The sequence below is a fragment of the Heterodontus francisci genome, chromosome 34 (assembly GCF_036365525.1).
Source record: "Heterodontus francisci isolate sHetFra1 chromosome 34, sHetFra1.hap1, whole genome shotgun sequence".
Lineage (NCBI taxonomy): Eukaryota > Metazoa > Chordata > Chondrichthyes > Heterodontiformes > Heterodontidae > Heterodontus > Heterodontus francisci.
The window spans coordinates 14,841,274-14,960,448 of NC_090404.1; the positions used below are offsets into that span (position 1 = coordinate 14,841,274).

Below are 119,175 nucleotides of genomic sequence, written 5' to 3' on the forward strand. Positions count from 1 at the left end.
CCCCTCCCCCCAGCACCCTGTGTTACTGACTGTATCTGTACTGATGTTAATCCAGCTCCCTCACACTGTCACTCAGTAATACCTCTGCCCAGCACCCTGTGTTACTGACTGTATCTTGACTGATGTTAATCCAGCTCCCTCACACTGTCACTCAGTAACCCCTCCCCCCAGCACCCTGTGTTACTGACTGTATCTGTACTGATGTTAATCCAGCTCCCTCACACTGTCACTCAGTAACCCCTCTCCCCCATCACCCTGTGTTACTGACTGTATCTGTACTGATGTTAATCCAGCTCCCTCACACTGTCACTCAGTAACCCCTCTCCCCCAGCACCTTGTGTTACTGACTGTATCTGTACTGATGTTAATCCAGCTCCCTCACACTGTCACTCAGTAACACCTCTCCCCAGCACCCTGTGTTACTGACTGTATCTGTACTGATGTTAATCCAGCTCCCTCACACTGTCACTCAGTAACCCCTCTCCCCCAGCACCTTGTGTTACTGACTGTATCTGTACTGATGTTAATCCAGCTCCCTCACACTGTCACTCAGTAACCCCTCTCCCCCAGCACCTTGTGTTACTGACTGTATCTGTACTGATGTTAATCCAGCTCCCTCACACTGTCACTCAGTCACCCCTCTCGCCCCCAGCACCCTTTGTTACTGACTGTATCTGTACTGATGTTAATCCAGCTCCCTCACATTGTCACTCAGTAACACCTTGCCCCAGCGCCCAGTGTTACTGACGGTATCTGTACTGATGTTAATCCAGCTCCCTCACACTGTCACTCAGTAACCCCTCTCCCCCATCACCCTGTGTTACTGACTGTATCTGTACTGATGTTAATCCAGCTCCCTCACACTGTCACTCAGTAACCCCTCTCCCCCAGCACCCTGTGTTACTGACTGTATCTGTACTGATGTTAATCCAGCTCCCTCACACTGTCACTCAGTAACCCCTCTCCCCAGCACCCTGTGTTACTGACTGTATATTTACTGATGTTAATCCAGCTCCCTCACACTGTCACGCAGTAACTCCTCTGCCCAGCACTCTGTGTTACTGACTGTATCTGTACTGATGTTAATCCAGCTCCCTCACCCTGTCACTCAGTAACACCTATCCCCAGCAGCCTGTGTTACTGACTGTATCTGTACTGATGTTAATCCAGCTCCCTCACACTGTCACGCAGTAACACCTCTGCCCAGCACCCTGTGTTACTGACTGTATATGTACTGATGTTAATCCAGCTCCCTCACACTGTCACTCAGTAACCCCTCCCCCCAGCACCTTGTGTTACTGACTGTATCTGTACTGATGTTAATCCAGTTCCCTCACACTGTCACTCAGTAACCCCTCCCCCCAGCACCCTGTGTTACTGACTGTATCTTTACTGATGTTAATCCAGCTCCCTCACACTGTCACTCAGTAACCCCTCCCCCCAGCACCCTGTGTTACTGACTGTATATGTACTGATGTTAATCCAGCTCCCCCACACTGTCACTCAGTAACCCCTCTCCCCAGCACCTTGTGTTACTGACTGTATCTGTACTGATGTTAATCCAGCTCCCTCACACTGTCACTCAGTAACACCTATCCCCAGCAGCCTGTGTTACTGACTGTATCTGTACTGATGTTAATCCAGCTCCCTCACCCTGTCACTCAGTAACACCTATCCCCAGCAGCCTGTGTTACTGACTGTATCTGTACTGATGTTAATCCAGCTCCCTCACACTGTCACGCAGTAACACCTCTGCCCAGCACCCTGTGTTACTGACTGTATATGTACTGATGTTAATCCAGCTCCCTCACACTGTCACTCAGTAACCCCTCCCCCCAGCACCTTGTGTTACTGACTGTATCTGTACTGATGTTAATCCAGTTCCCTCACACTGTCACTCAGTAACCCCTCCCCCCAGCACCCTGTGTTACTGACTGTATCTTTACTGATGTTAATCCAGCTCCCTCACACTGTCACTCAGTAACCCCTCCCCCCAGCACCCTGTGTTACTGACTGTATATGTACTGATGTTAATCCAGCTCCCTCACACTGTCACTCAGTAACCCCTCTCCCCAGCACTCTGTCTTACTGACTGTATCTGTACTGATGTTAATCCAGCTCCCTCTCACTGTCACTCAGTAACCCCTCTCCCCCAGCACCCTGTGTTACTGACTGTATCTGTACTGATGTGAATCCAGCTCCCTCACACTGTCACTCAGTCACCCCTCTCGCCCCCAGCACCCTTTGTTGCTGACTGTATCTGTACTGATATTAATCCAGCTCCCTCACACTGTCACTCAGTAACCCCTCTCCCCAGCACCCTGTGTTACTGACTGTATATGTACTGATGTTAATCCAGCTCCCCCACACTGTCACTCAGTAACCCCTCTCCCCAGCACCTTGTGTTACTGACTGTATCTGTACTGATGTTAATCCAGCTCCCTCACACTGTCACTCAGTAACCCCTCCCCCCAGCACCCTGTGTTACTGACTGTATCTTTACTGATGTTAATCCAGCTCCCTCACACTGTCACTCAGTAACCCCTCTCCCCCAGCACCCTGTGTTACTGACTGTATCTGTACTGATGTTAATCCAGCTCCCTCACACTGTCACTCAGTAACCCCTCTCCCCAGCACCCTGTGTTACTGACTGTATCTGTACTGATGTTAATCCAGCTCCCTCACATTGTCACTCAGTAACACCTTGCCCCAGCGCCCAGTGTTACTGACTGTATCTGTAGTGATGTTAATCCAGCTCCCTCACACTGTCACTCAGTAACCCCTCTCCCCCAGCACCCTGTGTTACTGACTGTATCTGTAGTGATGTTAATCCAGCTCCCTCACACTGTCACTCAGTAACACGTCTGCCCAGCACCCTGTGTTACTGACTGTATCTATACTGATGTTAATCCAGCTCCCTCACACTGTCACTCAGTAACCCCTCTCCCCAGCACTCTGTCTTACTGACTGTATCTGTACTGATGTTAATCCAGCTCCCTCTCACTGTCACTCAGTAACCCCTCTCCCCCAGCACCCTGTGTTACTGACTGTATCTGTACTGATGTTAATCCAGCTCCCTCACACTGTCACTCAGTAACACCTCTGCCCAGCACCCTGTGTTACTGACTGTATCTATACTGATGTTAATCCAGCTCCCTCACACTGTCACTCAGTAACCCCTCTCCCCAGCACCCTGTGTTACTGACTGTATCTGTACTGATGTGAATCCAGCTCCCTCACACTGTCACTCAGTCACCCCTCTCGCCCCCAGCACCCTTTGTTGCTGACTGTATCTGTACTGATATTAATCCAGCTCCCTCACACTGTCACTCAGTAACCCCTCTCCCCAGCACCCTGTGTTACTGACTCTATCTGTACTGATGTTAATCCAGCTCCCTCACATTGTCACTCAGTAACACCTTGCCCCAGCGCCCTGTGTTACTGACTGTATCTGTACTGATGTTAATCCAGCTCCCTCTCACTGTCACTCAGTAACCCCTCTCCCCCAGCACCCTGTGTTACTGACTGTATCTGTACTGATGTTAATCCAGCTCCCTCACACTGTCACGCAGTAACACCTCTGCCCAGCACCCTGTGTTACTGACTGTATCTATACTGATGTTAATCCAGCTCCCTCACACTGTCACTCAGTAACCCCTCTGCCCAGCACTCTGTTTTACTGACTGTATCTGTACTGATGTTAATCCAGCTCCCTCACACTGTCACTCAGTAACACCTATCCCCAGCACCCTGTGTTACTGACTGTATCTGTACTGATGTTAATCCAGCTCCCTCACACTGTCACGCAGTAACACCTCTGCCCAGCACCCTGTGTTACTGACTGTATCTGTACTGATGTTAATCCAGCTCCCTCACACTGTCACTCAGTAACCCCTCTCCCCAGCACCTTGTGTTACTGACTGTATCTGTACTGATGTTAATCCAGCTCCCTCACACTGTCACTCAGTAACCCCTCCCCCAGCACCCTGTGTTACTGACTGTATCTGTACTGATGTTAATCCAGCTCCCTCACACTGTCACGCAGTAACACCTCTGCCCAGCACCCTGTGTTACTGACTGTATCTGTACTGATGTTAATCCAGCTCCCTCACACTGTCACTCAGTAACCCCTCTCCCCAGCACCTTGTGTTACTGACTGTATCTGTACTGATGTTAATCCAGCTCCCTCACACTGTCAATCAGTAACCCCTCCCCCCCAGCACCCTGTGTTACTGACTGTATCTGTACTGATGTTAAACCAGCTCCCTCACACCGTCACTCAGTAACCCCTCCCCCCCAGTACCCTGTGTTACTGACTGTATCTGTACTGATGTTAATCCAGCTCCCTCACACTCTCACTCAGTAACCCCTCCCCCCCACCCCCCCCCCCCCAGCACCCTGTGTTACTGACTGTATCTGTACTGATGTTAATCCAGCTCCCTCACACTGTCACTCAGTAACCCCTCCCACCAGCACCCTGTGTTACTGACTGTATCTGTACTGATGTTAATCCAGCTCCCTCACACTGTCACTCAGTAACCCCTCTCCCCAGCACCCTGTGTTACTGACTGTATCTGTACTGATGTTAATCCAGCTCCCTCACACTGTCACTCAGTAACCCCTCCCACCAGCACCCTGTGTTACTGACTGTATCTGTACTGATGTTAATCCAGCTCCCTCACACTGTCACTCAGTAACCCCTCTCCCCAGCACCATGTGTTACTGACTGTATCTGTACTGATGTTAATCCAGCTCCCTCACACTGTCACTCAGTAACCCCTCCGTGCCCTGTGTTACTGACTGTATCTGTACTGATGTTAATCCAGCTCCCTCACACTGTCACTCAGTAACCCCTCTCCCCAGCACCCTGTGTTACTGACTGTATCTGTACTGATGTTAATCCAGCTCCCTCACACTGTCACTCAGTAACCCCTCTCCCCAGCACCCTGTGTTACTGACTGTATCTGTACTGATGTTAATCCAGCTCCCTCACACTGTCACTCAGTAACCCCTCTCCCCCCAGCACCCTGTGTTACTGACTGTATTTGCACTGATGTTAATCCAGCTCCCTCACACTGTCACTCAGTAACCCCTCTGCCCAGCACCCTGTGTTACTGACTGTATCTGTACTGATGTTAATCCAGCTCCCTCACACTGTCACTCAGTAACCCCTCTCCCCAGCACCCTGTGTTACTGACTGTATCTGTACTGATGTTAATCCAGCTCCCTCACACTGTCACTCAGTAACCCCTCTCCCCCCAGCACCCTGTGTTACTGACTGTATCTGTACTGATGTTAATCCAGCTCCCTCACACTGTCACTCAGTAACCCCTCTCCCCAGCACCCTGTGTTACTGACTGTATCTGTACTGATGTTAATCCAGCTCCCTCACACTGTCACTCAGTAACCCCTCTCCCCCCAGCACCCTGTGTTACTGACTGTATTTGCACTGATGTTAATCCAGCTCCCTCACACTGTCACTCAGTAACCCCTCTCCCCAGCACCCTGTGTTACTGACTGTATCTGTACTGATGTTAATCCAGCTCCCTCACACTGTCACTCAGTAACCCCTCCCACCAGCACCCTGTGTGACTGACTGTATCTGTACTGATGTTAATCCAGCTCCCTCACACTTTCACTCAGTAACCCCTCTCCCCAGCACCCTGTGTTACTGACTGTATATGTACTGATGTTAATCCAGCTCCCTCACACTGTCACTCAGTAACCCCTCTCCCCAGCATCCTGTGTTACTGACTGTATATGTACTGATGTTAATCCAGCTCCCTCACACTGTCACTCAGTAACCCCTCTCCCCAGCATCCTGTGTTACTGACTGTATCTGTACTGATGTTAATCCAGCTCCCTCACACAGTCACTCAGTAACCCCTCTCCCCAGCACCCTGTGTTACTGACTGTATATGTACTGATGTTAATCCAGCTCCCTCACACTGTCACTCAGTAACCCCTCTCCCCAGCACCCTGTGTTACTGACTGTATCTGTATTGATGTTAATCCAGCTCCCTCACACTGTCACTCAGTAACCCCTCCCCCCAGCACCCAGTGTTACTGACTGTATCTGTACTGATGTTAATCCAGCTCCCCCACACTGTCACTCAGTAACCCCTCTCCCCAGCACCTTGTGTTACTGACTGTATCTGTACTGATGTTAATCCAGCTCCCTCACACTGTCACTCAGTAACCCCTCTCCCCAGCATCATGTTACTGACTGTATCTGTACTGATGTTAATCCAGCTCCCTCACACTGTCACTCAGTAACCCCTCTCCCCAGCACCGTGTTACTGACTGTATCTGTACTGATGTTAATCCAGCTCCCTCATACTGTCACTCAGTAACCCCTCTCCCCAGCACCCTGTGTTACTGACTGTATATGTACTGATGTTAATCCAGCTCCCTCACAGTGTCACTCAGTAACCCCTCTCCCCAGCACCCGGTGTTACTGACATTATCTGTACTGATGTGAATCCAGCTCCCTCACACTGTCACTCAGTAACCCCTCTCCCCAGCACCCTGTGTTACTGACTGTATCTGTACTGATGTTAATCCAGCTCCCTCACACTGTCACTCAGTAACCCCTCTCCCCAGCACCCTGTGTTACTGACTGTATCTGTACTGATGTTAATCCAGCTCCCTCACACTGTCACTCAGTAACCCCTCTCCCCAGCACCCTGTGTTACTGACTGTATCTGTACTGATGTTAATCCAGCTCCCTCACACTGTCACTCAGTAACCCCTCTCCCCAGCACCTTGTGTTACTGACTGTATCTGTACTGATGTTAATCCAGCTCCCTCACACTGTCACTCAGTAACCCCTCTCCCCAGCACCTTGTGTTACTGACTGTATCTGTACTGATGTTAATCCAGCACCCTCACACTGTCACTCAGTAACCTCTCTCCCCAGCACCCTGTGTTACTGACTGTATCTGTACTGATGTTAATCCAGCTCCCTCACACTGTCACTCAGTAACCCCTCTCCCCAGCACCTTGTGTTACTGACTGTATCTGTACTGATGTTAATCCAGCTCCCTCACACTGTCACATTCGGGCCAGTGAAGGACCACAGGCTTTCGGATGTCTTGACAACTCAGCCGTGTGTGTTAAAATTGCAGTCGGAGCTGGGGGTGGGAGTGTTAATCAAGCCTGATTTGAATCCAAATTTACAGCCGTTCTTTAAGAGGGGTTGAAGGAGGGAGAAGGAGGCGGTCTGCTTTAAACAGGCAGGGGAGCTGTTGGCCACTCTCAGGAAGACTGGCGGGTTGACCGTCCCATCAGGGAGCGGAGGCGGAGCAGGGGACACCAATGGTGTGTGCAGAAATGCCGGGGGTGTGCCGAGTGAGCCAATGTAAAGCGTGCTAGTGGCGCGGGGTAGGGTGGGGGGGAATGGGTGTAGTGATATTGGGAGGGGAATGTCGAGTGCTGGGAGGAGCAGAGAAAGTTTTCTTTAAACTTTCCCAGAAGTTGGACAGACAGAGAGAGAGAGAGCGAGTTGGAGGATTCTGGAGGACCCTCAGAGAATCGGGGAGAAACCGTTCGGAGTGTCGGAGCAGACTTGCCTTCGTGGGAGAGTCTCCCTCGCCTGGGAGTCAGGCAGGAGGAATGAGGGCGTCAGGCTGCGACGAGGATGAGGAGCTGGACTTTAGGTTGACCTTTGGGGAGGAACTCGAGGTTCCCCGCTCAGGGCCGGGGGCCTCAGGTCAGTAGATCACAGCCAGAGCGGCATCTCAGCTTGAGGGGGCATCGCCCGTGCCCCTGTTGCTGACCCACCCCCCTCCCCCTCGCAGCGAGGAAAGCCACACCCCATCCCAAGATTCCCCCTTCCTCTGACTCCCCCTCCCTCTGTCCCTCGAACACCCACCGCCCTCCAATTTTACTCCTCTCTCCAGATCGCCCTGCCTCCAACGTCTGCCCTCTCTGAATCACCTTTGTCTAGCCCCTGCCTCTCTGATTCCACTCCCTCTGCATCCCCTCCCTCTGAATCCACCCTCCCTCTGCATCACCCCTCCCTCCGAATGCCCCTCCCTCTGAGTGCCCATCTCTCTGCCCACCCCTCACTCACTGTGACACTTGCCCTCCCTCCAAACTCCCCTCACTCCCAGTGACACATTCCCTCCCTCCGTCCAACCTCCCTTCACTCCCAGTAATACACTCCCTCCCTTCCTGCATACCCCCCTCAGTCCCAGTGACACACTCCCTCCCTCCCTCTAAACCCCCCACACTCCCAGTGACACACTCCCTCCCTCCCTCTAAACCCCCCACACTCCCAGTGACACACTCCCTCCCTCCCTCTAAACCCCCCACACTCCCAGTGACACACTCCCTCCCTCCCTCTAAACCCCCCACACTCCCAGTGACACACTCCCTCCCTCCCTTCCTCTAAACCCCCCACACGTCCAGTGACACACTCCCTCCCTCCCTTCCTCTAAACCCCCCACATTCTCAGTGACACATTCCCTCCCTCCCTTCCTCTCAACCCCCCACACTCCCAGTGACACACTCCCTCCCTCCCTTCCTCTAAACCCCCCACATTCTCAGTGACACATTCCCTCCCTCCCTTCCTCTAAACCCCCCACACTCCCAGTGACACACTCTCTCCCTCCCTCTAAACCCCCCACACTCCCAGTGACACATTCCCTCCCTCCCTTCCTCTAAACCCCCCACACTCCCAGTGTCACACTCCCGCCTTCTCTCCCTCTAAGCCCCCTCACACCCAGAGACATCCACCCTCCCTCGAAACACCTCTCATTCCAGTGAAACACTCCCTCCCTCTGAAACTCCCACACTCCATGACAAATTCCCCCCCCCCCAACTGACTCCTCTCTCTCCCTCCAACTGACTCCCCTCTCCCCTCTGACTGACCCTTCTCTCTCCCTCCGACTGAATCCTTTCTGTCCCTCCGACTGACTCCCCCTCCTCTCCGACTGACTTCCCTCCCCTCCTCTGTGACTCCCCTCTCTCCCTCCGCAAAACTCCCCTCACTCCCTCTGACAGACTCCCCTCTCACCCTCTGACTGACTCCCCTCTCCCAGTCCAACTGACTCCCCTCTCCCTCCGACTCACTCGCCTCTCTCCCTCTGACTGTCTCCCCTTTCTCCCTACGGCTAACTCCTCTCTCCCCATCCGACTGACAACCCTCTCCCCCTCCAACTAACTCCCCTATCTCCCTCCAACTGACTCCCTCTCCCCCTCCAACTGATTCCCCTCTGCCCCCCGACTGACTCCACTCACCCTCGGATTGACTCCCCTTTCTCTTTCTGACTGACTCCACTCGCCCTCAGACTCACCTCCCTCTTCCCCTCCGACTGTTGTGCCTCTCTCCCTCCGATGACTCCTCTCTCCGCCCCAAACTGACTCCCCTCTCTCCCTCCAACTGTCAACTTGTCCTCTGACAGACTCCCCTCTCTCCTTCTGACTGACTCCTCTCTCTCCCTCCGACTGACTCCCCTCTCTCCCTCCGACTGACTCCCCTCTCCCCCTCCGACTGACTCCCCTCTCTCCCTCCGACTGACTCCCCTCGCCCCCTCCGACCTACTCCCCTCTCCCCCTCCGACCTACTCCCCTCTCCCCCTCCGACTGCCTCCCTTCTCCACCTCCGACTGACTCCTCTCTCTCCCTCCAACTGACTCCCCTCTCCCCCTCCGACTGACTCCCCTCCCCCTCCGACTGACTCCCCTCTCCTCCTCCGACTGACTCCCATCTCCTCCTCCGACTGACTCCTCTCTCCTCTTCCTGACTGACTCCCCTCTCTCCTTCTGACTGACTCCTCTCTCTCCCCCCAACTGACTCCCCTCTCCTCCTCCGACTGACTCCCCTCCTCCCCCGACTGACTCCCCTCTCTCCCTCCAACTGACTCCTCTCTCCTCCTCCAACTGACTCCCCTCTCTCCCTCCAACTGACACCCCTCTCCTCCTCCAACTCACTCCTCTCTCCTCCTCCGACTGACTCCCCTCTCCTCCTCCGACTGACTCCCCTTTCTTCCTCCAACTGACTCCCCTTTCCCTCCAACTGATACCCCTCCCCTCCTCTGACTGATTCCTCTCTCCTCCTCCGACTGACTCCCCTCACTCACTCCGAATGACTCCGCTCTCCTCCGCTAACTGACTCGCCTCACTCACTCCGACTGACTTCCCTCCCCTCCTCTGACTGATTCCCCTCTCTCCCTCTGACTGACTCCTCTCTCCCTCTGACTGACTCCCCTCTCCGCCTCCAACCAACTCCCCTCTCTCCCTCCGACTGACTCCCCTCGCCCCTCCGACTGACTTCCCTCTCCTCCTCCAACCGATTCCCCCCTCCCCCTCTGACCGATTCCCCTCTCTCCCTCTGACTGACTTCCCTCCCCTCCTCCGACTGATTTACCTCTCCGCCTCCGACTGACTTCCCTCCCCTCCTCCGACTGACTCCCCTCTCCTCCGCTGACTGACTCGCCTCACTCACTCCGACTGACTTCCCTCTCTCCCTCTGACTGATTCCCCTCTCTCCCTCTGACTGACTCCCCTCTCCCTTCCGACTGACTTCCCTCTCCTCCTCCAACCGATTCCCCTCTCTCCCTCTGACTGACGCCCCTCCCCCTCTGACTGACTCCCCTCTCCCTCTGACTGACTCCCCTCTCTGCCTCCGACCGACTCCCCTCTCCCCTCCGACTGACTTCCCTCTCTCCCTCTGACTGACTCCCCTCCCCCTCCGACTGACTCCCCTCTCCCTCCAACTGATTCCCCTCTCCCCCCGACTGACTTCCCTCTCCTCCTCCAACCGATTCCCCTCTCCCCCTCTGACTGACTCCCCTCTCCCTCTGACTGACTCCCCTCTCCCCTCCGACTGACTTCCCTCTCTCCCTCTGACTGACTCCCCTCTCCCCTCCGACTGACTTCCCTCTCCTCCTCCAACCGATTCCACTCTCTCCCTCTGACTGACTCCCCCCCTCCCTCTCTGACTGACTCCCCTCTCTCCCTCAGACTGACTCCCCTCTCTCCCTCCGACTGACTCCCCTCTCCCTCCGACTGACTACCCTCTCCCTCCGACTGACTCCCCTCTCCCCCTCCAACCGATTCCCCTCTCCCCCTCCAACCGATTCCCCTCTTTCCCTCCACTGACTCCCCTCTCTCCCTCCGACTGACACCCCTCTCTCCCTCCGACTGACTGTCCTCTCCCTCCGACTGACTCCCCTCTCCCCCTCCGAGTGACTGCCATCTCCCTCCGACTGACTCCCCTCTCCCCCTCCGAGTGACTGCCCTCTCCATCCAACTGAATCCTCTCTCCTCCTCCGACTGACTCCCCTCTCTCCCTCTGACTGACTCCACCTCCATCCGACTGACTCCCCTCTCCTCCTCCGACTGACTCCCCTCATTATCTCTGACTGACTCACCTCTCTCCCACCAACTGACTCCCCTCTCTCCCTCCGACTGACTCCACTCTCCATCCGACTGACTCCCCTCTCTCCCTCCAACCCACTCCCCTGCAACTCCGACTGACTCCCCTCTCCCCCTCCGAGTGACTGCCCTCTCCCTCCGACTGACTCCCCTCTCCCCCTCCAACCGATTCCCCTCTCTCCCTCCACTGACTCCTCTCTCCCTCCTACTGACTTCCTTCACCTCCTCTAACTGACTCCCCTCTCTCCCACTGAATGACTCCCCTCCAACTCTGACTGACCCCTCCTCCGACTGACTCCCCTCTCTCCCTCACACTGACTCCCCTCTCTCCCTCCGACCAACTCCCCTCCCTCAGACTGATACCCCTCGCCCTCTGACTGACTGCCCCCTCAGACTGATACCCCTCACCCTCTGACTGACTGCCCCCACAGACTGATACCCCTCGCCTTCTGACTGACTCCCCCCTCTCCCTCTGACTGACTCTCCCCTCAGACTGATACTCCTCACCCTCTGACTGACTCCCCCCTCTCCCTCTGACTGACTCCCCTCTCTCCCTCCGACTGACTCCCCTCTCCCTCCGACTGACTACCCTCTCCCTCCGACTGACTCCCCTCTCCCCCTCCAACCGATTCCCCTCTTTCCCTCCACTGACTCCCCTCTCTCCCTCCGACTGACACCCCTCTCTCCCTCCGACTGACTGTCCTCTCCCTCCGACTGACTCCCCTCTCCCCCTCCGAGTGACTGCCATCTCCCTCCGACTGACTCCCCTCTCCCCCTCCGAGTGATTGCCCTCTCCATCCAACTGAATCCTCTCTCCTCCTCCGACTGACTCCCCTCTCTCCCTCTGACTGACTCCACCTCCATCCGACTGACTCCCCTCTCCTCCTCCGACTGACTCCCCTCATTATCTCTGACTGACTCACCTCTCTCCCTCCAACTGACTCCCCTCTCTCCCTCCGACTGACTCCACTCTCCATCCGACTGACTCCCCTCTCTCCCTCCAACCGACTCCCCTGCCACTCCGACTGACTCCCCTCTCCCCCTCCGAGTGACTGCCCTCTCCCTCCGACTGACTCCCCTCTCCCCCTCCAACCGATTCCCCTCTCTCCCTCCACTGACTCCTCTCTCCCTCCTACTGACTTCCTTCACCTCCTCTAACTGACTCCCCTCTCTCCCACTGAATGACTCCCCTCCAACTCTGACTGACCCCTCCTCCGACTGACTCCCCTCTCTCCCTCACACTGACTCCCCTCTCTCCCTCCGACCAACTCCCCTCCCTCAGACTGATACCCCTCGCCCTCTGACTGACTGCCCCCACAGACTGATACCCCTCGCCTTCTGACTGACTCCCCCCTCTCCCTCTGACTGACTCCCCCCTCAGACTGATACTCCTCACCCTCTGACTGACTCCCCCCTCTCCCTCTGACTGACTCCCCCCTCTCCCTCTGACTGACTCCCCCCTCAGACTGATATCCCTCACCCTCTGACTGACTCCCCCCTCTCCCTCTTACTGACTCCCCCCTCAGACTGATACCCCTCACCCTCTGACTGACTCCCCCCTCTCCCTCTTACTGACTCCCCGCTCTCCCTCCGACCGACTCCTTGCTCTCCTTCTTTAACACACTGTCCCCCACTCTGACTCAATCCCCTCTCCCACTGTGGCTGAGAACTCCCCCTCCCATTCAAACTCAGTATCCTCCCTCCAACTCATTCCCCTCATCTCCCGAATAATACCCCTGTCTTTCTGACTGACACCCCCTCTTCCCAGCTGATGTGTCTGTCCTTCACCCCCATCAGGCTTCCCGGTGTCTGTAACCGGGAAGAAGTAGGTGAGAGGGTTAATCCCCTCTGATAGCAACAGGCTGCCCGGTGTCTGACTGTAACTGGGAAGAGGTGGGTGAGAGGGTTAATCCCCTCTGATAGGAACAGGCTGCCCGGTGTCTGATTGTCACTGGGAAGAGGTGGGTGAGAGGGTTAATCCCCTCTGATAGGAACAGGCTGCCCGGTGTCTGATTGTCACTGGGAAGAGGTGGGTGAGAGGGTTAATCCCCTCTGATAGGAACAGGCTGCCCGGTGTCTGACTGTAACTGGGAAGAGGTGGGTGAGAGGGTTAATCCTCTCTGATAGGAACAGGCTGCCCGGTGTCTGACTGTAACTGGGAAGAGGTGGGTGAGAGGGTGAATCCCCTCTGATAGGAACAGGCTGCCCGGTGTCAGACTATAACTGGGAAGAGGTGGGTGAGAGGGTTAATCCCCTCTGATAGGAACAGGCTGCCCGGTGTCTGACTGTAACTGGGAAGAGGTGGGTGAGCGAGGGTTAATCTTGCAAAGTGTTGACTGGGTGCCCCCAATCATTGTAAACAGATTGCCTTGCTCAGAACGAGCGTCACTCGGAGTGTTCGTGTGGTGCAGTGTCCTCCTTTGTTCCCGCCTTTGCTTGTGTTCGACAGGGTGGGGGAGGGTGCTGGGGTAAAGGCAGACGGAGGAATGTTGAGAGGGTAATGAAGGGTTTGTTCCAGTGCCCAGGTGTGCCTTGACACTGATCTAGATTCACCTCCCCAATTTGGCCTCAGTACCCACTGGTTCGAGGTAGTGGGTGGGGCATCTGTGTGCAGCTGGGGCACGCGGGGTGTGGGGGGGGGGGGGTGGGGGGGGGGGGCAAGGGGCTCCTGCTCTGAATCGCCATTCAGTAACTCCTGATGCAGCAGGTGGGGGTGGGGGCGGGGTGGGGAGTGATTTGACAGTCAGTTGTGGTAAGGGTGAGGCTCCTATTGTTGAATATCCTGCTTGGTTTCACTGTTGGGACCTGCGTGCAAAAAAATGGGGTCAGCTGGGTGAGGGTAGCTATCACCCGTGGTAACCGTACCCACCACCCCCCCCCACCCCCACGATGCATCCCTCTCCAGAGAGGTAGAGAAGGAACCATGGCCCCCCCCGCACCATCGATAATATTAACGAATGTTCTGTCTGCTTGTGGCTCCTCTCACTTCCGATTATTGTAAATGACTATGTTTACATTTACAATGGGAGCTGCCTCTGTTACCTTGAGACTTGACTCTTCCAATGCACTCCGGACCGGGATCCCACCTTCACCCACTGTAAACCTTACCTCATCCAAAACTCTGCCACCTCCCCCAGCCTCACAACCCTCCGAGATCTCTGCCCCCCTCTAATTCCGGCCTCTCTCGCATCCTCCGATTTTAATGGCTCCACCATTGGCGGCCGTGCCTTCAGCTGCCTGGGCCCCGAGCTCTGGAATTCCCTCCCTGAACCTCTCCACCTCCCTCCTCCTTTCGACTCGAGTTGAAACCTACCTCTTTGACCAAGCTCTTTTGGTTCCCCCAGTCCTAATATCTCCTGATGTGGCTCGGTGACAAATTTTGTTTGGTATTCGCTCTTGGAAAGCACCTCGGGATGCTTTACCATGTTAAAGGCACGGCATAAATGCAAATTGTTGTTATTGTTATGTAAACATGTCACGCTGTAATTATACTCTTCCGCCAGCGGTGGTGCTGCAGTCTTTTTTTCTGCCCTTTCAGTCGGAGGTGGGTGGTAGGGTCTGGTTCTGCATGGTGGGCACAGCCATCAAAAGTTGTAATTGGGGTGGGAGTTGCAGGGAAACCCAACATCTCCCACCCTCTCGGCCTCTGCCCCAATCACCTGTTTCCCCCTCGCTGCCTGCTCCAACTTTATCCCCTTCTCCCATTCACATTCTGTTACTTCTCTCCTTCCTACCATCCCCTCGCTCACCACATTTCACACCTTCCCCTTCATGATACCAGCTCAGCCCTAGTATCCTCCCACCCCTCTTGCTCCATTCTCACTCACTTCACCCTTATCCCTCCTCCTTATTCACTCCCCCAAGGATGAGCGGCAAGCAGCCTGAGGTAACTCTCACCCTCAACTTGTTTCTCACCTTCCTTCCTCCCTTTCTGTTTCCCTCAAATAGGTTTTCGGCAGTGAAACACCTTATTTCTATAATTAATTTAGCATGAGGAAAGGCACCTGCGTGCATTCTCTCTGCCGCTCTTTATCCTCCGATGACTGTTTCCCTCAAATCGGTTTTCAAAATTCAATCTATTTGTTTAAAAAAATAAGACAATTTAGCATGAGGAAAGACACGTGTGCATTCTCTGTGTTACTATTTCTCCTCTGATGTCTGTTCCCCTCAAATAGGCTTTCAAAATTCAATCAACTTGTTTTAAAAAATAAGCTAATTTAGCATGAAGAAAGACACATGTGTGTATTCCCTGCATCTCTCTCTCTCTCTCTCTTAATCTCAATCATAGTGCACGCGAAGTCAGAGTTGGAAGGTTAACTGCAGGAATGCTCCTTGACCCAGTGCTGTCAAGGACACCACAAGAGGAAATGCTGATCTGGATCAGGACTTTGTTAATGAAGCAGAAAATTTACCAGAACAGTAACACCCCTACACGCCTGGGGAGGGGGCCGTGACCACATGATGATAACGTGTCACCAGGGATTGACTGGCAATGTGGGAAATCATGAGATTTCCCAGGCTCCCTGGTGAATAGTTGCTTCGCAATGTGTTATCCCACCCCCTTTCAGGAGAGCTACCCCGATTATATCAGCCACCCCCATCATTCAACTGTACTTCAGTGAGAAGATAAGTGGAGCACCTTTAAAGGTGTAAAGAAAAAAGATGTGCCCTTCTTTAACACCTTTTAAGACTTCAGGGCATACCAGAGCATTTCACAGCCAATCAAGTATGTTTGAAGCGTTGTAATGTAGGGAGTGCACAGCAAGCTCCCACAAAACAGCAATGGCCAGCTCATAAGTCTTTTGCTGATTTAGATCGAGGGGTTAAATGTTAGCCCAGGGTATGGAAAAAAATTCCCCTGCTCTTCTGCAAATAGTGGCCGTGGGTGCTTTTATGCCCCCCCGATTGATCAGTTAAATACCTCACCAGAACGATGACACCTCCGACAGCACAGCATGCCCTCAGTACCGGCACCGGAGGGTCGGCCCCGGATTTTGTGCTGAATTCCCTGGATTGGAGCCCGAACCCAGGGCATTCTGACGCCCTGGTTCAGTTTTGCTGCGTCAACCGTCACGGTGCAGTTGCAGCCCCCAGCCACTGTGTGGCACCACGGAGGGATATTTTGCAAGTGGAATCGTACAGCAAAGATGGAGGCCATTTGGCCTATCGTGCTTGTGCCAGCTCTTATGAAAGAGCTTCCCAGATTAGTGTCACCAACCCCCTCTCCTTTCCCCAGAGCCCTGTAAATTTGTCCTTTCAAATTATTTATCCAATTCCCTTTTGAAAGTTACGACAGAATCTGCTTCCACGCCCTTTCAGGCAGCGCGTTCCAGATCGCAGCAACTCGCTGCTGAAGAAACATTTCTCATCTCCCCCTCTCGTTCTCATGTCTATTTTCTCTGGTTACTGACCCTACTGCCCAGAGAAAATATTTCTCCCCATCTAATCTATCAAAACCCTGTGTAATTCTGAACACCTCTATTAAAGCTCCCCTTAACCTTCCCTGCTCTAAGGGGAACAATCCCAGTTTCTCCAGTCTCTCCATCTAACTGAAGACCCTCATCCCTGGTATCATTCCAGTAAAACTCTGCCTCTTCTCCAAGGCCGACACATCCTTCCTAAAGTGCGGTGCCTGGAATTGGACACAATACTCCAGCTGTTCTGACCATGACCAAGTGAGAACGCAAGAATTGTTAGCTGAATAGGCCATTCGGCCCCTCGAGCCTGCTGCACCACTCAATAAGGTCTTGGCTTATCTTCTACCTCGCCTCCACTTCCCCGCCCACTCCCCATATCCCTCAATTCCCTCACTGCGCAAAAATGAATCCACCTCGGTCTTGAATATCTTCAATGACTCTGCATCCACAACCCGCTGGCATAGAGAATTCCGAAGGTTCACAACCTTCGGAGTGAAAGAGTTTCCCCTCTTCCCATTCCTCAATGGCCCCTTATCCTGAGACTGTTTATTCATTCACACGATGTGGGCGTCGCAGGCCAGGCCAGCATTTATTGCCCGTCCCCAATTGCCCTTGAGAAGGTGGTGGTGAGCTGCCTTCTTGAACCGCTGCAGTCCATGTGGGGTAAGTGCACCCACAGTGCTGTTAGGAAGGGAGTTCCAGGTTTTTGACCCAGCGACAGTGAAGGAACGGTGATATAGTTCCAAGTTGGGATGGTGTGTGACTTGGAGGGGAACTTGCAGGTGGTGGTGTTCTCATGCGTCTGCTGCTCTTGTCCTTCTAGGTGGTAGAGGTTGCGGGTTTGGAAGGTGCTGTCTAAGGAGCCTTGGCACTTTGCTGCAGTGCATCTTGTAGATGGTACACACTGCTGCCACTGTGCGTCGGTGGTGGAGGGAGTGAATGTTTGTAGATGGGGTGCCAATCAAGCTGGCTGCTTTGTTCTGGATGGTGTCGAGCTTCTTGAGTGTTGTTGGAGCTGCACCCATCCAGGGAAGTGGAGAGTATTCAATCACACTCCTGACTTGTGCCTTGTAGATGGTGGACAGGCTTTGGGGAATCAGGAGGTGAGTTACTCACCACAGAAATTCCCAGCCTCTGACCTGCTCTTGTAGCCACAGTATTTATATGGCTACTCCAGTTCAGTTTCTGGTCAATGGTAACCCCCAGGATGTTGATAGTGGGGGATTCAGCGATGGTAATGCTGTTGAATGACAAGGGGAGATGGTTAGATTCTCTCTTGTTGGAGATGGTCACTGCCTGGCACTTGTGTGGCGCGAATGTTACTTGCCACTTATCAGCCCAAGCCTGGATATTGTCCAGGTCTTGCTGCATTTCTACATGGACTGCTTCAGTATCTGAGGAGTCACGAATGGTGCTGAACATTGTGCAATTATCAGCGAACATCCCCACTTCTGACCTTATGATTGAAGGAAGGTCATTGATGAAGCAGCTGAAGATGGTTGGGCCTAGGACACTACCCTGAGGCACTCCTGCAGTGATGTCCTGGAGCTCAGATAATTGACCTCCAACAACCACAACCATCTTCCTTTGCGCTAGGTATGACTCCAACCAGCAGAGAGTTTTCCCCCTGATTCCCATTGACCTCAGTTTTGCTGGGGCTCCTTGATGCCATACTCAGTCAAATGCTGCCTTGATGTCAAGGGCAGTCACTCTCACCTCACCTCTGGAGTTCAGCTCTTTTGTCCATGTTTTGACCAAGGCTGTAATGAGGTCAGGAGCTGATTGGCCCTGGCAGAACACAAACTGAGCGTCACTGAGCAGGTTATTGCTAAGCAAGTGCCGCTTGATGGCACTGTTGATGACACCATCCATCACTTTACTGATGATCGAGAGTAGACTGATGGGGCGGTAATTGGCCGGGTTGGACTTTTTGTGTACAGGACATACCTGGGCAATTTTCCACATTGCAGGGTAGATGCCAGTGTTGTAGCTGTACTGGAACAGCTTGGCTAGGGGTGCAGTTAGTTCTGGAGCACAGGTCTTCAGTACTATTGCCAGAATATTGTCAGGGCCCATAGCTTTTGCAGTATCCAGTGCCTTCAGTCGTTTCTTGATATCACGTAGAGTGAATCAAATTGGCTGAAGTCTGGCATCTGTGATGCTGGGGACTTCAGGAGGAGGCTGAGATGGATCATCAACTGGGCACTTCTGGCTGAAGATTGTTGCAAATGTTTCAGCCTTATCTTTCGTACTGATGTGCTGGGCTTCCCCCATCATTGAGGATGTTTGTGGAGCCACCTCCTCCAGTTAGTTTAATTGTTCACCACCATTCACGGCTGGATGTGGCAGGACTGCAGAGCTTAGATCTGATCCGTTGGTTATGGGATCGCTTAGCTCTGTATCGCATGCTGCTTATGCAGTTTGGCATGCAGATAGTCCTGTGTTGTAGCTTCACCTCATTTTGAGGTATGCCTGGTGCTGTTCCTGGTATGCCCTCCTGCACTCTTCATTGAACTAGGGTTGGTCTCCTGACTTGATGGTAATGGTAGAGTGGGGGATATGCCGGGCTCTGAGGTTACAGATTGAGGTTGAGTACAATTCTGCTGCTGCTGATGGCCCACAGCGCCTCGTGGATGCCCAGTTTTGCATTGCTAAATCTGTTCGAAATCTATCCCATTCAGCACGGTGATAGTGCCACACAACACGATGGACGGTATCCTCAATGTGAAGGCGGGACTTTGTCTCCACAAGGACTGTGCAGTGGTCACTCCGACCAATACAGTCATGGACAGATGCATCTGTGGCAGGCAGATTGGTGAGGACGAGGTTTAACGTCACTCCAGCCTCCTCCCATCTTTCCACATCTAAGTCTATCATTGTAACCCTCTATTCCCTTCTCCCTCATATGCTTGTCTAGCCTCCCCTTAAATGCATCTATACTATTTGCTTCGATGGGGGTTGAGAGTTCCACATTCTCACCACTCTCTGGGTAAAGAGGTTTCTCCTGAATTCCCGATTGGATTTCTTGGTGACTATCTGATATCGATGGTCTCTCATTGTGCTCTCCCCCACAAGTGGGAAACATTCTCTCTGGAACCATTTTATCAAAATCTTTCATAGTTTTAAAGACCTCTATTCGGTCACCCCTCGAATACACGAACAGGAGTAGGCCATTCAGCCCATCGAGCCTGCCCCGCCATTCAATATGATCATGGCTGATCATCCACTTCAATGCCCTTTTCCCCACACTATCCCCATATCTCTTTATGTCATTTGTATTTAGAAATCTGTCAATCTCTACTTTAAACTTACTCAATGACTGAGCTTCCACAGCCCTCTGGAGTAGAGAATTCCAAAGATTCACAACCCTCTGAGTAAAGAAATTTCTCCTCATCTCTGTCTTAAGTGGCTTCCCCCTTATTTTGAAATTGTATCCCCTGGTTCTAGACTCCCCAACCAGAGGAAACATCTTACCTGCATCTACCCTGTCTAACTATCCCTTTAAGTATTTTGTATGTTTCAATGAGATCACCTCTCATTCTTCGAAACTCTGGAGAATACAGACCCAGTTGACCCAATCTCTCTCCATAGGACAGTCCGCCATCCCGGTTAGAAGTCTGGTGTATCTAGGTTGCACTCCCTCTATGACAATAATATCCTTCCTAAGGTAAGGGGACCAAAACTGCACACAGTACTCCAAGTGCAGTCGAACCAATGTTCTATACAATTGAAGCAAAACTTAACTACTCCTGTACTCAAATCCTCTTGCGATAAAGGCTAACATATTAGCCTTCCTAATTGCTTGCTGCACCTGCATGTTAGCGTTCAGTGACTTATTGACAAGGACACCCAGGTCCCTTTATACATCTACACTTTCTAATCTCTTTATCATTTAAGAAATACTCTGCACATCTATTCCTCCTACCAAAGTGGATAACCTCACAAGTTTCCACATTATATTCCGTCGGCCACATTCTTGCCCATGCACTAAGTCTGTCCAAATCCCCTTAAAGCCGCTTTGCATCTTCCTCACAACACACTTTCCCACCTAGTTTTGTGTCACCTGCAAACTTGGAAATACTACATTTGGTCCCTGCATCCAAATCATTGATATATATTGTGAACAGCTGAGGCCCAAGCACTGATCCTTGCGGTACCCCACTCGACAGAGCCTGCCAACATGAGAATGACCCGTTTATTCCTACTCTCCGCTTTCCGCCTGCTAACCAATCCTTAATCCAGGTCAGTATATTACCCCTTATTCCATGTGCTTTAATTTTGCTAACCAACCTCCTGGGGGGACTTTATCAAAAGAATTCTGAAAATCCATGTATACCACGTCCACCGACTCCCCTTTATCAATTCTGTTAGTAACATCCTCAAAAAACTCCAACAGGTTCATCAAACATGATTTCCCATTCATAAATCCATGTTGACTATACCCAATCATATCATTATTATCCAAGTGTCCATTTATCACATCCTTTCGAATCGATTCCAATAACCTTTCACCCCCCCTTGCTTATCAAGAATCTATCTCGCTCTGCCTTAAAAATATTCAAAGACTCTGCTTCCACCACCTTTTGAGGAAGAGAATTCCACAGACTCACGACCCTCTGAGAGAAAAAAATTTCTCCTCATCTCTGTCTGAAATGGACGACCCCTTATTTTTAAACAGTGACCCCTCGTTCCAGATTCTCCCACAAGGGGAAACATCCTTTCCACATCCACCCTGTCAGGACCCCTCAGGATCTCATATGTTTCAATCAAGTTGCCTCTTACTCTTCTAAACTCCAGCGGATACAAGCCCAGCCTGTCCAATCTTTCCTCATAAGACAAGCCGCCCATTCCAGGTATTAGTTAGACTTCTCTTTTCAAGTATGAAGAGACCCAGCCTATTCATCCCATCCTGACAAGTGTAACCTTGTATTTTAATCGTAGAGAGGAGGAACTGAAGACGGGAACAAAGAGAACATCATCTCAATGTTGTTTTTTCTCTCTCTCTCCAGATCTGGAGGCAGATGACACCCCAGCCTACTCGAAGGGCCCCTCCTTCACGGTGAATCGGCCAATCGGGATCCCGCGGCATGGAGTGCCCGGCCGGGCTGGAATGCACTCCCCTCCCCCCAGGCCGGTAACCAACGGCGACACCTACGAGAGCCAGCCGGCCCGGCTGATCCACCTGGGGGGGTGCAAGGTGCTGGCCTGCCCCAGCATACAGATCACCTCCATCTCGCCCCCCAGCGACGGGGGCCAGGAGATGGAGCTGGCGGACGAGGACTGCGGCCCCGACGGCTGGGGAGACCCGCGGCCCCAGCTTTCCTCCTCCTCCTCCTCCTCCCCCTTCGGCCGGGACCACCTCTACCTGCCCCTGGACCCGTTTGGCTACCGTGACTGCTCGCTCAGCCCCAGCTCAGCGAGCAGTTTCTCCAGCCGGGGCTGGCTCTCCGACGCGGCCTCCTCCTGCGGCTCAGCCTCCCACGTCTACGACGACGTGGAGCCCGAGCTGAGGGAGGCGGCCCTGCGCTTCGCCCTGGCCTCGCCCTCCCACGGCCGGGCCTGGCCCCTCGACGAGGCCTGGGCCTCGCCCAGCTCCCCCTCCTCGCCCTGCCCCTCGCCTGTCACGGACGAGGGCAGCCGGCTCAGCCCCCGGGGGGGGCCCTCCTCCGGCCCACCCTCCCGGCCTAGCTCGCCCTGCGGCAAGAGGCGGCACTCGGGCCCTGAGGCCTGCTCTTACTACTACCACTACCAGCACCACCAACGCTCGGGCTCGGCCCGGCCCTCTCCCAGCCCCTCTCCCGTCACCTCCCGCAGGGGGAGCATCACAGATGAGGCCTTGTCGCCCCAGGAGGACCCCTCCTCATTGCTGCACCTCCAGCTGCCCCCGGCCTTCGAGGGCGGGGCCTCCGTCACCGGGGACATCCCGCACAAGGCCCGTCGGACGTCACAGGAGCAGACGGTGGCCCTGTTCCGCGAGGCTGAGGAGACTGAGGGGGAGGCCGGAGGGAATCAGTACCCTGGGATTGGCACTGGGCTAGCGGGAGAGGAGGGCACAGTCTCATACCAGCTGCTCAAGAAGGACACGGTGCCCATGGAATATCTGACCGTCCCCTCACCCTTCGTATGGACCAAGGCCCGTGTGGGCGGGCACAGCCCCATCTTTCGGTACGTAACAGTCGGCGGAGATTGTGGTCAACCAAAAGGTAGACAGATACAGAGTAAAGCTCCCTCTACACTGTCCCCATCAAACACTGCATGCAGAGGGGATTGAGAAACACCAGTCAGTGTACAGATATCACCCTGAGAGAGAGAGACTGAGAGACACCAGTCAGTGTACAGATGTCTCCCTGAGAGAGGGGGACTGAGAGACACCAGTCAATGTACAGATCTCTCCCTGAGAGAGAGGGACTGAGAGAAACCAGTCAGTGTACAGATATCACCTTGAGAGAGAGGGACTGAGAGACACCAGTCAGTGTACAGATATCACCCTGAGAGAGAGGGACTGAGAGACACCAGTCAGTGTACAGATATCTCCCTGAGAGAGAGGGACTGAGAGACACCAGTCAGTGTACAGATATCTCCCTGAGAGAGAGGGGACTGAGAGACACCAGTCAGTGTACAGATATCACCCTGAGAGAGAGGGACTGAGAGACACCAGTCAGTGTACAGATATCACCCTGAGAGAGAGGGACTGAGAGACACCAGTCAGTGTACAGATATCTCCCTGAGAGAGAGGGGACTGAGAGACACCAGTCAGTGTACAGATATCACCCTGAGAGAGAGGGACTGAGAGACACCAGTCAGTGTACAGATATCACCCTGAGAGAGAGGGACTGAGAGACACCAGTCGGTGTACAGATATCACCCTGAGAGAGAGGGGACCGAGAGACACCAGTCAGTGTACAGATATCACCCTGAAATAGAGGGGACTGAGAGACACCAGTCAGTGTACAGATATCACCCTGAGAGAGAGGAACTGAGAGACTCCAGTCAGTGTACAGATATCTCCCTGAGAGAGAGGGACTGAGAGACACCAGTCGGTGTACAGATATCTCCCTGAGAGAGAGGGACTGAGAGACACCAGTCAGTGTACAGATATCACCCTGAAATAGAGGGGACTGAGAGACACCAGTCAGTGTACAGATATCACCCTGAGAGAGAGGGACTGAGAGACACCAGTCAGTGTACAGATATCACCCTGAGAGAGAGGGACTGAGAGACACCAGTCAGTGTACAGATATCTCCCTGAGAGAGAGGGGACTGAGAGACACCAGTCAGTGTACAGATATCACCCTGAGAGAGAGGGACTGAGAGACACCAGTCAGTGTACAGATATCACCCTGAGAGAGAGGGACTGAGAGACACCAGTCAGTGTACAGATATCACCCTGAGAGAGAGGGACTGAGAGACACCAGTCGGTGTACAGATATCACCCTGAGAGAGAGGGGACCGAGAGACACCAGTCAGTGTACAGATATCACACTGAGAGAGGGACTGAGAGACACCAGTCGGTGTACAGATATCACCCTGAGAGAGAGGGACTGAGAGACACCAGTCAGTGTACAGATATCACACTGAGAGAGGGACTGAGAGACACCAGTCAGTGCACAGATATCACCCTGAGAGAGAGGGGAGTGAGAGAGAGAGGGGTAAATCTTGATATTGTGAGATTCAGACACAGGACCAGTGAGTGTCAGTGAGAGAGATGCTGTTGAACACTGAGACGAGGTGGCATCCTTGTTGTTTTTGTGTCATGACTCTCTCCCCTCTGGGCACCATGAGGCTGTGGTAGGATTGGCAGAGTGATGGGTGTTGTGTTTCCCTGCAGGGCCTCCGCTCTGCCTCCTCTGGACTGGCCATTGCCCAGCCATTACGAACACCTGGAATTGAAGATTGAGGTGCAGCCCAAGACACACCACCGAGCGCACTACGAGACGGAAGGCAGCCGAGGAGCAGTGAAGGCGGCCGGGGGAGGCCACCCGGTAGTCAAGGTACACCGGGGGGCGGGGGGGGGGGGGGGGGTGCGGGGGCTTGGCGAGAAGAGATTGGCACCTGGGAGGGTTGCCCGGGCTCGCTTGTTTACCGCGGAGCCCATTCCCCGCGGTGTAACTGTCACTGTCCAACAGGTGGGATCGTGACAGGCGGCGAGTTCAGGGTATGTCGACCTTTGACCCACGCCCCCGTCACGGAGTGAAGCCTCAACGGGGTCGACCGGCGGTGAAGAGAGAGAGAGAGAGAGGGAGGCAGAGCTTGGGAGGGAGGGAGATGGAGAGAGGGAGATGGAGAGAGGGAGGGAGACGGAGAGAGGGAGAGAGACTCAGCAAGAGAGAGAGGGACAGAGCAAGGAAGGGAGACAGAGTGAGGGAGGGAGGGAGACGAAGCGAGAGACGGGGGATAGACAGAGCGAGGGAGGGAGGGAGACAAAGCGAGAGATGGGGGCAGACAGAGCGAGGGAGGGAGACGGAGCGAGGGGGGAGGGAGACAGAAGGAGAGAGACTGTGCGAGAGTGGGAGGGAGACGGAGCGAGGGAGAGAGGGAGACAGAGCGAGGGAGGGAGACGGTGCAAGGGAGGGAGACGGAGCGAGGGAGAGGGGGAGACAGAGCGAGGGAGGGAGATAGAGCGAGGGAGGGAGGGAGACGGAGTGAGGAAGGGCGATGGAGCATAGAGACGAAGGGAAGGTAGGCGGTAGAGTGAGAGAGAGGGAGGGAGGCAGAGTGAGAGAGAGAGGCGTAGTGAGAGAGAGAGAGTGAGAAAGGGAGGCGTAGTGTGAGAGAGAGAGGTGTAGTGAGAGAGAGAGAGGCGTAGTGAGAGAGAGAGAGGCGTAGCGAGAGAGAAGCAGGTGTAGTGAGAGAGTGAGAGAGAGGCAGAGTGCTAGAGAAGGGGGCATCGTGAGAGGTAGAGAGAGAGGTAGGCAGAGTGAGAGAGAGAGAGGGAGGCAGAGTGAGAGAGAGAGAGGCAGAGTGAGAGAGGGAGGTGTAGTGAGAGAGAGAGTGAGAGAGAGGGAGGTGTAGTGAGAGAGAGAGTGAGAGAGAGGGAGGCAGAATGTGAGAGAGACCAAGTGAGAGAGGGAGAGAGAGGGAGGCAGAGTGAGAGAGTGGAAGGCGTAGTGAGAGAGAGAGTGAGAGAGTGGAAGGCATAGTGTGAGAGAGAGAGAGAGACAGAGGGTGGCAGAGTGAGAGAGAGAGTGAGAGAGTGGAAGGCGTACTGTGTGAGAGAGAGACAGAGGGTGGCAGAGTGAGAGAGAGAGAGAGAGAGAGAGAGAGGCAGAGTGAGAGAGAGAGAGTAAGTGAGAGAGAAGGAGGCGGAATGAGAGAGAAGGAGGCGGAGTGAGAGAGAGAGAGAGAGTGAGGGAGAGAGTAAGTGAGAGAGAAGGAAGCAGAGTGAGAGAGAGAGGCCAAGTGAGAGAGGGAGTTGGAGTGGGGGAGGGGTCGGAGCGAGGGGGGAGGACAAATGAGGGTGTGGCAGAGGCAGACGGGGGGAGAGAGAGAGAGAGAGAGAGACTGGCATCAACTAACATGCCACAGAGTCGGGTCGGGCGATGAAACCTGAGACCTTCCTGTGTCCCGGAGGTTTGCAGATGAAAACTGAGTTCCCAAATCGGAAAAACAAAGGATTGTCCAACAGGCCCTGGTGCCGTGACATCACCAAAAGGTCACCACTTCACCTCTGGCCTAGATTGCAGGCTTTAGTCAAATTTACCCGAGTGGGGCTGGGGAGAATGTTGTTTCTGTCTTCCAGCTGTAATTAAGAACAGAACCAAGCAAATTGTTTTTTTTTATAAACATGGGCCTTTGGTGTGGTCCCAGTGTAAATATTTGAAATATTTCTCAGCAGAGCCAATTGTTTTCATAGTAGTGGCTCTGAAATTACTCTCCCGGAGACTACAAGTCTCGCACGGCCTGGTAAACAGCTTCCATTCAGCCCACTCCAATTTCACACAGCTAGAATATAGCTCCCTCTACACTGTCCCCATCAAACACTCCCAGGACAGGTACAGTATGGGGGTTAGATACAGAGTAAAGCTCCCTCTACACTGTCCCCATCAAACACTCCCAGGACAGGTACAGTATGGGGGTTAGATACAGAGTAAAGCTCCCTCTACACTGTCCCCATCAAACACTCCCAGGACAGGTACAGTATGGGGGTTAGATACAGAGTAAAGCTCCCTCTACACTGTCCCCATCAAACACTCCCAGGACAGGTACAGTATGGGGGTTAGATACAGAGTAAAGCTCCCTCTACACTGTCCCCATCAAACACTCCCAGGACAGGTACAGTATGGGGGTTAGATACAGAGTAAAGCTCCCTCTACACTGTCCCCATCAAACACTCCCAGGACAGGTACAGTATGGGGGTTAGATACAGAGTAAAGCTCCCTCTACACTGTCCCCATCAAACACTCCCAGGACAAGGCAAGATATCAGGCATGTTTAGAAAGCAGTTGGATGACTGATACCATCGCGTGCCTCTCTAATCGTAGCCCGAGGGCCAAACTAGGCTGGGAATCTCTGGCATTCTGGATGTGCAAAGGTGTGCCGTGACAGCACAAACCATTTTCTGGCCATTTTCAGTCAGCTTGTGCCTTTGTCTGCTAAAACACAGTCCAGAATCCAGGCCAGGCTCCAGTCCAACTCATTCATAATTAGGCCGTCTGCCCAGATCAGAATGACTGGCTCTGAAGCTCAACCGATGCTCCCAGCTCAATGCTCCGCAGAACTGAACAATACCTCTTCATTGTAATTTTCCTGAAAATGAGTGTTCCTCAGAACCAGGCAGCCTGTTCCTATCGGAGAGGATTAACCCTCTCACCCACCTCTTCCCAGTTACAGTCAGACACCGGGCAGCCTGTTCCTATCGGAGAGGATTAACCCTCTCACCCACCTCTTCCCAGTTACAGTCAGACACCGGGCAGCCTGTTCCTATCAGAGAGGATTAACCCTCTCACCCACCTCTTCCCAGTAACAGTCAGACACCGGGCAGCCTGTTCCTATCGGAGAGGATTAACCCTCTCACCCACCTCTTCCCAGTTACAGTCAGACACCGGGCAGCCTGTTCCTATCGGAGGGGATTAACCTTCTCACCCACCTCTTCCCAGTTACAGTCAGACACCGGGCAGCCTGTTCCTATCGGAGGGGATTAACCCTCTCACCCACCTCTTCCCAGTTACAGTCAGACACCGCGCAGCCTGGTCCTATCAGAGGGGATTAACCTTCTCACCCACCTCTTCCCAGTTACAGTTAGACACCGGGCAGCCTGTTCCTATCGGAGGGGATTAACCCTCTCACCCACCTCTTCCCAGTTACAGTCAGACACCGGGCAGCCTGTTCCTATCAGAGAGGATTAACACTCTCACCCACCTCTTCCCAGTTACAGTCAGACATCGGGCAGCCTGTTCCTATCGGAGGGGATTAACCCTCTCGCCCACCTCTTCCCAGTGACAGTCAGACACCGGGCAGCCTGTTCCTATCGGAGAGGATTAACCCTCTCACCCACCTCTTCCCAGTTACAGTCAGACACCGGGCAGCCTGTTCCTATCGGAGGGGATTAACCCTCTCACCCACCTCTTCCCAGTTACAGTCAGACACCGGGCAGCCTGTTCCTATCGGAGGGGATTAACCCTCTCACCCACCTCTTCCCAGTTACAGTCAGACACCGGGCAGCCTGTTCCGATCGGAGGGGATTAACCTTCTCACCCACCTCTTCCCAGTTACAGTCAGACACCGGGCAGCCTGTTCCTATCGGAGGGGATTAACCCTCTCACCCACCTCTTCCCAGTTACAGTCAGACACCGCGCAGCCTGTTCCTATCAGAGGGGATTAACCTTCTCACCCACCTCTTCCCAGTTACAGTCAGACACCGGGCAGCCTGTTCCTATCGGAGGGGATTAACCCTCTCACCCACCTCTTCTCAGTTACAGTCAGACACCGGGCAGCCTGTTCCCATCGGAGGGGATTAACCCTCTCACCCACCTCTTCCCAGTTACAGTCAGACATCGGGCAGCCTGTTCCTATCGGAGAGGATTAACCTTCTCACCCACCTCTTCCCAGTTACAGTCAGACACCGGGCAGCCTGTTCCTATCGGAGAGGATTAACCCTCTCACCCACCTCTTCCCAGTTACAGTCAGACACCGGGCAGCCTGTTCCTATCGGAGAGGATTAACCCTCTCACCCACCTCTTCCCAGTTACAGTCAGACACCGGGCAGCCTGTTCCTATCGGAGAGGATTCACCCTCTCACCCACCTCTTCCCAGTTACAGTCAGACACCGGGCAGCCTGTTCCTATCGGAGAGGATTAACCCTCTCACCCACCTCTTCCCAGTTACAGTCAGACACCGGGCAGCCTGTTCCTATCGGAGAGGATTAACCCTCTCACCCACCTCTTCCCAGTTACAGTCAGACATCGGGCAGCCTGTTCCTATCGGAGAGGATTAACCCTCTCACCCACCTCTTCCCAGTTACAGTCAGACACCGGGCAGCCTGTTCCTATCGGAGAGGATTAACCCTCTCACCCACCTCTTCTCAGTTACAGTCAGACATCGGGCAGCCTGTTCCTATCGGAGGGGATTAACCTTCTCACCCACCTCTTCCCAGTTACAGTCAGACACCGGGCAGCCTGTTCCTATCGGAGGGGATTAACCCTCTCACCCACCTCTTCCCAGTTACAGTCAGACACCGCGCAGCCTGTTCCTATCAGAGGGGATTAACCTTCTCACCCACCTCTTCCCAGTTACAGTCAGACACCGGGCAGCCTGTTCCTATCAGAGAGGATTAACCCTCTCACCCACCTCTTCCCAGTTACAGTCAGACACCAGGCAGCCTGTTCCTATCGGAGAGGATTAACCCTCTCACCCACCTCTTCCCAGTTACAGTCAGACACCGGGCAGCCTGTTCCTATCGGAGAGGATTAACCTTCTCACCCACCTCTTCCCAGTTACAGTCAGACACCGGGCAGCCTGTTCCTATCGGAGGGGATTAACCCTCTCACCCACCTCTTCCCAGTTACAGTCAGACACCGGGCAGCCTGTTCCTATCGGAGAGGATTAACCTTCTCACCCACCTCTTCCCAGTTACAGTCAGACGCCGGGCAGCCTGTTCCTATCGGAGGGGATTAACTCTGTCACTCATCTCGTCGCTGACATAATCACAGTTGTCCTCAGTACCACTTGTCTAGAACCGGCAGTTGCCACCCAGGAGACTCACTGGTCGCTACAAGGGAAGTCTCGGAGCTTGCGATTCCCACCATAGTCCAAGAGTCAGCTGGAACGCAGGCCCAAGGAATCAGGCAGGGGTGTCGAGGGCTGTAACAGAAGGAGGAGGAGGTTTTGGGAGAGCACAGTCTGAGGCAGAGGGAAGAAGCCGGGCTCTGCATTCTGGCGGGGTTTGGGGGGAGGGGGGGGTGTGCGAGGGAGGATTATCTCGAAGTGGGGAGGGTATCTGCTGGGAGCCTCTGTCAGTCAGTCAGTCACGAATGCCCCCTCCTTGATTCCGTGCGAGGGAGAGGGTGACGCCAGCATTGTTGGTATTTCTGGCTCGGAGGCTCTAACTTAAAGCAGGTGGGACAGCTGGAGCTAATTATGTTCACTGGACGGGGGAGACGCCTCGGCTGTCAGCCCGAGAAGGAAACTTCTGGAAAAAATAATTCTCCTTTTGTTTCACCCGCTAGCTCCGGCGCTCCATAACTCTGAATCTTCCCGGTCTTGCTTCACACCACCCCCGCGCCCCGCCAATTCCACACCTCCTCCCAAGGCAAGAGAGAGCCGCAAACTCAGGTTCAGCGATCAAGGAAAAAGACCACACACTCGCTCGGGTCCCCACACTGCAGCCAGGCCGCAATGCGCAGCTCGCCAGAGTCGCTGGAAAGGCTGCTCAGCTGCAGCAGGAAGCACCACAAATCCAGATGCTCACCAGCATGGCCCCTTCCCTCAAAACACAAATCCAGAAGCCAATGGGTAGGAAATGGTGGATCCCATATCTACGTGGCGTGACTTGAACACATGTTGGGATGTACGGGCATCGTAAAACGAAGGGAGAGGGATATATCAGAGTGTGTTACAGTGAGGGGTGTGGGATATATCAGAGAAGTTACAGTGAGGGGTGTGGGATATATCAGAGTGTGTTACAGTGAGGGGTGTGGAATATATCAGAGAGTGTTACAGTGAGGGGTGTGGGATATATCAGAGAGAGTTACAGTGAGGGGTGTGGGATATATCAGAGAGAGTTACAGTGAGGGGTGTGGGACATATCAGAGAGTGTTACAGTGAGGGGTGTGGGATATATCAGAGAGTATTACAGTGAGGGGTGTGTGATATATCAGAGAGTGTTACAGTGAGGGGTGTGGAATATATCAGAGAGTGTTACAGTGAGGGGTGTGGGATATATCAGAGAGAGTTACAGTGAGGGGTGTGGGACATATCAGAGAGTGTTACAGTGAGGGGTGTGGGATATATCAGAGTGTGTTACAGTGAGGGGTGTGGGATATATCAGAGAGTGTTACAGTGAGGGGTGTGGGATATATCAGAGTGTGTTACAGTGAGGGGTGTGGAATATATCAGAGAGTGTTACAGTGAGGGGTGTGGGATATATCAGAGAGAGTTACAGTGAGGGGTGTGGGATATATCAGAGAGAGTTACAGTGAGGGGTGTGGGACATATCAGAGAGTGTTACAGTGAGGGGTGTGGAATATATCAGAGAGAGTTACAGTGAGGGGTGTGGGACATATCAGAGAGTGTTACAGTGAGGGGTGTGGAATATATCAGAGAGTGTTACAGTGAGGGGTGTGGGATATATCAGAGAGAGTTACAGTGAGGGGTGTGGGATATATCAGAGAGTGTTACAGTGAGGGGTGTGGGATATATCAGAGAGTATTACAGTGAGGGGTGTGTGATATATCAGAGAGTGTTACAGTGAGGGGTGTGGAATATATCAGAGAGTGTTACAGTGAGGGGTGTGGGACATATCAGAGAGTGTTACAGTGAGGGGTGTGGGATATATCAGAGAGTGTTACAGTGAGGGGTGTGGGATATATCAAAGAGTGTTACAGTGAGGGGTGTGGAATATATCAGAGAGTGTTACAGTGAGGGGTGTGGGACATATCAGAGAGTGTTACAGTGAGGGGTGTGGGATATATCAGAGAGTGTTACAGTGAGGGGTGTGGAATATATCAGAGAGTGTTACAGTAAGGGTTGTGGGATATATCAGAGAGTGTTACAGTGAGGGGTGTGGGATATATCAGAGAGTATTACAGTGAGGGGTGTGTGATATATCAGAGAGTGTTACAGTGAGGGGTGTGGAATATATCAGAGAGTGTTACAGTGAGGGGTGTGGGATATATCAGAGAGAGTTACAGTGAGGGGTGTGGGACATATCAGAGAGTGTTACAGTGAGGGGTGTGGGATATATCAGAGAGTGTTACAGTGAGGGGTGTGGGATATATCAGAGTGTGTTACAGTGAGGGGTGTGGGATATATCAGAGAGAGTTACAGTGAGGGGTGTGGGACATATCAGAGAGTGTTACAGTGAGGGGTGTGGGATATATCAGAGAGTATTACAGTGAGGGGTGTGTGATATATCAGAGAGTGTTACAGTGAGGGGTGTGGGATATATCAGATAGTGTCACAGTGAGGGGTGTGGGACATATCAGAGAGTGTTACAGTGAGGGGTGTGGGATATATCAGAGAGTATTACAGTGAGGGGTGTGGGATATATCAGATAGTGTCACAGTGAGGGGTGTGGGATATTTCAGAGACTGTTACAGTGAGGGCTGTGGGATATATCAGAGAGTGTTGCAGTGAGGGCTGTGGGATATATCAGAGAGTGTTGCAGTGAGGGGTGTGGGATATATCAGAGAGTGTTACAGTGAGGGCTGTGGGATATATCAGAGAGTGTTGCAGTGAGGGGTGTGGGATATATCAGTGTGTTACAGTGAGAGGTGTGGAATATATCAGAGAAGTTACAGTGAGGGGTGTGGGAAATATCAGAGTGTTACAGTGAGGGGTGTGGAATATATCAGAGAAGTTACAGTGAGGGGTGTGGGATATATCAGAGAAGTTACAGTGAGGGGTGTGGGATATATCAGAGAGGTTACAGTGAGGGGTGTGGGATATATCAGAGAAGTTACAGTGAGGAGTGAGGGATATTTAAGAGAGTGTTACATTGAGGGTTGTGGGATATATCAGAGAGTGTTACAGTGCGGGGTGTGGGATATATCAGAGAGTGTTACAGTGAGGTATGTGGGGTACATCAGAGAGTGTTACAGTGAGGGGTGTGGGATATATCAGAGAGTGTTACATTGAGGGATGTGGAATATATCAGCGAGTGTTACTTTGAGGGGTGTGGGATATATCAGAGCGTGTTACAGTGAGGGGTGTGGAATATATCAGCGAGTGTTACAGTGAGGGGTGTGGGATACATCAGAGAGTGTGACATTGAGGGGTGTGGGATATGTCAGAGAGTGTTACATTGAGGGGTGTGAGATATATCAGAGAGTGTTGCAGTGAGTGGTGTGGGATGTATCAGAGAGTGTTACAGTGAGCGGTGATGAATATATCAGAGAGTGTTACTTTGAGGGGTGTGGGATATATCAGAGAGTGTTACAGTGAGGGTTGTGGGATATATCAGAGTATTACAGTGAGGGGTGTGGGATATATCAGAGACTGCTATAGTGAGGGGTGTGGGATATATCAGGAAGTGTTACAGTGAGGGGTGTGGGATATATCAGAGAGTGTTACAGTGAGGAGTGTGGGATATATCAGAGATTATTACATTGAGGGATGTGGGATATATCAGATAGTGTTACAGTGAGGAGTGTGGGATATATCAGAGATGATTACATTGAGGGATGTGGGATATATCACAGAGTGTTTCAGTGAGCGTTGTGGGATATATCAGCGAGTGTTATAGTGAGGGGTATGGTATATTTCACTGAGTGTGACAGTGATGGGTGTGGGAGATATCAGAGAGTGTTACAGTGAGGGGTGTGGGACATATCAGAGACAGTTATAGTGAGGGGTGTGGGATATATCAGAGAGTGTTACAGTGAGGAGTGTGGGATATATCAGAGAGTATTACAGTGAGGGGTATGGGATATATCAGATAGTGTTCCAGTGAGGGGTGTGGGATATATCAGAGAGTATTACAGTGAGGGGTATGGGATATATCAGATAGTGTTACAGTGAGGGGTATGGGATATATCAGAGAGTGTTGCAGTGAGTGGTTTGGGATATATCAGAGAAGTTACAGTGAGGGGTGTGGGATATATCAGAGAAGTTACAGTGAGGGGTGTGGGATATATCAGAGAAGTTACAGTGAGGGGTGTGGGATATATCAGAGAAGTTACAGTGAGGGATGTGGGATATATCAGAGAAGTTACAGTGAGGGGTGTGGGATATATCAGAGAGTGTTACAGTGAGGGGTGTGCGATATATCAGAGAGTGTTACAGTGAGGGGTGTGGGATATATCAGAGAGTGTTACAGTGAAGGGTGTGGGATATATCAGAGAGTGTTACAGTGAGGGGTTTGGGATATATCAGAGAGTGTTACAGTGAGGGATGTGGGATATATCAGAGAGTGTTACAGTGAGTGGTGTGGGATGTATCAGAGAGTGTTACAATGAGGGATGTGGGATTATCAGAGAGTGTTACAGAGAGGTGTGTGGCATATATCAGAGAGTGTTACAGTGAGGGGTGTGGGATATATCAGAGAGTGTTACAGTGAGGGGTGTGGGATATGTCAGAGAGTGTTACATTGAGGGCTGTGAGATATATCAGAGAGTGTTGCAGTGAGGGGTGTGGGATATATCAGAGAGTGTTACAGTGAGGGGTGTGGGATATATCAGAGAGTTTTACAATGAGGGATGTGGGGTATATCAGAGAGTGTTACAGTGAGTGGTGTGGGATATATCTGAGTGTTACAGTGAGGCATGTGGGATATATCAGAAAGTGTTACAGTGAGGAGTGTGGGATATATCAGAGATTATTACATTGAGGGGTGTGGGATGTATCAGATAGTGTTACAGTGAGTGGTGTGGGATGTATCAGAGACTGTTACAGTGAGGGGTGTTGGATATATCAGAGAGTGTTACTGTGAGCATTGTGGGATATATCAGAGAAGTTACAATGAGGGGTGTGGGATATATCAGAGAAGTTACAGTGAGGGGTGTGGGAGATATCAGAGAGTATTACAGTGAAGGGTGTGGGATAATTCGGAGATTGTGACAGTGAGGAGTGTGGGATATATCAGAGAGTGTTACACTGAGGGTTGTGGGATATATCAGACAGTGTTACAGTGAGGTATGTGGGGTATATCAGAGAGTGTTACAGTGAGGGGTGTGGGATATATCAGAGAGTGTTACATTGAGGGATGTGGGATATATCAGAGAGTGTTACAGTGAAGGATGTGGGGTAGATCAGAGAGTGTTGCAGTGAGGGGTGTGGGATATATCAGAGAGTGTTACATTGAGGGAAGTGGGATAGATCAGAGAGTGTTACAGTGAGGGGTGTGGGAAATATCACAGAGTGTTACAGTGAGGGGTGAGAGATATATCAGAGAGTGTTGCAGTGAGGGGTGTGGGAAATATCACAGAGTGTTACAGTGAGGGGTGAGAGATATATCAGAGAGTGTTGCAGTGAGGGGTATGGGATATTTCAGAGAGTGTTACAGTGAGGGGTGTGGGATATATCAGAGAGTGTTACAGTGAGGGGTGTGGGATATATCAGAGAGTGTTACAGTGAGGGATGTGGGATAGATCAGAGAGTGTTGCAGTGAGGGGTGTGGGATATATCAGAGAGTGTTACATTGAGGGAAGTGGGATAGATCAGAGAGTGTTACAGTGAGGGGTGTGGGAAATATCACAGAGTGTTACAGTGAGGGGTGAGAGATATATCAGAGAGTGTTGCAGTGAGGGGTATGGGATATTTCAGAGAGTGTTACAGTGAGGGGTGTGGGATATATCAGAGAGTGTTACAGTGAGGGGTGTGGGATATATCAGAGAGTGTTACAGTGAGGGATGTGGGATAGATCAGAGAGTGTTACAGTGAGGGGTGTGGGAAATATCACAGAGTGTTACAGTGAGGGGTGAGAGATATATCAGAGAGTGTTGCAGTGAGGGGTATGGGATATTTCAGAGAGTGTTACAGTGAGGGGTATGGGATATTTCAGAGAGTGTTACAGTGAGGGGTGTGGGATATATCAGAGAGTGTTACAGTGAGGGATGTGGGATATATCAGAGAGTGTTACAGTGAGGGATGTGGCATATATCAGAGAGTGTTACAGTGAGGGGTGTGGGATATATCAGAGAGTTTTACAGTGAGGGGTATGGGATATTTCAGAGAGTGTTACAGTGAGGGCTGTGAGATATATCAGAGAGTGTTACAGTGAGGGGTGTGGGATATATCAGAGAGTTTTACAGTGAGGGGTATGGGATATTTCAGAGAGTGTTACAGTGAGGGCTGTGAGATATATCAGAGAGTGTTACAGTGAGGGGTGTGGGATATATCAGAGAGTATTACAGTGAAGGGTGTGGGATAATTCGGAGATTGTGACAGTGAGGAGTGTGGGATATATCAGAGAGTGTTACACTGAGGGTTGTGGGATATATCAGACAGTGTTACAGTGAGGTATGTGGGGTATATCAGAGAGTGTTACAGTGAGGGGTGTGGGATATATCAGAGAGTGTTACATTGAGGGATGTGGGATATATCAGAGAGTGTTACAGTGAAGGATGTGGGGTAGATCAGAGAGTGTTGCAGTGAGGGGTGTGGGATATATCAGAGAGTGTTACATTGAGGGAAGTGGGATAGATCAGAGAGTGTTACAGTGAGGGGTGTGGGAAATATCACAGAGTGTTACAGTGAGGGGTGAGAGATATATCAGAGAGTGTTGCAGTGAGGGGTGTGGGAAATATCACAGAGTGTTACAGTGAGGGGTGAGAGATATATCAGAGAGTGTTGCAGTGAGGGGTATGGGATATTTCAGAGAGTGTTACAGTGAGGGGTGTGGGATATATCAGAGAGTGTTACAGTGAGGGGTGTGGGATATATCAGAGAGTGTTACAGTGAGGGATGTGGGATAGATCAGAGAGTGTTGCAGTGAGGGGTGTGGGATATATCAGAGAGTGTTACATTGAGGGAAGTGGGATAGATCAGAGAGTGTTACAGTGAGGGGTGTGGGAAATATCACAGAGTGTTACAGTGAGGGGTGAGAGATATATCAGAGAGTGTTGCAGTGAGGGGTATGGGATATTTCAGAGAGTGTTACAGTGAGGGGTGTGGGATATATCAGAGAGTGTTACAGTGAGGGGTGTGGGATATATCAGAGAGTGTTACAGTGAGGGATGTGGGATAGATCAGAGAGTGTTACAGTGAGGGGTGTGGGAAATATCACAGAGTGTTACAGTGAGGGGTGAGAGATATATCAGAGAGTGTTGCAGTGAGGGGTATGGGATATTTCAGAGAGTGTTACAGTGAGGGGTATGGGATATTTCAGAGAGTGTTACAGTGAGGGGTGTGGGATATATCAGAGAGTGTTACAGTGAGGGATGTGGGATATATCAGAGAGTGTTACAGTGAGGGATGTGGCATATATCAGAGAGTGTTACAGTGAGGGGTGTGGGATATATCAGAGAGTTTTACAGTGAGGGGTATGGGATATTTCAGAGAGTGTTACAGTGAGGGCTGTGAGATATATCAGAGAGTGTTACAGTGAGGGGTGTGGGATATATCAGAGAGTATTACAGTGAGGGGTGTGGGATATTTCAGAGAGTGTTACACTGAGGGGTGTGGGATATATCAGAGAGTGTTACAGTGAGGGGTGTGGGATATATCAGAGAGTGTTACAGTGAGGGGTATGGGATATTTCAGCGAGTGTTACAGTGAGGGGTGTGGGATATATCAGAGAGTGTTACAGTGAGGGGTATGGGATATTTCAGAGAGTGTTACAGTGAGGGGTGTGGGATATATCAGAGAGTGTTACAGTGAGGGGTATGGGATATTTCAGAGAGTGTTGCAGTGAGGGGTGTGGGATATATCAGAGAGTGTTACAGTGGGGGTGTGGGATATATCAGAGAGTGTTACAGTGAGGGGAGTGGGATATATCAGAGAGTGTTACAGTGGGGGTGTGGGATATATCAGAGAGTGTTACAGTGAGGGGTGTGGGATATATCAGAGAGTGTTACAATGAGGGGTTTGGGATATTTCAGAGAGTGTTGCAGTGAGGGGTGTGGGATATATCAGAGAGTGTTACAGTGAGGGGTTTGGGATATTTCAGAGAGTGTTGCAGTGAGGGGTGTGGGATATATCAGAGAGTGTTACAGTGAGGGGTTTGGGATATTTCAGAGAGTGTTGCAGTGAGGGGTGTGGGATATATCAGAGAGTGTCACAGTGAGGGGTGTGGGATATATCAGAGTGTGTTACAGTGAGGGGTGTGGAGTATATCAGAGAGTGTTACAGTGAGGGGTGTGAGATATATCAGAGAGTGTTGCAGTGAGTGGTGTGGGATGAATCAGTGAGTGTCGCAGTGAGGCGTGTGGGATATATCATCGAGTGTTATCGTGAGGGGCATGGGATATATCAGAGAGTGTTACAGTGAGGGGTGTGGGATATATCAGAGAGTGTTACAGTGAGGGGTGTGAGATATATCATAGAGTGTTACAATGAGGGATGTGGGGTATATCAGAGAGTGTTACAGTGACGGGTTTGGGATATATCAGAGAGTGTGACAGTGAGGGGTGTGGGATATATCAGAGAGTGTTACAGAGAGGTGTGTGGGATATATCAGAGAGTGTTACATTGAGGGGTGTGGGATATATCAGAGAGTGTTACAATGAGGGATGTGGCAAATATCAGAGAGTGTGACAGTGAGGGGTGTGGGATATGTCAGAGAGTGTTACATTGAGGGCTGTGAGATATATCAGAGAGTGTTGCAGTGAGTGGTGTGGGATGTATCAGAGAGTGTTACAGTGAGTGGTGAGGAATATATCAGAGAGTGTTACTTTGAGGGGTGTGGAATATATCAGAGTATTACAGTGAGGGGTGTGGGATATATCAGAGAGTGTTATAGTGAGGGGTGTGGGATATCTCAGGAAATGTTACAGTGAGGGTTGTGGGATATATCTGAGTGTTACAGTGAGGCATGTGGGATATATCAGAAAGTGTTACAGTGAGGAGTGTGGGATATATCAGAGATTATTACATTGAGGGGTGTGGGATATATCAGATAGTGTTGCAGTGAGGGGTGTGGGATATATCAGTGTGTTGCAGTGAGAGCTGTGGGAAATATCAGAGAAGTTACAATGAGGGGTGTGGGATATATCAGAGAAGTTAAAATGAGGGGTGTGGGATATATCAGAGAGTGTTACAGTGAAGGGTGTGGGATAATTCGGAGAGTGTTACAGTGAGGGGTGCGGGATATATCAGAGAGTGTTACAGTGAGGGATGTGGGATATATCAGAGAGTGTTACAGTGAGGGGTGTGGGATATATCAGGGAGTGTTACAGTGAGGGGTGTGGGATATATCAGAGAGTGTTACAGTGAGGGGTGTGGGATATATCAGGGAGTGTTACAGTGAGGGGTGTGGGATATATCAGAGAGTGTTACAGTGAGGGGTGTGGGATATATCAGGGAGTGTTACCGTGAGGGGTGTGGGATATATCAGAGAGTGTTACAGTGAGGGATGTGGGATATATCAGAGAGTGTTACAGTGAGGGGTGTGGGATATATCAGAGAGTGTTACAGTGAGGGGTGTGGGATATATCAGAGAGTGTTACAGTGAAGGGTGTGGGATATATCAGGGAGTGTTACAGTGAGGGGTGTGGGATATATCAGAGAGTGTTACAGTGAGGGGTGAGGGATATATCAGAGAGTGTTACATTGAGGGATGTGGGATATATCAGATAGTGTTACAGTGAGGGGTGTGGGATATATCAGAGAGTGTTACAGTGAGGGGTGTGGGATATATCAGAGAGTGTTACAGTGAGGGGTGTGGGATATTTCAGAGAGTGTTACAGTGAGGGGTGTGGGATATATCAGAGAGTGTTACATTGAGGGATGTGGGATATATCAGATAGTGTTACAGTGAGGGGTGTGGGATATATCAGAGAGTGTTACAATGAGGTATGTGGGATATTTCAAAGATTCTTACAATGATGGGTGTGGGATATATCAGAGAGTGTTACAGTGAGGGATGTGGGATATTTCAGAGAGTGTTACAGTGAGGGGTGTGGGATATTTCAGAGAGTGTTACAGTGAGGGGTGTGGGATATTTCAGAGAGTGTTACAGTGAGGGGTGTGGGATATTTCAGAGAGTGTTACAGTGAGGGGTGTGGGATATTTCAGAGAGTGTTACAGTGAGGGGTGTGGGATATTTCAGAGAGTGTTACAGTGAGGGGTGTGGGATATTTCAGAGAGTGTTACAGTGAGGGGTGTGGGATATTTCAGAGAGTGTTACAGTGAGGGGTGTGGGATATATCAGAGTGTGTTACAGTTAGAGGTGTGGGAAATATCAGAGAGTGTTACAGTGAGTAGTGTGGGATATATCAGAGAGTGTTACAGTGAGGGGTGTGGGATATATCAGAGTGTGTTACAGTTAGAGGTGTGGGAAATATCAGAGAGTGTTACAGTGAGTAGTGTGGGATATATCAGAGAGTGTTACAGTGAGGTGTGTGGGATATATCAGAGAAGTTACAGTGAGGGGTGTGGGATATATCAGAGTGTGTTACAGTTAGAGGTGTGGGAAATATCAGAGAGTGTTACAGTGAGTAGTGTGGGATATATCAGAGAGTGTTACAGTGAGGTGTGTGGGATATATCAGAGAAGTTACAGTGAGGGGTGTGGGATATATCAGAGAAGTTACAGTGAGGGGTGTGGGATATATCAGAGAAGTTACAGTGAGGGGTGTGGGATAATTCGGAGATTGAGACAGTGAGTGGTTTGGGATTTATCAGAGAGTGTTACAGTGAGGGGTGTGGGATATATCAGGGAGTGTTACACTGAGGGTTGTGGGAGATATCAGAGAGTGTTTCAGTGAGCGGTGTGGGATATATCAGAGAAGTTACAGTGAGGGATGTGGGATATATCAGAGAAGTTAAAGTGAGGGGTGTGGGATATATCAGTGAAGTTACAGTGAGGGGTGTGGGATAATTCGGAGATTGAGACAGTGAGTGGTTTGGGATTTATCAGAGAGTGTTACAGTGAGGGGTGTGGGATATATCAGAGAGTGTTACACTGAGGGTTGTGGGAGATATCAGAGAGTGTTACAGTGAGGGGTGTGGGATATATCAGAGATGTTTCAGTGAGGTATGTGGGGTATATCAGAGAGTGTTACATTGAGGGGTGTGGGAAATATCACAGAGTATTTCAGTAAGGCTTGTGGGATATATCAGAGAGTGTTACAATGAGTGATGTAGGGGTTATCAGAGATGTTAAAGTGAGGGGTGTGGGATATATCAGCGAGTGTTATCATGAGGCGTATGGGATATATCAGAGAATGTTACAGTGGGGGTGTGGGATATATCAGTGTTACAGTGAGGGGTGTGGGAAATTTCACAGAGTGTTACAGTGAGGGATGTGAGATATATCAGAGAGTGTTACAATGAGGGATGTGGGATATTTCAGAGAGTGTTGCAGTGAGGGGTGTGGGATATATCAGAGAGTGTTACAATGAGGGATGTGGCATATATCAGAGAGTGTTACAGTGAGGGGTGTGGGATATATCAGAGAGTGTTACAGAGAGGTGTGTGGGATATATCAGAGAGTGTTACATTGAGGGGTGTGGGATATATCAGAGAGTGTTACAATGAGGGATGTGGCAAATATCAGAGAGTGTGACAGTGAGGGGTGTGGGATATGTCAGAGAGTGTTACATTCAGGGCTGTGAGATATATCAGAGAGTGTTGCAGTGAGTGGTGTGGGATGTATGAGAGAGTGTTACAGTGAGTGGTGAGGAATATATCAGAGAGTGTTGCTTTGAGGGGTGTGGGATATATCAGAGTATTACAGTGAGGGGTGTGGGATATATCAGAGAGTGTTATAGTGAGGGGTGTGGGATATATCAGGAAGTGTTACAGTGAGGGTTGTGGGATATATCTGAGTGTTACAGTGAGGCATGTGGGATATATCAGAAAGTGTTACAGTGAGGAGTGTGGGATATATCAGAGATTATTACATTGAGGGGTGTGGGATATATCAGATAGTGTTGCAGTGAGGGGTGTGGGATATATCAGTGTGTTGCAGTGAGAGCTGTGGGAAATATCAGAGAGTGTTACAGTGAGTGGTGTGGGATATATCAGAGACTGTTACAGTGAGGGGTGTGGTATATATCAGAGGTTGTTGCAGTGAGGGGTGTGGGATATATCAGTGTGTTACAGTGAGAGCTGTTGGATATATCAGAGTGTGTGACAGTGAGCATTGTGGGATATATCAGAGAAGTTACAGTGAGGGGTGTGGTATATATCAGAGAAGTTACAATGAGGGGTGTGGGATATATCAGAGAAGTTACAATGAGGGGTGTGGGATATATCAGAGAAGTTACAGTGAGGGGTGTGGGATATATCAGAGAGTGTTACAGTGAAGGGTGTGGGATAATTCGGTGATTGTGACAGTGAGGAGTGTGGGATATATCAGAGAGTGTTACAGTGAGGGGTGTGGGATATATCAGAGAGTGTTACACTGAGGGTTGTGGGATATATCAGAGAGTGTAACAGTGCGGGGTGTGAGATATATCAGACAGTGTTACAGTGAGGTATGTGGGGTATATCAGAGAGTGTTACATTGAGGGATGTGGGATATATCAGAGAGTGTTACAGTGAGGGGTGTGGGATATATCAGGGAGTGTTACAGTGAGAGGTGTGGGATATATCAGAGAGTGTTACAGTGAGGGGTGTGGGACATATCAGAGAGTGTTACATTGAGGGATGTGGGATATATCAGAGAGTGTTACAGTGAGGGGTGTGGGATATATCAGAGAGTGTTACACTGAGGGATGTGGGATATATGAAAGAGTGTTACAGTGAAGGATGTGGGGTATGTCAGAGAGTGTTACAATGAGGTATGTGGGGTATATCAGAGAGTGTTACAGTGAGGGGTGTGGGAAATATCACAGAGTGTTACAGTGAGGGGTGTGAGATATATCAGAGTGTGTTACAGTGAGCGGTGTGGGATATTTCAAAGAGTCTTACAATGAGGGATGTGGGGTATATCAGAGAGTGTTACAGTGAGGGGTGTGGGATATATCAGAGAGTGTTACAATGAGGGGTGTGGGATATATCAGAGATGTTAAAGTGAGGGGTGTGGGATATATCAGAGAGTGTTACAATGAGGGATGTGGGGGATATCAGAGAGTGTTACAGTGAGGGGTGTGGGATATATCAGAGAGTGTTACAATGAGGGATGTGGGGGATATCAGAGAGTGTTACAGTGAGGGGTGTGGGATATATCAGAGAGTGTGACAGTGAGGGGTTTGGGATATTTCAGAGAGTGTTACAGTGAGGGGTGTGGGATATATCAGGGAGTGTTTCAGTGAATGTTGTGGGATATATCAGAGTGTGTTACAGTTAGAGGTGTGGGAAATATCAGAGAGTGTTACAGTGAGTAGTGTGGGATATATCAGAGAGTGTTACAGTGAGGTGTGTGGGATATATCAGAGAAGTTACAGTGAGGGGTGTGGGATATATCAGAGAAGTTACAGTGAGGGGTGTGGGATAATTCGGAGATTGAGACAGTGAGTGGTTTGGGATTTATCAGAGAGTGTTACAGTGAGGGGTGTGGGATATATCAGGGAGTGTTACACTGAGGGTTGTGGGAGATATCAGAGAGTGTTTCAGTGAGCGGTGTGGGATATATCAGAGAAGTTACAGTGAGGGGTGTGGGATATATCAGAGAAGTTACAGTGAGGGGTGTGGGATAATTCGGAGATTGAGACAGTGAGTGGTTTGGGATTTATCAGAGAGTGTTACAGTGAGGGGTGTGGGATATATCAGAGTGTGTTACACTGAGGGTTGTGGGAGATATCAGAGAGTGTTACAGTGAGGGGTGTGGGATATATCAGAGATGTTTCAGTGAGGTATGTGGGGTATATCAGAGAGTGTTACATTGAGGGGTGTGGGAAATATCACAGAGTATTTCAGTAAGGCTTGTGGGATATATCAGAGAGTGTTACAATGAGGGGTATGGGATATATCAGAGAATGTTACAGTGGGGTTGTGGGATATATCAGTGTTACAGTGAGGGGTGTGGGAAATTTCACAGAGTGTTACAGTGAGGGGTGTGAGATATATCAGAGAGTGTTACAATGAGGGATGTGGGATATTTCAGAGAGTGTTGCAGTGAGGGGTGTGGGATATATCAGAGAGTGTTACAATGAGGGATGTGGCATATATCAGAGAGTGTTACAGTGAGGGGTGTGGGATATATCAGAGAGTGTTACAGTGAGGGGTGTGGGAAATATCACTGAGTGTTACAGTGAGGGGTGTGAGATATATCAGAGAGTGTTGCAGTAAGTGGTGTGGGATGTATCAGAGAATGTTACAATGAGGGATGTGGGATATATCAGAGAGTGTTCGAGTGAGGGGTGTGGGATATATCAGAGAGTGTTACAGTGAGGGGTGTGGGATATTTCAGAGAGTGTTACAGTGAGGGGTGTGGGATATTTCAGAGAGTGTTACAGTGAGGGGTGTGGGATATTTCAGAGAGTGTTACAGTGAGGGGTGTGGGATATTTCAGAGAGTGTTACAGTGAGGGGTGTGGGATATTTCAGAGAGTGTTACAGTGAGGGGTGTGGGATATTTCAGAGAGTGTTACAGTGAGGGGTGTGGGATATATCAGAGTGTGTTACAGTTAGAGGTGTGGGAAATATCAGAGAGTGTTACAGTGAGTAGTGTGGGATATATCAGAGAGTGTTACAGTGAGGGGTGTGGGATATATCAGAGTGTGTTACAGTTAGAGGTGTGGGAAATATCAGAGAGTGTTACAGTGAGTAGTGTGGGATATATCAGAGAGTGTTACAGTGAGGTGTGTGGGATATATCAGAGAAGTTACAGTGAGGGGTGTGGGATATATCAGAGTGTGTTACAGTTAGAGGTGTGGGAAATATCAGAGAGTGTTACAGTGAGTAGTGTGGGATATATCAGAGAGTGTTACAGTGAGGTGTGTGGGATATATCAGAGAAGTTACAGTGAGGGGTGTGGGATATATCAGAGAAGTTACAGTGAGGGGTGTGGGATATATCAGAGAAGTTACAGTGAGGGGTGTGGGATAATTCGGAGATTGAGACAGTGAGTGGTTTGGGATTTATCAGAGAGTGTTACAGTGAGGGGTGTGGGATATATCAGGGAGTGTTACACTGAGGGTTGTGGGAGATATCAGAGAGTGTTTCAGTGAGCGGTGTGGGATATATCAGAGAAGTTACAGTGAGGGATGTGGGATATATCAGAGAAGTTAAAGTGAGGGGTGTGGGATATATCAGTGAAGTTACAGTGAGGGGTGTGGGATAATTCGGAGATTGAGACAGTGAGTGGTTTGGGATTTATCAGAGAGTGTTACAGTGAGGGGTGTGGGATATATCAGAGAGTGTTACACTGAGGGTTGTGGGAGATATCAGAGAGTGTTACAGTGAGGGGTGTGGGATATATCAGAGATGTTTCAGTGAGGTATGTGGGGTATATCAGAGAGTGTTACATTGAGGGGTGTGGGAAATATCACAGAGTATTTCAGTAAGGCTTGTGGGATATATCAGAGAGTGTTACAATGAGTGATGTAGGGGTTATCAGAGATGTTAAAGTGAGGGGTGTGGGATATATCAGCGAGTGTTATCATGAGGCGTATGGGATATATCAGAGAATGTTACAGTGGGGGTGTGGGATATATCAGTGTTACAGTGAGGGGTGTGGGAAATTTCACAGAGTGTTACAGTGAGGGGTGTGAGATATATCAGAGAGTGTTACAATGAGGGATGTGGGATATTTCAGAGAGTGTTGCAGTGAGGGGTGTGGGATATATCAGAGAGTGTTACAATGAGGGATGTGGCATATATCAGAGAGTGTTACAGTGAGGGGTGTGGGATATATCAGAGAGTGTTACAGAGAGGTGTGTGGGATATATCAGAGAGTGTTACATTGAGGGGTGTGGGATATATCAGAGAGTGTTACAATGAGGGATGTGGCAAATATCAGAGAGTGTGACAGTGAGGGGTGTGGGATATGTCAGAGAGTGTTACATTCAGGGCTGTGAGATATATCAGAGAGTGTTGCAGTGAGTGGTGTGGGATGTATGAGAGAGTGTTACAGTGAGTGGTGAGGAATATATCAGAGAGTGTTACTTTGAGGGGTGTGGGATATATCAGAGTATTACAGTGAGGGGTGTGGGATATATCAGAGAGTGTTATAGTGAGGGGTGTGGGATATATCAGGAAGTGTTACAGTGAGGGTTGTGGGATATATCTGAGTGTTACAGTGAGGCATGTGGGATATATCAGAAAGTGTTACAGTGAGGAGTGTGGGATATATCAGAGATTATTACATTGAGGGGTGTGGGATATATCAGATAGTGTTGCAGTGAGGGGTGTGGGATATATCAGTGTGTTGCAGTGAGAGCTGTGGGAAATATCAGAGAGTGTTACAGTGAGTGGTGTGGGATATATCAGAGACTGTTACAGTGAGGGGTGTGGTATATATCAGAGGGTGTTGCAGTGAGGGGTGTGGGATATATCAGTGTGTTACAGTGAGAGCTGTTGGATATATCAGAGTGTGTGACAGTGAGCATTGTGGGATATATCAGAGAAGTTACAGTGAGGGGTGTGGTATATATCAGAGAAGTTACAATGAGGGGTGTGGGATATATCAGAGAAGTTACAATGAGGGGTGTGGGATATATCAGAGAAGTTACAGTGAGGGGTGTGGGATATATCAGAGAGTGTTACAGTGAAGGGTGTGGGATAATTCGGTGATTGTGACAGTGAGGAGTGTGGGATATATCAGAGAGTGTTACAGTGAGGGGTGTGGGATATATCAGAGAGTGTTACACTGAGGGTTGTGGGATATATCAGAGAGTGTAACAGTGCGGGGTGTGAGATATATCAGACAGTGTTACAGTGAGGTATGTGGGGTATATCAGAGAGTGTTACATTGAGGGATGTGGGATATATCAGAGAGTGTTACAGTGAGGGGTGTGGGATATATCAGGGAGTGTTACAGTGAGAGGTGTGGGATATATCAGAGAGTGTTACAGTGAGGGGTGTGGGACATATCAGAGAGTGTTACATTGAGGGATGTGGGATATATCAGAGAGTGTTACAGTGAGGGGTGTGGGATATATCAGAGAGTGTTACACTGAGGGATGTGGGATATATGAAAGAGTGTTACAGTGAAGGATGTGGGGTATGTCAGAGAGTGTTACAATGAGGTATGTGGGGTATATCAGAGAGTGTTACAGTGAGGGGTGTGGGAAATATCACAGAGTGTTACAGTGAGGGGTGTGAGATATATCAGAGTGTGTTACAGTGAGCGGTGTGGGATATTTCAAAGAGTCTTACAATGAGGGATGTGGGGTATATCAGAGAGTGTTACAGTGAGGGGTGTGGGATATATCAGAGAGTGTTACAATGAGGGGTGTGGGATATATCAGAGATGTTAAAGTGAGGGGTGTGGGATATATCAGAGAGTGTTACAATGAGGGATGTGGGGGATATCAGAGAGTGTTACAGTGAGGGGTGTGGGATATATCAGAGAGTGTTACAATGAGGAATGTGGGGGATATCAGAGAGTGTTACAGTGAGGGGTGTGGGATATATCAGAGAGTGTGACAGTGAGGGGTTTGGGATATTTCAGAGAGTGTTACAGTGAGGGGTGTGGGATATATCAGGGAGTGTTTCAGTGAATGTTGTGGGATATATCAGAGTGTGTTACAGTTAGAGGTGTGGGAAATATCAGAGAGTGTTACAGTGAGTAGTGTGGGATATATCAGAGAGTGTTACAGTGAGGTGTGTGGGATATATCAGAGAAGTTACAGTGAGGGGTGTGGGATATATCAGAGAAGTTACAGTGAGGGGTGTGGGATAATTCGGAGATTGAGACAGTGAGTGGTTTGGGATTTATCAGAGAGTGTTACAGTGAGGGGTGTGGGATATATCAGGGAGTGTTACACTGAGGGTTGTGGGAGATATCAGAGAGTGTTTCAGTGAGCGGTGTGGGATATATCAGAGAAGTTACAGTGAGGGGTGTGGGATATATCAGAGAAGTTACAGTGAGGGGTGTGGGATAATTCGGAGATTGAGACAGTGAGTGGTTTGGGATTTATCAGAGAGTGTTACAGTGAGGGGTGTGGGATATATCAGAGTGTGTTACACTGAGGGTTGTGGGAGATATCAGAGAGTGTTACAGTGAGGGGTGTGGGATATATCAGAGATGTTTCAGTGAGGTATGTGGGGTATATCAGAGAGTGTTACATTGAGGGGTGTGGGAAATATCACAGAGTATTTCAGTAAGGCTTGTGGGATATATCAGAGAGTGTTACAATGAGGGGTATGGGATATATCAGAGAATGTTACAGTGGGGTTGTGGGATATATCAGTGTTACAGTGAGGGGTGTGGGAAATTTCACAGAGTGTTACAGTGAGGGGTGTGAGATATATCAGAGAGTGTTACAATGAGGGATGTGGGATATTTCAGAGAGTGTTGCAGTGAGGGGTGTGGGATATATCAGAGAGTGTTACAATGAGGGATGTGGCATATATCAGAGAGTGTTACAGTGAGGGGTGTGGGATATATCAGAGAGTGTTACAGTGAGGGGTGTGGGAAATATCACTGAGTGTTACAGTGAGGGGTGTGAGATATATCAGAGAGTGTTGCAGTAAGTGGTGTGGGATGTATCAGAGAATGTTACAATGAGGGATGTGGGATATATCAGAGAGTGTTCGAGTGAGGGGTGTGGGATATATCAGAGAGTGTTACAGTGAGGGGTGTGGGATATATCAGAGAGTGTTGTAGTGAGTGGTGTGGGATATATCAGAGAGTGTTACAATGAGGGATGTGGGATATATCAGAGAGTGTTACAGTGAGGGGTGTGGGATATATCAGAGAGTGTTACAGTGAGGGGTGTGGGATATATCAGAGAGTGTTACAATGAGGGATGTGGGATATATCAGAGAGTGTTACAGTGAGGGGTGTGGGATATATCAGAGAGTGTTGTAGTGAGTGGTGTGGGATATATCAGAGAGTGTGACAGTGAGGGATGTGGGGGATATCAGAGAGTGTTACAGTGAGGGGTGTGGGATATATCAAAGAGTGTTACAGTGAGATGTTTGGGATATATCTGAGAGCGTTGCAGTGAGGGGGGTGGGATATATCACAGAGTGTTCACAGTGACGTTTGTTGGACATATCGGAGAGTGTTTCAGTGAGGGTTGTGGGATATATCAGCTATTGTTGCAGTGAGTGGTGCGGGATATATCAGAGAGTGTTACAGTGAGGGGTTTGGGATATTTCAGAGAGTGTTGCAGTGAGTGGTGTGGGATGAATCAGTGAGTGTTGCAGTGAGGGGTGTGGGATATATCAGAGAGTGTTACAGTGAGGGGTGTGGGATATATCAGAGAGTGTTACAGTGAGTGGTGTGGGATATATCAGAGAGTGTTGCAGTGAGTGGTGTGGGATATATCAGAGACTGTTTCAGTGACCGGTGTGGGATATATCAGAGAAGTCACAGTGAGGGATGTGGGATATATCAGAGAAGTTACAGTGAGTGGTGTGGGAAATTTCAGAGTGTTACAGTAAGGCGTGTGGGATATATCAGACAGTATTACAATGAGGGATGTGGGGTTTATCAGAGATATTACAGTGAGGGGTGTGAGATATATCAGAGAGTGTTGCAGTGAGGGGTGAGGGATATATCAGAGAGTGTTACAGTGAGGGGTGTGGGATATATCAGAGAATGTTACAATGAGGGATGTGGGATATCTCAGAGAGTGTCACAGTGAGGGGTGTGGGATATATCAGAGAGTGTTACAGTGAGTGGTGTGGGAAATTTCAGAGTGTTACAGTAAGGCGTGTGGGATATATCAGACAGTATTACAATGAGGGATGTGGGGTTTATCAGAGATATTACAGTGAGGGGTGTGGGATATATCAGAGTGTGTTACAGTGAGTAGTGTGGGATATATCAGAGAAGTTACAGTGAGGGGTGTGGGATATATCAGAGAAGTTACAGTGAGGGGTGTGGGATATATCAGAGAAGTTACAGTGAGGGGTGTGGGATAATTCGGAGATTGAGACAGTGAGTGGTTTGGGATTTATCAGAGAGTGTTACAGTGAGGGGTGTGGGAAAGATCAGAGAGTGTTACACTGAGGGTTGTGGGAGATATCAGAGAGTGTTACAGTGAGGGGTGTGGGATATATCAGAGATGTTTCAGTGAGGTATGTGGGGTATATCAGAGAGTGTTACATTGAGGGGTGTGGGAAATATCACAGAGTATTTCAGTAAGGCTTGTGGGATATATCAGAGAGTGTTACAATGAGGGATGTGGCATATATCAGAGAGTGTTCCAGTGAGGTGTGTGGGATATATCTGAGAGCGTTGCAGTGAGGGGTGTGGGATATATCAGAGAGTGTTACAATGAAGTGTGTGGGATATATCAGAGAGTGTTACAGTGAGGGGTGTGGGATATATCAGAGTGTTACAGTGAGGGGTGTGGGATATATCAGAGAGAGTTAAATTGAGGGGTGTGGGATATATCAGAGAGTGTTACAGTGAGGGGTGTGGGATATATCAGATAGTGTTGCAGTGTGTGGTGTCGGATGTATCAGAGAGTGTTACAGTGAGGGGTTTGGGATATTTCAGAGAGTGTTACAGTGAGAGGTGTGGGAAATATCACAGAGTGTTACAGTGAGGGGTGTGGGATATATCAGAGAGTGTTACAGTGTGGAGTGTGGGATATATCAGAGATTATTGCAGTGAGGGGTGTGGGATATATCAGATAATGTTACAGTGAGGGGTGTGGGATATATCAGAGAGTGTTTCAGTGAATGTTGTGGGATGTATCAGAGTGTGTTCCAGTTAGAGGTGTGGGAAATATCAGAGAGTGTTACAGTGAGTGGTGTGGGATATATCAGAGAAGTTACAGTGAGGGGTGTGGGAAATATCACAGAGTGTTACAGTAAGGCTTGTGGGATATATCAGAGAGTGTTACACTGAGGGTTGTGGGAGATATCAGAGAGTGTTAAAGTGAGGGGTGTGGGATATATCAGAGATGTTACAGTGAAGGATGTGGGGTATATCAGTGAGTGTTACAGTGAGGGTTGTGGGAGATATCAGAGAGTGTTAAAGTGAGGGGTGTGGGATATATCAGAGATGTTACAGTGAAGGATGTGGGTGATATCAGAGAGTGTTACACTGAGGGTTGTGGGAGATATCAGAGAGTGTTAAAGTGAGGGGTGTGGGATATATCAGAGATGTTACAGTGAAGGATGTGTGGTATATCAGAGAGTGTTACAGTGAGGCTTGTGGGAAATATCACAGAGTGTTACAGTAAGGCATGTGGGATATATCAGAGAGTGTTACAATAAGGGATGTGGGGGATATCAGAGATGTTAAAGTGACGTTTGTCGGACATATCGGGGAGTGTTTCAGTGAGGGTTGTGGGATATATCAGCTATTGTTGCAGTGAGTGGTGTGGGATATATCAGAGAGTGTTCCAGTGGGGGTGTGGGATATATCAGAGAATGTTACAGTGAGGGTTGTGGGATATATCAGAGAGTGTTACAGTGAGGGTTGTGGGATATATCAGAGAGTGTTGCAGTGAGGAGTGTGGGGTATATCAAATAGTGTTACAGTGAGGGGTGTGGGGTATATCAGATAGTGGTACAGTGAGGGGTGTGGGATATATCAGATAGTGTTACAGTGAGGGGTGTGGGATATATCAGATAGTGTTACAGTGAGGGGTGTGGGGTATATCAGATAGTGTTACAGTGAGGGGTGTGGGGTATATCAGATAGTGTTACAGTGAGGGGTGTGGGGTATATCAGATAGTGTTACAGTGAGGGGTGTGGGATATATCAGATAGTGTTACAGTGAGGGGTGTGGGGTATATCAGATAGTGTTACAGTGAGGGGTGTGGGGTATATCAGAGAATGTTACAGTGAGGGGGGTGAGATATATCAGAGAGTGTTACAGTGGGGGTGTGGGATATATCAGAGAGTGTTACAGTGAGGGTGTGGGATATATCAGAGAGTGTTACAGTGAGGGGTGTGGGAAATATCAGAGAATGTTACAGTGAGGGGTATGGGATATTTCAGAGAGTGTTACAGTGAGGGGTGTGGGATATATCAGAGAGTGTTACAGTGGGGGTGTGGGATATATCAGAGAGTGTTACAGTGAGGGGTGTGGGATATATCAGAGAGTGTCACAGTGGGGGTGTGGGATATATCAGAGAGTGTTACAGTGAGGGGTGTGGGATATATCAGAGAGTGTTACAGTGAGGGGTGTGAGATATATCAGAGAGTGTTACAGTGGGGGTGTGGGGTATATCAGAGACTGTTACAGTGAGGGGTGTGGGATATATCAGAGAGTGTCACAGTGGGGGTGTGGGATATATCAGAGAGTGTTACAGTGATGGGTGTGGGATATATCAGAGAGTGTTACAGTGAGGGGTGTGAGATATATCAGAGAGTGTTACAGTGGGGGTGTGGGGTATATCAGAGACTGTTACAGTGAGGGGTGTGGGATATATCAGAGAGTGTCACAGTGGGGGTGTGGGATATATCAGAGAGTGTTACAGTGAGGGGTGTGGGATATATCAGAGAGTGTTACAGTGAGGGGTGTGAGATATATCAGAGAGTGTTACAGTGGGGGTGTGGGGTATATCAGAGACTGTTACAGTGAGGGGTGTGGGATATATCAGAGAGTGTCACAGTGGGGGTGTGGGATATATCAGAGAGTGTTACAGTGAGGGGTGTGGGATATATCAGAGAGTGTTACAGTGAGGGGTGTGAGATATATCAGAGAGTGTTACATTGGGGGTGTGGGATATATCAGAGAGTGTTACAGTGAGGGGTGTGGGATATATCAGAGAGTGTCACAGTGGGGGTGTGGGATATATCAGAGAGTGTTACAGTGAGGGGTGTGGGATATATCAGAGAGTGTTACAGTGTGGGGTGTGAGATATTTCAGAGAGTGTTACAGTGAGGGGTGTGGGATATATCAGAGAGTGTTACAATGAGGGGTTTGGGATATTTCAGAGAGTGTTGCAGTGAGGGGTGTGGGATATATCAGAGAGTGTTACAGTGAGGGGTTTGGGATATTTCAGAGAGTGTTACAGTGAGGGGTGTGGGATATATCAGAGAGTGTTACAGTGAGGGGTGTGGAGTATATCAGAGAGTGTTACAGTGAGGGGTGTGAGATATATCAGAGAGTGTTGCAGTGAGTGGTGTGTGATGAATCAGTGAGTGTTGCAGTGAGGGGTGTGGGATATATCAGAGTGTTACAGTGAGGGGTGTGGGATATATCAGAGTGTGTTACAGTGAAGGGTGTGGGATATATCAGAGAGTGTTACAGTGAGGGGTGTGGGATATATCAGAGATTGTTACAGTGGGGGTGTGGGATATATCACAGAGTGTTACAGTGAGGGGTGTGGGATATATCAGAGAGTGTTGCAGTGAGGGGTGTGGGATATATCAGAGTGTGTTACAGTGAGGGGTGTGGAGTATATCAGAGAGTGTTACAGTGAGGGGTGTGGGATATATCAGAGAGTGTTACAGTGGGGGTGTGGGATATATCACAGAGTGTTATAGTGAGGGGTGTGAGATATATCAGAGAGTGTTGCAGTGAGGGGTGTGGGATATATCAGAGAGTGTTATCGTGAGGGGCATGGGATATATCAGAGAGTGTTGCAGTGAGGGGTGTGGGATATATCAGAGTGTGTTGCAGTGAGGGGTGTGGGATATATCAGAGAGTGTCACAGTGAGGGGTGTAGGATATCTCAGAGTGTGTTACAGTGAGGGGTGTGGAGCATATCAGAGAGTGTTACAGTGAGGGGTGTGGGATATATCAGAGAGTGTTACAGTGAGGGGTGTGGGATATATCAGAGAGTGTTACAGTGGGGGTGTGGGATATATCACAGAGTGTTACAGTGAGGGGTGTGAGATATATCAGAGAGTGTTGCAGTGAGGGGTGTGGGATATATCAGAGAGTGTTGCAGTAAGTGGTGTGGGATATTTCGGAGAGTCTTACAATGAGGGATGTGGGGTACATCAGAAAGTGTTACAATGAGGGATGTGGGGTATATCAGAGAGTGTCACAGTGAGGGGTGTGGGATATGTCAGAGAGTGTTACAGTGAGGGGTGTGGGATATATCATAGAGTGTTACAGTGAGGGATGTGGGATATTTCAGAGAGTGTTGCAGTAAGTGGTGTGGGATATTTCGGAGAGTCTTACAATGAGGGATGTGGGGTACATCAGAAAGTGTTACAATGAGGGATGTGGGGTATATCAGAGAGTGTCACAGTGAGGGGTGTGGGATATGTCAGAGAGTGTTACAGTGAGGGGTGTGGGATATATAAGAGCGTGTTGCAGTGAGGGGTGTGGAATATATCATAGAGTGTTACAATGAGGGATGTGGGGTATATCAGAGTGTGTTACAGTGACGGGTGTGGGATATATCAGAGAGTGTGACAGTGAGGGGTGTGGGATATATCAGAGAGTGTTACATTGAGGGGTGTGGGATATATCAGAGAGTGTTACAATGAGGGATGTGGCAAATATCAGAGAGTGTGACAGTGAGGGGTGTGGGATATGTCAGAGAGTGTTACATTGAGGGCTGTGAGATATATCAGAGAGTGTTGCAGTGAGTGGTGTGGGATGTATCAGAGAGTGTTACAGTGAGTGGTGAGGAATATATCAGAGAGTGTTACTTTGAGGGGTGTGGGATATATCAGAGCGTGTTACAGTGAGGGGTGTGGAATATATCAGAGAGTTTTACAATGAGGGATGTGGGATATATCAGAGAGTGTCACAGTGGGGGTGTGGGATATATCAGAGATGTTACAGTGAGGGGTGTGGGATATATCAGAGAGTGTTACAGTGAAGGGTGTGGGATAATTCGGAGATTGTGACAGTGAGGAGTGTGGGATTTTTCCGAGAGTGTTACCGTGAGGGGTGTGGGATATATCAGAGAGTGTTACACTGAGGGTTGTGGGATATATCAGAGAGTGTAACAGTGCGGGGTGTGGGATATATCAGACAGTGTTACAGTGAGGTGTGTGGGGTATATCAGAGAGTGTTACAGTGAGGGGTGTGGGATATATCAGAGAGTGTTACATTGAGGGATGTGGGATATATCAGAGAGTGTTACAGTGAGGGGTGTGGGATATATCAGAGAGTGTTACACTGAGGGATGTGGGATATATGAAAGAGTGTTACAGTGAAGGATGTGGGGTATGTCAGAGAGTGTTACAATGAGGTATGTGGGGTATATCAGAGAGTGTTACAGTGAGGGGTGTGGGAAATATCACAGAGTGTTACAGTGAGGGGTGTGAGATATATCAGAGAGTGTTACAGTGAGCGGTGTGGGATATTTCAAAGAGTCTTACAATGAGGGATGTGGGGTATATCAGAGATTGTTACAGTGAGGGGTGTGGGAAATATCACAGAGTGTTACAGTGAGGGGTGTGAGATATATCAGAGAGTGTTACAGTGAGCGGTGTGGGATATTTCAAAGAGTCTTACAATGAGGGATGTGGGGTATATCAGAGATGTTAAAGTGAGGGGTGTGGGAAATATCAGAGAGTGTGACAGTGAGGGGTTTGGGATATTTCAGAGAGTGTTGCAGTGAGGGGTGTGGGATATATCAGGGAGTGTTTCAGTGAATGTTGTGGGAAATATCAGAGTGTGTTACAGTGAGCGGTGTGGGATATTTCAAAGAGTCTTACAATGAGGGATGTGGGGTATATCAGAGAGTGTTACAGTGAAGGATGTGGGGTATATCAGTGAGTGTTACAGTGAGGGTTGTGGGAGATATCAGAGAGTGTTAAAGAGAGGGGTGTGGGATATATCAGAGACTGTTACAGTGAGGGGTGTGGGATATATCAGAGAGTGTCACAGTGGGGGTGTGGGATATATCAGAGAGTGTTACAGTGAGGGGTGTGGGATATATCAGAGAGTGTTACAGTGAGGGGTGTGAGATATATCAGAGAGTGTTACAGTGGGGGTGTGGGGTATATCAGAGACTGTTACAGTGAGGGGTGTGGGATATATCAGAGAGTGTCACAGTGGGGGTGTGGGATATATCAGAGAGTGTTACAGTGAGGGGTGTGGGATATATCAGAGAGTGTTACAGTGAGGGGTGTGAGATATATCAGAGAGTGTTACAGTGGGGGTGTGGGATATATCAGAGAGTGTTACAGTGAGGGGTGTGGGATATATCAGAGAGTGTCACAGTGGGGGTGTGGGATATATCAGAGAGTGTTACAGTGAGGGGTGTGAGATATTTCAGAGAGTGTTACAGTGAGGGGTGTGGGATATATCAGAGAGTGTTACAATGAGGGGTTTGGGATATTTCAGAGAGTGTTGCAGTGAGGGGTGTGGGATATATCAGAGAGTGTTACAGTGAGGGGTTTTGGATATTTCAGAGAGTGTTGCAGTGAGGGGTGTGGGATATATCAGAGAGTGTTACAGTGAGGGGTGTGGAGTATATCAGAGAGTGTTACAGTGAGGGGTGTGGGATATATCAGAGAGTGTTACAGTGGGGGTGTGGGATATATCACAGAGTGTTACAGTGAGGGGTGTGAGATATATCAGAGAGTGTTGCAGTGAGTGGTGTGGGATGAATCAGTGAGTGTTGCAGTGAGGGGTGTGGGATATATCAGAGAGTGTTACAGTGGGGGTGTGGGATATATCACAGACTGTTACAGTGAGGGGTGTGGGATATATCAGAGAGTGTTGCAGTGAGGGGTGTGGGACATATCAGAGTGTGTTACAGTGAGGGGTGTGGAGTATATCAGAGAGTGTTACAGTGAGGGGTGTGGGATATATCAGAGAGTGTTACAGTGGGGGTGTGGGATATATCACAGAGTGTTACAGTGAGGGGTGTGAGATATATCAGAGAGTGTTGCAGTGAGGGGTGTGGGATATATCAGAGAGTGTTATCGTGAGGGGCATGGGATATATCAGAGAGTGTTACAGTGAGGGGTGTGGGATATTTCAGAGAGTGTTGCAGTGAGGGGTGTGGGATATATCAGAGAGTGTCACAGTGAGGGGTGTAGGATATATCAGAGTGTGTTACAGTGAGGGGTGTGGAGCATATCAGAGAGTGTTACAGTGAGGGGTGTGGGATATATCAGAGAGTGTTACAGTGAGGGGTGTGGGATATATCAGAGAGTGTTACAGTGGGGGTGTGGGATATATCACAGAGTGTTACAGTGAGGGGTGTGAGATATATCAGAGAGTGTTGCAGTGAGTGGTGTGGGATGAATCAGTGAGTGTTGCAGTGAGGGGTGTGGGATATATCATAGAGTGTTACAGTGAGGGATGTGGGATATTTCAGAGAGTGTTGCAGTAAGTGGTGTGGGATATTTCGGAGAGTCTTACAGTGAGGGATGTGGGGTACATCAGAAAGTGTTACAATGAGGGATGTGGGGTATATCAGAGAGTGTCACAGTGAGGGGTGTGGGATATGTCAGAGAGTGTTACAGTGAGGGGTGTGGGATATATAAGAGCGTGTTGCAGTGAGGGGTGTGGAATATATCATAGAGTGTTACAATGAGGGATGTGGGGTATATCAGAGTGTGTTACAGTGACGGGTGTGGGATATATCAGAGAGTGTGACAGTGAGGGGTGTGGGATATGTCAGAGAGTGTTACATTGAGGGCTGTGAGATATATCAGAGAGTGTTGCAGTGAGTGGTGTGGGATGTATCAGAGAGTGTTACAGTGAGTGGTGAGGAATATATCAGAGAGTGTTACTTTGAGGGGTGTGGGATATATCAGAGCGTGTTACAGTGGGGGTGTGGGATATATCAGACAGTTTTACAATGAGGGATGTGGGATATATCAGAGAGTGTCACAGTGGGGGTGTGGGATATATCAGAGAGTGTTATAGTGAGGGGTGTGGGATATCTCAGGAAGTGTTACAGTGAGGGGTGTGGGATATATCAGAAATTGTTACAGTGAGGAGTGTGGGATATATCAGAGATTATTACATTGAGGGGTGTGGGGTATATCAGAGACTGTTACAGTGAGGGGTGTGGTATGTATCAGAGGGTGTTGCAGTGAGGGGTGTGGGATATATCAGTGTGTTCCAGTGAGAGCTGTTGGATATATCAGAGTGTGTGACAGTGAGCATTGTGGGATATTTCAGAGAAGTTACAGTGAGGGGTGTGGGATATATCAGAGAAGTTACAATGAGGGGTGTGGGATATATCAGAGATGTTACAGTGAAGGGTGTGGGATAATTCGGAGATTGTGACAGTGAGGAGTGTGGGATATATCAGAGAGTGTTACCGTGAGGGGTGTGGGATATATCAGAGAGTGTTAGACTGAGGGTTGTGGGATATATCAGAGAGTGTAACAGTGCGGGGTGTGGGATATATCAGACAGTGTTACAGTGAGGTGTGTGGGGTATATCAGAGAGTGTTACAGTGAGGGGTGTGGGATATATCAGAGAGTGTTACATTGAGGGATGTGGGATATATCAGAGAGTGTTACAGTGAGGGATGTGGGATATATGAAAGAGTGTTACAGTGAAGGATGTGGGGTATGTCAGAGAGTGTTACAAGGAGGTATGTGGGGTATATCAGAGAGTGTTACAGTGAGGGGTGTGGGATATATCAGAGAGTGTTACACTGAGGGATGTGGGATATATGAAAGAGTGTTACAGTGAAGGATGTGGGGTATGTCAGAGAGTGTTACAATGAGGTATGTGGGGTATATCAGAGAGTGTTACAGTGAGGGGTGTGAGATATATCAGAGAGTCTTACAGTGAGCGGTGTGGGATATTTCAAAGAGTCTTACAATGAGGGATGTGGGGTATATCAGTGAGTGTTACAGTGAGGGTTGTGGGAGATATCAGAGAGTGTTAAAGTGAGGGGTGTGGGATATATCAGAGATGTTACAGTGAAGGATGTGGGATATATCAGAGAGTGTTACACTGAGGGTTGTGGGAGATATCAGAGAGTGTTAAAGTGAGGGGTGTGGGATATATCAGAGATGTTACAGTGAAGGATGTGGGGTATATCAGAGAGTGTTACAGTGAGGGATTGGGAAATATCACAGAGTGTTACAGTAAGGCTTGTGGGATATATCAGAGAGTGTTGCAGTGAGGAGTGTGGGAAATATCACAGAGTGTTACAGTAAGGCTTGTGGGATATATCAGAGAGTGTTACAATAAGGGATGTGGGGGATATCAGAGATGTTAAAGTGACGTTTGTCGGACATATCGGAGAGTGTTTCAGTGAGGGTTGTGGGATATATCAGCTATTGTTGCAGTGAGTGGTGTGGGATATATCAGAGAGTGTTCCAGTGGGGGTGTGGGATATATCAGAGAATGTTACAGTGAGGGTTGTGGGATATATCAGAGAGTGTTACAGTGAGGGTTGTGGGATATATCAGAGAGTGTTGCAGTGAGGAGTGTGGGATATATCAGAGAGTATTACAGTGAGGGGTGTGGGGTATATCAGAGAGTGTTACAGTGAGGGTTGTGGGATATATCAGAGAGTGTTACAGTGAGGGTTGTGGGATATATCAGAGAGTGTTGCAGTGAGGAGTGTGGGATATATCAGAGAGTATTACAGTGAGGGGTGTGGGGTATATCAGATAGTGTTACAGTGAGGGGTGTGGGGTGTATCAGATAGTGTTACAGTGAGGGTTGTGGGATATATCAGAGAGTGTTACAGTGAGGGTTGTGGGATATATCAGAGAGTGTTGCAGTGAGGAGTGTGGGATATATCAGAGAGTATTACAGTGAGGGGTGTGGGGTATATCAGATAGTGTTACAGTGAGGGGTGTGGGGTATATCAGATAGTGTTACAGTGAGGGGTGTGGGATATATCAGATAGTGTTACAGTGAGGGGTGTGGGGTATATCAGATAGTGTTACAGTGAGGGGTGTGGGGTATATCAGAGAATGTTACAGTGAGGGGTGTGAGATATATCAGAGAGTGTTACAGTGAGGGGTGTGGGATATATCAGAGAGTGTTACAGTGAGGGGTGTGGGATATATCTGAGATGTTACAGTGAGGGGGTGGGATATATCAGAGAGTTTTATAGTGAGGTGTGTGGGATATATCAGAGATTGTTACAAGAGGGGTGTGGGATATATCAGAGAGTGTTGCAGTGAGGGGTGTGGTATATATCAGAGAATGCTACAATGAGGGATGTGGGATATATCAGAGATTTAACAGTGAGGGGTGCGGGATATATCAGAGAGTTTTATTGTGAGGGGTGTGGGATATATCAGGGAATCTTACAGTGAGGGGTGTGGGATATGTCAGAGATTGTTACGGTGAGGGGTGTGGGATATATCAGAGATTGTTGCAGTGAGGCGTTTGGGATGTCTCAGAGAGTGTGACAGTGAGTGGTGTGGGATATATCAGAGAAGTTACAGTGAGGGGTGTGTGATATACCAGAGAGTGTCACAGTTAGAGGTGTGGGATTTTTCAGAGAGTGGTACAGTAAGGGGTGTGGGATATATCACAGTGTGTTACAGTGAGTGGTGTGGGATATATCACAGTGTGTTACAGTGAGAGGTGTGGGATATATCAGAGAGTGTTACAGTGAGGGTTGTGGGATATATCAGAGAGTGTTCCAGTGAGGGGTGTGGGATATATCAGAGAGTGCTGCAGTGAGGGTTGTGGGATATATCAGAGAGTGTTACAGTGAGGGGTGTGGGATATATCATCGTTTGTTACAGTGAGATGTTTGGGATATATCAGAGAGTGTTACAGTAAGGGTTGTGGGATATATCAGAGAGTGTTCCAGTGAGGGGTGTGGGATATATCAGAGAGTGTTACAGTGAGGGTTGTGGGATATATCAGAGAGTGTTCCAGTGAGTGGTGTGGGATATATCATCGTTTGTTACAGTGAGATGTGTGGTATATATCAGAGAGTGTTCCAGTGAGGGGTGTGGGATACATCATCGTGTGTTACAGTGAGAGGTTTGGGATATATCAGAGAGTGTTACAGTGAGGGTTGTTGGATAAATCAGAGAGTGTTACAGTGAGGGGTGTGGGATATATCAGAGAGTGTTACAGTGAGGGGTGTGGGATATATCAGATAGTGTTGCAGTGAGGGGTGTGGGATATATCAGAGAGTGTTTCAGTGAGGGGTGTGGGATATTCCAGATAGTGTTGCAGTGAGGGGTGTGGGATATATCATAGAGTGTTACAGTGAGGGGTGTGGGATAGATCATAGAATGTTACAGTGAGGGGTGTGAGATATATCATAGAGTGTTACAGTGAGGGGTGTGGGATATTTCAGATAGTGTTGCAGTGAGGGGTGTGGGATATATCAGAGAGTGTTACAGTAAGGGTTGTGGGATATATCAGAGATTGTTACAGTGAGGGGTGTGGGATATATCAGAGAGTGTTACAGTGAGGGGTGTGGGATATATCAAAGAGTGTTACAGTGAGGGGTGTGGGATATATCAGAGAGTGTTGCAGTGAGGGGTGTGGGATATATCAGATAGTGTTACAGTGAGGGGTGTGAGATATATCATTGAGTGTTACAGTGAGGGGTGTGGGATATTTCAGATAGTGTTGCAGTGAGGGGTGTGGGATATATCATAGAGTGTTACAGTGAGGGGTGTGGGATATATCAGAGAGTGTTGCAGTGAGGGGTGTGGGATATATCAGATAGTGTTGCAGAAAGGGGTGTGGTATATATCAGAGAGTGTTACAGTGAGAGTTGTGGTATATATCAGAGAGTCTTGCAGTGAGGGGTGTGGGATATATCATAGTGTGCTACATTGAGGGGTGTGGTATATATCAGAGAGTGTTACAGTGAGTGGTGTGGGATATATCAGAGAATGTTACAGTGAGGGGTGTGGGATATATCAGTGAGTGTTTCAGTGTGGGTGTGGGATAGATCATAGAATGTTACAGTGATGGGTGTGAGATATTTCATAGAGTGTTACAGTGAGGGGTGTGGGATATTTCAGATAGTGTTACAGTGAGGGGTGTGGGATATATCATAGAGTGTTACAGTGAGGGGTGTGGGATATATCAGATAGTGTTACAATGAGGGGTGTGGGATATATCAGAGAGTGTTACAGTGAGGGGTGTGGGATATATCAGATAGTGTTACATTGAGGGGTGTGGGATATATCAGAGAATGTGACAGTGAGGGATGTGGGATATATCAGAGATTGTTCCAGTGAGGGGTGTGGGATATATCAGTGAGTGTTTCAGTGTGGGTGTGGGATATATCATAGAATGTTACACTGAGGGGTGTGGGATATATCAGAGCGTGTAACAGTGAGAGGTGTGGGATATATCAGAGAGTGTTACAATGAGGGATGTGGGGTAAATCAGAGGGTGTTACAGTGAGGGGTGTGGGATATATTAGAGAGTGTTACAGTGAGGGATGTGGGATATATCAGAGAGTGTTACAATGAGGGGTGTGGGATGCATCAGAGAGTTTTACAGTGGAGGGTGTGGGATATATCAGAGAGTGTTGCAGTGAGAGATGTGGAAAATATCACATCGTGTTACACTGAGGTTTGTGGGATATATTAGCGAGTGTTGCAGTGAGGGGGCGTGTCTTATATCAGAGTGTGTAACAGTGAGATGTGTGGGATTTATCAGAGTGTTACAGTGAAGGGTGTGAGATATATCAGAGAGCGTTACTGTGAGGGGTGTGGGATATATCAGAGACTATTACAGTGAGGGATGTGGAATATATCAGAGAGTGTTACAGTGAGGGGTGTGGGATATATCAGAGAGTGTTACAGTGAGGGGTGTGGAAAATATCACAGAGTGTTACAGTGAGGGGTGTGGGATATATCAGAGAGTGTTACAGTGAGGGGTGTGGGATAAATTAGAGTCTGTTACAGTGAGAGGTGTGGGATATATCACAGAGTGTTACTGTGAGGGGTGTGGGATATATCAGAGATTGTTGCAGTGAGGGGTGTGGGAAATCTCAGTGAGTGTTCCAGTGAGGGGTGTGGGATATATCAGAGAGTGTTACAGTGTGGAGTGTGGGATATATCAGAGATTATTACAGTGAGGGGTGTGGGATATATCAGATAATGTTACAGTGAGGGGTGTGGGATATATCAGAGAGTGTTTCAGTGAATGTTGTGGGATATATCAAAGAGTTTTATAGTGAGGTGTGTGGGATATATCAGAGATTGTTACAAGAGGGGTGTGGGATATATCAGAGAGTGTTGCAGTGAGGGGTGTGGTATATATCAGAGAATGCTACAATGAGGGATGTGGGATATATCAGAGATTTAACAGTGAGGGGTGCGGGATATATCAGAGAGTTTTATTGTGAGGGGTGTGGGATATATCAGGGAATCTTACAGTGAGGGGTGTGGGATATGTCAGAGATTGTTACGGTGAGGGGTGTGGGATATATCAGAGATTGTTGCAGTGAGGCGTTTGGGATGTCTCAGAGGGTGTGACAGTGAGTGGTGTGGGATATATCAGAGAAGTTACAGTGAGGGGTGTGTGATATACCAGAGAGTGTCACAGTTAGAGGTGTGGGATTTTTCAGAGAGTGGTACAGTAAGGGGTGTGGGATATATCACAGTGTGTTACAGTGAGTGGTGTGGGATATATCACAGTGTGTTACAGTGAGAGGTGTGGGATATATCAGAGAGTGTTACAGTGAGGGTTGTGGGATATATCAGAGAGTGTTCCAGTGAGAGGTGTGGGATATATCAGAGAGTGTTGCAGTGAGGGTTGTGGGATATATCAGAGAGTGTTACAGTGAGGGGTGTGGGATATATCATCGTTTGTTACAGTGAGATGTTAGGGATATATCAGAGAGTGTTACAGTAAGGGTTGTGGGATATATCAGAGAGTGTTCCAGTGAGGGGTGTGGGATATATCAGAGAGTGTTACAGTGAGGGTTGTGGGATATATCAGAGAGTGTTCCAGTGAGGGGTGTGGGATATATCATCGTTTGTTACAGTGAGATGTGTGGTATATATCAGAGAGTGTTCCAGTGAGGGGTGTGGGATACATCATCGTGTGTTACAGTGAGAGGTTTGGGATATATCAGAGAGTGTTACAGTGAGGGTTGTTGGATAAATCAGAGAGTGTTACAGTGAGGGGTGTGGGATACATCATCGTGTGTTACAGTGAGAGGTTTGGGATATATCAGAGAGTGTTACAGTGAGGGTTGTTGGATAAATCAGAGAGTGTTACAGTGAGGGGTGTGGGATATATCAGAGAGTGTTACAGTGAGGGGTGTGGGATATATCAGATAGTGTTGCAGTGAGGGGTGTGGGATATATCAGAGAGTGTTTCAGTGAGGGGTGTGGGATATTCCAGATAGTGTTGCAGTGAGGGGTGTGGGATATATCATAGAGTGTTACAGTGAGGGGTGTGGGATAGATCATAGAATGTTACAGTGAGGGGTGTGAGATATATCATAGAGTGTTACAGTGAGGGGTGTGGGATATTTCAGATAGTGTTGCAGTGAGGGGTGTGGGATATATCAGAGAGTGTTACAGTAAGGGTTGTGGGATATATCAGAGATTGTTACAGTGAGGGGTGTGGGATATATCAGAGAGTGTTACAGTGAGGGGTGTGGGATATATCAAAGAGTGTTACAGTGAGGGGTGTGGGATATATCAGAGAGTGTTGCAGTGAGGGGTGTGGGATATATCAGATAGTGTTACAGTGAGGGGTGTGAGATATATCATAGAGTGTTACAGTGAGGGGTGTGGGATATTTCAGATAGTGTTGCAGTGAGGGGTGTGGGATATATCATAGAGTGTTACAGTGAGGGGTGTGGGATATATCAGAGAGTGTTGCAGTGAGGGGTGTGGGATATATCAGATAGTGTTGCAGAAAGGGGTGTGGTATATATCAGGGAGTGTTACAGTGAGAGTTGTGGTATATATCAGAGAGTCTTGCAGTGAGGGGTGTGGGATATATCATAGTGTGCTACATTGAGGGGTGTGGTATATATCAGAGAGTGTTACAGTGAGTGGTGTGGGATATATCAGAGAATGTTACAGTGAGGGGTGTGGGATATATCAGTGAGTGTTTCAGTGTGGGTGTGGGATAGATCATAGAATGTTACAGTGAGGGGTGTGAGATATTTCATAGAGTGTTACAGTGAGGGGTGTGGGATATTTCAGATAGTGTTACAGTGAGGGGTGTGGGATATATCATAGAGTGTTACAGTGAGGGGTGTGGGATATATCAGATAGTGTTACAATGAGGGGTGTGGGATATATCAGAGAGTGTTACAGTGAGGGGTGTGGGATATATCAGATAGTGTTACATTGAGGGGTGTGGGATATATCAGAGAATGTGACAGTGAGGGATGTGGGATATATCAGAGATTGTTCCAGTGAGGGGTGTGGGATATATCAGTGAGTGTTTCAGTGTGGGTGTGGGATATATCATAGAATGTTACACTGAGGGGTGTGGGATATATCAGAGCGTGTAACAGTGAGAGGTGTGGGATATATCAGAGAGTGTTACAATGAGGGATGTGGGGTAAATCAGAGGGTGTTACAGTGAGGTGTGTGGGATATATTAGAGAGTGTTACAGTGAGGGATGTGGGATATATCAGAGAGTGTTACAATGAGGGGTGTGGGATGCATCAGAGAGTTTTACAGTGGAGGGTGTGGGATATATCAGAGAGTGTTGCAGTGAGAGATGTGGAAAATATCACATCGTGTTACACTGAGGTTTGTGGGATATATTAGCGAGTGTTGCAGTGAGGGGGCGTGTCTTATATCAGAGTGTGTAACAGTGAGATGTGTGGGATTTATCAGAGTGTTACAGTGAAGGGTGTGAGATATATCAGAGAGCGTTACTGTGAGGGGTGTGGGATATATCAGAGACTATTACAGTGAGGGATGTGGAATATATCAGAGAGTGTTACAGTGAGGGGTGTGGGATATATCAGAGAGTGTTACAGTGAGGGGTGTGGAAAATATCACAGAGTGTTACAGTGAGGGGTGTGGGATATATCAGAGAGTGTTACAGTGAGGGGTGTGGGATAAATTAGAGTCTGTTACAGTGAGAGGTGTGGGATATATCACAGAGTGTTACTGTGAGGGGTGTGGGATATATCAGAGATTGTTGCAGTGAGGGGTGTGGGAAATCTCAGTGAGTGTTCCAGTGAGGGGTGTGGGATATATCAGAGAGTGTTACAGTGTGGAGTGTGGGATATATCAGAGATTATTACAGTGAGGGGTGTGGGATATATCAGATAATGTTACAGTGAGGGGTGTGGGATATATCAGAGAGTGTTTCAGTGAATGTTGTGGGATATATCAGAGAGTTTTATAGTGAGGTGTGTGGGATATATCAGAGATTGTTACAAGAGGGGTGTGGGATATATCAGAGAGTGTTGCAGTGAGGGGTGTGGTATATATCAGAGAATGCTACAATGAGGGATGTGGGATATATCAGAGATTTAACAGTGAGGGGTGCGGGATATATCAGAGAGTTTTATTGTGAGGGGTGTGGGATATATCAGGGAATCTTACAGTGAGGGGTGTGGGATATGTCAGAGATTGTTACGGTGAGGGGTGTGGGATATATCAGAGATTGTTGCAGTGAGGCGTTTGGGATGTCTCAGAGAGTGTGACAGTGAGTGGTGTGGGATATATCAGAGAAGTTACAGTGAGGGGTGTGTGATATACCAGAGAGTGTCACAGTTAGAGGTGTGGGATTTTTCAGAGAGTGGTACAGTAAGGGGTGTGGGATATATCACAGTGTGTTACAGTGAGTGGTGTGGGATATATCACAGTGTGTTACAGTGAGAGGTGTGGGATATATCAGAGAGTGTTACAGTGAGGGTTGTGGGATATATCAGAGAGTGTTCCAGTGAGGGGTGTGGGATATATCAGAGAGTGTTGCAGTGAGGGTTGTGGGATATATCAGAGAGTGTTACAGTGAGGGGTGTGGGATATATCATCGTTTGTTACAGTGAGATGTTTGGGATATATCAGAGAGTGTTACAGTAAGGGTTGTGGGATATATCAGAGAGTGTTCCAGTGAGGGGTGTGGGATATATCAGAGAGTGTTACAGTGAGGGTTGTGGGATATATCAGAGAGTGTTCCAGTGAGGGGTGTGGGATATATCATCGTTTGTTACAGTGAGATGTGTGGTATATATCAGAGAGTGTTCCAGTGAGGGGTGTGGGATACATCATCGTGTGTTACAGTGAGAGGTTTGGGATATATCAGAGAGTGCTACAGTGAGGGTTGTTGGATAAATCAGAGAGTGTTACAGTGAGGGGTGTGGGATATATCAGATAGTGTTGCAGTGAGGGGTGTGGGATATATCAGAGAGTGTTTCAGTGAGGGGTGTGGGATATTCCAGATAGTGTTGCAGTGAGGGGTGTGGGATATATCATAGAGTGTTACAGTGAGGGGTGTGGGATAGATCATAGAATGTTACAGTGAGGGGTGTGAGATATATCATAGAGTGTTACAGTGAGGGGTGTGGGATATTTCAGATAGTGTTGCAGTGAGGGGTGTGGGATATATCAGAGAGTGTTTCAGTGAATGTTGTGGGATATATCAAAGAGTTTTATAGTGAGGTGTGTGGGATATATCAGAGATTGTTACAAGAGGGGTGTGGGATATATCAGAGAGTGTTGCAGTGAGGGGTGTGGTATATATCAGAGAATGCTACAATGAGGGATGTGGGATATATCAGAGATTTAACAGTGAGGGGTGCGGGATATATCAGAGAGTTTTATTGTGAGGGGTGTGGGATATATCAGGGAATCTTACAGTGAGGGGTGTGGGATATGTCAGAGATTGTTACGGTGAGGGGTGTGGGATATATCAGAGATTGTTGCAGTGAGGCGTTTGGGATGTCTCAGAGGGTGTGACAGTGAGTGGTGTGGGATATATCAGAGAAGTTACAGTGAGGGGTGTGTGATATACCAGAGAGTGTCACAGTTAGAGGTGTGGGATTTTTCAGAGAGTGGTACAGTAAGGGGTGTGGGATATATCACAGTGTGTTACAGTGAGTGGTGTGGGATATATCACAGTGTGTTACAGTGAGAGGTGTGGGATATATCAGAGAGTGTTACAGTGAGGGTTGTGGGATATATCAGAGAGTGTTCCAGTGAGAGGTGTGGGATATATCAGAGAGTGTTGCAGTGAGGGTTGTGGGATATATCAGAGAGTGTTACAGTGAGGGGTGTGGGATATATCATCGTTTGTTACAGTGAGATGTTAGGGATATATCAGAGAGTGTTACAGTAAGGGTTGTGGGATATATCAGAGAGTGTTCCAGTGAGGGGTGTGGGATATATCAGAGAGTGTTACAGTGAGGGTTGTGGGATATATCAGAGAGTGTTCCAGTGAGGGGTGTGGGATATATCATCGTTTGTTACAGTGAGATGTGTGGTATATATCAGAGAGTGTTCCAGTGAGGGGTGTGGGATACATCATCGTGTGTTACAGTGAGAGGTTTGGGATATATCAGAGAGTGTTACAGTGAGGGTTGTTGGATAAATCAGAGAGTGTTACAGTGAGGGGTGTGGGATACATCATCGTGTGTTACAGTGAGAGGTTTGGGATATATCAGAGAGTGTTACAGTGAGGGTTGTTGGATAAATCAGAGAGTGTTACAGTGAGGGGTGTGGGATATATCAGAGAGTGTTACAGTGAGGGGTGTGGGATATATCAGATAGTGTTGCAGTGAGGGGTGTGGGATATATCAGAGAGTGTTTCAGTGAGGGGTGTGGGATATTCCAGATAGTGTTGCAGTGAGGGGTGTGGGATATATCATAGAGTGTTACAGTGAGGGGTGTGGGATAGATCATAGAATGTTACAGTGAGGGGTGTGAGATATATCATAGAGTGTTACAGTGAGGGGTGTGGGATATTTCAGATAGTGTTGCAGTGAGGGGTGTGGGATATATCAGAGAGTGTTACAGTAAGGGTTGTGGGATATATCAGAGATTGTTACAGTGAGGGGTGTGGGATATATCAGAGAGTGTTACAGTGAGGGGTGTGGGATATATCAAAGAGTGTTACAGTGAGGGGTGTGGGATATATCAGAGAGTGTTGCAGTGAGGGGTGTGGGATATATCAGATAGTGTTACAGTGAGGGGTGTGAGATATATCATAGAGTGTTACAGTGAGGGGTGTGGGATATTTCAGATAGTGTTGCAGTGAGGGGTGTGGGATATATCATAGAGTGTTACAGTGAGGGGTGTGGGATATATCAGAGAGTGTTGCAGTGAGGGGTGTGGGATATATCAGATAGTGTTGCAGAAAGGGGTGTGGTATATATCAGGGAGTGTTACAGTGAGAGTTGTGGTATATATCAGAGAGTCTTGCAGTGAGGGGTGTGGGATATATCATAGTGTGCTACATTGAGGGGTGTGGTATATATCAGAGAGTGTTACAGTGAGTGGTGTGGGATATATCAGAGAATGTTACAGTGAGGGGTGTGGGATATATCAGTGAGTGTTTCAGTGTGGGTGTGGGATAGATCATAGAATGTTACAGTGAGGGGTGTGAGATATTTCATAGAGTGTTACAGTGAGGGGTGTGGGATATTTCAGATAGTGTTACAGTGAGGGGTGTGGGATATATCATAGAGTGTTACAGTGAGGGGTGTGGGATATATCAGATAGTGTTACAATGAGGGGTGTGGGATATATCAGAGAGTGTTACAGTGAGGGGTGTGGGATATATCAGATAGTGTTACATTGAGGGGTGTGGGATATATCAGAGAATGTGACAGTGAGGGATGTGGGATATATCAGAGATTGTTCCAGTGAGGGGTGTGGGATATATCAGTGAGTGTTTCAGTGTGGGTGTGGGATATATCATAGAATGTTACACTGAGGGGTGTGGGATATATCAGAGCGTGTAACAGTGAGAGGTGTGGGATATATCAGAGAGTGTTACAATGAGGGATGTGGGGTAAATCAGAGGGTGTTACAGTGAGGTGTGTGGGATATATTAGAGAGTGTTACAGTGAGGGATGTGGGATATATCAGAGAGTGTTACAATGAGGGGTGTGGGATGCATCAGAGAGTTTTACAGTGGAGGGTGTGGGATATATCAGAGAGTGTTGCAGTGAGAGATGTGGAAAATATCACATCGTGTTACACTGAGGTTTGTGGGATATATTAGCGAGTGTTGCAGTGAGGGGGCGTGTCTTATATCAGAGAGTGTAACAGTGAGATGTGTGGGATTTATCAGAGTGTTACAGTGAAGGGTGTGAGATATATCAGAGAGCGTTACTGTGAGGGGTGTGGGATATATCAGAGACTATTACAGTGAGGGATGTGGAATATATCAGAGAGTGTTACAGTGAGGGGTGTGGGATATATCAGAGAGTGTTACAGTGAGGGGTGTGGAAAATATCACAGAGTGTTACAGTGAGGGGTGTGGGATATATCAGAGAGTGTTACAGTGAGGGGTGTGGGATAAATTAGAGTCTGTTACAGTGAGAGGTGTGGGATATATCACAGAGTGTTACTGTGAGGGGTGTGGGATATATCAGAGATTGTTGCAGTGAGGGGTGTGGGAAATCTCAGTGAGTGTTCCAGTGAGGGGTGTGGGATATATCAGAGAGTGTTACAGTGTGGAGTGTGGGATATATCAGAGATTATTACAGTGAGGGGTGTGGGATATATCAGATAATGTTACAGTGAGGGGTGTGGGATATATCAGAGAGTGTTTCAGTGAATGTTGTGGGATATATCAGAGAGTTTTATAGTGAGGTGTGTGGGATATATCAGAGATTGTTACAAGAGGGGTGTGGGATATATCAGAGAGTGTTGCAGTGAGGGGTGTGGTATATATCAGAGAATGCTACAATGAGGGATGTGGGATATATCAGAGATTTAACAGTGAGGGGTGCGGGATATATCAGAGAGTTTTATTGTGAGGGGTGTGGGATATATCAGGGAATCTTACAGTGAGGGGTGTGGGATATGTCAGAGATTGTTACGGTGAGGGGTGTGGGATATATCAGAGATTGTTGCAGTGAGGCGTTTGGGATGTCTCAGAGAGTGTGACAGTGAGTGGTGTGGGATATATCAGAGAAGTTACAGTGAGGGGTGTGTGATATACCAGAGAGTGTCACAGTTAGAGGTGTGGGATTTTTCAGAGAGTGGTACAGTAAGGGGTGTGGGATATATCACAGTGTGTTACAGTGAGTGGTGTGGGATATATCACAGTGTGTTACAGTGAGAGGTGTGGGATATATCAGAGAGTGTTACAGTGAGGGTTGTGGGATATATCAGAGAGTGTTCCAGTGAGGGGTGTGGGATATATCAGAGAGTGTTGCAGTGAGGGTTGTGGGATATATCAGAGAGTGTTACAGTGAGGGGTGTGGGATATATCATCGTTTGTTACAGTGAGATGTTTGGGATATATCAGAGAGTGTTACAGTAAGGGTTGTGGGATATATCAGAGAGTGTTCCAGTGAGGGGTGTGGGATATATCAGAGAGTGTTACAGTGAGGGTTGTGGGATATATCAGAGAGTGTTCCAGTGAGGGGTGTGGGATATATCATCGTTTGTTACAGTGAGATGTGTGGTATATATCAGAGAGTGTTCCAGTGAGGGGTGTGGGATACATCATCGTGTGTTACAGTGAGAGGTTTGGGATATATCAGAGAGTGCTACAGTGAGGGTTGTTGGATAAATCAGAGAGTGTTACAGTGAGGGGTGTGGGATATATCAGATAGTGTTGCAGTGAGGGGTGTGGGATATATCAGAGAGTGTTTCAGTGAGGGGTGTGGGATATTCCAGATAGTGTTGCAGTGAGGGGTGTGGGATATATCATAGAGTGTTACAGTGAGGGGTGTGGGATAGATCATAGAATGTTACAGTGAGGGGTGTGAGATATATCATAGAGTGTTACAGTGAGGGGTGTGGGATATTTCAGATAGTGTTGCAGTGAGGGGTGTGGGATATATCAGAGAGTGTTACAGTAAGGGTTGTGGGATATATCAGAGATTGTTACAGTGAGGGGTGTGGGATATATCAGAGAGTGTTACAGTGAGGGGTGTGGGATATATCAAAGAGTGTTACAGTGAGGGGTGTGGGATATATCAGAGAGTGTTGCAGTGAGGGGTGTGGGATATATCAGATAGTGTTACAGTGAGGGGTGTGAGATATATCATAGAGTGTTACAGTGAGGGGTGTGGGATATTTCAGATAGTGTTGCAGTGAGGGGTGTGGGATATATCATAGAGTGTTACAGTGAGGGGTGTGGGATATATCAGAGAATGTTGCAGTGAGGGGTGTGGGATATATCAGATAGTGTTGCAGAAAGGGGTGTGGTATATATCAGAGAGTGTTACAGTGAGAGTTGTGGTATATATCAGAGAGTCTTGCAGTGAGGGGTGTGGGATATATCATAGTGTGCTACATTGAGGGGTGTGGTATATATCAGAGAGTGTTACAGTGAGTGGTGTGGGATATATCAGAGAATGTTACAGTGAGGGGTGTGGGATATATCAGTGAGTGTTTCAGTGTGGGTGTGGGATAGATCATAGAATGTTACAGAGAGGGGTGTGAGATATTTCATAGAGTGTTACAGTGAGGGGTGTGGGATATTTCAGATAGTGTTACAGTGAGGGGTGTGGGATATATCATAGAGTGTTACAGTGAGGGGTGTGGGATATATCAGATAGTGTTACAATGAGGGGTGTGGGATATATCAGAGAGTGTTACAGTGAGGGGTGTGGGATATATCAGATAGTGTTACATTGAGGGGTGTGGGATATATCAGAGAATGTGACAGTGAGGGATGTGGGATATATCAGAGATTGTTCCAGTGAGGGGTGTGGGATATATCAGTGAGTGTTTCAGTGTGGGTGTGGGATATATCATAGAATGTTACACTGAGGGGTGTGGGATATATCAGAGCGTGTAACAGTGAGAGGTGTGGGATATATCAGAGAGTGTTACAATGAGGGATGTGGGGTAAATCAGAGGGTGTTACAGTGAGGGGTGTGGGATATATTAGAGAGTGTTACAGTGAGGGATGTGGGATATATCAGAGAGTGTTACAATGAGGGGTGTGGGATGCATCAGAGAGTTTTACAGTGGAGGGTGTGGGATATATCAGAGAGTGTTGCAGTGAGAGATGTGGAAAATATCACATCGTGTTACACTGAGGTTTGTGGGATATATTAGCGAGTGTTGCAGTGAGGGGGCGTGTCTTATATCAGAGTGTGTAACAGTGAGATGTGTGGGATTTATCAGAGTGTTACAGTGAAGGGTGTGAGATATATCAGAGAGCGTTACTGTGAGGGGTGTGGGATATATCAGAGACTATTACAGTGAGGGATGTGGAATATATCAGAGAGTGTTACAGTGAGGGGTGTGGGATATATCAGAGAGTGTTACAGTGAGGGGTGTGGAAAATATCACAGAGTGTTACAGTGAGGGGTGTGGGATATATCAGAGAGTGTTACAGTGAGGGGTGTGGGATAAATTAGAGTCTGTTACAGTGAGAGGTGTGGGATATATCACAGAGTGTTACTGTGAGGGGTGTGGGATATATCAGAGATTGTTGCAGTGAGGGGTGTGGGAAATCTCAGTGAGTGTTACAGTGTGGAGTGTGGGATATATCAGAGATTATTACAGTGAGGGGTGTGGGATATATCAGATAATGTTACAGTGTGGAGTGTGGGATATATCAGAGATTATTACAGTGAGGGGTGTGGGATATATCAGATAATGTTACAGTGAGGGGTGTGGGATATATCAGAGAGTGTTACAGTGTGGAGTGTGGGATATATCAGAGATTATTACAGTGAGGGGTGTGGGATATATCAGATAATGTTACAGTGAGGGGTGTGGGATATATCAGAGAGTGTTTCAGTGAATGTTGTGGGATATATCAGAGAGTGTTCCAGTTAGAGGTGTGGGAAATATCAGAGAGTGTTACAGTGAGTGGTGTGGGACATATCAGAGACTGTTTCAGTGAGCGGTGTGGGATATATCAGAGAAGTTACAATAAGGGATGTGGGATATATCAGAGAGTGTTACACTGAGGGTTGTGGGAGATATCAGAGAGTGTTAAAGTGAGGGGTGTGGGATATATCAGAGATGTTACAGTGAAGGATGTGGGGTATATCAGTGAGTGTTACAGTGAGGGTTGTGGGAGATATCAGAGAGTGTTAAAGTGAGGGGTGTGGGATATATCAGAGATGTTACAGTGAAGGATGTGGGATATATCAGAGAGTGTTACACTGAGGGTTGTGGGAGATATCAGAGAGTGTTAAAGTGAAGGCTGTGGGATATATCAGAGATGTTACAGTGAAGGATGTGGGGTATATCAGAGAGTGTTACAGTGAGGGGTGTGGGGTATATCAGAGAATGTTACAGTGAGGGGTGTGAGATATATCAGAGAGTGTTACAGTGAGGGGTGTGGGATATATCAGAGAGTGTTACAGTGAGGCGTGTGGGATATATCTGAGATGTTACAGTGAGGGGGTGGGAAATATCAGAGAGTTTTATAGTGAGGTGTGTGGGATATATCAGAGATTGTTACAAGAGGGGTGTGGGATATATCAGAGAGTGTTGCAGTGAGGGGTGTGGGATATATCAGAGATTTAACAGTGAGGGGTGCGGGATATATGAGGGAATCTTACAGTGAGGGGTGTGGGATATGTCAGAGATTGTTACGGTGAGGGGTGTGGGATATATCAGAGAGTCTTACAGTGAGGGGTGTGAGATATATCAGAGAGTGTTACAGTGAGTTGGTTGTGGGATATATCAGAGAGTGTTACAGTGAGGGGTGTGGAATATATCAGAGAGTGTTACAGTGAGGGATGTGGGATATATCAGAGAGTGTTACAGTGAGGGGTGTGGGATATATCAGAGAGTATTACAGTGAGGGGTGTGGAATATATCAGAGATGTTACAGTGAGGGTTGTGGGATATATCAGAGAGTGTTACAGTGAGCGGTGTGGGATATAACAGAGAGTGTTACAGTGAGGGATGTGGGGAATATATGAGAAGTGACATTGAGGTGTGTGGGATATATCAGAGAGTGTGATATTGAAGCGTGTGGGATATATCAGAGAGTGTTACAATGAGGGGTGTGGGATAAATTAGAGTCTGTTACAGTGAGAGCTGTGGGATATATCAGAGTGTGTTACAGTCAGACATGTGGGAAATTTCACAGTGTGTTATAGTGAGGGATGTGGGATATATCAGAGAGTGTTGCAATGAGGGGTGTGGGATACATCAGAGAGTTTAACAGTGAAGGATGTGGGATATATCCAAGACTGTTTCAGTGAGGTTTGTGGGAAATATCGGAGAGTGTTACAGTGAGGGGTGTGGGACATATTAGCGAGTGTTGCAGTGAGGGGGCGTGTCTTATATCAAAGTGTGTTGCAGTGAGGGGTGTGGGATATATCAGAGAGTGTTACAGTGAGGGGTGTGGGATATATCAGACAGTGTTACAATGAGGGATGTGGGATATATCAGAGAGTGCTGCAGGGAGGGTTGAGGGAAATATCTCAGAGTGTTACAGTTAGGGGTGTGAGATATATCAGAGAGTGTTGCACTGAGTGGTGTGGGAAATTTCAGAGTGTTACAGTGAGGGGTGTGGGATATATCAGAGAGAGTTAAATTGAGGGGTGTGGGATATATCAGAGAGTGTTACAGTGAGGGGTGTGGGATATATCAGAGTGTTACAGTGAGGGGTGTGGGATATATCAGAGAGAGTTAAATTGAGGGGTGTGGGATATATCAGAGAGTGATACAGTGAGGGGTGTGGGATATATCAGAGAGTGTTACAGTGAGGGATGTGGGGTATATCAGAGAGTGTTACAGTGGGGGTGTGGGATATATCAGAGAGTGTTATAGTGAGGGGTGTGGGATATATCAGAGAGTGTTACAGTGAGGGGTGTGGGATATATCAGAGTATTACAGTGAGGGGTGTGGGATATATCAGAGAGTGTTACAGTGGGGTGTGGGATATATCAGAGTATTACAGTGAGGGGTGTGGGATATATCAGACAGTGTTACAGTGTGGAGTGTGGGATATATCAGAGACTGTTTCAGTGAGCGGTGTGGGATATATCAGAGAAGTTACAGTGAGGGGTGTGGGATATATCGGAGAAGTTACAGTGAGGGGTGTGGGATATTTCAGAGAAGTTACAGTGAGGGGTGTGGGATAATTCGAAGATTGTGACAGTGAGTGGTGTGGGATTTATCAGAGAGTGTTACAGTTAGGGGTGTGGGATATATCAGAGAGTGTGACACTGAGGGTTGTGGGCGATATCAGAGAGTGTTAAAGTGAGGGGTGTGGGATATATCAGAGATGTTACAGTGAAGGATGTGGGGTATATCAGAGAGTGTTACAATGAGGTATGTGTTGTACATCAGAGAGTGTTACAGTGAGGGGTGTGGGATATATCAGATAGTGTTGCAGAAAGGGGTGTGGTATATATCAGAGAGTGTTACAGTGAGAGTTGTGGTATATATCAGAGAGTCTTGCAGTGAGGGGTGTGGGATATATCATAGTGTGCTACATTGAGGGGTGTGGTATATATCAGAGAGTGTTACAGTGAGTGGTGTGGGATATATCAGAGAATGTTACAGTGAGGGGTGTGGGATATATCAGAGAGTGTTACAGTGAGGGGTGTGGGATAGATCATAGAATGTTACAGTGAGGGGTGTGCGATATATCATAGAGTGTTACAGTGAGGGGTGTGGGATATTTCAGATAGTGTTACAGTGAGGGGTGTGGGATATATCATAGAGTGTTACAGTGAGGGGTGTGGGATATTTCAGATAGTGTTACAGTGAGGGGTGTGGGATATATCATAGAGTGTTACAGTGAGGGGTGTGGGATATATCAGATAGTGTTACAATGAGGGGTGTGGGATATATCAGAGAGTGTTACAGTGAGGGGTGTGGGATATATCAGATAGTGTTACATTGAGGGGTGTAGGATATATCAGAGAATGTGTCAGTGAGGGGTGTGGGATATATCAGAGATTGTTCCAGTGAGGGGTGTGGGATATATCAGTGAGTGTTTCACTGTGGGTGTGGGATATATCAGAGAGTGTTACACTGAGGGGTGTGGGATATATCAGGAAGTGTTACAGTGAGGGTTGTGGAATATATCAGAGTGTTACACTGAGGGGTGTGGGATATATCAGAGAGTGTTGCAGTGAGAGGTGTGGGATATATCAGAGAGTGTTACAATGAGGGATGTGGGGTAAATCAGAGAGTGTTACAGTGAGGGGTGTGGGATATATCAGAGCGTGTAACAGTGAGAGGTGTGGGATATATCAGAGAGTGTTACAATGAGGGATGTGGGGTAAATCAGAGAGTGTTACAGTGAGGGGTGTGGGATATATTAGAGAGTGTTACAGTGAGGGATGTGGGATATATCAGAGAGTGTTACAATGAGGGGTGTGGGATGCATCAGAGAGTTTTACAGTGGAGGGTGTGGGAAATATCAGAGAGTGTTACAGTGAGAGATGTGGGAAATATCACATAGTGTTACACTGAGGTTTGTGGGATATATTAGCGAGTGTTGCATTGAGGGGGCGTGTCTTATATCAGAGTGTGTAACAGTGAGATGTGTGGGATTTATCAGAGTGTTACAGTGAAGGGTGTGAGATATATCAGAGAGTGTTACAGTGAGGGGTGTGCGGTATATCAGAGAGCGTTACTGTGAGGGGTGTGGGATATATCAGAGACTATTACAGTGAGGGATGTGGAATATATCAGAGAGTGTTACAGTGAGGGGTGTGGGATATATCAGAGAGTGTTACAGTGAGGGGTGTGGAAAATATCACAGAGTGTTACAGTGAGGGGTGTGGGATATATCAGAGAGTGTTACAGTGAGGGGTGTGGGATATATCAGAGAGTGTTACAGTGAGGGGTGTGGAAAATATCACAGAGTGTTACAGTGAGGGGTGTGGGATATATCAGAGATTGTTGCAGTGAGGGGTGTGGGAAATCTCAGTGAGTGTTCCAGTGAGGGGTGTGGGATATATCAGAGATTGTTACAAGGAGGGATGTGCGGTTTATCAGAGATGTTACAGTGAGGGGTGTGGGACATATCAGAGAGTGTTACAATGAGGGATGTGGGGTAAATCAGAGAGTGTTACAGTGAGGGGTGTGGGATATATTAGAGAGTGTTACAGTGGAGGGTGTGGGATATATCAGAGAGTGTTACAGTGAGAGGTGTGGGATATATCAGAGAGTGTTACAATGAGGGATGTGGGGTAAATCAGAGAGTGTTACAGTGAGGGATGTGGGATATATCAGAGAGTGTTACAGTGAGAGGTGTGGGATATTTCAGAGAGTGTTACAATGAGGGATGTGGGATATATCAGAGAGTGTTATACTGAGGGGTGTGGAATTTATCAGAGCGAGTTACAGTGAGGGCTGTGGGATATTTCAGACAGTGTTACAGTGAGGCGTGTGGGGTATATCAGAGAGTGTTACAGTGAGGGGTGTGGGATATATCAGAGAGTGTTACAGTGAGGGGTGTGGGATATATCAGAGCGTGTTCCAGTGAGGGGTGTGGGGTATATCAGAGAGTGTTACAGTGAGGGGTGTGGGGTATATCAGAGAGTGTTACAGTGAGGGGTGTGGGGTATATCAGAGATTGTTACAGTGAGGGGTGTGCAATATATCAGAGAGTGTTACAGTGAGGGGTGTGGGGTATATCAGAGAGTGTGACAGTGAGTGGTGTGGGATATATCAGAGAGTGTTACAGTGAGGGGTGTGGGGTATATCAGAGAGTGTGACAGTGAGGGGTGTGGGATATATCAGAGAGTGTTACAGTGAGGGGTGTGGGATGTATCAGAGAGTGTTGCAGTGAGGGGTGTGGGATATTTCAGAGAGTGTTACAGTGAGGGGTGTGGGATGTATCAGAGAGTGTTGCAGTGAGGGGTGTGGGATATTTCAGAGAGCGTTACAGTGAGGGGTGTGGGATATTTCAGAGAGTGTTACAGTGAGGGGTGTGGGATATATCAGAGAGTGTTACAGTGAGGGGTGTGGGATATATCAGAGAGTCTTACAGTGAGGGGTGTGCAATATATCAGGGAGTGTTACAGTGAGGGGTGTGGGGTATATCAGAGAGTGTGACAGTGAGTGGTGTGGGATATATCAGAGAGTGTTACAGTGAGGGGTGTGGGGTATATCAGAGAGTGTGACAGTGAGGGGTGTGGGATATATCAGAGAGTGTTACAGTGAGGGGTGTGGGATGTATCAGAGAGTGTTGCAGTGAGGGGTGTGGGATATTTCTGAGAGTGTTACAGTGAGGGGTGTGGGATGTATCAGAGAGTGTTGCAGTGAGGGGTGTGGGATATTTCAGAGAGTGTTACAGTGAGGGGTGTGGGATATTTCAGAGAGTGTTACAGTGAGGGGTGTGGGATATATCAGAGAGTGTTACAGTGAAGGGTGTGGGATATATCAGAGAGTCTTACAGTGAGGGGTGTGCAATATATCAGAGAGTGTTACAGTGAGGGGAGTGGGATATATCAGAGAGTCTTACAGTGAGGGGTGTGCAATATATCAGAGAGTGTTACAGTGAGGGGTGTGGGGTATATCAGAGAGTCTTACAGTGAGGGGTGTGGGATATATCAGAGAGTCTTACAGTGAGGGGTGTGGGATATATCAGAGAGTCCTACAGTGAGGGGTGTGCAATATATCAGAGAGTGTTACAGTGAGGGGAGTGGGATATATCAGAGAGTCTTACAGTGAGGGGTGTGCAATATATCAGAGAGTGTTACAGTGAGGGGAGTGGGATATATCAGAGAGTGTTACAGTGAGGGGTGTGGGGTATATCAGAGAGTGTTACAGTGAGGGGTGTGGGATATATCAGAGAGTCTTACAGTGAGGTGTGTGGGATATATCAGAGTGTGTTACAGTGAGGGGTGTGGAATTTATCAGAGAGTGTTACAGTGAGGGGTGTGGGATATATCAGAGAGTGTTACAGTGAGGGGTGTGGGATATATCAGAGAGTGTTACAGTGAGGGGTGTGGGATATATCAGAGAGTGTTACAGTGAGGGGTGTGGGATATATCAGAGAGTGTTACAGTGAGGGGTGTGGGATATATCAGAGAGTGTTACAGTGAGGGGTGTGGGATATATCAGAGAGTGTTACAGTGAGGGGTGTGGGATATATCAGAGAGTGTTACAGTGAGGGGTGTGGGATATATCAGAGAGTGTTACAGTGAGGGGTGTGGGATATATCAGAGAGTGTTACAGTGAGGGGTGTGGGATATATCAGAGAGTGTTACAGTGAGGGGTGTGGGATATATCAGAGAGTGTTACAGTGAGGGGTGTGGGGTATATCAGAGAGTGTTACAGTGAGGGGTGTGGGGTATATCAGAGAGTGTTACAGTGAGGGGTGTGGGGTATAACAGAGAGTCTTACAGTGAGGGGTGTGGGATATATCAGAGAGTGTTATACTGAGGGGTGTGGAATTTATCAGAGCGTGTTACAGTGAGGGGTGTGGGGTATATCAGAGAGTCTTACAGTGAGGGGTGTGGGATATATCAGAGAGTGTTACAGTGAGAGGTGTGGGGTATATCAGAGAGTGTTACAGTGAGGGGTGTGCAATATGTCAGAGAGTGTTACAGTGAGGGGTGTGGGATATATCAGAGAGTGTTACAGTGAGGGGTGTGGGATATATCAGAGAGTGTTACAGTGAGTGGTGTGCAAAATATCAGAGAGTGTTGCAGTGAGGGGTGTGGGATATATCAGAGAGTGTTACAGTGAGGGGTGTGCAATATATCAGAGAGTGTTACAGTGAGGGGTGTGGGATATATCAGAGAGTGTTACAGTGAGGGGTGTGGGATATATCAGAGAGTGTTACAGTGAGGGGTGTGGGATATATCAGAGAGTGTTACAGTGAGGGGTGTGGGATATATCAGAGAGTGTTACAGTGAGGGGTGTGGGATATATCAGAGAGTGTTACAGTGAGGGGTGTGGGATATATCAGAGAGTGTTACAGTGAGGGGTGTGGGGTATATCAGAGAGTGTTGCAGTGAGGGGTGTGGGGTATATCAGAGAGTGTGACAGTGAGGGGTGTGGGATATATCAGAGAGTGTTACAGTGAGGGGTGTGGGGTATATCAGAGAGTGTTACAGTGAGGGGTGTGGGGTATATCAGTGAGTCTTACAGTGAGGGGTGTGGGATATATCAGAGAGTGTTACAGTGAGAGGTGTGGGGTATATCAGAGAGTGTTACAGTGAGGGGTGTGGGATATATCAGAGAGTGTTACAGTGAGGGGTGTGGGATATATCAGAGAGTCTTACAGTGAGGGGTGTGGGATATATCAGAGAGTGTTACAGTGAGGGGTGTGGGATATATCAGAGAGTCTTACAGTGAGGGGGTTGGGATATATCAGAGAGTGTTACAGTGAGGGGTGTGGGGTATATCAGAGAGTGTTACAGTGAGGGGTGTGGGATATATCAGAGAGTGTTACAGTGAGGGGTGTGGGATATATCAGAGAGTCTTACAGTGAGGGGGTTGGGATATATCAGAGAGTGTTACAGTGAGGGGTGTGGGGTATATCAGAGAGTGTTACAGTGAGGGGTGTGCAATATATCAGAGAGTGTTGTAGTGAGTGGTGTGGGATTTATCAGAGAGTGTTACAGTGAGGGGTGTGGGATATATCAGAGAGTCTTACAGTGAGGGGTGTGCAATATATCAGAGAGTGTTGCAGTGAGGGGTGTGGGATATATCAGAGAGTGTTACAGTGAGGGGTGTGGGATATATCAGAGAGCGTTACAGTGAGGGGTGTGGGATATATCAGAGAGTGTTACAGTGAGGGGTGTGCAATAGATCAGAGAGTGTTGCAGTGAGGAGTGTGGGATATATCAGAGAGTCTTACAGTGAGGGGTGTGCAATAGATCAGAGAGTGTTGCAGTGAGGAGTGTGGGATATATCAGAGAGTCTTACAGTGAGGGGTGTGCAATATATCAGAGAGTGTTACAGTGAGGGGTGTGGGATATCTCAGAGAGTCTTACAGTGAGGGGTGTGCAATATATCAGAGAGTGTTGCAGTGAGGGGTGTGGGATATATCAGAGAGTGTTACAATGAGGGGTGTGCAATATATCAGAGAGTGTTACAGTGAGGGGAGTGGGATATCTCAGAGAGTCTTACAGTGAGGGGTGTGCAATATATCAGAGAGTGTTGCAGTGAGGGGTGTGGGATATATCAGAGAGTCTTACAGTGAGGGGTGTGCAATATATCAGAGAGTGTTACAGTGAGGGGTGTGGGATATCTCAGAGAGTCTTACAGTGAGGGGTGTGCAATATATCAGAGAGTGTTGCAGTGAGGGGTGTGGGATATATCAGAGAGTGTTGCAGTGAGGGGTGTGGGATATATCAGAGAGTGTTACAGTGAGGGGTGTGGGATATCTCAGAGAGTCTTACAGTGAGGGGTGTGCAATATATCAGAGAGTGTTGCAGTGAGGGGTGTGGGATATATCAGAGAGTCTTACAGTGAGGGGTGTGCAATATATCAGAGAGTGTTACAGTGAGGGGTGTGGGATATCTCAGAGAGTCTTACAGTGAGGGGTGTGCAATATATCAGAGAGTGTTGCAGTGAGGGGTGTGGGATATATCAGAGAGTCTTACAGTGAGGGGTGTGCAATATATCAGAGAGTGTTGCAGTCAGGAGTGTGGGAAATATCAGAGAGTCTTACAGTGAGGGGTGTGCAATATATCAGAGAGTGTTGCAGTGAGGGGTGTGGGATATATCAGAGAGTGTTACAGTGAGGGGTGTGGGATATATCAGAGAGTCTTACAGTGAGGGGTGTGGGATATATCAGAGAGTGTTACAGTGAGGGGTGTGGGATATATCAGAGAGTCTTGCAGTGAGGGGTGTGCAATATATCGGAGAGTGTGACGGTGAGGGGTGTGGGATTAGAATTAGAATTAGAATTAGAACATTACAGCGCAGTACAGGCCCTTCGGCCCTCGATGTTGCGCCGACCTGTGAAACCATCTGACCTACACTATTCCATTTTCATCCATATGTCTATCCAATGACCACTTAAATGCCCTTAAAGTTGGCGAGTCTACTACTGTTGCAGGCAGGGCGTTCCACGCCCCTACTACTCTCTGAATAAAGAAACTACCTCTGACATCTGTCCTATATCTATCACCCCTCAACTTAAAGCTATGTCCCCTCGTGTTTGCCATCACCATCCGAGGAAAAAGACTCTCACTATCCACCCTATCTAACCCTCTGATTATCTTATATGTCTCTATTAAGTCACCTCTCCTCCTCCTTCTCTCCAACGAAAACAACCTCTAGTCCCTCAGCCTTTCCTCATAAGACCTTCCCTCCATACCAGGCAACATCCTAGTAAATCTCCTCTGCACCCTTTCCAAAGCTTCCACATCCTTCCTATAATGCGGTGACCAGAACTGCACGCAATACTCCAGGTGCGGCCTCACCAGACTTTTGTACAGCTGCAGCATGACCTCGTGGCTCCGAAACTCGATCCCCCTACTAATAAAAGCTAACACACCATATGCCTTCTTAACAGCCCTATTAACCTGGGTAGCAACTTTCAGGGATTTATGGACCTGGACACCAAGATCTCTCTGTTCATCTACACTACCAAGAATCTTCCCATTAGCCCAGTACTCTGCATTCCTGTTACTCCTTCCAAAGTGAATCACCTCGCACTTTTCCGCATTAAACTCCATTTGCCATCTCTCAGCCCAGCTCTGCAGCCTATCTATGTCCCTCTGTACCCTACAACATCCTTCGGCACTATCCACAACTCCACCGACCTTAGTGTCATCAGCAAATTTACTAACCCACCCTTCTACACCCTCTTCCAGGTCATTTATAAAAATGACCAACAGCAGTGGCCCCAAAACAGATCCTTGCGGTACACCACTAGTAACTAAACTCCAGGATGAACATTTGCCATCAACCACCACCCTCTGTCTTCTTTCAGCTAGCCAATTTCTGATCCAAAGCTCTAAATCACCTTCAACCCCATACTTCCGTATTTTCTGCAATAGCCTACCGTTGGGAACCTTATCAAACGCCTTACTGAAATCCATATACACCACATCCACTGCTTTACCCTCATCCACCTGTTTGGTCACCTTCTCGAAAAACTCAACAAGGTTTGTGAGGCACGACCTACCCGTCACAAAACCGTGCTGATATATCAGAGTGTGTTACAGTGAGTGGTGTGGGATATATCAGAGTGTGTTACAGTGAGGGGTGTTGGATATATCAGAGAGTGTTACAGTGAGGCGTGTGGGGTATAGCAGAGAGTGTTACAGTGAGGGGTGTGGGATATATCAGAGAGTGTTCCAGTGAGGGGTGTGGGATATATCAGAGCGTGTTTCAGTGAGGGGTGTGGGGTATATCAGAGAGTGTTACAGTGAGGGGTGTGGGATATATCAGAGAGTGTTACAGTGAGGGGTGTGGGATATGTCAGAGAGTGTTACAGTGAGGGGTGTGGGATATATCAGAGAGTGTTACAGTGAGGCGTGTGGGGTATATCTGAGAGTGTTCCAGTGAGGGGTGTTGGATATATCAGAGAGTGTTACATTGATTTGTCCCCCATCGATCACCCTTGGCCTCCTCCTATTTCCCATCTTCATGCTATCTCTCGTTGATCTCATCTGACAACACAGCGCCATTTTGTACATGTATTCTGCGACACCCAGCTCCACCTCACCACCACTGCTCTCAACTCCTCCGCTGTTGCTAAATTTTCAGACTGTTTGTCCGACATGCAGTCCTGGACGAGCGGGGACTTCCTTCAATTAAATATGGGGAAGACTGAAGCCATTGTTTTTGCTACCCTCTCCAAACTCAGTTCTCTAGCTACCGACTCCATTCCTCTCCCTGGCAACAGTCTGCGATTAAGCCAATCCGTTCGCCGCCTTGCTGACCTGAGATCAGATCTGATCGCATACTCCTGCCGTCACTATGACGGTCTATTTCCTCCTCCGTAACATCGCCCGCCTCTGCCCCTGTCTCAGCTAATCTGCTGCTGAAACCCTCATTCATGCCTTCGTTACCTCTAGACTTGACTGTTCCAATGCACTCTTGGCTGCTCTCCCAGATTCCACTCTCCGTAAACCTGAGTTCATCCGAAACTCTGCGTCTCGTGTCCTGACTCGCACCAAGTCCCGTTCACCCATCGCCCCCTGTGCTCACTGATCTACACTGGCTCCCAGTCTGGCAGCATCTGAATTTTCAAATTCTCATCCTTGTTTTCAAATCCCTCCACAGCCTCACCCCCACCCCCTCCCTATCCCTATCTCTGTAACCTGCTGCAACCCCCACTACCCTCCGTGATCTCTGAGCTCCTCGAATTCCTCTCGTCCGTGCCCCGATTTTAATCTCTCCACCATTGGCGGCCGTGCCTTCAGCTGCCTGGGGCCCCGAGCTCTGGAATTCCCTCCCTGAACCTCTCCGCCTCTCTACACCCCTCCTTTAAAACGCTCCTTAAAACCGACCTCTTTGACCGAGATTTTGCTCATCTGTCTTAATATCTCCTGATGTGGCTCAGTGTCAAATTTTGTTTGATAACCGCTCCTGTGAAGATCTTTGTAAATGCACGTTCCTGTGTTCTTGAACTGCTCCAGTTTGGTGCAGGTGCTCCCACAGACTCGGGCACCAGTCCATGTTCGGGAGGAGAGGGCGTAAACAAGCCGGGCCGGGGAGGGGTTCCTTGCTCCTGATCCCCATTCATTGACTCTGTGAGTGGTGAATTGGAGCCCCCACACCTGGGACTCGAGGGCCAACAATCCTGCTGCCAGTGCTGAGGGAGTGCTGCACTGTCCGAAGTGCCGTCTCTGGAATGAGGCGTTAAACCCCAGGCCCCGTCTGCCCTCTCGGGTGGCTGTAAAAGATCCCACGGCCCACTGTTTGGAAGAAGAGCACGTTGTGGGGTGTGGGTGGGGAGAGGGGTGGTTCTCCCTGGTGTCCTGGGGCCGATATTTATCCTTCGGCCAAGCTTACTAAAAGAGCAACTGATCTGGTGAACCGAGGGGGAGGGTGGAATTCTAAGTATGTTTCTCTGTCAGTTCCCCTGCTCACTTGTCAAAGAGACTCGACTGGAGGCAGCTGTTCCTTGCCCAACGTTTCCAGACCCAGGGGTCTCCCTCTCTCCTCTTTTCCCACGCTCATTCCCGTTCACAGCTTGTTCACTCAAGGGGGCATTCCTTGCCGGGTCTGCGGGGCCTGACATCTTCGCTGTAGGACTCTGGCTCTCCCTACCCCTTCCAAGCATCACACCCATGCCCACCCCTCCCACACCACTCTGGCCATTCGTCTCCATCTCCTCAAAGTGTAGCAACCCCCTCCGATCCATCCCCACCCTCAGCGCACACCCTCACTGCACTTATCACAGGGGAAGCTACTTTCAAGGGAGGGGCATCCCACCATGTGTATTGGCAGAGCTGTCAGTGGCCATGAATGGACGGATCTGTATCTTCCAAATCTTTCACTCTCTCTCTCTCTTCCTTCACCCAGATCTGTTAACCCCTTCATAGCCAGAACAAAGCTCCTTCTCCCAAACTCTGTTCACGTTTTTTGGCAGTCAGCCTGTGACCCCCCCCCCCCCCACCCCCCGATGCTGCCAAGTCGGAAGGTGGTGGGCCCATGTCCCCGCTATGGAGATGCGAGCCCCCTAATCCTGGGCTGGCACCCCTGGGTGCCTGTACTGATGGGGTGCTACACTGTTGGAGGTGCCGTCTTCAGTCAAAACCCCTGTCTGCCCTCTCCCGCCGACGTCCAAGAACCCCCTGAACTTTTCCTCATCCTTGTTTTCAAATCCCTCCCTGGCCTCACAACTCCCCCCCACTTCCCTGCCTCTGTCACCTCCTCCAGCCCCACAACCCTCGCTGCTCCCCTCTAATTCCGGCCTCTCGCGCATCCCCCGATTTTAATCTCTCCACCATTGGTGGAAGTGCCTTCAGCTGCCTGGGGCCCCGAGCTCTGGAATTGCCTCCCTGAACCTCTCCACCTCTCACTCTCCTCCTTTAAGGCACTCCTTAAAAACCGACCTCTTTGACCGAGCTTTTGGTCAGCTGACCTAATATCTCCTGATGTGGCTGGGGTGGGGGTGGGGGGGGGGGTCGTACTTTGTTTTGTAATGCTCCCGCGGGATATTTTATCACATTAAAATCGCTAAATAAATGTAAGTTGTTGTTGTTATTGTTTCTGCTCTGTGCTATTAAGGTTTGCACGCAGCTCTTGTTTGCTTTGGCCATATTTAAGCTTCACAGTCCCTCCTCCTCTTCTGCCTCTCAATGCCTGTGCACTGTTACTCACAGCTGCTCGATGGAAGGCCTCGCCCTCAAAGCTTGATAGACTTGGCAAGCGCCTCACGTGGCTTTAAGCTGCAGAAACATCTGCGCTGTTCGGATGGGGGGGGGGAGGAAAAAGGAACTGAACCAGATGCCGAGAGAGCTGCCTGGCTATTGGCAAACTGTTTAGTAAATAGAATAGAATGTCATCGTTTAGCGCGAGGGAATTGAATACAACAGCTACACAGGGGATTGGTGAGACCACATCTGGAGTACTGTGTACAGTACTGGTCTCCTTATTTAAGGAATGATGTAAATATGTTGGAAGCAGTACAGAGAAGGTTTACTAGACTGATATCTGGAATGGGCGGGTTGTCTTATGAGGAAAGGGTGGACAGGCTAGGCTTGTATCCACTGGAGTTTAGAAGAGTAAGAGGCGACTTGATTGAAACATATAAAATACTGAGGGGTCTTGACAGGGTGGATGTGGAAAGGATGTTTCCCCTTGTGGGGGAATCTCGAACTAGGGGTCACTGTTTAAAAATAAGGGGTCGCCCATTTAAGACAGAGATGAGGAGAAATGTTTTCTCTCAGAGGGTCGTGAGTCTGTGGAATTCTCTTCCCCAAAAGGCGGTGGAAGCAGAGTCTTTGAATATTTTTAAGGCAGAGGTAGATAGATTCTTGATAAGAGGGTGAAAGGTTATCGGGGGTAGGTGGGAATGTGGAGTTGAGGTTACAATCAGTTCAGCCATGATCTTGTTGGATGGCAGAGCACGCTCGAGGGGCCGAGTGGCCTCCTCCTGCTCCTAATTCGTATGTCGGTCTGTAATTGTAGCTACGGCGGAGTCAGCTTTTCGGAGATATGACAGCGCAATACTGGAGAGCAGCAAAGACATCAACCCGACCTTTGTCTACTGTGGTGCGGCCTAGAGATGTTAAACCGAGGGCCCCGTCTGCCCCTCTTAGGGTGGCCATCAAAGGTCTCACGGCCTCTATACACACAGACGCACCCTCTGGGCATGCACACACCCACCCACGCACACACACACACTCTATACACACACACCCGTGACAGGCAGCAACTGTTGTAATGTGGCCACCATATCCTGGCCCTGCCAGCTGCAATGTTCTCCGGACAGGTGTGAGGTTTGGCTGAGTTTAGTAAGAGATTTATTCATTCATGGGATGTGGGCTTCGCTGGCCAGGCCAGCATTTATTGCCCATCCCTAATTGCCCTTGCGAAGGTGGTGGTGAACCGCCTGCTTGAACCGCTGCAGTCCATGTGGGGTAGGTACACCCACAGCGCTGTTAGGAAGGAAGTTCCAGGATTTTGACCCAGCGACAGTGAAGGAACAGCGATATAGTTCCAAGTCAGGATGGTGTGTGACTTGGAGGGGAACTTGCAGGTGGTGGTGTTCCCATGCATTTGCTGCCCTTGTCCTTCTAGTTGGTCGAGGTTAGGGTTTGGAAGGTGCTGTCTAAGGAGCCTTGGTGCATTGCTGCAGTGCATCTTGTAGATGGTACACACTGCTGCCACTGTGCGTCGGTGGTGGAGGGAGTGAATGTTTGTAGATGGTGTGCCAATCAAGCGGGCTGCTTTGTCCTGGATGGTGTCGGTCTTCTTGAGTGTTGTTGAAGCTGCACCCATCCAGGCAAGTGGAGAGTATTCCATCACACTCCTGACTTGTGCCTTGTAGATGGTGGACAGGCTTTGGGGAGTCAGGAGGTGAGTTACTCACCTCAGAATTCCTAGCCTCTGACCTGCTCTTGTAGCCACGGTATTTATATGGCTACTCCAGTTCAGTTTCTGGTCAATGGTAGCCCCTAGGAAGTTGATAGTGGGTGATTCAGAGATGGTAATGCCATTGAATGTCAAGGGGAGATGGTTAGATTTTCTCTTGTTGGAGATGGTCCTTGCCTGGCACTTGTGTGGCGTGAATGTTACTTGCCACTTATCAGCCCAAGCCTGGATATTGTCCAGGTCTTGTTGCATTTCTACACGGACTGCTTCAATATCTGAGGAGTCGTGAATGGTGCTGAACATTGTGCAATCATCAGTGAACATCCCCACTTCTGACCTTATGATTGAAGGAAGGTCATTGATGAAGCAACTGAAGATGGTTGGGCCTAGGACACCACCCTGAGGAACTTCTGCAGTGATGTCCTGGAGCGGAGATGATTGACCTCCAACAGCCACAACCATCTTCCTTTGCGCTCGGTATGACTCCAGCCAGTGGAGGGTTTTCCCCCTGATTCCCATTGACCTCAGTTTTGCTGGGGCTCCTTGATGCCATACTCGGTCAAATGCTACCTTGATGTCAAGGGCAGTCACTCTCACCTCACCTCTTGAGTTCAGCTCTTTTGTCCATGTTTGAACCAAGGCTGTAATGAGGTCAGGAGCTGAGTGGCCCTGGCAGAACCCAAACTGAGCGTCACTGAGCAGGTTATTGCTAAGCAAGTGCCGCTTGATGGCACTGTCAATGACACCTTCCATCACTTTACTGATGATTGAGAGTAGGCTGATGGGACGGTAATTGGCCGGGTTGGATTTGTCCTGCTTTTTGTGTACAGGACATACCTGGACAATTTTCCACATTGCAGGGTAGATGCCAGTGTTGTAGCTGTACTGGAACAGCTTGGCTAGGGGCGCGGCAAGTTCTGGAGCACAGGTCTTCAGTACTATTGCTGGAATATTGTCAGGGCCCATAGCCTTTGCAGTATCCAGTGCCTTCAGTCGTTTCTTGATATCACGCAGAGTGAATCGAATTAGCTGAAGACTGGCATCTGTGATGCTGGGGACTTCAGGAGGAGGCCAAGATGGATCATCAACTCGGCACTTCTGGCTGAAGATTGTTGCAAATGCTTCAGCCTTATCTTTCGCACTGATGTGCTGGGTTCCCCCATCATTGAGGATGGGGATATTTGTGGAGCCACCTCCTCCAGTTAGTTGTTTAATTGTCCACCACCATTCACGGCTGGATGTGGCAGGAGTGCAGAGCTTAGATCTGATCCGTTGGTTATGGGATCGCTTAGCTCTGTCTATCGCATGCTGCTTACGCAGTTTGGCATGCAAGTAGTCCTGTGTTGTAGCTCCACCGGGTTGACACCTCATTTTGAGGTATGCCTGGTGCTGTTCCTGGCATGCCCTCCTGCACTCTTCATTGAACCAGTGTTGGTCTCCTGGCTTGATGGTAATGGTAGAGTGGGGGATATGCTGGGCCATGAGGTTACAGATTGTGGTTGAGTACAATTCTGCTGCTGCTGATGGCCCACAGTGCCTCATGGATGCCCAGTTTTGCATTGCTAGATCTGTTCGAAATCTATCCCACTCAGCACGGTGATAGTGCCACACAACACGATGGACGGTATCCTCAATGTGAAGGCGGGACTTCGTCTCCACAAGGACTGTGCGGTGGTCACTCCGACCAATACTGTCATGGACAGATGCATCTGCGGCAGGCAGATTGGTGAGGATGAGGTCAAGTATGTTTTTCCCTCGTGTTGGTTCCCCCACCACCTGCCGCAGACCCAGTCTAGCAGCCATGTCCTTTAGGACTCGGCCAGCCCGGTCAGTAGTGGAGCTGCTGAGCCACTCTTGGAGATAGACATTGAAGTCCCCCACCCAGAGTACATTTTGTGCCCTCGCCACCCTCAGTGCTTCCTCCAAGTGCTGTTCAACATGGAGGAGTACTGAGTCATCAGCTGAGGGAGGGCAGTAGGTGGTAATCAGTAGGAGGTTACCTTGCCCATGTTTGACCTGATGCCATGAGACTTCATGGGGTCCAGAGTCGATGTTGAGGACTCCCAGGGCAACTCCCTCCCTACTGTATACCACTGTGCCACCACCTCCGCTGGGTCTGTCCTGCCAGTGGGACAGGACGTATCCGGGGATGGTGATGGCAGTGTCTGGGACATTGTCTGTAAGGTATGATTCCGTGAGTATGACCATGTCAGGCTGTTGCTTAACTAGTCTGTGGGACAGCTCTCCCAACTTTGGCACAAGCCCCCAGATGTTAGTAAGGAGGACTTTGCAGGGTTGACAGGGCTGGGTTTGCCGTTGTCATTTCCGGTGCCCAGGTCGATGCCGGGTGGTCCGTCCGCTTTCATTCCCTTTTATTAACTTGGTAGCGGTTAGATACAACTGAGTGACTTGCTGGGCCATTTCAGAGGGCATGTATGAGATATGAGACAGAGACTGTGAACTGTGAGGAGGATAGTGTCGAACTTCAAAAGGACACAGACAAGTTGGTGGAATGGGCAGACAGGTGGCAGATGAAGTTCAATGCAGAGAAATGTGAGGGGATTCATTTTGGAAGAACATGGAGAGACAATATAGAATAAAGGGTACAATTCTAAAGGGGGTGCAGGAGCAGAGGGACCTGCGTGCATATGTGCATAAGTCATTGAAGGTGGCAGGACAGGGTGAGAGAGCGGTTAGTAAAGCACACAGTATCCTGGGCTTTATTAATAGGGGCATAGAGTACAAGAGCAAGGAAGTTATGTTGAACTTGTATAAGACACTAGTTCAGCCTCAGCTGGAGTATTGTGTCCAATTCTGGGCACCGCACTTGAGGAAAGATGTGAGGACATTGGAGAGAGTACAGAAAAGATTCACGAGAATGGTTCCAGGGATGAGGAATTTCAGTGATGAAGATAGATTGGAGAAGTTAGGACTGTTTTCCTTGGAGAAGAGAAGGCTGAGAGGTGATTTGATCGAGGTATTCAAAATCATGAGGGGTCTGGACAGAGTAGATAGAGAGAAACTCTTCCCACTCGTGAAAGAATCGAGAACGAGGGCACAGATTTAAAGTATTTGGTAAGAGAAGCAAAAGTGACATGAGGAAAAACTTTTTCACACAGAGAGTGGTTAAGGACTGGAATGGACTTCCTGAGAACATGGTGGAGACAGGAGGAAGCATTCAAAAGTGAATTAGACTGTAATATGAAAAGGAAGAATGTGCAGAGTTACGGGGAGAAGGCGGGGGATTGGGACTAAGTGAATTGCTCTTTTGGAGAGCCAGTGGAGACACGATGGGCTGAATGGACTCCTTCTGCACTGTAACAATTCTGTGAGACAACAGATACTATTGAACAAAAATGGATTCTTTTTTATTCTCTTTTAGTGTGTGTGTGTGTGTGTGTGCGTGCGTGCGTGCGTGCGTGCGTGTGTGTGTGCAGGGTATGCTCAAGTGGGCAAAATGTACAATGTATTTTTCAAAACACTACACGGCCGGGTGCGAGGAGCGTGAGACACATCAGACTAACAGGCTGACCCTGACCGTGTTCCAATTTTGCACACCTTATATCATTTATTATTATATTTTATATATCATATACAAGAATTACTGAAAAATACGTCCGTAACAAACTATGGGACTGATTATAGGAGCAGGAGGAGGCCATTCAGCCCCTCGAGCCTGTTACACAGAACCAGGAGAAGGCCATTCAGCCCCTCGAGCCTGTTACACAGGACCAGGAGGCCATTCAGCCCCTTTAGCTAGTTCCACCATTGACTGAGATCATGGCTGATCTGAGACCTATCTCCATGCCCGTCTTTGCTCCATCTCCCTTAATACCTTTGGATCACAATTTAAAATCTGTGATTGATAGATTTGTAACAATTGGTCAAATATCAATTGCCCGTTTGGGGAAGAGAATTCCAAAATTCTACCACCCTTTGTGTGTAGAAGTGTTTCCTAAATTCTCTGTGAAAGGTCTGTCTCCATATTTAGACTTTGCACCACCACCCCCCACCCCCCAGTCCTAGAATCTCCAATGAGTGGGAAATATTTCTCTCTCTCTTTACCCTGTCTGTTCCCCTTACTATCTTGAAAACTTCAATTAAACCACCCGTTAACCTTCTAAATTCCATGGAATACAAGCCTAGTTTGTGTAAACTCTACTCGTAATTTAAACCTTGGAGTCCCAGTATCATTCCGGTCAATCTACACTGCACTCCTTCCAAAGCCAGTCTATCCTTCCTAAGGTGTGGTGCCCAGAACTGCTGACAGTTCTCCAGGTGTGGTCTAACCAGCGTTTTGTACAGCTGAAGCACGACCGCTATCCCCTTATATTGTAATCCTCGAGATATAATGACCAGCATTCCAATAGCTCTTTTCACTATCTTCTGTACATTTTTACAACCAGGTGAGGAAGGGGTTCTCGGGCTCCCCTTTCGCCCCTTCTCTAGTTAGACTGTAACAGGGTTTATCTTTTAAAGACAATGGTTTAACTTACCACCTCAGTGAGCACTTGCTCACTTTTCCTCTAATTATAACTGTAAATGAACCAGACAGGTTTTCTTGAGTTTAAACAAGAAAGATGTAAGTTTATTAACCTTAGCACTCTAAACGGGTTAAAGTTACTGAAATACGTGACGCATCCAGGCTCTCATTCATACGAGAGGCGCACAGACACACACACAAATAGATACAGAGGGGGAAAAGATAGAGTTGGGAGGTTGAAGTACGGTCTGTAATAAATGGAATTCAAATAATGAGTTTCAGTGTCCTTCGTTGAAGTTAAAGTCTTGAAGCCCTCGCTGGGCCACGTGCACAATTCGGGCTTGCTTCTCTGGTTCCGGAATGCTAGAGAGAGGCTTTATCCGTCCTCTAGGTCATTGCCTGTGAGGGTCTGTACATTTGAGGTTTAGCTGCAGCTGAGGCTCCCCAGGGACTTTGCTGGAGAGGGAGAGAGGGAGGTGCTGTTTTCTTCGTTGGAGTTCGGTTACTGTCTGTCTTCCCAGGCACAATTCACAAACTGAGTTACACAGGCAGGTGTGTCATGTGACCACCTCTTTGTCTGAAAACAGAAGTTTCTGGAATGTTTTTGAAATTCAAAGTTCTTCAGACATACTTCGTGCGAGGAGGGGGTGGTATTTGGCTCTTTTAAAGTCAAAGGGTGTCGATGGTTTTTGACAACCACGATTGACAAAAACCATTCTAGATGAATCAGAGCATGCCCCTATTGTTCTGGCTAGACTGGCTAATCGCCTCTGTCTCCCAGCCCACCTTTGGGCTTCTCATATGCAAATTGTGTGTGGCCATCTTTAGCAGTTCTGTTCTGCTTTGTAAAAGTTATTTGGCTCCATGATTCTATGGAAAGCTTACCTCCCCAGTGGAGAATGACTGGGTGGTGGCTATGGGACAGGCGCTTGACATTTCATCCTCGGTGACCTGGGGTCAAATGTAGGCCCAGAGGGGTCGAAGGCCTCCTCGCTGATGGTGGGGTCTAGCGGTGGAGGATGGGAGGAATTGGGAGGTTGGAATTGTTTCTCCATGTGAATCCACCACTTTTTCCCCCACAGCTTCAGGGCTACACAGAGAAGCCTCTCATGCTCCAGATGTTCATCGGGACGGCGGACGACCGCAACCTCCGGCCGCACGCCTTCTACCAGGTTCACCGTATCACCGGCAAGATGGTGGCCACCTCCAGTCAGGAGGCTGTCGTCAGTACCACCAAGATCCTGGAGGTGTCACTACTGCCCGAAAGCAACATGACCGCAAAGTAATATTTCAATAACACTTCTCAGTACTTAACGCATTTTTTCTTTCTTGGTCAATGTCACTCCGCAGGAACCGGAGCCTTGAGTGTGCCCGTGTCATCCGAGAGGTTAGAAAGTTTGAACCGTAGGTGCTCACTGGTGTGACGTTGGCAAAATGTACAGCTTGATGGGGAGAGTGTAGAGGGAGCTTTACTCTGTCTCTAACCCCGTTTTTTTTTTTACTCTGTATCTAACCCCGTTTTTTGGGGGGGTTTTTTGGGAGCTTTACTCTGTATCTAATACCCATTTTTTTTTTTTTAGGTGACCTTTATACCCCAGGCCCCTTTTATACATTTTATGTCGAGGGGGCCTTTATTCCTCAGGCCCCCTTTATATACACACTTATATTTTTAAAATAACTTTATTAAAAACAGAAATAAACAAAAACTCAAATTAAAATGCCATTCTCGGCATCGACAATGCACTCCAGTCCCTGCGGTGCCCACCGGTCGCGGAAGGCCTCAAGCGTACCGGTGGACACCGCATGCTCCTTCTCCAGGGCCACCCGGGCGCGAACGTAACCGCGGAAGAGGGGCAGGCAGTCGGGGAGGACGGAACCCACGACGGCCCGCAACCTGGACCTGTGAATTGCCACCTTGGCCAGGCCCAGGAGCAGACCGACAAGGAGATCCTCCTCCCGGCCCAAGCCCCTCCGCACCGGGTGCCCAAAGATCAGGAGCGTGGGACTGAAGTGCAGCCAGAATTTGAGGAGCAGCCCCTTCAGATACTCAAAGAGGGGCTGCAACCTCGCACACTCCGTGTAAACGTGGAACACGGACTCGTCCAGGCCGCAGAAAGTACAGGAGGCCTGGGAGTCCGTGAACCTACTTAAAAGTCTATTGCACGGGACTGCTCTGTGCAGCACCCTCCATCCCAAGTCCCCGATGTAAAGGGGGAGACTCCCGCGCAGAGACCTCCATCGGGGTTTCCCCTCACCGCCAGATGGCAACGCGGACCGCCAGGGCGTGTCCGGCCGGCTGACGAGGGCGAGGAAGTGGAGAGTGTGCAGGAGCAGCCCGTACAGGAAACCCCTCCGTGCCGATTGGAATGGCACGGAGGGCATTTCCGAGAGGCGGCTCGAGTTGTGCGGGACCGGTTCCCAAGGAGGGTTTCGGGGCCTGGGTCCGATGAGCAGTTCCGGCCGAGCGGGGGTCAGCTCGGCCGGGATCGCTCCGCACTCCCGAGCCCCCTCACCACCCGCAGTGAGGGGTGTCCCGGGGGTTTCAGCTACTCCTCCACCCGCTGGTCCGTCCCAGGAGTCGGCCGCCCGGACAGCCGAGGTGCTCTCCTCCGCCGGCGGGGGAGCGCCCTGACTGGAGGCGACCATGTTCCAGACTCGGAATAGATCCCGGTAAAAGACAGGCAACTCCCTCAGAGAAGCGCGGCTAACGGACTCCACCGGGAGCTGCGTGTCGTCTTGAAGGCAGTGACACTGGCGGAAAAAAATACGTCGCCAGCGCACACCATCTGGGAGGACGCTTGACGTACAGGTATCTCTGCAGGGTCCGAAGGCGGAGAGTCGCAGCCTGGGTGCGGACGCACACCAGCGATTGGCCGCCCTCCTCAATCGGGAGACTCAGGACCGCGGCAGAGACCCAGTGTTTCCTCTTGCCCCAGAAGAAATCGACGAGTTTCTTCTGGATCTTGGTGGCAAATACAGGGGGCGGGGCCAAAGTGACCAACCGGTACCACAACATGGAGGCCACCAGTTGGTTTATGACCAGCGCTCGGCCCCTGTAGGAAAGCACTCTGAGCAGTCCTGTCCAGCGCCCCAGCCGAGCGGTGACTTTCGTCTCCAACTCCTGCCAGTTTGCTGGCCAGGCTTCCTCAGCGGGGCTAAGGTGGACTCCCAGATAGAGGAGGTGCGTGGTACTCCACGCAAAAGGTGTCATCTCCTCTGGCAGGGAGTTCACCCGCCATTGACCCACCAGGAGTCCGGAACATTTCTCCCAAATGATCCTCGCGGAGGATGCGGCAGAAAAGGTCTGCTGGCAGTCGCGCATCCTCCGCAAGTCAACGGGATCTGTGATTGCGAGGAGCACGTCGTCGGCGTAAGCCGAGAGGACGACCCACATGGCCGGCTCGCGCAGAGCCAATCCAGTCAACCTCCTGCGAAGCAGGCACAGGAAGGGCTCCACGCAGATGGTATACAATTGGCCGGACATGGGGCATCCCTGACGCACTGCGCTCCCAAAGCGAAGGGGCGCCGTCAAGGACCCGTTAACTTTGATTAGACACTCAGCGGCGGCGGATAAAAGTCGGACCCGGGCCACAAAATGCGGCCCGAGTCCGAAAGCGCGCAGAGACCCGAAAAGGTCATCGTGATCCTCCCGGTCGAACGCCTTCCCCTGATCGAGGGAGAGAAAGGCGACCGACTGACCAGTCCTCTGGGAAAGATGGATCAGGTCCCGGACCAGGTGGATGTTGTCCTGGATGGACCGGCCCGGGACTGTGTAGGACTGGTCGGGGTGGATCATGTGAGCCAGCACGGAGCCCAGGCGGGTAGACATAGCCCGGGCAAAGATCTTATAATCCGTGGTGAAAAGGGAGACGGGGCGCCAGTTTTTAAGCAGGCGGAGATCTCCCCTCTTCGGCAGCAGGACAATGACCACCCTGCGCCACGAGGGGCATCTCCCCGGTCACCAGGCTTTCCCCCAGGACGTCCCAGAACACCCCGAGGAACTCCACGGTCAACCCATCCATCCCTGGGGATTTGCCCCTTGAAAGCTGGTGGAAGGCGCCAGTCAGCTCCGCCAACGTGAGCGGAGCCTCCAACCCTTCAGCGCCCTCCGGGCTGACCTGCGGCAGGGCCTCCCACAAAACTCTGCGCGCTTCCTCGCTGGACGGATCCGGAGAGAACAACGCACTGGAATAAGTACGGACCAGGAGGCCCATTCCCTCCAGATCCGTGATAGAGGATCCGTCGTCGGCCAGCAGCTCGACAAGCTGCTTATGGACCCCCCGCCATTTTTCACGCGAGTGGAAGAAGGGTGAGGCGCGGTCCAAATCTTCCAGGATCTGGATCCGCGACCTCACGTATGCGCCTCGGGACCCTATGAGCTGCAGGTCCCTCAGCGCGCCCTTCTTCTCTTTGAACGCCTGCCACAGGGCCGGGTCCACGACGGCATGACCGAGGCGGGACCCCAAATCGAGCACCTCCCTCTCAAGGCGCCCGATCTCGGCTTCCCGCCTCTTGGTCGACCCCTTCGCGTACTCCTGACAGAAGACGCGGATGTGAGTCTTGCCCACATCCTACCAAAGCCTCAAGGAGGGGAAGCCCCCCTGCTTCCTTCTCCAGTCAGCCCAGAATAGACAGAACGAGTCCCGAAATCGCTCGTCCTCCAGCAGCCGGTTGTTGAAGTGCCAGTAAGCGGACCCCGCCCGCGTGTGGAGCGGAGTGAACACCGCCCACACCAGGTGGCGGTCCGAGCACGGCACCAGCCGCATGGAGGCCGCCGAAACGCGGGAGACGTACGCCTGTGAAAAGTAGAGGCGGTCGATTCGGGACCCTCCTCCTCCAGACCTCCACGTGAAGGCGCTGGAGTCGGGATGGAGATTCCGCCAGACGTCCACCAAGTTAACGGAGCTGATCTGTCCCCTCAACTTCTCCACCGACGCTTGGCCGCACTGGGGACCGGAACGATCCCCCACCTCGAGGCTGCAGTTAAAATCCCCCCCGAGGATGATGCACTCGCCGCTATCGATGGAGCTCAAGAGAGCGGACACTTCTTCAAAGAAGCGCGCTTGCAACGCGCCGGGCCTGAGCGCGTACACGTTCACAAAGTGGAGCGGCACGCTACCCAGGCGAACGGCGAGGCGGAGCAAGCGGCCCTGCACTAGCTCCTTGACCCCCAAGATCTCCGGCTGAAAAGTCAGGGCCAACAAAATAGCCACCCCACTGGAAATAGGGGTGAGGTGACTCATGTGGACCCCACCCTGCCACTCCAGGAGCCAGGTGGCTTCGTCTCCCGGAACGGTGTGGGTTTCCTGCAGAAAGCTCACCGCGTATCTCCCTTCCCTAAGGACTGAGAGATTGCGAAATCTGCGGAGAGACCCCCTGCTGCCGTTGATGTTGAGGCTGGCTATGGTTATCTTCATGTCAAAGGTACTTAAAACCCGTCACCAACAGCTCACTGTGAGGACGGAGTGGAAGTGCACCTGGCCTTCCACTCCCCCAGCAACCCATTGAGGAACACATTAAAACGGTGCCTCTCAACCAGTTTCACGTCCGCGCGCTTGCCCGCTTTCTTCAGGGCGGCACGGACGGACTGGATGATCAGCGCCAGATTCGACCAACGGCCGAGGGCCAGCTGAACTTTATTGCGGCAACCCCTGCAAACCGCGAGGAAATCCCAGAGTTCCACCGTGGGGATGAGGCGAGATTCAGTGGGAGGCACAAGGGACTCCACCACCTCACTGGCGATGGAATCAATGTCATCCTTCGTGCCCCGCACCGAATCCCCATCCTCCTCCGGGTCGTCACCGCCAGCGGCCGACACATCTACCACACACTGTGGGGCGGACATCCCGGCCGCGCCAGCTGGTCCCGCCTCCATCACGATCCCACCCCCAGGATCGATGGCGGAGGAGTCCTCTCTGGGTTCTACTGTGAAACTGGAGCCTGTAGGCACCAGCGGTTCAGGACCCCCCTCCACCTCCGTCCCCAGGCCAATGAGTGGTCCAGGGGAGACAAAAGTTCCCGACTCCGGAAATCCAGCCGGAGCCGAGACCGGAGGTGGAGAGAGGAGGCCATCTCCCGCTCCGCCAGCACCCACAGGCCCAGCAGATGGGGCAGCATTCTCTGTTATAACCGGGTCGGGTGTCTCTAGGTTCGTGGTGGACTCCGGCTGGGAGGGCCGACCCTTTGGGGCCTCATCCTCCCCTTCACTCAGGGCGCCCGACCCAGTAGCAGTGGCAGAATGGGCGGCGTCCCCAGGCTCCCCCACCACAAGCAGGGCCCCACTTACTCCTTCAGGAGGGGCCTCATGTACCGGGGCCTTCCCCTCCCCTCCATTCTGAGGAATAGGGAGCTGCTGCCCAGACTTTGTAGCCTTGGTGGTGGCGGTTGGGGAAACCTGGGGACCCGAAACAGGAGACAGCTCCCCTCCAACAGATGGGCCCTGCGCCTCAGGGCCCCTCGTTACCTCCGTGGAGGGGTGCCTTCTCCTCTTTTTCCCCACTAGGGCGCAGAGGCTCAGAGACCTCCATGTCATCAGAGGCCTCCGCCTCCGCACCCTCCTTCTTTTTAGCCACCCTGGGCATGAGCCCAGCCCTGGGACAGGTGGATTCCGTGAGAATGGGCTTTGGGCTGAGCTCAGGCTCGGGTTGTTTCAATGTGTCCAGGGGACACGCCTCTTGATGTTGCTTTTGCCTCCGCGTCTTCTTTCCACTCTGACGGGCACTCCCCTCCCCGCTGGAGGCTGTGAAAACCACAGCCTCCGGAACCGACTGAAGTCTGTTGGATTTGCAGGGGGAGTGGGAGGACCCTGGGCCGCCGAGGTGGAGCTGGCAGCCGGGAGGTTGGGGCAGTTCTGACGAACATGCCCCACCCCCTTGCAGACGTGGCACCGCGCCCCATCCGAGGTCCAAAAGACGCGTTAGGCCGTCCCCTGGAACTCCACATTAAATTGGCTTTCCGTGTCCTCCTCCCGCGCCAGCTGCATAAATACCTGGCAGCGGAAGGAGTAGACATGTTGGAGGCTGTGCTCCCGAAGACCAAGCCGGACTGGGGTGATCCCCGGCCTCACCTCCTCCAGATGGTGCAGGTCAGGGAGTAGGAGCTCACTGGGAATGAAGGGTGGGACGTTGGACAACATTATCCGATGCGCAGTGGCCCCCAGAGGGTCCACCAGCAGGAAGGTCCCCCCCGCAGTGAGCCCCTTATTCAGGGCCAGGGACACTGCCCTCTTGGTCTTCAAAAAGAACACAGCCTTCCCATACATCTTTGAGGCCGCAACAATGGCCGAGTGGCCGACAACCTCGGCCATTGCCTTTACGCAGGCCTCAATAGACATGTTGGGGTGGGGATAGCTCTTCACCCCATGGCTGGATGGTATCAATTTAAAGGGTGACGGGGCCACGTGGGCAGCCACCGAGGCTGCAGCTGCATAGGTAGTAGAGGGCCCCGCCACCGGTGATGAAGGGCTTGCCATGGGTCTAAGAGCTAAACCCACCCCAAATTGTGGGCTTGCACACCTAATTTCAGCGATTCACCAAAAATATTGAATATGTATCAAAAACAAACAAACAACAGGTTAGGGGAGAGGCTGAGGGAATAGAGGAGAGGTAAAGACAGGCTGTAAGGGATGATTTGCTTTCTGGAGATGGTGCTCACAGCACATTTAAAACAGTCTTTGCACTTGGTCTTCCAGTCGGGGGAGGCGTCTTCACCTGGGTCAGCTGAAGCTGCCCAGGCACTATCTATCCCCTTCCGTCTGTTTAGCCAGACAGCTTCAGCTGACCCAGGCTGGGCAATTGGGGTGGGGAGGGAGCTTCCCTGTGTGCTTGTTGCAGCAGCACAGATTCCTGTTGAATTGGCAGCCCCACCCCTTGTTATTCCAGCCACTTGTTCCTCCCCCAACAGTCCAAAGTAAATTACTGGTGTTCAGCACCCACCTCCAGACAAAGCCTTGTTTCCAAAAAATGTCTCTTTCTTCTCTTTAATGGAGATTGTTGTTGAGGTTTTCCCTCTCCTTGGTTGTAGCTCCTCTCTCCACCTCTGCAACCTCCAACTGCCACCAGCACTGTCAGCTGAGGCTCGTTGCTGCAATCAGCAGTCAACACTCCAATTAGACAGCAGCTAACCCCATTTTTTTTTTGGTTTTTTTTATTGGGCCATTAATTGGCTTTGGGCGGGACTTCCACCTCCTTGAGGCAGGAAGTCCTGCCTGATGGAGCTGGCAGTGCTTCGGCTCAGCAGCGCCAGCGGGAGCGGTGGCCACTGCCGGGACTGCACCGAACAAGGGGCTGGCCATTTCAGAACGAGATGGGAAATTTCTTCGCCCAGAGGGTTGGTCTCTACCCCAGGGAGCTGCAGATGCCCAGTTGCTGAGTATATTCAACACCGAGTTCCATAGATTTTTGGACACTAAAGGAATTAAGGGATGTGGGGATAGTGCCGCAAGTGTTGTACCTGTCCTGGGAGTGTTTGATGGGGACAGTGTAGAGGGAGCTTTACTCTGTATCTAACCCCCGTGCTGTACCTGTCTGGGCGTGTTTGATGGGACAATGAGGAGGGAGCTTTACTCTGTATCTAACCCCCGTTTTTTTTTTTCTTTTTTTTTTCGTAGAGGGAGCTTTACTCTGTACCGAACCCTGTTTTTTTTTGGGAGTGTTTGATGGGATAGTGTAGAGGGAGCTTTACTCTGTATATAACCCCGTGCTGTACCTGTCCTGGGAGTGTTTGATGAGGACAGTGTAGAGGGAGCTTTACTCTGTATCTAACCCCGTGCTGTACCTGTCCTGGGAGTGTGTGATGGGGACAGTGTAGAGGGAGCTTTACTCTGTATCTAACCCTGTGTTGTACCTGTCCTGGGAGTGTTTGATGGGGACAGTGTAGAGGGAGCTTTACTCTGTATCGAACCCCGTTTTTTTTTTTTTTTCTTTTTTTTTCCTTTTTCTTTTTTTTTTCAGGCCCCTTTTATATATTTTTTATGTCGAGGGGGCCTTTATTCCTCAGGCCCCCTTTATATGCACACTTATATTTTTAAAATAACTTTATTAAAACCAGATAAATAAACAAAAAACTCAAATTAAAATGCCATTCTCGGCGTCGACAATGCACTCCAGTCCCTGCGGTGCCCACCGGTCGCGGAAGGCCTCAAGCGTACCGGCGGACACCGCATGCTCCTTTTCCAGGGATACCCGGGCACGAACGTAACCGCGGAAGAGGGGCAGGCAATCGGGGAGGACGGACCCCCCGACGGCCCGCAACCTGGACCTGTGAATTGCCACCTTGGCCAGGCCCAGGAGCAGACCGACGAGGAGATCCTCCTCCCGGCCCAAGCCCCTCCGCACCGGGTGCCCAAAGATCAGCTGTACCTGTCCTGGGAGTGTTTGATGGGACAGTGGGTTAATTTCCTTATCAAGTTCCCCCCCTTTTCCTGCAGCATCGATTGTGCCGGTATCCTGAAGCTGCGTAATTCCGACATTGAGTTACGGAAGGGCGAAACGGACATTGGGAGGAAGAATACCCGAGTGAAACTGGTCTTCCGAGTTCACGTTCCTCAGCCAAACGGGAAGGTTGTCTCGCTGCAGGTTACCTCAGTTCCCATTGAGTGCTGTAAGTTTTGGCCACATCTTGGTCTCTCAATGCTCTCACCCACTCTGCCCATCTCCAGAATTCAGGCAACAGAGAGAGAGAGAGGAGAGAGGAGACGTCCACTCTCTATCTCCGTGAGTGTATCTGACCCCAGCCCACACGGGGGCGAAAGGTCATATATCAAACCCGTGCCACCATCGATGTTCATGGCCATTCTGCCCCTTTTACCTGTGCCAGCTCTCTGAGGAGCTTTGCAACTAGTCCCACTCCCCCTTGCTCTTTTTCCCCGGAGCCCTGCAAAAGTTTCCTTTTCCAGTATTTATCCGATTCCCGATTGAAAGTTACGACTGAATCTGCTTCCATCGCCCTTTCAGGCAGCGCGTTCCAGATCACAACAACTCGCTGTGATGTCATATCCTTCTTGGTGCCACCTCCGACCCTCCTGTTATTGACATTAAATCTGTGTCCTCTGGTTACCAGCTGGACTGACATTGGAAATGGCCTCTCCGTAATTTACTCGATCAAAACCCTTCATGATTTTAAACTCCTCGATTAAATCTCCCCTTAACCTTGCCTTGTCTAAGGAGACCAACCCCAGCTTCTCCAGTATCTGCAGTGACTGAAGCCCCTCATCTCTGGGTGCCATTCTAGTAAAACTCCTCTGCCTCCTCTCCAAGGCCTTCACATTCACACAATTACTCCAGTTGAGGCCTAACCAGTGTTTGATAAAGGTTTAGCCTGACTTCCTCGCTTTTGTGCTCTGTTAATAAAGCCAAGGATTACATTTTCTCTCTTGACAGTCTTTTCAACCTGCCCTGCCACTTTCATACTCTGCTTCTCATTCCTGCATTTCCATTAAAGTAGAACCAGTTAGATTATCCAGCCTCCCCACCTCTTTCCTCCCACAATGTATCACGTCACATTTATCTGTGTTAAACTGTCTCTGCCGCCTGTCTGCCCATTTCACCAGTCGGTTTGTGTCCGCCGGAGGTTTGTAACCATCTTCCCGTTAAGCTGGTGTCTTCCTCACTCTCTTCCTTCCGCCCTTCATCCCGCAGCCCAGCGCTCAGCCCACGAGCTGCCGCAGGTGGAAAGCTGCAACGTGACCTCGTGCCCGGTCACCGGCGGAGAGGAGCTGCTGCTGACCGGCTGCAATTTCCTTCCAGAGTCAAAGGTCATTTTCATCGAGAAAGGTCCAGGTAACTGCATTCCATGCCCTTGTCCTGCGCCGGTGAAAACATGTCCCGATCGGGCCCAGGGTCTCTGAGCCGTGCGACTCCTCCCCTCCCTCCTTCAGCCTCCCCTCCCTCAGTCTCCCCGTGTTGAGATCGAGACTCATCACTCCTATTACATTGCCTAATGCACATTCCTGCAGCACACCAGGAATAATTATCCATAATAATTATCTACGGGTTCAGTTCTGGGTACTGTCTGTGCGGAGTTTGCAGGTTCTCCCTGTGACTGCGTGGGTTTCCTCCGGGTGCTCCGGTTTCCTCCCACAGCCAAAGACTTGCAGGTTGATAGGTAAATTGGCCATTATAAATTGCCCCTAGTATAGGTCGGTGGTAGGAGAATTGAGGGAAGGTGGGGATGTGAGAGGGTAATGGGATTAATGTAGGATTAATATAAATGGGTGGTTGATGATCGGCACAGACTCGGTGGGCCGAAGGGCCTGTATCAGTACTGTATCTCTAAATAAATAAAATAAAAAAAATAAAAAAACTACCAGATCACTCAATTCAACTACAAACATGCGGGTAAATTTTCAGTCTGATTGGCTACTTTTTCAACTCCTCCCCGCCGCCACCACCTCACCGGGATCAGCTAACTCAACCCAGACCGGGGAGGGGAAACGGATGTGGGGGTAGGGGGATGGAACCTGGGTGCATTGTGAACGAGATGGCTCAGTAGTAATTGCAGCCCACTATCGCCTGCCCCCAGCTGGGACCAGTTCATTCAGCACAGGCTCGGGGATGTGGATTTCGCTACCAACAACAACTTGCATTTACATAACGCCTTTAGCATACCGTTACGACCCGGTGAGAAAGAGGTCGAGGGTAAAGGCCTGCTCGGGTCAGCAAATGAGAGCCGACCCGAGCCCGACAAAATACACCCTGTTTTTAGCTCCCCCCTCGGTGAATCCTTGTTCACTTCTTTCCAATTATAAGACAAAGAAACCAACACAAACAAGTTTTTTTAAATTTAAAGAAGAAAAGTTGAAATTTATTAAACTTAAACTCTAATTTGGTTAATGCTTATGGGTACACGACGTGCCCACGCTAGCATGCATACACGATACACACATGCAGTTAGAGACAGAAAAGAGCAGAAGAAAAATAAAGTGGAAAAGTTTGAGGCAATCTCTGAAGAGTTTTTGTTACGGTTCTTCAAGCCCACTGCAGAGTCCTTGATTGTAGGTAGATCTTGATTTTCGTTGGGGCCCAGTATTCTTCTTAAACCTTGTTTGCTGTCGGAGACATTTCTCTCTTGGGGTTCATGTGGATTCAGAGGCTTGTGAGAAAGAGATGGGAGCAGACAGGAGAGATATTCTCAGTCCAGGAGCAAACAGTCTTTCTGAGTTCAAACTCTCTGTGGCCAGTTTAAAAAACTGGAACAGCCAGTTAGTCATGTGACCAGCTGGTTTAAGCAGTCCTGGCCCCTGTGGGAGTGCATCACCTCAGCAGGCCCTGGAATGTGCTTTCCCACCTCCTCACTGTCCAGTGATTAACATCCATTGTGGGTTGAATGGATCGGGGAATGGTCCTTTGTCCTTCTGAGTACTGGCTGTTAGTATGCAAATGTCTTTTCCAGCCACAGCTGATCTGTTTAACAAGTCCTTTCTTCACTCCAGTAACAGTTAAAAATTAATGTTCATGACAAAATTAATGTGCCTCATTCTTGGCAGGTGGGAGCCCAGCATGACACTACTAAACTGCTTTACTGGAGCATTATAAGGAGGCTACAAAGGGATATGCATAGGTTAAGTGAGTGGGCAAAGACCTGGCAAATGGAGTATAATGTGGGAAAGCATGAAATTGTCCACTTTGGCAGGAAGAATAAAAAAGAAGCATATTATATAAATGGTGAGAGATTGCAGAGCTCTGAAATGCAGAAGGATCTGGGTGTCCTAGTGCATGAATCGCAAAAGGTTAGTATGCAGGTACAGCAAGTAATTAGGAAAGCTAATAGAATGTTATGGTTTATCACGAGGGGAATTGAATACAAAAGTAGGGAGGTTATGCTTCAGCTATACAGGGCATTGGTGAGACCACATCTAGAGTATTGTGTACAGTATTGGTCTCCTTATTTAAGGAAGGATGTAAATGCGTTGGAAACAGTTCAGAGAAGGTTTACTCGACTAATACCTGGAATGGGCGGGTTGTCTTATGAGGAAAGGTTGGACAGGCTAGACTTGTATCCACTGGAGTTTAGAAGAGTAAGAGGCGACTTGATTGAAACATATAAGATCTTGAGGGGTCTTGACAGGGTGGATGTGGAAAGGATGTTTCCCCTTGTGGGAGAATCTAGAACTAGGGGTCACTGTTTAAAAATAAGGGGTCGCCCATTTAAGACAGAGATGAGGAGAATTTCTTTCTCAGAGGGTCGTGAGTCTTTGGAATTCTCTTCCTCAAAAGGCGGTGGAAGCAGAGTCTTTGAATATTTTTAAGGCAGAGGTAGATAGATTCTTGATAAACAAGGGGGGAGGTGAAAGGTTATCGGGGGGAAGGTGATCATGTGGAGTTGAGGTTACAATCAGATCAGCCATGAACTTGTTGAATGACGGAGCAGGCTCGAGGGGTGGATGGGATACCCATGCTCTGAATTCATATGTTATCAGTCAAAGTTTGTCAGCAAGCCACATAAGGCGATGTTAGGACAGGTGAAGCTCAAAGAGGTGGACTTTAAGGAACATTTTAGCGTGGGAGAGAGGCGGAGAGGTTCAGGGAGGGAATTCCAGAGCTCGGGGCCCAGGCAGCTGCAGGCACGGCCGCCAATGGTGGAGCCATTAAAATCAGGGATGGACAAGAGGCCGGAATTAGATGGGAACAGAGATCTCAAGGGTCGTGGGAGCTGGAGGAGGTTACAGAGATAGGGTGGGGGGGAGGAGGCCATGGAGGGACAGTGGCGAGGGAGATGGGCCAGTGAGGGAAATGGGACTTGGGCACAGGCAGCAGAGTTTTAGATGACCTCAGGGTCATGGAGAGTGGAGGATGGGTGGAAAGCAAAGCCACAGAGACACGAAAGATTTGTCTGAGCCTTTCCAGCATTTCTCAGGATCCACTTCCTCCTGTTCTAGAAGGCCGGTCACAGTGGGAGGTCGATGCCAAGGTGGACAGAGAGAAGAGCACGGAGGTAAGATCTGGCTGCAGTAACTCACTGCCGAGTATCTGTTATTCTATATATAAACCACCCGAACCCCTCCATTAGATTCCAGTCTGTAACTCACTCCCGGGTATCTGTTATTCTATATATAAACCACCCGAACACCTCGATTAGATTCCAGTCTGTAACTCACTCCCGGGTATCTGTTATTCTATATATCAACCACCCGAATCCCTCGATTGGATTCCAGTCTGTAACTCACTCCCGGGTATCTGTTATTCTATATATAAACCACCCGAACACCTCGATTAGATTCCAGTCTGTAACTCACTCCCGGATATCTGTTATTCTATATATAAACCACCCGAACACCTCGATTAGATTCCAGTCTGTAACTCACTCCCGGGTATCCGTTATTCTATATATAAACCACCCGAACCCCTCGATTAGATTCCAGTCTGTAACTCACTCCCGGGTATCTGTTATTCTATATATAAACCACCCAAACCGCTCGATTAGATTCCAGTCTGTAACTCACTCCCGGGTATCTGTTATTCTATATATAAACCACCCAAACCGCTCGATTAGATTCCAGTCTGTAACTCACTCCCGGGTATCTGTTATTCTATATATAAACCACCCGAACCCCTCGATTAGATTCCAGTCTGTAACTCACTCCCGGGTATCTGTTATTCTATATATAAACCACCCGAATCCCTCGATTAGATTCCAGTCTGTAACTCACTCCCGGGTATCTGTTATTCCATATATAAACCACCAGAACTCCTCGATTAGATTCCAGTCTGTAACTCACTCCCAGGTATCTGTTATTCTATATATAAACCACCCGAACACCTCGATTAGATTCCAGTCTGTAACTCACTCCTGGGTATCTGTTATTCCATATATAAACCACCCGAACCCCTCGATTAGATTCCAGTCTGTAACTCACTACCGGGTATCTGTTATTCTATATATAAACCACCCGAACCCCTCGATTAGATTCCAGTCTGTAACTCACTCCCGGGTATCTGTTATTCCATATATAAACCACCCGAACCCCTCAATTAGATTCCAGTCTGTAACTCACTCCCGGGTATCTGTTATTCCATATATAAACCACCAGAACTCCTCGATTAGATTCCAGTCTGTAACTCACTCCCGGGTATCTGTTATTCCATATATAAACCACCCAAACTGGAGCCGATTCCAGCCTGTATATTTCTCTCTCTCTGTGATGTGTGATCTCCCTCTGTTGGTAAGTTCTATGTACTTCCCTCATTCTCTCCACCTCTCTTGCAGTCTCTGATCGTGGCTGAGGTGCCTCCCTATCGCAACCAGACCCTCACCAGGGCAGCGCCGGTGTGCTTCCTGGTCTGCAATGGCAAGCGAAAGAGGAGTCTCTGCCAATGCTTCCAGTACCTGCCCGGTGAGTGCCCTAATCGGTTGCCGTTCGGCAGGTCGCAGGTTGCCCTTGGTCTGACAGACTTTGGTCCCTTTCCCACCTCCGGGTGCTACTGTCTTCACAGGGAGGTGGGACAACCTTCAGCTCCTCATTCAACGAGGAGGGAAGGATACGGGGAGGTTGCGGGGATGGGGTGCAAAGGAAAACTGAGAAGGAAGAATTGACCGAGCATTTATATAGCACCTTTCACAGTCTCAGATCTTCCCAAAGTGCTTTTCCAGCCAGGAAATGCTTCCTGCTTTGTGGAATGCAGTCATTGCCGTAATGTCGGAAATGCAGTAGATAGGCGCACAGCAAGATCCCACAAGCAGCCACGTGGCAACGACCGGATCATCCGTCTTTTGCCTTCGCCATGTCTAATTGCTTGTTCCTTTTCCTTTATTTTGCCCCCCAGTTCTCGTCAAGGAAGAACCACACCAGGAGTTCGAGCTGTGCCCCTCCTCTCCGCTCCATTTCCCAGCTGAATACCCGCCCCGTGTGCCTGCCGCCAGCCGCTGCCCTCTGCCCTCGGCAATCTCTGACCAGAACCCGTTGGGCCCAGCCTCGCCATCCAGCCCCCTGCCCAATCCAGGGTGCCCCGGGCCCAAGGCCTTTAGTGAGCCCAGCCCCCTTCCCTCGCCCATCTCCGGGCTGCCTGCGTTCCTGCTCGACACAGGGTGGAACGAGGCCTGTGAGCTGCTCCCGCCCGGGTTCGGTTGCTCGCTGACCCAAGCCACCCACGGCCATCTCTTCAACCAACACAACTATAGTTACCCTTTGACCCCACCCAACCATGGCCAACCGTTGGCCCATCCCCCATTGGGCCATTCCTGCTCCTACTCGCCTCCCGAGTGGGTGACGCCACACTCTCTGCCCAGCCGCTCGACCAGTCACCTAGGACCCTTAGCCTCTCCCAGCTCGTACTACCCGTCCCCAACCGACTCAACCAATCACCCGCTTTCGCCAGCTCAGTTGGCAGGTAACGGGCCAGGCCCACCGACTCCGCTGGGGGTGCAGCGAGACCGAGCCCTGTACCCCACAGAGCCGCCCGCAAGCCAGGCCTGCCCAGCCCGCTCGCTCGCACCGTACTCCCCGGCCTTCCTGCCAGGCCCTCGGCCCACACCGCCCGCAGCTCCCCTGCACCGTGAGCCGGGTGCGGATGGCCCCACCCATTCGCCAGCTTACAGGCCGTGCGCCTTCCAGGGCGAAAGGGGGACGGTGGACGCCCAGCAAGATCCCCCACACTCTGCGCCCTCCACCCACCTGCAGGCAGCGGAGGGCGACCCGTTCCTGGAGTCGGAAGCCCGGGCAATCGAGCGCAGCCAGGCCGATGGTGAGGGGCAGCCAGGCGCACCCCTGGAGAAGCCGGCAGTGGACGCAAAGAGGGAAGTCGAGGACTGCGAGGTGCCATTCAGCACCATTCCAATCCAAGGCATCACACTGGATGACGGTAAGTGGAGAACCAATGTTCCCTTCAGATGCTCTGGTGTCTGTGGTGTGGCCAATGGGTCAGAGGTTGACCTTTCACCCACTGGGATCAACTGCAGCTCGAGACACTGTGGTTGATCAAGGTCTCCTTTCTCTGCTGGGGAATTGGGCAGGGCAGTCGGTCTACCTCTGTCCTGGGAGTGTTTGATGGGGACAGTGTAGAGGGAGCTTTACTCTGTATCTAACCCTGTTTTTTTTTTAAGGTGACCTTTATACTCCAGGCCCCTTTTATATATTTTTTATGTCGAGGGGGCCTTTATTCCTCAGGCCCCCTTTATATACACACTTATATTTTTAAAATAACTTTATTAAAACCAGATAAATAAACAAAAAACTCAAATTAAAATGCCATTCTTGGCGTCGACGATGCACTCCAGTCCCTGCGGTGCCCACCGGACGTGGAAGGCCTCAAGCGTACTGGCGGACACCGCATGCTCCTTCTCCAGGGACACCCGGGCGCAAATGTAACCGCGGAAGAGGGGCAGGCAATCGGGGAGGACGGACCCCCCGATGGCCCGCAGCCTGGACCTGTGAATTGCCACCTTGGCCAGGCCCAGGAGCAGACCGACGAGGAGATCCTCCTCCCGGCCCATGCCCCTCCGCACCGGGTGCCCAAAGATCAGGAGCTGAAGTGCAGCCAAAACCTGAGGAGCAGCCCCTTCAAATACTCAAAGAGAGGCTGCAACCTCGCACACTCCGTATAAACGTGGAACACGGACTCGTCCAGGCTGCAGAAAGTACAGGCGGCCTGGGAGTCCGTGAACCTATTTAAAAGTCTATTGCACGGGACTGCCCTGTGCAACACCCTCCAGCCCAGGTCCCCGATGTAAAGGGGGAAGACTCCCGCATAGAGAGACCTCCATCGGGGTTTCCCCTCGCCGCCAGATGGCAACGCGGACCGCCAGGGCGTGTCCGGCCGGCTGACGAGGGCGAGGAAGTGGAGAGTGTGCAGGAGCAGCCCGTACAGGAAACCCCTCCGCGCCGATTGGAATGGCACGGAGGGCATTTCCGAGAGGCGGCTCGGGTTGTGCGGTACCGGCTCCTGAGGAGGGTTTCGGGCCTGGGTCCAATGAGCAGTTCCGGCCGAGCAGGGATGAGCTCGGCCGGGAGCGCTCCGCACTCCCGAGCCCCCTCGCCACCCACAGTGAGGGGCGTCCCGGTGGCTTCGGCTACTCCTCCACTCGCTGGTCCGTCCCCGGAATTGGCCGCCCGGACAGCAGAGGCGTATCTAACCCCGTGCTTAACCTGTTGCGGGACTGTTTGATGGGGGACATTGTAGAGGGAGCTTCACTCTGTATCTAACCCCAGTGCTTAACCTGTCCCGGGACTGTTTGATGGGGGGACAGTATAGAGGGAGCTTCACTCTGTATCTAACCCCAGTGCTTAACCTGTCCCGGGACTGTTTGATGGGGGGACAGTGTAGAGGGAGCTTCACTCTGTATCTAACCCCAGTGCTTAACCTGTCCCGGGACTGTTTGATGGGGGGACAGTGTATCTAACCCCAGTGCTTAACCTGTCCCGGGACTGTTTGATGGGGGGACAGTGTAGAGGGAGATTCACTCTGTATCTAACCCCGTGTGGAACACATATCCATCCAGTCTGATATCTCTGGGTTTCTTTCTCCCGGCAGTGAATGAAATTATTGGGCGGGATCTCACCGACGTCCCTGATCCCCGAGGGACTGACGACGCTGCGGACAAGCCGTGACGTGGGCGACAGTGCAGGCTGCAGAGGAGGAAGTGCCTTCGGGCGGCTTGGGACTGGTGCTGAGGCGAGGGACGATCAGCCTTCCAGCCGTCCAGTAGCGTGTTGGCCATAGCCGGGGAATCGCAGTCTCTTCTTCCACTCTACTGCCTCCAACTTTCACCGCCCCTCGGGCCACTCGATGGGCTCCCTCTCACGCACCAATCGGTCCACTCAGGTACTGAGGCGCGCAGAGCAGGAAGGAACCAGGCTCCGTTTCCTCGCCTCATGCCAAGTCAGTCGGGACGAGGCCCTCGGGAGCCTCCTTGAGCTGGTTATTGGGTGCCTGTGGTGGGGGTGGTGGCGGGGGGGAAACGGAGGTGAGAGTTGGGGACAACCAACCAGGGAAGACAAGCAGCCGGATAACGTGTGCTGGTGGGGCCGCCTGGAGTAGCGGTAACGCATTCCGTGGTCAAATATCGCACCGATGATCGTTCCCCACGCTCGCGCGTTAGCCTGTGGCCATTTTCGGCTTGGGGTGGGGTAGGGGGTGTGGCTGGTGTCTCTGGAATCCCCTCCTCTTCCCGCTACATGTCAGTGTTGTCCGGAGAGGAGAGGTGGTAACTGGAGGCCCTGCGAATGGAGGGCTGAGGGGAAGGCGAGAAACAGTCCGCCCCTGGTTTGCTGCTTCTGATCGCTCGCTTTCTATTTGGTGCACGCGTGATGCGTTCATTCGTCCTGTGGTATATGGTTAAGTTATCTGCTGCAAGACTGCCGCTGCATCGGGAAGGAAGTGACTATTTGGCCAAGTAGGCCTCCTTTATTTTGCTGGCTCTCAACCTCGTCCACCCACCATCTCCCCATATCCCTCAATCCCACCCACCACCTTCTCCCTGTATCCCTCAATCCCGCCCACCATCTCCCCATATCCCTCAATCCCACCCACCACCTTCTCCTTGTATCCCTCAATCTCACCCACATTCTCCCTGTATCCCTCAATCCCACCCACCTTCTCCCTGTATCCCTCAATCCCACCCACCATCTCCCCATATCCCTCAATCCCACCCACCACCTTCTCCTTGTATCCCTCAATCTCACCCACATTCTCCCTGTATCCCTCAATCCCACCCACCTTCTCCCTGTATCCCTCAATCCCACCCACCTTCTCCCCATATCCCTCAATCCCACCCACTTTCTCCCCGTATCCCTCAATCCCACCCACCTTCTCCCCATATCCCTCAATCCCTCCCACCTTCTCCCCGTATCCTTCAATCCCTACCACCTTCTCCCCATATCCCTCAATCCCACCCACTTTCTCCCCATATCCCTCAATCCCACCCACCTTCGCCCCGTATCCCTCAATCCCACCCACCTTCTCCCCCTACCCCTCAATCCCTCCCACCTTCTCCCTGTATCCCTCAATCCCACCCACCCACCTTCTCCCCGTATCCTTCAATCCCACCCACTTTCTCCCCATATCCCTCAATCCCACCCACTTTCTCCCTATATCCCTCAATCCCTCCCATCTTCTCTCCGTATCCCTCAATCCCATCCACCTTCTCCCTATATCCCTCAATCCCACCCACTTTCTCCCTATATCCCTCAATCCCTCCCATCTTCTCCCCGTATCCTTCAATCCCACCCACCTTCTCCCCGTATCCTTCAATCCCACCCACTTTCTCCCCATATCCCTCAATCCCACCCACTTTCTCCCTATATCCCTCAATCCCTCCCATCTTCTCTCCGTATCCCTCAATCCCATCCACCTTCTCCCCATATCCCTCAATCCCACCCACCTTCTCCCCATATCCCTCAATCCCTCCCACCTTCTCCCCGTATCCTTCAATCCCTACCACCTTCTCCCCATATCCCTCAATCCCACCCACTTTCTCCCCATATCCCTCAATCCCACCCACCTTCGCCCCGTATCCCTCAATCCCACCCACCTTCTCCCCCTACCCCTCAATCCCTCCCACCTTCTCCCTGTATCCCTCAATCCCACCCACCCACCTTCTCCCCGTATCCTTCAATCCCACCCACTTTCTCCCCATATCCCTCAATCCCACCCACTTTCTCCCTATATCCCTCAATCCCTCCCATCTTCTCCCCGTATCCTTCAATCCCACCCACCTTCTCCCCGTATCCTTCAATCCCACCCACTTTCTCCCCATATCCCTCAATCCCACCCACTTTCTCCCTATATCCCTCAATCCCTCCCATCTTCTCTCCGTATCCCTCAATCCCATCCACCTTCTCCCTATATCCCTCAATCCCACCCACTTTCTCCCTATATCCCTCAATCCCTCCCATCTTCTCCCCGTATCCTTCAATCCCACCCACCTTCTCCCCGTATCCCTCAATCCCACCCACTTTCTCCCTATATCCCTCAATCCCTCCCATCTTCTCTCCGTATCCCTCAATCCCATCCACCTTCTCCCTATATCCCTCAATCCCATCCACCTTCTCCCTATATCCCTCAATCCCTCCCATCTTCTCTCCGTATCCCTCAATCCCACCCACCCACCTTCTCCCCATATCCCTCAATCCCACCCACCTTCTCCCCGTATCCCTCAATCCCACCCACCTTCTCCCTATATCCCTCAATCCCACCCACCTTCTCCCCATATCCCTCAATCCCTCCCATCTTCTCTCCGTATCCCTCAATCCCACCCACCCACCTTCTCCCCATATCCCTCAATCCCACCCACCTTCTCCCCGTATCCCTCAATCCCATCCACCTTCTCCCTATATCCCTCAATCCCTCCCATCTTCTCTCCGTATCCCTCAATCCCACCCACCCACCTTCTCCCCATATCCCTCAATCCCACCCACCTTCTCCCCGTATCCCTCAATCCCATCCACCTTCTCCCTATATCCCTCAATCCCACCCACTTTCTCCCTATATCCCTCAATCCCTCCCACCTTCTCCCCGTATCCCTCAATCCCATCCACCTTCTCCCTATATCCCTCAATCCCTCCCATCTTCTCTCCGTATCCCTCAATCCCACCCACCCACCTTCTCCCCATATCCCTCAATCCCTCCCACCTTCTCCCCGTATCCTTCAATCCCTACCACTTTCTCCCCATATCCCTCAATCCCACCCACTTTCTCCCCATATCCCTCAATCCCACCCACCTTCTCCCCGTACCCCTCAATCCCACCCACCTTCGCCCCGTATCCCTCAATCCCACCCACCTTCTCCCCCTACCCCTCAATCCCTCCCACCTTCTCCCTGTATCCCTCAATCCCACCCACCCACCTTCTCCCCGTATCCTTCAATCCCACCCACTTTCTCCCCATATCCCTCAATCCCACCCACTTTCTCCCCTTTCCCTCAATCCCACCCACCTACCTTCTCCCCATATCCCTCAATCCCTCCCACCTTCTCCCTGTATCCCTCAATCCCACCCAAACCCCCACCTTCTCACTTGGAATTTTGGAATGATTGAGCCACGTGAGGCCTTCCCTTTAACTTTTGGGAATGTGGAACGTTTATCCGACATTTGTTCACGACAGGTGATGTCCACACAACAGCCACATGCTGGATGTGGGGGACAGAGTTGATCATCTCGGAGACACTCGAAGGTCTCGAGCGACATCCCAGTGCACCTTCAGGTGAGATGCTGGAATGGGCTCCTGCGTTTTGAGCTCAGCAGTTGCCAGGGCAGCCTCACCCAAGGAGGGGCCTTGGTATCCAGTTCAATTGGCGACTCAACTGGCCAATGCGGAGAGGTCACGCTGCTGGGAAATGCAGGAACAACGCAGCAGCTGCCCCGGGATGGTCTCGACTGAGCTGGCCGGCCCAGGGACCAGGCAATTTCAGAAGGTTTTCTGACCAGACACAAGCAATTCGCCCTGGAAGCAGGGGCAGTGCAGCGTGATTTCTTTTGTTAGTCTCCACGCTGCCAGCAGCGTTACTGAAATGAATTGAGCCGAGGCGAGACTGACTAATAAATTCTTACCATGTCCGTGTAGCTGTTTGTAAAATAAACAAATAAATCAACCTGCCCAATCTTCATTGCTCTCATTTCACAAGTCGGCTCGGCTGTTGAAGGATGGCACGGGTGGCCGTGGTGAATTGCAGCAAGCGTTTCATTGCAGCAAGCAGGACGAGGTATTGGCGCGCCCCTGAATGTAAGGGACGTCGGGACCACTTATGGGAGCGGCCGATGAGGCTGCATCGCACTGCGGTAAGACTATATTGTCCTTGGTGGGGGAGCGCCGTGTGGATTCAACACAATAATAAAAGGTCCGGAAGGGTTAAATTATGAGGACAGGTTGCAGAGACCAGACGTGTATTCCCTTGAGTGTAGAGCATTAAGGGGTTATCTAATTGGCTTGCTTAAGATAATGACGATGTTAGGGTGGAGAGATGGGGTGGGGGGAGTCCTAAACCAAGGGCCAGAAACTTAAAATTAGAGCTATTCAGTGAGTGTAGAACTGATCCCAGCAAGAGTCAACACCTTCAGGGGAGGAGAGAGAGAGAGAGGAACCAGTGAGTGTAGAACTGAACCCAGTCAGAGTCAGCACCTTCAGGGGAGGAGAGAGAGAGAGAGAGGAACCAGTGAGTGTAGAACTGAACCCAGTCAGAGTCAGCATCTTCAGGGGAGGAGAGAGAGAGAGAGGAACCAGTGAGTGTAGAACTGAACCCAGTCAGAGTCAGCATCTTCAGGGGAGGAGAGAGAGAGAGAGGAACCAGTGAGTGTAGAACTGAACCCAGTCAGAGTCAGCATCTTCAGGGGAGGGGAGAGAGAGGAGCTAGTGAGTGTAGAACTGAACCCAGTCAGAGTCAGCATCTTCAGGCGAGGAGAGAGAGGAACCAGTGAGTGTAGAACTGAACCCAGTCAGAGTCAGCATTTTCAGGGGAGGAGAGAGAGAGGAACCAGTGAGTGTAGAACTGAACCCAGTCAGAGTCAGCATTTTCAGGGGAGGGGAGAGAGAGGAGCTAGTGAGTGTAGAACTGAACCCAGTCAGAGTCAGCATCTTCAGGGGAGGAGAGAGAGAGGAACCAGTGAGTGTAGAACTGAACCCAGTCAGAGTCAGCATCTTCAGGGGAGGGGAGAGAGAGGAGCTAGTGAGTGTAGAACTGAACCCAGTCAGAGTCAGCATTTTCAGGGGAGGAGAGAGAGAGGAACCAGTGAGTGCAGAACTGAACCCAGTGAGGCCAGTGGAAATCTGAAACTCTCGTTCCCAAAACCTGTTGGACTGTGGTGCTCATTTGAAAAATTCAAAACCGAGATGGATTGATTTTTGTCGGGTTATGGGCTTGAAAGGCTCCGGACCGAGTCTCGATGGGCCGAATGGCCCCTTTCCTATGAATCCAATGACAATATCTTTAGTTGACCCCAAACACGTATCGGTGTTTCTGTTGGTTGATACCCGAATGAGTGGGGGCCAGTTGGCTCCTTCCAACTCACGGGTGTAAGGGGGCCCCCGACACAAGGGTCCGAGGATCTGACAACAGTGATATGGGAGAGGGAGACCTGCCTTCTTATAGCACCTTTCACAACCTCCGGGCGGTCCCAAAGTGCTTTACACCCAACCAAGTGCTTCGGAAGAGTCGTCACCATTGTGAGGTCGGCCATTTCACACACAGCAAGATCCCACCGACAGCCATGTGATAATGAGAACCATCGTTTAGTTCAGTGACGTGGGTTGAGGGATAAATGCTGGCCCCGGGGGAGAACTCGCCCCTTCTGTCAGTGCCCGCGGGCTGAATGGCCTCCTCCTGTTCCTGTGTAACCGGCCCGAGGGGCTGAATGGCCTCCTCCTGTCGCTGCGTAACAGGCCCGAGGGGCTGAATGGCCTCCTCCTGTCCCTGTGTAACAGGCCCGAGGGGCTGAATGGCCTCCTCCTGTTGCTGTGTAACAGGCCCGAGGGGCTGAATGGCCTCCTCCTGTCCCTGTGTAACAGGCCCGAGGGGCTGAATGGCCTCCTCCTGTTGCTGTGTAACAGGCCCGAGGGGCTGAATGGCCTCCTCCTGTCCCTGTGTAACAGGCCCGAGGGTCTGAATGGCCTCCTCCTGTTGCTGTGTAACAGGCCCGAGGGGCTGAATGGCCTCCTCCTGCTCCCTCAGTGTCAGCTGAGCGTCTGCCCTGGATTATGGGCCTCCAGTCTCTGGAATGGACGAGAACAAAAAAATTGTAATTTAAAACAAAACTCGTGGGGATGTGGGTGTCGCTGGCAAGACCCTCCTGTAGATGCTCGGCCTTCTCTTGAATTGATTTGAGCAACTGGTTCATCCAGCCATGTCAGAGAGTGGCGAAGGGCGACCGGGCTTGAATGTGGGACTGGAGTCACGTATAGGCCCAGACCAAGGGAAGGACAGCAGGGGACATCCGAGCACCCACAACATTATTTCGACTTTCGCATGAATCCAACAGTTTCACGGTCACCTTTACTGGTATTTATTTTATTTACTGTTTTATCTTTGAAAACAAACTCAAATTTGCAGAATGCCCTTGGTGGGGAAAGAGGCAGGCGCGGGATTTGAACTCCCGTGTTCCTGTGTTACTGCAGAACCCTGGATTGTTGGCCCAGCAACATGGCCCGCACCCGGTCCGTAATCCTGAGCTTTTGCAGGGTTCGACCAAGAGGACTGAGCACCCTGGGGTCGCCTCAGTAAATCTCTCCTGCGTCCTTTCCACGCTATCTTTGCAAGGCACCGAAAATAGGGCCAAACTCTCAAAACTGCATGATTGCCTTAAAGAGAGGTGTCCCTTTAAGATCTTAGTGTGCTAATGAGCTGAGTACCAGGATGCAGTCACGTGACCGCATGCCAATCTCACTCTGCCACCGTGACACCTAGAGGCAAGTCCTGTAAATAGTTGGCTCAGCACTGTATATACTTGTGGGCTGTTCATAAACCTGTTTGAGATCTTCAATCAACTGGGCTCCACGCAGTTCGTTTATGTTGCATCAGACAACAGAAAAAGCTTTTAATTACAATCCCAGAATTTGGAGGGAGAGAGAAAAGAAAGGGGAAGAGAGGGGGAGGGGGGGGGGGAGAGAGAGGGGGAGGCGAGAGGGAGAGAGGGAGGTGAGAGACAGTGGGAAGATACAGACAAAGAGGAGAGGAAAAAACAAGAGATCCCAAAAAGGACAACAGAGAGAGAGAGGGAAAGGGGAGAGAGTGAGAGATGATATAAACTGAGAGAAAGAGGGATAGAGAGATATAAAAGAAGACAGGCAGACAGATAGATATCTGAGAGAGACAGAGAGAGAGGGAGACAAAGAGGGAAAGGCAGAGGCAAGGACAGGAGG

General features: G+C 49.9%; 1 protein-coding gene across 1 annotated transcript; it reads left to right on the top strand.

Moving 5' to 3' along the window:
• The first annotated feature begins 7,425 nt into the window (after nucleotides 1–7,425).
• LOC137349099 (nuclear factor of activated T-cells, cytoplasmic 4-like) lies at nucleotides 7,426–112,255 on the top strand. The gene is made up of 10 exons (XM_068014438.1): nucleotides 7,426–7,711; nucleotides 21,808–22,963; nucleotides 24,627–24,789; nucleotides 94,477–94,676; nucleotides 102,822–102,994; nucleotides 104,032–104,172; nucleotides 107,271–107,326; nucleotides 108,599–108,725; nucleotides 109,156–110,190; nucleotides 111,859–112,255. The coding sequence occupies exons 1-10, from the start codon at nucleotides 7,615–7,617 to the stop codon at nucleotides 111,933–111,935; spliced, it is 3,225 nt and encodes a 1,074-aa protein (XP_067870539.1). The 5' UTR covers nucleotides 7,426–7,614; the 3' UTR covers nucleotides 111,936–112,255.
• Nucleotides 112,256–119,175: the final 6,920 nt, after the last annotated feature.

What these genes read in the sequence shown, in the direction of transcription:
- LOC137349099 (XM_068014438.1), top strand. Translation starts at nt 7,615, where the DNA reads ATGAGGGCGTCAGGCTGCGACGAGGATGAGGAGCTGGACTTTAGGTTG. An exon ending in CTCAGGGCCGGGGGCCTCAG is followed by an intron (nt 7,712 to 21,807) that starts GTCAGTAGATCA and finishes CTCTCTCTCCAG; the next exon opens with ATCTGGAGGCAGATGACACC. An exon ending in CTCAGTTCCCATTGAGTGCT is followed by an intron (nt 102,995 to 104,031) that starts GTAAGTTTTGGC and finishes TTCATCCCGCAG; the next exon opens with CCCAGCGCTCAGCCCACGAG.